This window comes from Humulus lupulus, chromosome X (assembly GCF_963169125.1).
Source record: "Humulus lupulus chromosome X, drHumLupu1.1, whole genome shotgun sequence".
NCBI lineage: Eukaryota > Viridiplantae > Streptophyta > Magnoliopsida > Rosales > Cannabaceae > Humulus > Humulus lupulus.
The window spans coordinates 257,730,450-257,874,628 of record NC_084802.1 but is presented as its reverse complement, the minus strand read 5'-3'; the positions used below and the strand labels follow the sequence as shown (position 1 = coordinate 257,874,628).

General features: G+C 41.1%; 1 protein-coding gene across 2 annotated transcripts; it reads right to left on the bottom strand.

The window, feature by feature from the left end:
* Nucleotides 1-63,744: 63,744 nt before the first annotated feature.
* Nucleotides 63,745-124,929, bottom strand: LOC133804695 (uncharacterized). 2 transcript variants are annotated; one of them, XM_062242838.1, is made up of 28 exons: nt 124,856-124,929; nt 124,552-124,776; nt 123,896-124,055; nt 123,146-123,238; nt 122,858-122,960; nt 122,524-122,686; nt 115,405-115,579; nt 114,704-114,832; nt 113,997-114,599; nt 113,289-113,894; nt 112,513-112,581; nt 112,277-112,390; nt 111,902-112,147; nt 111,640-111,687; nt 111,342-111,488; nt 95,201-95,365; nt 95,054-95,116; nt 70,510-70,620; nt 70,316-70,399; nt 70,171-70,218; nt 66,659-66,733; nt 65,789-65,884; nt 65,546-65,626; nt 65,380-65,451; nt 65,000-65,044; nt 64,786-64,869; nt 64,603-64,706; nt 63,745-64,320 (listed from the first exon to the last, which is right to left on the bottom strand). In XM_062242838.1, the coding sequence occupies exons 2-28, from the start codon at nt 124,752-124,754 to the stop codon at nt 64,206-64,208; spliced, it is 4,002 nt and encodes a 1,333-aa protein (XP_062098822.1). In that variant the 5' UTR covers nt 124,755-124,776; nt 124,856-124,929; the 3' UTR covers nt 63,745-64,205. The 2 variants fall into 2 exon arrangements, with proteins under 2 accessions (XP_062098822.1, XP_062098821.1); XM_062242837.1 differs by having other exon boundaries at nt 124,552-124,913.
* Between the last annotated feature and the right edge of the window lie 19,250 nt (nt 124,930-144,179).

Sequence of the window (144,179 nt, the reverse complement as noted above, 5' to 3'; positions counted from 1 at the left end):
TCGGACCTTTGTCCGAGGAGAGGGCCAAGGTGTGGTCGGACCTTGGTCCGAGGAGAAGCCCATGGTGTGGTCAGACTTTGGTCTGAGGAAAGCCTAAGGGTGTGGTCGGACTTTGGTCCGAGGAGAGCCCAAGAGTGTGGTCGGACCTTGGTCCGAGGGGCAGTCCAAGGAGTGTGGTCGGACTTTGGTCCAAGGAGCAGTCTAAGGGCGTGGTCGGACGCATGTCCGAGGAGAGACGAAGGATTTGTCCTTATGCATATGTCCAGTAAGTGCATGGTTGTCCAAGTAAAGAAATGGCATGCATATGTCCGACCAACACTTGTATGTATCCAACATGCATGTGTTCGACCAGAAGACGATATTCATCAACCAAATAGACCAGATTGTGTCAAATTCCCAGAGATAGTTTCAGCAAGACTCGGATTGGGCATACGCGGGAATCTCTCATTCTTTGCTCAAATTGAGGATTCTGTTGTGTTTTGAATATTTCTTGTAATTTAAATATAATACAAATAATAAACTATCCCGATCCTAGGGGGATATCAGTTTCTGATTCCAAGCCTATAAATAGAGGGTTGATGGGATCAGGAAAGGACTTTTGGCAATTTGAGTTTTTGGTCTGAGTTTTCTAGAGAGAGAAAGGGCGTTTTCTTGAGAGAGAACTCTTTTGTATTCTGAGAATTTACACTGAAGAAACTCAGTTGACACTGGTTCATCTGATCTTGAGTGTAGATAAAATAATCAAATCTCTAAGTGGATTAGGCTATTACCAACTGATTGGAGCTGAACCACTATAAAAATTGTGTGTGTTCTTTATTTTCTTTATTAAACTGTCTGTGTCATTTGAATTCACTTGAAGGTTTGTCGTTTTTGACGTTCTCACGTCGTTGGCTAAAAACGCAGTTGTTGACCAAGATTTTGGTAAACTGACATGGAGTCAGAATATGCTTGATGTGAATGAATGCGTTGAAAAGAATCGAATGACAAAAATAATAAGAACACGATAGTTTATAGTGGTTCATCCCCAGGATCTGGTAATAACCTACGTCCACTTAGATTGTTATTGATATGAGAATCAAAGGAGTGATCAAAGAACAAGGGTTCAATGAGTTTCACCAACCTCTGAAGAACAATACCCTATTTCAAATAGAATTACACTAGTCTTAAGTAATTCGAAAGCCAAAAGTCCCTTCCTTGAGCTATCTTTCTCTATTTATAGGCTCAAGGGGGATTACACAAGATTGTTACAGATATTCTCTCCTGAATAATCGGATACTCAGGAGATTGTGTGAGTTAAATTCGGGATTTACAAAGATCTTTATAGTAATATTACATTGCATGCGGAACCATCGACCAGACTGGTCGTAGGTGAGACTGGGCCGCCTCCTGCTTATAATGTACCTTCTGGTCGATACACTAGCAGAGTTCCTCCAGATGTCAGCCACGTGTCCAGGGATCACTCGCCACGTCATCAATGCCAATTTTTTGGATAACATTTGCCCCCCAAGTTTATTTATTATGAGCAATAAATAAACTTTTGAGCAAACAACTCTTCGGTAACCCCACCATACGTGTCAGAACCCTTCGTGTGTTCTTGGAAAAAGCAACCTACTCCTGTCTAATCATGACTATTCGGTTCCCCAGTAATAATTCGATGGCTATTCCGCTTCCCCATACTTTGAAAAAGGGAAACTGATGATTACACCTTTTTTATGCCACAGACAAACTTATATAACATCTCCAAACTTCCCTTTTTCTTTTTACGCACGCCATTGCCTTCTCAAGGAACCCTAAAAACCAGAGCTTCATCCCGAAGACCGTTCGTCTGCATCTTCAAGACTTAGCCCGAGAGTTCCTTGATTTCCGAAGACTCTTTACCAATCTCCACGACCATCTTTTTGGTAAGTTTGTGAATCCTTATGCTTCAAATTTTCATAATGCATGCTCCTGTATGTTGACTGTTTGAGTTCATCTGTTTCTGGTTTGAGATGCTTGTGAGTAGAATGTCTTGTGGCTAAAAAGAGTTACGAGTTAGTTTAATAGTTGGGATCATACTTTTAGGACGTAAGACCGAAGTAAAAATTCAATCTTTAGGCTAGTTGGAAAATAGGTTTTTCCCGCCCTAAGGGGAGTTGAAAAAGCTTTTTTGAAAAACTTTTTACTTTCACCCTTTGATCCGTTTCTCAAACTGTTCGTGTAGAAAGATTTAGCTTTTTGTTAGAATGTTGTTGTATAAAAGCTTGACTTTTATACTCGACCAGCACTATTCTAAAAAACTTTTAAAAATTCTCTATCCTCACCTCCCCATTCTTCTGTTTGCAGGCTTTGATGCCAGATTTGTGGGGAGGTGAACGGCCCATCGACGACGATCTTCTCGCCCAGCTGCTCGAAGGCGAAGAACAACCGGCCGACCAAATTCATGAGATTCCCTTTTCACGATCTTCCTCCAGACCTCATCCTTCTCCTCCTCAAATGGCTCGTTCCAAACCTTTAGGCAGGAAAAGACCTGAATCCGACAATAATCCAAACCCTCCTGCCCAGCCTGATTCACAGGCTGGGGTTCCTTCGACCAATGGCCGAAACAATCCTGCTCCTGACCCTAACATCCAAACTAGAGCCCGCCCTCACCATCAAAATTTTCCTGATGTCGAGTGGTATTTCTCCCCGACCAGCCTTGTAACTCCCAAGATGCTTGCTAAATATCTTAGGAAGTATCCTCTCACAGGGGTCACTCTCAAAATTCCTGCTGCAGACCAAAGGGCTAACCTCCCCGAGGGTGTATACAGTGCTTGGTCTCTGTACCACATAGAGGCGGGGGCTATGCTCCCGCTACATCCTTTTTATCAGGGGGTGGCTAATTATTTTGATGTCGCCCCCTTCCAGATTACTCCAAATGGATATAGAATGCTGGCCGCACTCTATATCCTGTACAAACTTAAAAAATGGCCAGAACCTACCCCCCATGAGATCAATTATCTTTTTGATCTCAAGTCCAACCCTCAACAGTATGGGACGGGCTTCTTCCATCTTTGTCACCAGGAGACAAACCGGACGTTCCTGAGAGCCACCACACACATATCCAACGTGGGGCAGTACAGCAAGGAGTACTTCCTTACTTCGGACATAACAAGCAACAACTTGGCCTTCGCTCGAGGAGGTAAGTGCTTCTTTTACTGGTCGGTATTTTTTATCAGCGAATTTCCCTTCATTTTCCTTAAAGTGCGTTTTGTCTTTCAGGCCCATGGTTACGTCCGACCCCAACACCAGACATGGTGTTGAGGTCCAATGCACTGGCCAGGATGACGGACACAGAAAAAAGTGTCAAGTCCCTGGTCACTGATGATAATCTGAGGCTAGTTGGCCTCCTGGCACCTCGCCATGAAACAAGAGGACCCGTGGTAGCCGATGCCATTGCTGAGGGGGTTCCCGAGCAGCAACCTCCTGCGTCTCCTCCACGAAGGAGGCTGACAGGGGTTACAATCAGGGAACCCACGGGCAATCCTTCTGCAGAAAGACCTTCTACTCCCCAAGGAAAGGGGAAACAAAAGGCCAAAGAGCCGATTGTGGACTTTGGGGAATCCTTCAATGAAAATGGTACAGTAATTTTGCTTTTAAATAGCTTGCCAATTCCTTGTCACTTGTTTGACGGGGAGGGCAACTTTACATATACTCCAAATCTAGGGCCAGACTTCTTCATGCCAGATAGTGAGTGTGTGACTAATAGAGTCAATAGTATAGCGACCAATAGTTGTAGCTCGGGTATTAACTTTGTGACCTTCTTTTCCGTTTGATAAAGAGTTTTCATCTGCCTTTATCTTTACCTTTTGCGTGTGTCTACTTGTATGCAGATATGGCCACTCCCAATGTCTTCGACCTATACCAGGCTGAGGAGGAAGAGGAAGTTCCTCAGCTCCGGCGAAAGTCATCAAGGAGACACAATGGCGAAACAAGCCAGGGATCCGCCAAAAAGAGTCGAACAGAAGATCCTTCTAAGGACATGCCAACTGGGCAAACTTCTGCTCATCCTTCGGCTCCTACTGAGAAAGAGACTCCTCCTGCTCCGATGAACCCTCCAGGTTTGCCCAGCAGGGAACAAAACAAGCGAGAAGAAACTCTTGGGACCAAACTCTCGAGCCGCGCCTTACGAGCAGCTAGAGACCGCCTTGCGCACATCGTGAAGAACGACCACGTCAAGGATGGAATGGTTGAGGCAGAGAGTATGGGGGTCGACCAAATTCTGAACAGGACCCTGAACGAAATAGCCAGCGTAAGTGTTTCTTATCTCTTTGGCCGTAGTCTTTTATTCTTTGCAACAGGTTCTAACTTTATCTTCTGTCCTCAGGCTTTGCTGTCTGCAAGTGCTGCTCGCCCCGCACCCAGGCCACCATCGAACAGGCTCGGGCAAAGGCTATCGAGAGGTACCAGGTGAAAGCGGCCGAGGAACTTTCGGCTGCAGAGGCCAGGCATGCAAAGGAGTTGGAGGCAATCGTTCAGCAGAGGGATGTCGCGGTGACAAAGCTATTGGAGGCTGAAACTTCGAAGGCAGCTATAAGGAAGCAGAGGGAGGAGTATCAAGAGTCCAGCCGAGTCCAATTTCGAGAATGCAAGAGACTGGGCGAGGAGCTCAAGTCTAAGAACGAGGTCATCGCCACCCTTGAGAGCCAAGTGGAGCAGCTGAAGCTTGACAACTCCAAGAATCTGGAAAGGTATAAGAACGCGACGCTTCGGTGTTTTTACAACTTCTGGAAAAACAATTAGGGCGCCAACTTCGGCTATCTTTCTGAAGATGTTAGGACTGCTGAGCTGGCTCGCTGCACTGCTCAACTGGCTGAAGAGGAGGCAAGAGCAAGGATCCCTGCTTCTCCAAGCATTGCTGGTGCAGAGGAAGAAGGAGTTGCCGAGGATGCTGCCAACCAGAACGCTGATAAAGACCCTCCTGCTCCTAATGCCTCTTGAGCTTTTATTATCAATTTTTCTTTCTTTTGATTACACGACCCACGGGTCGTGATGTAAAGACAATACCTTTTTCGAATTTGCTGCATGGGCAGCAAACTTTTCTTTTTATTTGAACAGTTACATCCAGGCAGTGATGCTTGCGGTGTAAAAGATTGCATCATGATGCTATAACATTTTCATTTATTATAACATTTGTCCGTAGGACCGAACTTAGCATAGTACTTTGGCTTTATTTAACAAAATATAAATTTTGAAAAATACTCTAAGTACCTTAGCATGCTTTCACTCATTTTGTTCATGTGTTTACATACCTCATGGTACGCTTTGCTATCGATGTGCCTTATATGCCCCCCAAGTGATCGAGGAGCTTTAGGTCCTTGGTCACTTGCCTTGACCATGACCTGTTCGAACATTTCTGCTCAGGTGAAAAAGTAATACTTGTAATACAGCAAAACAACACATGTAATGAACAAATACTTGTAAATATAAATTCACAAAGGTTGGCAAGAATGACTGGCTGTGTACTTGTAAAAAATTAAAATTTAATACAAGCCAGTTCTTTAAAAAGGATTGTTCACTGATAATACTTGCGCATGTGTTCTCCATTCCAATATCGTGGAACGAGATCTCCGTTTAAGCGTGCAAGTTTGTAGGTGCCCGGATGAAGGACTTCTTCAATCTGGTAAGGTCCTTCCCAATCAGGTCCGAGTACTCCAGCAGTGGGGTCGCGGGTATTTAAGAAAACTCGTCGTAGCACCAAGTCACCGTCGTTGAATTTTCTTTCTTTAACTTTGGAGTTAAAGTACCAGGCGACTTTTTGCTGGTACGCAGCAACTCGGAGCTGGGCCTTCTCCCGTATCTCGTCAATTGAGTCTAGGGACTCCATCATCAGTTGGTTGTTCTAGCCCTGGTCGTATGTTATACATCGATGTGAGGGGGGATCTAACTCGACAGGTAACATAGCCTCATATCCGTAAGCTAGGGAAAATGGGGTATGTCCTGTCGCTGTTCGGTGAGATGTTCTATATGACCAAAGGACTTCAGGCAGCTGCTCCGTCCATGCTCCTTTAGCATCTTCAAGCCTCTTCTTCAGGGTATCTTTAAGAGATTTATTCACGGCTTCGACCTGCCCGTTTGCGTGGGGACGCACAACTGAAGAAAAGCTTTTAATAATTCCATGCCTTTCGCATGACCTGGAGTTAGCTGCGGTGGTTTTCGCACTTAAGATTTGGAGACACTATCTGTATGGAGAGAGGTGCGAGATATACACTGATCACAAAAGTCTAAAGTATTTCTTTACCCAGAATGTAACGCCCTACTTCCTTAGAGCCGTTACTAAGTGAGTTTTTAAGACAAAACAGTGTGCAATGAACTCGCTAACCGAGGTTTTGAGACAAAAGTGTGACTAATTAAAATTTAAGGCTGTAATCTTAGAAAATGAGTCGTTTCATTTAAAACTGCTAGTGTTAAACATTTGGGATCCCAAAATAAGGTTTGAAAACTATTTACATCTTGAAATAAGTTTACAGTTGATAAATCACAAAATCATAGATTATTACAGCCATTTTCAAATAAACCCCCAACCAAAGCAGTCGGGCAGGCCAAACATGTACGCGTCGCTTCACGCTCTCCGTACTCATGGTTGGTTGACTCAGTCATTGCCCTACCTGCAACACGGAGCACCCGTGAGCCGAAGCCCAGCAAGAAAACTCATGCATAACATAACAGATGCAATTCATACAGCTTATCATAACAGATAATCCACATACAAACAAGTCAACCAATAGACTAAGCAAACACGGCCATGCCGCCCCCGAAGCCTTACCGAAGCCTGGGGTCTCGGTCCTCACCGCAAGGATCTCACACATATCCTCTGGGTCCCGGGCCCTGCCCTGACCATAAGCATCCCATGTGCTTAGTGTTACTTCCGGCTCTGCTGCCGTACCCGGCCTACGCCGCACTCGGCCCTTGCCGTTCATTTCATTATAATCATACATAGCATCAATCAAACAACATTCATACAATTATCAATACATGTAAGTCTACACCCTAACATGTAATGCAATATAGGGCCATGCCCGGCAATCATCTCATCATGCAATATGGGGCCGTGTCCCGCAATCACACTATGGGCCCACGCCCTATCCTACGGGTGTTATAGTTTTCTTACCTGTCGATTTGATAGCTTAGATCACCTGACTCCTTGAGCATGATCCCACTCGAGCCTTAGCGCACACCTAGGCACAAACATAGGTCAAAGTCAACACCGAACCCCAAGTCCGAATACCTAGGCTCGGGACCAATCCCGAGCCCCCGGGAAGTCCTAAATCCCCAAAACAAAGTGGCGGAATCGAGCCCCGAACCCTAGGTCAAAATCCCTCATAAAAACCCAAAAATTCACCTCTGTGAACAGTGCAGCGCTACAGCGCTCTAAAGAGGGCGCTGTAGCGCTACAAGCAGAACACTCCCCCCAGAACAGGGGCTAGCGCTACAGCGCCCACTGACTAGCGCTGTAGCGCTAGTTGCAGCCCAGCAGAACCAAAAATCGCATCTTGCGATTTTCTCCTCCCATTTCAACTCCAAACTTGTCCAAACCTTTTCCAAACCCAAAATCAAGCTTATACACACTCCACACTCATCCCAAGCATCCCAAGAACTCAAAACCCAATCACATTCAACCCAAATCTCAAAATCTAACATGATGAACTCAAAAACCAGAAATTCAATCAACAACAAAGTTAAAGGCTTAGAATTCTTACCATTGATGCAATTTCGACCTTGATTCAACCCTAGGCCTCCTTAGCTTGTTCATCCTCAAAGCTTGCCCAGAAATCCCCTAAAGTTTCCAACAACTCAGTTCAAAACACAGCTCAAACCAGCCAAAACCCTAAAACAGAAATCTCCAAGAACTTACCTCAAACTTCTGATGTGATCTTGCTAACCCCTAGCCAATCCTCAAGCCTAACCCAAGATCCTTGATGCTCAGCCTATCATTGCTCTCCACCAAGCTTTGCTCCAAGAAAAATGGAGGGAAAATGGTGCAAGAGTGCACAACCGAACCACCCCTCTGTTTTCCCTCTTCTTTTCCTTCTTTCTTTTTTTTTTTTTTTTTTCTTTCCTTCAGCATTCACACTCTCTAACAATCCCACTCACAATATAAAGCCTTAAAAATCTATCTTTAAAGGCCAAATGACCAAAATGCCCACCCTATTAAATTCTAAACCTTTAAGTCCATAAAGGGGCGTTTTAGTCATATTACCCAAATTCCCACTAATTCCTCAAGTGTCCCTAATATTTTCTCGTTGCTTCCCAACACCTGATAAACCATCAAATAAGTACTCCCCATCATCAAGGTACATCTCACTCTATCCTCTGAATTCCTGTTCATACCCCCAGGCTCGCCCCGAGCCGGGTATAAATTCCCGCTAAGACTTTCCGCTAGCCTGCTCACTGGGATCGCCTCGAGTCACAAATCACAGAAACATCCACATCACGGTGTGGTCTCAACAATCATCACATATCAATACAGTTATGCCTAACATGGCCAAAATTACAATTATGCCCTTCTAACACGATCCGGGCCTACATGCATACTAATATACATAGTCATGCATCTCAGATAAACAAATAGTCATATAACATGCTTTAAATCACAATCATGCATTTAATTTATAAATATCACACATAAATCCCGCCATGCCCTCCTGGCACGCTAATCAAGGCCCTTAAGCCTTAATAGCGAAATCGGGTCGTTACAACTATCCCCTCCTCATAAAAATTTCGTCCTCGAAATTTATCCAAACACATCAGTCAGTAAACCCGCAACTCTGACCATCATTCCCAAGGTCCACCGCCTTTACTTTACTTTTCAACTACACTCTTACAAGAGTAACAATCTTGCCCCACAAGATCTTGTCTAATAGCCATACTCTCGATAGCCTCTCGTTTACACCGCAACCCTGTTGAAGCCTCAAGGTCTGCCTTGATTACAATGACCAATTCATTGTCTTATTTCTGATTCCAGAGATACTCAAAATCATCACCTCTACTAGGTGGGATCAGCTTGTAGGCCCCGCTGGCCTAACCCTTAGTACAACTTCAAAACCTATGTTGAATTAAGAGTCAGAACTCTCCCTTCGTTCGCTGAACACCTTACAGATCCTCGTCTGTTATTACGCAGAGGCGCAACTCTTTCCTTCCGGAACTTTATTTCCTCATAACTTAGCAATTTACCAGCTCTTTATTCTTTCAAATAGGCAGACACTCCTGCCTTAAGAAGTTACAACGACTTCTTTGGCTTTCTCTCTAAACTAAAGCCAAACCGCAGTATTCACTATCCTTCACCTTTTACCAAGCCCTATTTCGCGTTACATTAGCAAGACACCAGTAACTGCCACCACGACTAACTTACCAGGGATTACACTTCCCTTAATACCTCAAGTATCTGCCTACTCAACGCTTAATTCTTTAAGATCTTTGATAAACTTTCAGACTGCCATTCCACTTGCAATCCACTGATAATTCCAGGTTCCCACCCTGTTCTTTTTGTTCTCAACCCCCATTCCAAAATTTACAATACTCTTGGGTCTCAATTCCGTATCATCGACGTTCTATCCTGAAACCAGTTCACTTGACCCAACAACGTTAACTCACACAACCGAGTTAAAACTTTCCATGTCCAAACGTCTTACTTAAGGTCTATTGTGGTCTATCCTCATGATGCACCACCACATCACCTAACCCTTCAGGGTCCAAAGGAAAACACTAGACTCTGTCACCCGCTCGACCCTCCCGGTACGACGTGCCCTAGGAGGTGGAATGATATCCATTCAGAATTCTCATTCGCAAACCAAATCTAATTGGATCCTTCATCCATTCCTGGTATCCTAACTTGTACCACCCTAGCAGGGTTCTTTCCTGTTTCCACCAAAGCCGACACTTCGGATTCCATAGCTCAGTGACACTCACCAGCTAATCATACATGCTAACGTTACGCCAATCTCAGTCGTTGCCTTGTATCCTCCATCACAATCTATGGCGTTGTTCCCTGACTGACACACGCCTCACAGCTAGGAGCTCCGCCTTCAATTATAACTCCCCTCGCTCAATCGAGGATTCAAACACTGATCATCTGTCCGTTACTTTTCACCACCTTTGTGTCTCAACGCTATCTTTCTTACTAATACCCAACACTCACGTACCTCATGCCCTGCACAACAGTCGACTTAACACTCCAAGGATATCAACCATGATCCATTCTTTCATCTCCCGCAAGGTTCGACCCATCCTCGCGCCAGATGCGCCTAGGCATGCACAATCCGTGACGTACTCCTACAAGCCCATGTCCTCATCATAGATCAAATCCTTTATGCCATCACTCTTACTTAACTATAGCACATATATATTCCAGCATCATCAGATATCAATCAATTCTTACCTTGTCTTCTGAATTTCTTTCTGATGTGACACCACTCATTCCGTCTAACCTCAAGTTTTACTGTTCCCCTCGTCTCTGATGTAGTTGTCCCCGGAGATGCTTGTGCAATAGATGACGCGCTTACCAGTCTTGTTATGCCTTCAACTATGCAGATATTCATCATTAGCTTCTTTGTGACTTCAGATCAAATCTTCTCATACCTGTCCTTTCTTCTTGTAGCTCCAATCTGAGTACTCTTGACTACACCCAAACTAACACTCCGTAGAACCTTACCTGAGACTCCGTCTTCTGGGTACTAACGTCTTCAGCGTAACGATCAGCTGGTCACCATTTCCGCCTGGGAGTAATCCACATGCACTACTCGTAAGCTTGAAGGGGACTTGCCCATACCGTTCACGCATTCTCCGCCTAAAGAACTTACTTGTGCTGCTGCAGCTTGAACTGTTCTAGAATCCTTGTCACCAACTCCTCACACCCCAACCGGCACAAACTAGACAATTCACGAAATGTCTTAATCCTTGGTTTCCAACCGGTAATAACCAGGTCGTAGATCAGTTCTTGGGGACATCGTCCCTTCTTGTATCCAATCTTGTACTTTTCGTCCTAACCCGACGATGCTAACAACCCCTGCAGTACAACACTCTGGCTTTTCCAGGGTCAAATTCCTTCGATTGTTTTAATAGACTTTCTGTCGGCCAATACCGTCTTTTACAACATCCCTTATACCAATCCTATCTGTAGTCTAACCTTGAAGTATTCCCTAAATCTTTCTTTGCATACTCACATAACTTTCCCACTGGTCAGCTCTGTCTCCTTTACGTACTCCAGATGAGATCCTCTACAATCCATCTGCCAGAGTCTCTATTTCCTTCTCAATAAGTATTACTGTCCTCGGCCTCTCAAATGGCACCTTTGAGTCGACCTCTCTATGTCCATCTCCCACTCGGGACATTCTCAACACCGAGTCCTTCCAGTTCGTTACGCAACCATAGCATAACCATTCAGTTAAATACTCATCCTCGAGGAGTCAGCCTCGAACCTTGAACATATCGATGCATTCCAGTTCTCTGTTCCCTCACCAGGGGAAATCCATACTCACATCTTGAGTTACTCTAAGTAGAAGTCATGCCCTCACCTGACCTCCTCTCAGGTGGTATCCTCTCCCTCATGTGCACGCCAAATAACCTCCTGATTCCTGTCGCCATCTCGATAACTACCTTTTCAATCAGGCTTCTTTCCAATCTCAAATTTAGGTGCCCAAGCACTGTCTGGGGTCCTTCTACCTCAAAAATCAAGAATCCGACCTCGTTGCGTCCTATCAACAAAAGTACCCTCTTATCAATCAGACTTTTCCCCTTTCTTGGCCAAACTAGAAGCCACAGAACTATCCGGGGTTCTATCAACTTGATTAACACAATTCTCTCTTTACTAACTCCATCAAAGGGAGCACTGCCCTTGCGGCTCTAGCACTCATGCTCTAATCACTAACCATCAGTTCCTCAAACAACATGGTCCTCTCCGCCATCCACATGCAGATGATAAACTCTTACCTCATAGCAGCCCCAACTACCTTAGACCATTCCAGATCTCAAATCCTTAAACGGGTCGCCATCAATTCCAGATACATCCATCAGTATAACTTCCTGAAATGAATTACCCGCTTCACCAAACCCATTGAATTACGCTGTTGTTACCCTAACAGTCCGAACCAAACTTATAAGTCCACCCGTCTCCACGGTTCAAATCATGTCTTATAATCCCTTCTAACAATCATCATCTAGGTTCTTTCCAACCCATTGAGCCGGTACCTCATCCCGAGTACCAATTCCAGGCATCTCTCTGCCTCAACATTTAACGCAGCCCTCTAATTGGGATCTCTCATCCTCTTAACCAAGGGTGGAATTAACTCTGCTCATCTATTGATAAATTCCTTGTCAACTCGAACTCTCCTCAACACCCGAGGATAACTCCCCCTTTAAGTCTTTCATAAAATACCCTTATCTGTCCATACCTCACAGTAAACCAACACTGGTAACCTTACTGTTAAAACCTCAAATCAGCTCTTTCCCCAGAGAAATCCGCTGTTCTTCTATCCCATCCCAACTAGCAAACTCCACAGCTTACTCACACGCTAGTGACCCCCTGCTGCTACTATCAGGGATAACTAGGGATCCCAACCCCAACTTATATCTAGAATCCCCTTTCAACACGATATCAGGTCCCCAAACCCTTCTAGGAACAAACAACACGAGTTCATCTGACAAAACTGACCAACTCTTGAACTCTAAGGTTCATACCCTGAACCAACCCACAACTAGATCCAAATATCCACAGGTATAATGCACACACAAGCATATACTAGGTCAAATCCACAATGTCATACATTTAGCTACCAGATTTAACATCACTAAGTATATCCAGGTCTTAACATGCCTCATACAAGCAAATAAAAGGATATAACATATGAATTTAATCGAGAAAATTAACCACATACACTCAATATGCGAACCATTAAGCTAATATTCATCCATATGCATAATAGTATTATTCAGCATGCATCAATCTCAACATGCAATAATCAAGGGCCTAGCCCAACCGTATCTCCTGCATATGCCAACTCATTACTCATGCTCCATATAAAATAATCAGGCAAACAGGGCATTCAAGCATATATTCAGACATGTCAATTAATCATACCAACCAACCCTGAGTCGAGCTTGTCACTGACAGCGAGCGTACATGTTCGGTCGATCTCCAGAACCAATAAACCTTGGCTCGCTCTGATACCAAGTTGTAACGCCCTACTTCCTTAGAGCCGTTACTAAGTGAGTTTTTAAGACAAAACAGTGTGCAATGAACTCGCTAACCGAGGTTTTGAGACAAAAGTGTGACTAATTAAAATTTAAGGCTGTAATCTTAGAAAATGAGTCATTTCATTTAAAACTACTAGTGTTAAACATTTGGGATCCCAAAATAAGGTTTGAAAACTATTTACATCTTGAAATAAGTTTACAGTTGATAAATCACAAAATCATAGATTATTACAGCCATTTTCAAATAAACCCCCAACCAAAGCAGTCGGGCAGGCCAAACATGTACGCGTCGCTTCACGCTCTCCGTACTCATGGTTGGTTGACTCAGTCATTGCCCTACCTGCAACACGGAGCACCCATGAGCCGAAGCCCAGCAAGAAAACTCATGCATAACATAACAGATGCAATTCATACAGCTTATCATAACAAATAATCCACATACAAACAAGTCAACCAATAGACTAAGCAAACACGGCCATGCCGCCCCCGAAGCCTTACCGAAGCCTGGGGTCTCGGTCCTCACCGCAAGGATCTCACACATATCCTCTGGGTCCCGGGCCCTGCCCTGACCATAAGCATCCCATGTGCTTAGTGTTACTTCCGGCTCCGCTGCCGTACCCGGCCTACGCCGCACTCGACCCTTGCCGTTCATTTCATTATAATCATACATAGCATAAATCAAACAACATTCATACAATTATCAATACATGTAAGTCTACACCCTAACATGTAATGCAATATAGGGCCATGCCCGGCAATCATCTCATCATGCAATATGGGGTCGTGTCCCGCAATCACACTATGGGCCCACGCCCTATCCTACGGGTGTTATAGTTTTCTTACCTGTCGATTTGATAGCTTAGATCACCTGACTCCTTGAGCATGATCCCACTCGAGCCTTAGCGCACACCTAGGCACAAACATAGGTCAAAGTCAACACCGAACCCCAAGTCCGAATACCTAGGCTCGGGACCAATCCCGAGCCCCCGGGAAGTCCTAAATCCCCAAAACAAAGTGGCGGAATCGAGCCCCGAACCCTAGGTCAAAATCCCTCATAAAAACCCAAAAATTCACCTCTGTGAACAGTGCAGCGCTACAGCGCTCTAAAGAGGGCGCTGTAGCGCTACAAGCAGAACACTCCCCCCAGAACAGGGGCTAGCGCTACAGCGCCCACTGACTAGCGCTGTAGCGCTAGTTGCAGCCCAGCAGAACCAAAAATCGCATCTTGCGATTTTCTCCTCCCATTTCAACTCCAAACTTGTCCAAACCTTTTCCAAACCCAAAATCAAGCTTATACACACTCCACACTCATCCCAAGCATCCCAAGAACTCAAAACCCAATCACATTCAACCCAAATCTCAAAATCTAACATGATGAACTCAAAAACCAGAAATTCAATCAACAACAAAGTTAAAGGCTTAGAATTCTTACCATTGATGCAATTTCGACCTTGATTCAACCCTAGGCCTCCTTAGCTTGTTCATCCTCAAAGCTTGCCCAGAAATCCCCTAAAGTTTCCAACAACTCAGTTCAAAACACAGCTCAAACCAGCCAAAACCCTAAAACAGAAATCTCCAAGAACTTACCTCAAACTTCTGATGTGATCTTGCTAACCCCTAGCCAATCCTCAAGCCTAACCCAAGATCCTTGATGCTCAGCCTATCATTGCTCTCCACCAAGCTTTGCTCCAAGAAAAATGGAGGGAAAATGGTGCAAGAGTGCACAACCGAACCACCCCTCTGTTTTCCCTCTTCTTTTCCTTCTTTCTTTTTTTTTTTTTTTTTTCTTTCCTTCAGCATTCACACTCTCTAACAATCCCACTCACAATATAAAGCCTTAAAAATCTATCTTTAAAGGCCAAATGACCAAAATGCCCACCCTATTAAATTCTAAACCTTTAAGTCCATAAAGGGGCGTTTTAGTCATATTACCCAAATTCCCACTAATTCCTCAAGTGTCCCTAATATTTTCTCGTTGCTTCCCAACACCTGATAAACCATCAAATAAGTACTCCCCATCATCAAGGTACATCTCACTCTATCCTCTGAATTCCTGTTCATACCCCCAGGCTCGCCCCGAGCCGGGTATAAATTCCCGCTAAGACTTTCCGCTAGCCTGCTCACTGGGATCGCCTCGAGTCACAAATCACAGAAACATCCACATCACGGTGTGGTCTCAACAATCATCACATATCAATACAGTTATGCCTAACATGGCCAAAATTACAATTATGCCCTTCTAACACGATCCGGGCCTACATGCATACTAATATACATAGTCATGCATCTCAGATAAACAAATAGTCATATAACATGCTTTAAATCACAATCATGCATTTAATTTATAAATATCACACATAAATCCCGCCATGCCCTCCTGGCACGCTAATCAAGGCCCTTAAGCCTTAATAGCGAAATCGGGTCGTTACACAGAAGGACTTGAATATGCGCCAGAGACGGTGGCTAGAGCTGGTAAAGGATTACGATTGTGATATCCTGTACCATCCTGGGAAGGCTAATGTAGTGGCTGATGCATTGAGCCGGAGGGGCCCAGGACAGTTGTATAGTTCGAGGCAAATATCTGACAGACTAGCAGGAGAGATGACCAGAGCAGGTATAGAGCTAGTGGTTGGCAGGTTAGCCAACATTACTCTTCAGTCGACGCTCCTCGAGAGGATTAAGGAAACACAGGGAAAGGACCCCCAGTTAGTTGAACGTAGAGAGAATGTCCTAACTGGAGCAGCTAAGGACTTCTCTATTTCTGAGATGGGTTTGTTGAAGTACAAAGGACGGATTTGCGTTCCGATTGATCCAGACATTCGGGGAGAGATTCTGGACGAGTCTCATACCACTCCCTAATCTTTACACCCAGGTTCTACGAAGATGTATCATGACCTGAAGGTTTTGTATTGGTGGTCAGGCATGAAGAGGGACGTGGTGGACTATGTAGCTAGATGCTTAACCTGTCAGCAGATTAAGGCGGAACATCAGAGGCCAACAGGATTATTACAGCCTCTAGGGATTCCCGAGTGGAAATGGGAAGATATTGCCATGGACTTTGTGGTAGGATTGCCAAAGACCGTGGGTCAGCATGACTCGGTGTGGGTGATTGTGGACAGGTATACAAAGTCCGCCCACTTCTTACCTGTGAAGATGACTTATACTGTGGATCAGTATGCAAAGCTTTATGTAAAGGAGATTGTTCGACTTCATGGGGCTCCGAGGTCGATAGTATCCGACAGAGACCCCACTTTCACTTCCAAGTTTTGGAAGAGCCTGCAGAAGGCTATGGGCACGCAGCTCTGGTTTAGTACCGCTTTTCATCCTCAGACGGATGGGCAGTCTGAGAGGACAATTCAGATACTAGAGGACATGTTACGAGCTTGTGTGTTGGATTTCGAGGGATCTTGGAGTATGTATCTCCCTCTGATTGAGTTCTCGTACAACAATAGTTATCAGGCGACTATCGGGGTGGCTCCGTATGAGATGATGTATGGAAGAAAGTGCAGATCGCCGATTCACTGGGTTGAGGCAGGTGAGAGAAGGTATTTAGGTCCTGAGATGGTTCAGAGGACCAATGAGGCACTTGAAAAGATTAAAGCTCGTATGCTCGCCTCCCAGAGTCGCCAGAAGAGTTATTCAGATCAGAAACGCAGGAGCGTGGAATTTCAGGTTGGTGATCATGTATTCCTCAGGGTTTCACCCCTGAGAGGAGTAAAACGATTTGGCGTTCGGGGCAAGCTGAGTCCCAGGTTTGTTGGTCCATTTGAGGTTCTGGAACGAGTTGGGGAGGTGGCTTACCGGTTAGCAATGCCTCCAGCTCTATCAGGGGTTCATAACGTGTTTCATGTATCCATGCTCCGGAAGTATGTTTCGGACACTACTCATGTGTTGAGCTATGAGAACTTGGAGTTGGATCGGGATTTATCGTACGAAGAAAAGCCTGTTCAGATACTTGATAGGAAGGACAAGGTCTTGAGGAGCAAGACCATCGCCTTGGTTAAGATATTGTGGAGGAATAGCAAGGTCGAAGAGGCGACATGGGAACTGGAATCGGATATGCGGGAGCAGTATCCCGAGTTGTTCAGGTAAATTTTGAGGACGAAATTTTCATGAGGAGGGGATAGTTGTAACGACCCCAAATTCGGTATTAAGGCTTAGGGCCTGGGATAGTGTGCCTGGAGGGCATAAAGGAATTTTGTGTGGGTCTTTAATGAGTTTTTTGCATGATCATGATTTAATGCACGTTATATGATTATGTGATTAATTGTGATGCATGACTACGTGAATTAGTATGCATGTAGACCTGATTGAGCATATTTGTAATTTGGCCATGTTGGGCATGACTATGTTGTTACCTGTGATCTATGACTCGAGACGATCTTAGAATGAGCGGGTTAGCGGAAAGTCAAAGCGGGAACCTGTGCCAGGCTTGGGTTAAGCCTGGGGAGTTTAATTGAGAATCTGGGATTATATTTGATGATTAATCCGGTATTGGGTAGCGAGCGGGAATTATTAGGAACACTTGAGGAATTAGTGGGAATTTGGGCAATATGACTAAAATGCCCCTTTATGGACATAAAGGTTTAGAATTAGTAAGGGAGGGCATTTTGGTCATTAGGCTTGTAAGAGATAAAATAAAGAAGGTCTTTATACTTAGTGGGTTTTGTAGAGAAAAGCATAGGCTGAAAGAAAGAAAGAAAGAAGAGAAAGGAAAAGAGCGGGAAAGTTGAAGGGTTTGGCTTTGAAGATTCGGTTTGTGGCTCCCCCAACCATTTCCCTTGATTTTTCTTGAGGTTAAGCTCAGTGGGAAGCTAGGGTTAGCTGAGCATCAAGGATCCTAAGCTAGGCTTGGGGATTGGCAAGGGATTAGCAAGATCAAATCAGAGATTTGAGGTAAGTTCTTGAGGTTTTCGGTTTTAGGGTTTTGCTGGTTTTGAGCTGTGTTTTTGAGCTAAATGGATGGGGTTTTTGGGGAAAACAGGTCAAGGTTGTGAAGGTGCAAGCCAAGGAGGTCTAGGGTTCAGTGCAAGGTCGAAATTCCACCCACGGTATGATTTCTAAGACCCTATCTGTAACGACCCAAATTCGCTATTAAGGCTTAAGGGCCTTGATTAGCGTGCCAGGAGGGCATGATGGGATTTATGTGTGATTTGATGAGTTAAATGCATGGTTATGATTTGAAGCATGTTATGTGACTATTTGTTTACCTAAGATGCATGGCTATGTATATTAGTATGCATGTAGGCCCGGATCGTGTTAGAAGGGCATAACTGTAATTTTGGCCTTGTTGGGCATAACTGCATTGTTGTGTGATAATTGTATTCCGTGATTTGTACCACGTGAGTGTGGTGTTATTGTTGTGATGCACGTGCCGAGACGGTCCTAGAGAGCAAATTAACTTATGAGTCACAACGAGTTTTTGTACCCGGCTCGGGAGGAGCCTAGGGGTACCTTGGGAATTTTATGTTTAAGTTGAGGTTTAGCGGGTATTGGTTATTGGTGATTGAGTAACCTGGGTAACCGTTAGTTACTGCTGAGAGTAACAAGTTTAGGTGAAAGAAATGGTAGAATTGCAATATAGGAGAAATGACTAGTGTGCCCTTGAGGTTTAGTTAGCAAAGGGTTTTGATGAAGGGGTAAAATGGTCATTTGGCAAGGGGTTTAGACAAATTTGAGCTGTGTTATAGGGGTACACGGTTTGGACTTGGCATATATGTTGGGTTTTGATAAAATTATAAAAGAAGAAAAGAAAAGCTAGAAGAAGAAGAAGAAGAAGAGGAGAAGGAGCTGAAATTTGGAGACTTGGAGATGGATCTAGGAAGAAAAGAATGAATTCTCCACTTGAGGTAAGAAGTTTTATGCAAATTTAGGGCTTGTTTCTGTTTTGATTTGAGAAATCTAAAGCTTGAGTTGAGTTTCTAGGTTTTGTATGAGTTGCTGAATTTAGGAATCTAAGGGGTGGATTTTGAGAGTGATTGTGTTCTTGAGCTGGGTTATGATGTTTATGGGATGATTGAATGGTCTACTTGGGGTTTTGATATGGTTTTGGGGCTTAGGTTTGAGTTTGGGATGATTTGGGATTGTTTTAGTTCGGGAAAAACGCAAGAGAAAACCCAGAAAATCTGGGTTCGCGTATGAGCGTCGCGGCCCTGTTCTTGGGCGCCGCGGCGCGAGGTTGCATCAGAAGGAGGTCAGGCTGCTGGGCGCCGCGGCCCTTGAGGGGAGTGCCAAGGCCCTAGGCCATTTTGGCAGGCAAAAATTCTGGTTTTTAGGGCTTTTTCCCGGGGACTCGGGGGATGGTTCCGATGTATTGTTTTAGGGATTTAGAGGTCCCGAGAGTGCGGGATTGGTCCCGGGAAGTGGTTTTGGGTTGGTTAGTATTAAAGAGTGTTTTGTGTGTGTTGTGACTAGGATTTCAGTGAGGCTCGTGCTAGAGGACCGTGCTTGTGGCCTTGGTGCATCGGAAAGCTCGGAATACAGGTAAGAAAACCGTAACACCCGAGAATAGGGCATGGCCCCACTGTGTGATTGCAGGGCATGGCCCCAGATTGTATTATGTGCATATGTTTAACCTTAAATGAATCATGATGTGTGTGAATGTTTATTCGAATGTACTATATGTGTGATTATAATGAAATGAACGGCAAGGGTCGAGTGCGGCGTAGGCCGGGTACGGCCGTGGGGCCGAAAGTAACACGCAGCACATGGGATGCTTATATTCAGGGTGGGACCCAAGGGATACATGAGTTATCCTCGCGGTGAGAACCGAAACCCCAGGCTTTGGTAAGGCCTCTGGGGCGGCATGGCCGTGCTTGTTTATTATGATGGTTTTCCTATTTATCAGTGAATTATGCCAGCTATATGAATTGCATATGTTATGTATTATTTGGGTTTTCTTGCTGGGCTTCGGCTCACGGGTGCTTCGTGTGGCAGGTAGAAGCAAGGACTGAGTCAACCAACCATGAGTACGGAGAGTGTGAAGCGACGCGTACATGTTTGGCCTGCCCGACTGCTTTGGTTGGGGGTTTATTCGAAAATGGTTGTAATAATCTATGATTTTATGATTTCCCAACTGTAACCTTATTTCAAGATGTAATTAGTTTTCAAACCTTATTTTGGGATCCCAAATGTTTAATAATAGAATTTTTAATGAAACGACGCATTTTTAAAGATTACAGCCTTAACTTTTAATTAGTCACACTTTTGTTTCAAAACCTCAGTTAGCGAGTTCATTGCACACTGTTTTGTCTTAAAAACTCACTTAGTAACGGCTCTAAGGAAGTAGGGCGTTACACTATCCTTGTTGTTTGAGTGATTTTTTTGGTATTTGGGTTCATTGGGTTAGATTTTGAATTGTGGGTTGCTTGAGCTTGGGATTGAGTTCATAGGGTGCTTGGGATGAGTGTGTGGTGTGTATGAATTTGTTTTTGGGCTTGAGAAAGAGTTGGGCAAGTTTGGGGTCGAAATGGGGGAAGAAAATCGCAAGATACGATTTTTGGTTTTGGTCTGCTGCAACTAGCGCTACAGCGCTAGGCAGGGGGCGCTGTAGCGCTAGCCCCTGTCTGGTGAGGGTGGTTCTGCTTGTAGCGCTACAGCGCCCTCTTTTGAGCGCTGTAGCGCTGCACTGTTCACAGAGGGGATTTTTGGGCTTTTGTGAAGGGATTTTGACCTAGGGTTTGGGGCTCGATTCCGCCACTTTGTTTTGGGGATCTAGGACTTCCCGGGGGCTCGGGATTAGTCCCGAGGCTAGGTTTGCGACTTGAGGTTGGTGATGACTTTGACTTGTGAATTTTGCTTAGGTAAGCGCTAGGGCTCGGGTAGGATCGTGCTCAAGGAGTCAGGTGATCAAGGCTACCGAATCTAAAGGTAAGAAAACCGTAACACTCGAGATTAGGGCATGGGCCCACTGTGTGATTGTAGGGCACGGCCCTAGCTTGTATTGTGTGCAAATGTGTAATCTTAGATAAACTATTGTATGTTTGAATGGTTATTTCATAATGTATGATATGTGTGATTGTAATTGAATGGACGGCAAGGCCGAGAGCGGCAAGGGCCGGGTACGGCAGTGGGGCCGGAAGCAACGCTCAGCACATGGGATGCTATAGCGAGGGTGGGACCCAAGGGATACATGAGTTATCCTACGGTAATGACCGAGACCCCAAGCTTTGGTAAGGCCTCTGGGGCGGCATGGTCGTGCTTGTTTAAATTGATGATTTTCCTATTTATCAGTGAATTATGCCAGTGATATTATTATTGCATATGTTATGTGTTATTTGGGTTTTCTTGCTGGGCTTCGGCTCACGGGTGCTCCGTGTGGCAGGTAAAAGCAAGGAGTCTGTCAACCGGCCATGAGTGTGGAGAGCGTGGGGGCGGCGCGTACATGTTTGGCCTGCCCGACTGCTTTGGTTGGGGGCATTTTTGTAAATGGCTGTATTAACCCATTCTTTTGAAAGATAACCTGGTGTAAATCTATTTTTGAGTTGTAAACATTTTGTAAACCTTATTTTGGGATCCCAGATGTTTTATACTTAACGCTTTTAATGAAGTTAATCATTTTAAAAGAGTACAGCCTTAAACTCTGGTTTTATCACACTTTTGGTTTTAGAAACCACTTTGAGTCAATTAAACGCACAATTTCTGTTTTAAACTCACTTAGTAACGGCTCTAAGGTAGTAGGGCGTTACACCATCGAATCCTTGTTCATAGTTGGCCAGAAGTAACCTTGCCTTAGAATCTTCTTCGCCAAACTCTGCCCCCCAGCCTGATCCCCGCAGAAGCCTTCATGCACCTCTTTCATGAGTTCCTTAGCTTTTTCTGGTGTAATGCATCTGAGTAGTGGCATTGAATATCCTCTTCGATACATAACACTATCGACCAGTATGTACCTAGCGGCTCGCCTTTGTAGAGTTCTGGCTTTGTTTCTATCTGCCGGTAGCACACCGTTCGTCAGATATTCCAAGTAAGGTGCCATCCATGTATCCTCCATTCAAATCTCCATATTGGTCTCCGCCGCTTGTATGCTTGGTTTACTCAGTCTTTCCACTGGCACAATGTTCAAAGTGTCAGCATCTTTTGCGCTCGCAAGTTTGGCTAAGGCGTCTACGTTTGAATTCTGATCCCGCGATATTTGCTGGAGGGTGTACTCTGTGAACTGGGCTAGCAGGTCCTTTGTTTTATTCAAGTAGGCCACCATTTTTAAGCCTCGCGCTTGATATTCTCCTAGAACCTGGTTCACGACCAGCTGTGAGTCACTGTAAATATCAAGCGCTTTTATGCTCATATCTTTGGCCATTCTCAATCCAGCGAGGAGCGCTTCGTATTCGGCTTCATTATTTGACGCGGTGAAGTCGAACCTGATGGCGCAGTGAAATCGATGCCCTTCAAGCGTTATCAATATCACTCTCGCTCCTGCGTGGGATTCGTTGGATGACCCATCCATGAATAACTTCCATGAAGGAGCTTTCTCTTGAGGCTCAGGCGCACTAGGCGATTCGCATTGCTCGTTGTCTGGAAGTTCTGTGAACTCTGCAATAAGATCAGCCAATACTTGTCCCTTTACTGCCGCTCGTGGTGAATAAGTTATATCGAACTGCCCTAGTTCGACTGCCCATTTTAATAATCGCCCAGCCGCCTCTGGTTTTTGGAGGACTTGCCGCAGGGGCTGGTCAGTAAAAACCGTGATAGGATGAGCTTGGAAGTAAGGGCGCAGCTTCCTAGAGGCCAGGATTAAGCAATATGCTAACCTCTCGATTGGTGGATATTTCAGTTCTGCTCCGATCATCCTTTTGCTTACATAGTAGACCGCTTTCTGTACGCCTTCTTCTTCTCGTACTAGCACCGCGCTCACAGCAACTTCTGTAATCGCCAGGTAAATAAACAAAGTTTCTCCTTCTATTGGCTTTGATAAGATGGGAGGTTGTGCCATATGAGCTTTCAAGGCCTGGAATGCTTGCTCGCAGTCTCCTGTCCATTCAAACTTCTTATTTCCCCTAAGTAGATTGAAAAAAGGGACGCACTTGTCTGTTGATTTCGAAATAAATCTACTTAGGGCTGCGATTCTCCCGGTTAAACTTTGTACATCCTTGATCCTTTCTGGCGACTTCATGTCGATCAGGGCTTTTATCTTGTCAAGGTTGGCCTCGATTCCCCTTGAATTTACAATGAACCCTAAGAATTTCCCCGATCCAACTTCGAAGGAACATTTGAGGGGATTTAACTTCATCTAGTATTTGTTCAAAACATCAAAGCACTCTTGTAAATCCTTTACATGTCCTTCTGCCTTTTTAGACTTTACCAGCATGTCGTCCACGTATACCTCCATGTTTACTCTGATCAGCTCTTTAAACATGTGGTTGACTAGCCGTTGGTAAGTCGCACCTGCATTTTTCAATCCAAAGGGCATTACTCTATAATAGTATAAGCCCGTATCGGTCCGAAAGTTGGTGTGATCCTCGTCGGGGGGATGCATGCTAATCTGGTTGTAGCCCGAATATGCATCCATGAACGAGAGGATCTCGTGCCCTGCAGTCGCATCGATCAGCTGGTCGATTCTTGAGAGTGGGAAGCAATCTTTCGGGCAGGCTTTATTGAGGTCTGTAAAATCCATGTAGGTTCGCCATTTGCCGTTAGGCTTGGGAACCAGCACCGGATTGGAGACCCACGGTGGATAAAATTCCACCCTGATGAACCCATTCTCCTTTAATCTTTCAACTTCTTCCTTTAAGGCTCTCGATCTATCCTTATCGAGCAGCCTTCTCTTTTGTTGTACGGGCGGAAAAGTCTTGTCTATATTCAGGACATGGCTGACAACTGCAGGGTCTATGTAACGACCCCAAATTCAGTAATAAGGCTTAAGGGCCTGGAGTAGTGTGCCTGGAGGGCATAATGGGATTCTGTGTGTGACTTTTATGAGTTTAATGCATGATTATGATTTAATGCACGTTATATGACTATTTGATTAATTGTGATGCATGACTATGTGAATTAGTATGCATGTAGACCTGATTGAGCATATTTGTAATTTGACCATGTTGGGCATGACTATGTTGATACCTGTGATCTATGACTCGAGACGATCCTAGAGTGAGCGGGTTAGCGGAAAAGTCAAAGCGAGAATCTATACCCGACTTGGGTTAAGCCTGGGGAGTTTTAATGAGAATTTGGGAATATATGGAGGTTAATCTTGATGATGAGGAATGTATATTTGATGATTAATCAGGTATTGGGTAGTGAGCGGGAATTATTAGGAACACTTGAGGAATTAGTGGGAATTTGGGAAATAGGACTAAAATGCTCCTTTATGGGCATAAAGGTTTAGAATTATTAAGGGAGGGCATTTTGGTCATTAGGCTTGTAAGAGATGAATTAAAGAAGGGCTTTATACTTAGTGGGTTTTGTAGAGATAAAGTTATAGGCTGAAAAGAAAGAAAGAAAGAAGGGAAAAAGAAAGAGAAAAGCTGAAGGGGTTTGTCCAAGATCGGTTTGTGGCTCTCCCAACCAAATTCCTTCATTTTTCTTGGTGTCAAGCTCAGTGGAGAGCTAGAGTAGGCTGAGCATCAAGGATCCTAAGCTAGGCTTGAGGATTTACAAGGGATTAGCAAGATCACATCAGAAATTGAGGTAAGTTCTTGGGGATTTTCTGTTCTAGGGCTTGTCTGGTTTGGATTGTGTTTTGAGCTAAATGGATGGGGTTTTTGGGGAAAACAGGTCAAGGTTGTGAAGGTGCAAGCCAAGGAGGTCTAGGGTTCGATTCAAGGTCAAAATTCCACCCACGGTATGATTTCTAAGACCCTATCCTTGTTGTTTGAGTGAATTTCTGGTTTTTGGGTTCATTGTGTTAGATTTTGAGTTTTGGGTTGCTTGAGCTTGGGATTGAGTTCATGGGATGCTTGGGATGAGTGTGTGGTGTGTATATGTGTGTTTTTGGGTTTGGAAAAGGTTTGGGCAAGTATGGAGTTGAGATGGTAGGAGAAAATCGCAAGAAGCGATTTTCGGGTAGTGCTGGTCTGCAACTAGCGCTACAGCGCTAGTCAGGGGGCGCTGTAGCGCTAGTCCCTGTTCTGATGGGGGTGGTTCTGCTTGTAGCGCTACAGCGCCCTCTTTTGTGCGCTGTAGCGCTGCACTGTTCACAGAGGGGATTTTTGGGCTTTTGTGAAGGGATTTTGACCTAGGGTTCGGGGCTCGATTCCGCCACTTTGTTTTGGGGATCTAGGACTTCCCGGGGGCTCGGGATTAGTCCCGAGGCTAGGTTTTGGACTTGAGGTTGGTGATGACTTTGACTTGTGGATTTTGCTTAGGTAAGCGCTAGGGCTCGGGTAGGATCGTGCTCAAGGAGTCGGGTGATCAAGGCTACCAAATCTAAAGGTAAGAAAACCGTAACACCCGAGAACAGGGCATGGGCCCACTGTGTGATTTCAGGGCACGGCCCTAGATTGTATTGTGTGCAAATGTGTAATCTTAGATGAACTATTGTATGTTTGAATGGTTATTTCTTAATGTATTATATGTGTTATTATAATGCAATGAACGGCAAGGCCGAGAGCGGCGAAGGCCGGGTACGGCAGTGGGGCCGGAAGTAACGCTCAGCACATGGGATGCTATAGCCAGGGTGGGACCCAAGGGATACATGAGTTATCCTACGGTGAGGACCGAGACCCCAAGCTTTGGTAAGGCCTCTGGGGCGGCATGGCCGTGCTTGTTTAATCTGATGGCTTTTCTATTTATCAGTGAACTATGCCAGCTATATTATTTGCATATGTTATGTACTATTTGGGTTTTCTTGCTGGGCTTCGGCTCACGGGTGCTCCGTGTGGCAGGTAAAAGCAAGGAATCAGTCAACCGGCCATGAGTATGGAGAGCGTGGGGGCGGCGCGTACATGTTCGGCCTGCCCGACTGCTTTGGTTGGGGGCATTTTGTAAATGGTTGTATTAATCCATTCTTTTGATAGTTAAGCTGGTGTAAATCTATTTTTGAGTTGTAAATATTTTGTAAACCTTATTTTGGGATCCCAGATGTTTGATACTTAACGTTTTCAATGAAACTAAACATTTTCAAAGAGTACAGCCTTAAATTCTGATTTATTCACACTTTTGGTTTTAGAAACCACTTAGAGTCAGTCAAAAGCACGATTTCTATTTTTAAACTCACTTAGTAACGGCTCTAAGGTAGTAGGGCGTTACAGTCTATCCCAGCCATGTCTTTGTGTGACCAGGTAAAAACCTCCTGGTTCTTCTGTAAAAAGTCCACCAGTGCGTGCTTCGTGGTGGGCTCTAGGTTTTTCCCGACCTTTACAACTCTGGTCGGGTCTTTTTTGTCGAGTTGGACCTCTTCCAGGTCCTCGACGGGTCCAACGTTTTCTTCAAAATCCCCAAAGCGAGGATCTAAGTCTCTATCCTCACTTTGGGCAACACCCTATTTGGTGACTTCATCACCAGATTGGGTATGTGTATTAACCGCCATCTGGAACCTATCTGAGGTAGTGCTCTTTGATGTTCCTTTTTTCGCCTTTATTACTGAGGCGTTATAGCACTCCCTGGCTTCCCTCTGGTTTCCCAACACACGTCCTACTCCTGCGTCCATTGGGAACTTCATGGCTAAGTGCCACATAGAGATGACGGCCCGTAGATCAACTAGTATAGGCCTTCCAATGACGGCATTGTACGCCGAAGGACAATCGACCACTATAAAAGTGGCGAGTAATGTTCTTGTAGCAGGCGCTGTACCTGTCGTCACTGGTAGTTTGATCAACCTGGCGGGGGCAAGTCCTTCTCCAGAGAAGCCATATATCGTTTGGTTGCAGGGCTCCAGGTCCTTAACGGACAACTTCATACGTTCCAGCAAAGACTTCTATAGGATATTCACCGAACTTCCCATATCGACTAGCACTCTCTTTACCATCATGTTAGCCATCTGGATATCCACGACCAGCGGATCGGTATGTGGGAATCGGACATGTTGGGCATCGTCATCAGAGAAGGTTATTTCACCCTCTTCTGATCGAGCCATTTTTGGCGCGCGGTCCTCCACAATCATCATCTCGATGTCCTGGTCGTGGCGCAGGGTCCGAGCATATCATTCCTTGGCCTTTCTGCTATTTCCCGCGAGGTACGGGCCTCCACAAATGGTCAATAATGTGCCAGTCACAGGGGCAGGCTGTAAGGGCGGCGAGCGTTGGTGCGTGGGTGCCTGCTCGTTGCTACCCGGAGCTTCTCGTTGGGAATTTCCCGAGGCCCATACATATCTTCTTAAGTGTCCTTGCCTAATAAGGAACTCGATTTCTTCCTTTAGCTGGTTGCATTCGTTGGTGTCATGTCCGTAGTCGTTATGGTAACGACATAACTTTGTAGTGTCTCTCTTCGAAATATCCTTTCGAATGGGGCCAGGATTTTTATAAGGCACACTAGAACTTGTGGCCTGATAAACCTCTCCCCGAGACTCAACGAGGGCAGTGTAGTTAGTGAACCGAGGTTCATAACGGTTACCCTTGGCTCGTTTATTGTTAGAGGTGGAAGGCTCATTGTGCGGCCGTTTTCCACCATTCTTGCCATTGCCGTTGCCGTTCCCGTTGCCCTTGCCATTACCATTAGGTTTGGACCCATTGGCGGCTTTGGCGGGCTCGGCTGCTTTCTTATCCTTGCCAGAAGGCTTTCCATCATCGGCAATGGCATCTTCGAGCTTGATGTAACGATCAGCCCGATCCAAGAATTCTTGGGTAGTTCTAACTCCTTCCTTTCGGAGGCTTTTCCAGAGGGGGGAGCGACGCCTAACTCCTGCGGTTATGGCCATCATTTTGCCTTCTTCCCCCACTGTTTTTGCTCTAGCTGCTGCTCGTAAAAAGCGCTGGATGTAGTCCTTCACTGATTCTCCATCCTACTGGCGAATTTCAACCAGCTGGTTTGCTTCGGTCGGATGCACACGACCTGCATAGAACTGTCCGTAAAACTCCCTTACGAACATTTCCCAGGAAACTATGCTTGCAGGTGGGAACTTAAAAAACCACTCATGCACGGCCTCAGAAAGTGTTGCAGGGAAGATCCTGCACCGAGCGTCTTCGGACACTTTCTGAATGTCCATTTGTATTTCAAACTTATTGACATGAGATACTGGGTCTACGTACCCGTAAAAGTTTGGAAGTGTAGGCATTTTGAATTTTCTTGGAGTTTTTGCATTAGCTATCCTCTGTACAAAAGGAGTGCCTTTCCTCCTATCGTGGTCGATATAAGATGTCCTTCCCCCGGCCAGCTGTTGCACTGCCTGGTTAAGGGCATCTATCTGGGCCTGTACATCGGCAGGAATCGCCGTGGCCTCTGTTGCTGGGGGGATGTTCTCGCCATGTCGCTCGCGACGATCGTTGAGTACGTCTCACAAATCCTCGTCTCTTCTCCGTTGCTCACTACCCCCGAGCCGGTTGAAGACATTATTTTGCCTGGGCTGCCCCCCAGCATCCCGTCTATTGGGTTGGTCATCTTGAGGTACCTGGCTCCCGCCTCTACCTCTTTCTTCATTCCTTCGGCCAGCGTTTCCCTTGCCTGAGTCGGCCTCATTATATCCATGGCCATCTCTGAACCTCGATTGGCTATTGTGGGACCGACTGTTCCCTCGATTTCCATCCTTGGCTGAAACGCCCCGAGCGTTAGAGGGTGGCCTACGCTGGTCGTTATGTCCCCAGGCATTATCATGCCGTGGGGGACCCTGGACCGCAGAGCCTAACTCTAAGTTCCTCCTGTTACCAGGAGGATACTAACCTCTGTTCGGTAGGTTTGGCTCATCGCCCCTATGGCGGCTAGGACTACGAGGCTGATGCTCGGCCCTATTCTGCCTCTGTTGCGGGGGATTGCCGCGACCAGCTTGGGATGGAGGTTGTGCCTCATGGTCCAGCGGGACATCTTCATGGGGCACCTGAGGCTGCTCGAGCCTTTGTGGACTCTAGGGCTGGATTGGTGGGCTATGATTAGGACCCCTTTGAGGTGGCCCATTTGTAGGTTGGTCAGGCTGCGAGACAGGTGGAGCCTGATTCCTAGCCAGTTGCAAGGATGCCTCGAGGGCTGCCATGGCTTCGCTCTGGCGGCGATCCATCTCCGCCTGCCTTTCGCTTAACGCCGCGCGCTGCCGTTCAATCTCCTGCTGCTGCCGTGCCATAACCTCGGCAGCTGTCTCTTGAATGGCTCTCAGATTAGCCAGCTCTTCTTGCAGCGCTCTCAGAGTACTTTTTAGCATCGCATCATCCATTTCTTCCTCCTCAAAATCTAAATGTGGCTCATCCTCAGCCACGCTTGCGGGAGGAGGAGGAGGTGGCGGGTTTGACGGTGCAGCGACGGCCACCTGTCCAATTTTCCTTGCAGTTTTCGCCATTGATTTTCTCAACAATGATAAATCAAGCTCTCAATGAAAGCACCAGAATGTTGACCCAGATTTTTGTCAACTGACACGGAGTCAGAATATGCTTGATGTGAATGAATGCGTTGAAAAGAATCGAATGACAAAAATAATAAGAACACGATATTTTATAGTGGTTCGGCCCTAGGATCTGTTAATGACCTACGTCCACTTAGATTGTTATTGATATCAGAATCAAAGGAGTGATCAAAGAACAAGGGTTCAATGAGTTTCACCAACCTCTGAAGAACAATACCCTATTTCAAATAGAATTACACTAGTCTTAAGTAATTCGAAAGCCAAAAGTCCCTTCCTTGAGCTATCTTTCTCTATTTATAGGCTCAAGGGGGATTACACAAGATTGTTACAGATATTATCTCCTGAATAATCGGATACTCAGGAGATTGTGTGAGTTAAATTCAGGATTTACAAAGATCTTTATAGTAATATTACATTGCATGCGGAACCATCGACCAACTGGTCGTAGGTGAGACTGGGCCGCCTCCTGCTTATAATGTACCTTCTGGTCGATACACTAGCAGAGTTCCTCCAGATGTCAGCCACGTGTCCAGGGATCACTCGCCACATCATCAATGCCAATTTTTTGGATAACAGCAGTCACCATTGATTATTACTTTGAATAGGGCTCGAGACCCTGAGAATGAATGTGATTGAGTTATGTTTAAGCTCGTTGATTAAGTATTTTATGATTGTTTGCATGGTCTGGATAAAGCTTGGCCCCGTTAATGTAACGCCCTACTTCCTTAGAGCCGTTACTAAGTGAGTTTTTAAGACAAAACAGTGTGCAAAGAACTCGCTAACCGAGGTTTTGAAACAAAAGTGTGACTAATTAAAAGTTAAGGCTGTAATCTTAGAAAAACGCGTTGTTTCAATAAAACTTCTAGTATTAAACATTTGGGATCCCAAAATAAGGTTTGAACACTATTTACTTCTTAAAATAAGTTTACAATTGATCAGTTATAAAATCATAGATTATTACAGCCATTTCCAAATAAACCCCCAACCAAAGCAGTCGGGTAGGCCAAACATGTACGCGTCGCATCACGCTCTCCGTACTCATGGTTGGTTGACTCAGACATTGCCCTTACCTGCAACACAGAGCACCCGTGAGCCGAAGCCCAGCAAGAAAACTCATGCAGAACATAACATATGCAATTTATACAGTTCATCATATCAGATAGTCCACAGATAAACAAGTCAACCATTAGACTAAGCAAAAACGGCCATGCCGCCCCAGAAGCCTTACTGAAGCCTGGGGTATCGGTTCACACCATTAGGATAACACATGTATCCACCGGGCCCTGCCCTGACTATAGCATCCCATGTGCTAAGTGTTACTTCCGACCCCGCTGCCACACCTGGCCTACGCCGCTCTCGGCCCTTGCCGTTCATTTTATTATAATCACACATATAGTATAACACAACAACATTCGAACGAATAATAATTCATTTAAGTCTGCATCCTAACATGTCATGCAATATAGGGCTATGCCCGGCAATCATCTCATCATGCAACATGCAATATAGGGCCGTGCCCCGCAATCACACTATGGGCCCATGCCCTATCCTACGGGTGTTATAGTTTTCTTACCTGCCCAATCAATAGCTTAGATCACCTGACTCCTTGAGCACGATCCCACTCGAGCCTTAGCGCACACCTAGGCACAAACATAGGTCAAAGTCAACACCGAACCCCAAGTCCGAATACCTAGCCTCGGGACCAATCCCGAGCCCCCGGGAAGTCCTAAATCCCCAAAACAAAGTGGCGGAATCAAGCCCCGAACCCTAGGTCAAAATCCCTCATCAAAACCCAAAAATTCACCTCTGTGAACAGTGCAGCGCTACAGCGCTCTAAAGAGGGCGCTGTAGCACTACAAGTAGAATGCGCCCCCCCCCCCCCCCCCCAGAACAGGGGCTAACGCTACAGCGCCCACTGACTAGCGCTGTAGCGCTAGTTGCAGCCCAGAAAACCCAAAATCGCATTTCTGCGATTTCTTTCAACCAATCTCAAACCAAACTTCCCCAAATCTTTACCAAACTCAAAAATCAAGCTTATGAACACTCTCCATTCATCCCAAGCATCCCAAATCCTCAAATCCCAAGAACATTTATCCCAAATCTCAAAATCTACCATGATCAACCCTAAACTCAAAAATTCAGTTAACAACAAAGTTAAAGGCTTAGAATTTTTACCATTGATGCAAATTTCGACCTTGATTCAACCCTAGGCCTCCTTAGCTTGTTCATCATCAAAGCTTGTCCAGAAATTCCCTAAAATTCCCATCAACTCAGCTCAAAACACAGCTCAAACCATCAAAACCCTAAAACAGAAATCTCCAAGAACTTACCTCAAAAGTTGATGTGTTCTTGCCAAATCTTCAAGTCTAACCCAAGATCCTTGATGCTCAGCCTACCATTGCTCTCCACTAAGCTTTGCTCCAAGAAAAATGGAGCGGAATGGTGCAAAAATGCACAAACCGACCCTTGTGAAAACCCCTCTGTTTTCCCTCTTTTCTTTCTTTCCTTTTTCTTTCTTTTCTTTCTCTCCACAGCAAACACTCTCTAAAAAAATCTCCCTAAGTGTAAAGCCTCATAAATAAATCTCTAAAAGCCAAATGACCAAAATGCCCTTCCTATTAATTCTAAATCCTTTTGTCCAAGTAGGGCCATTTTACCCAAGTCCCGCTAATCCTCAAGTGCCTCTAATATTTTCCCGTTGCTTTCCAACACCCGATAAACCACCAAATAAATATCCCCCATCATCAAAATAAATCTCAATCTATTCTCTGAATTCCTGCTTATACCCCCAGGCTCGCCCCGAGCCGGGTATAAATTCCCGTCATGAATTTTCGCTAGCCTGCTCACTAGGATCGCCTCGAGTCACAAATCACAGATACACCCACATACCACTGTGGTCTCAACAATCATCGCATATCAATACAATTATGCCCAACATGGCCAAAATTACAATTATTCCCTTCTAACACGATCCGGGCCTACATGCATACTAATATACATAGTCATGCATCTCAGATAAACAAATAGTCATACAACATGCTTTAAATCATAATCATGCATTTAACTCATCAAAGTCACACATAAATCCCATCATGCCCTCCTGTCACGCTTATCAAGGCCCTTAAGCCTTATTAGCTAAATTGGGTCGTTACACAGCGCTAGAAAGCTGACCTGTCACCACCAAGGGACTAGCCTCGGCCTCAGCCTCTGCCTGCGTCAAGGTGAACACTCGAGCTGGAGTCAAGCTATCCACCTTCCCTGCTTCATCCTTCTTTGTTGTTGGGCAGTCTTTCTTGAGGTGTCCCACCACCACGCACAGATTGCAGGCCTTTGCCCGACATTCGCCCGGATGGCGTCTTCTGCACCTTATGCACTCTAGATAACTTCTCCATGCCTCGCTGCCTCCCTGGCGGCCACCCTGAGCACCCCGACCCCTCCTATCAGGGCCAGCAGCAGTCGAAGTGTCAGGGGTCTTCCTCTTCAGATCACTGGGGCCTCCGCCCCTACTAGACCCTGAATGTGGAGGCAACGCCCTGTGGACCTCCCGTCCCGTAGCGTTCTTCCTCCATATCTTATTTTCTGCTTCCTCAGTGATAAGAGCCTTCTTAACAGTCTGGGCATAAGTCGTCCCCCAAGTACTATTGTAATTCTCACATCTCGGGCTATCATAACATTAAGCCCTCTAACAAATCTGTCATGTCTGGTTGCATCAGTAGGCACTAGGTCTGGTGCAAACTTTGTAAGTCTATCAAACTTCAGGGCGTACTCTGTAACTGTCATGTTGACCTGCACCAACCCCACAAACTCATTCACCTTCACTGCCCTGATAGCAAGATTATAGTACTTCTAGCTGAACAAGTCTTTGAACCCATCCGAACTCAGAGTAGAAACATCTCTGGTCTGTGATGCCACTTCCCACCAGATACGTGCATCCTCTCTAAGCATATAGGTGGCACAGGCCACCCTGTCATTACCTTCCACCCTCATAAAATCCAAGATAGAAGTTGTTGACGCAATTTTTCGCCAACAGGTAATTATACGAATAAGTAGGATGGATTAGTGCAAATTGGTAAACTGAAATATGAAAAGAATTGTAATTCAGACTTTGGGAAACTAATAGCAATGGAAAGATGGTCACTCCCTTTCTTTTTAGGTGGTTCGAAGGTTAAAATCCCTCTAGTCCACCAGTCGATAATATTGACATCTCTTGACTATTTTCTTACAAAGTGCTTCGTTACAAAAATATCCCAACCCATTGCACTACCCAGGGTCTTGGTATTTATAGGAAGATGATATCTGGGTAGGTATTGGGGTCATCTCGTGATCTCCTCATCCATCAAATCATTTATGTGACATTATTGATTAATCCCTAAACCTTGCAGTGAAGTGTGGTCTAATCAATAGGTAAGGAGGGATAATGGGCCGCATGGCCCAAATCAGGCGTGGGATGTCTGAACACGCACATTTATACTGCGTGTCTGAGAATTCAGGAATAGAATAGACATGTGACGTCTTGGATATGCACGTTTATATTGCGTGGTTGACTTTACAAGGATTCGGGGGTGTCAGGCCTCTGATGCACTACGAGCTTAATGTGGTGCTAGCTCGTAGTTCTCATCATGTCGACACAATGGCCCCAAGGAGTAGCTAAATGATTAACCAGCTCGGGCTGGTTAAATTAGGGGATGGTAGCAAACAGCTCCGGGTGGACGGTTGACACATGGCAGACTGAGTTAAGCCCTTTCTTAGCTCGCCAAAGTGCGCGGATATTTAGGGCGTACATTTGCCCCCCAAGCCCCTGCTCGTGACTTATGACGTTACCTTTAATCTTCACAGTGGGGGCTTTTAAACTTCCCTTTAGACTCTCCATGTCCTGCCCACTATATTGGTACCAGACACATGGAACGTCGTGGTTGGCGACTGTTCGAATTCCGAGAATTGCATTAAATGGCCTAGCCACCTTTCTGCTGTCGTTTCGCCTCCTGAGTTATGACCCTCGTATCTTGCACTAATTTGATTGGACGATCCTTGTTTCCTCATGCCTCTTACGTATATATAAGGAGGGCAATCTTCAGTACTAGTCACTCTTCGTTTGAAATTTTTTCCTCATTTTCTCTTTTTTAGCTTCAGAAGTTCTTCTTCTGGCCCTAATCCCAGAGATCCCCACGCTCTCGACATAAGAGTCTCTCAGAAGTCCAACTTTAAGGATTCAACAAGGACTCCTACCCTTACGTTTTCTGCAACTTTCATCCAGAAAAATACACTGTAAGTTTCCTGTCTGTTTGCATGTTTCGATTTCCCTATTTCTTTGATAGGCAAATTTGTGTTCTTAGCCATAAACACTAGGTTGTTTTTGGCTGGGCTTTTGGTGCGTAGGTTCTAATTCTAGGCATATTGATTACACTTAGAAACATGTCTAGGAATGTGATGTTCATAACTAGGGGATTTCTGGGCAATTTTCTAAGTTAATTTCTAGGTAAATTTTGAAATGCCTATTTGGAGTATGAAAGGTGAGAGGTTTTTAGGGTGCAAAACCGGGTAGCTTAGGGGTCACGCTTCCTAGGTGGTTTTGCCCTCAAAACTTCCCTTCAAAGGCAAGCAATAATCTGCCCTTCCTGACACAAAGATCCCTGGAGATCAGGGATCCGTTGGAAACATGGGCGCGTAACTAAGGCAACGCGTGGCTTCACACACCATGGGCTGAGATTACCTTAGCCCGTGTATGAAAACCATTTCTTCTCGTGCTGTTTTCCCTCTTATATTTTTAGGTCACCTATTTAAGCTTTTCCTCGTTCTTGTTCGTTAGGCGACCAGATGGGACCCAAAAAGAACGCGCCCAAGAAAAGCATGGATAGCTCGTCGTCCCAGCAGTCCCGCAAGGGGAAAGAGATTGAAGTGGAGTCTCCCATCCCCCAATTCGGTCCCACGGTGGAGGAGGAGGTCGAGGTGGGACCAGACGCTTTCTTCAAGGCAAAGAGGATAGTTTCGAAGATCATGACCCAGGGGAGGGTCAACAAGATTCTGTTGTCCCACAACATCGAAGTTGGGACAGGCGCTCTTATAGCCCATCCTGCCTTCGAGGGCGAGAGGAGTTGCGCGCCTCTTGATGAGGAGTTCACAGCCTGGAGTGACGAACACCTCAAGGCCAGGGCCTTCCTACCTCTGGACCAGTACTTCACGGATTTCCTGAACTACGTGAAGCTGGCCCCCTTCCAACTGCCCTCGAACTCCTACCGTCTGCTGGTGGGGCTGAGGCACCTCTTACTGAAGCAGGAGTGGGAGGTCCCTACTCCAGCGGATATCCTTTACTTCTTCTGCCTCAAAGCCTACCCGGATCAACGGGAACGAGGTGACGGGTTCTACTACTTGACCCATTTCCCAAACTCTCCCGCAGTAATCGAGCTTCCCAGCCACCCCAACGAATTCAAGGACCAGTTCTTTATGTCGACGGGGTTCCGTAACTGCGAGTACCACTACTTCAACCGTCCTCGTAAGCTTTTCATTCTCAGTTCGTGGTTAAAAACTTTTTTCTTTCCTTTTTCTTCTTGCGTGTATACTGACTGGAACAACATCGTGCAGCCATCTTTGCGAGGACGACCAAATCAGTGACCCTCGGGGGTCAATATGACACCTTGGCGGGGCTTCCGCTGAGTGATAAGGACTACCGCCAGCTCGTGACTGACAAGACAATGTTGTCATGTAAGCTGATTTCTGTAGGCCAGACTCTGGCCTTGAGGAGGACGCAGGCCAATCAACCAGCAGTCCGTGTGATGGAGACCATTCCTGAGGTCGAGGTCGTGGAAGATGAACCTGAGGTGCTCCTTGTGCGGAAGAGGAGAGCTCCAAAGGCTGCCCAGGATCCCGATTTGGACCAAGCACAATCAGGGGCAGTAGCCGACCCCTCCGGCCAAGGTAACCCCTTTCTCTTTCGGGACCTAGATAGGGCAGCTGTTGAGCTTAGGTTAGTTAGGTTTAACCCACACCAGCTCGTGCACCGCCACCGAAACGACCCAGATCTCAATGTAACCGTGCTCCAATTCGTAGACCAGTTAGTACTGCATAATGACGCGGACCGTCCTAGGGGTACCATCGTAGTAGACAATATGTTGTCTTTTAGGTCGGCCTTCTTTGAGGAGTACGGGACCAACCTTAGGTCGTGACCCTCCATCCTAGAGGGTATAGTTGCCCCTGGACTTAGGCAATACGTGGAGGAATCTAGCCCCGAGGTAGAGACTGAACCGGCACCTCCCACAATCCAAGAAGTGGTTATTTTAGATTCTCCTTCCCCTGTAGCAGCTCCGAGGCCAGAGGTCATGGAAGTAGACTCTTCCTCTAGCTCGGAGGGTAGGAAAAAAATTTCTTTATTGTGCTATTGTTAATAATTTTCTTTTGAAGAATGTGCATGTATCCCTAACGTGATTTTTTCATTCTTCTTTTCAGGCAAGGAGATGGCAAAGAGGGGAGGACCTGATATCCGCTCGATGTTCCCAAGAAGGAAGGCACTCGAGGGTCCCCTCGTCAAGAGGCTTCGGCCTTCCTCTAAAAAAACGCCGCCCCTGGCTGTAACCACCTCTCAATCCCCGGCCAAGGGGAAAAGTTTGGGCCCCGGAGCTGCGCCTGCTGCTAAAGCTACCACGACAATTCCTCGTCCTTCTCCCCCTCCTCCTCTTCCTACTTGAGAACCGGTAGCACCGGTTGGTCCCCAGGCTCCGATGGTGTCTGCTGCCACAGTTCGCATCCCCGTCAACTCTCAGGATCTAGAGCTGATTCCAGGCACTTTCTGGGGGACCGTCTATGAGACGGCGAACTACTCGGTGGAGCACTTCTATAAATCCAAGCCCACAGATCTGAGGGCAATCGAGGAGAGGATCCCTGAGAACGTGATGGAATCTTCTCTCAGGATGAACCTCACAGTACGTAAGGAAATCAAGGAGAGGAGCCCTAAGAACGTGATAGAATCTTCTCTCGGGATGAACCTCACAGTACGTACTTACAGCGAACACTTTTTACATCTTACTTTTCGAGAATGCGTCTAACTGTTCCTTTGTTTTTTTTTTTTTTGCAGGCGGACTTGGCTCTCCACCGCAGCATCTCTCAGGCCAGGTCTAGGAATGAGGAGATCAAGGCCGAGCTAACCATGGCCGAAGCTGCTCTCGCCGCATCGGAGCAGAACAAGCAGACTGCCAAGTCTGCCTTAGCAGCGGCCCAAGCAAGTGAGCGAGAGGTGAAGTCTGCCCTTACTACTACCCAAGCAGCCGAGCAGGAAGCGAAAGCTGCCCTCACCACAGCTCAGACAGGCAAGCAGGAGGCAAGAGCTACTTCGACAGCTCTCCAGGTCGAGCATGAGGGGGCCAAGGCAAAGTTGTTGGAAGTCGAGGCGGCTGTTCAGGAGGATAAGGAAGCGTCAGCATTCTCCATGGAGAGTATGCTGTACCACTATTGGGCCTTCAACCAGGACGGAAACTTCTCCTTCATGGCCCCCGATGCATGGGGACACTACCTGGAGAAGTTCAAGGCTCGGTTACAATCGGAGTTGCCAGCGGCGACTGAGACCGGGGAGACCTCTGCTGCTGGCGAGCAGGATGCTGAGGAGGTGACGTCCTCGGAGCGACCTGGGGGGCCTAGGATTTTTCTTTTTTGTTTTTATCTTCTGTAATTATTTATTATGAGGTTTTTCTCCTCGAGACAATTTTATGATTTTGGTTATTTCATCACTTATTTTTCTTTTTAATATGATGTTTGGTGAAAACTTAGTTCTTGTTAGTTTATCGACTTTTTCTTTGAAACTGCAAAGCACTGCTAGTCAATTTTAACCAACTTCTAAGCTTTAAGACCTGGTCGTACCTAGGACATTTAATTTAAAAACTTAGTTCGCGTTAATTTTTATTGATACCTCGTGCCTTTTAGAAAAAACACTGATTAATCAATTTAATTAACTTCTAAGTTTTAGGACCTGGTTGTATCCAGGATATTTAATATAAAAACTTAGTTTGCGTTAATTTTTATTGATACCTCGTGCCTTTTAGAAAAAACACCGATTAATAAATTTAATTAACTTCTAAGTTTTAGGACCTGGTTGTATCCAGGATATTTAATTTAAAAACTTAGTTCGCGTTAATTTTTATTGATACCTCGTGCCTTTTAGAAAAAACACCGATTAATCAATTTAATTAACTTCTAAGTTTTAGGACCTGGTTGTATCCATGATATTTAATTTAAAAACTTAGTTCGCGTTAATTTTTATTGATACCTCATGCCTTTTAGAAAAAACACTGATTAATCAATTTAATTAACTTCTAAGTTTTAGGACCTGGTTGTATCCAGGATATTTAATTTAAAAGCTTAGTTCGCGTTAATTTTTATTGATACCTCGTGCCTTTTAGAAAAAACAATGATTAATCAATTTAATTAACTTCTAAGTTTTAGGACCTGGTTGTATCCAGGATATATGCCCCCCAAGTAAGCAGAAGGTGGTCTTTCTTGGTTACTTTGAACACGCTCTTTTAAGCCTATACGCACATGGAAACATACGATACAAAAAATATACTCCTCATTTTTTAATAAAACAGGGTGGCTTTTATAATTAAGCCTTACAAAAGCACAACTATTGATAATATTTCTTTAGGTGCACAGCGTTCCATGTTATGGGATTGTTTCCCCATTAAGCCGAACGAGCTTAAAGGTTCCTTCCTTCACAACCTCTATTATTTGATAGGGTCCTTCCCAATTTGGTCCCAAAACTCCGTCCTTGGGATCCTTACCGGCTAAAAAGAGCCTTCGGAGCATCAGGTCGCCTACGTTAAAGACGCGTTTCTTGACCCTTGAGTTAAAATACCGAGTAATTTTTTGTTGATAATGCGCGAGCTGCAGCTGCGAATCTTCTTGTTTTTCGTCAATTAGGTCGAGGGATGCGCTGAGTAATTTATCGTTGTGGTTTTGGTCAAACGCCTGGACTCTATGCGAGGCTATTTTTGTTTCGATGGGAAGGACGGCCTCGCTTCCGAAAGTTAGGGAGAAAGGAGTGTGCCCTGTCGAAGTTCGGTGTGAGGTCCGGTATGCCCACAGCACCTGGGGGAGCTGTTCAGGTCAAACTCCCTTGGCTTCATCCAACCTCTTCTTAAGGCTCGCTTTTAGTGTCTTGTTCACAGCCTCAACCTGCCCATTAGCCTAGGGGTTGGCCATGGATGAAAAACTTTTAACTATGCTGTGCCTTTCCCAAAATCCGGTGAAGAGGTCGCTATCGAACTGGATTCCGTTATCTGAAACGATCTTCTTTGGCAGCCCGAATCGACAGACAATATTCTTAACCATAAATTCGAGGACCCTCTTTGATGTAATTGTCGCCAAGGGCTCCGCTTCTGCCCATTTCGTGAAGTAGTCAATAGCCACCACTGCATAGCGAACTCCTCCCTTTCCCATGGGCAGGGCACCAACTAAGTCAATTCCCCAGACCGCAAACGGCCACAGGGACGAGATCATCTTCAGCTCGACGGGCGGAGCTCGGGCGATCGTGGCAAACTGCTGGCACTTGTCGCACTTTTGGACGTAAGAAATTGAGTCTTTTGATAGAGTAGGCCAATAATATCCTTGCCTCAATATCTTCAAGGTTAGGTTTTGCCCCCCAGCGTGATCCCCACAAAATCCCTCATGCACCTCCTGGAAAATAATTTTGGCTTTGCCTGGCAGAACACACCGCAGAAGAGGTAAAGAAAGGCCACGCCGGTACAACGTCCCGTCTACCATTGTATACCTTGGAGCTTGGTAAAGTATCCTCCTCGCGTCGTTTCGCTCTTCAGGTAACTTTCCTGTGGTGAGGTACTCGACTATGGGAGTCATCCAGGTCGGCCTGGCGTCGATCATCTCGACCTCTCCCGCAGTTTCCTCTATGCTTGGCCTTTCCAAGAATTCCACCGGTACCAGGCCCAATGTTTCGGCCTCCCCGGAGGTGGTGAGCTTCGCTAAGGCGTCAACATTGGCGTTCTGCTCCCGAGGTATCTGTTCAACTAGGATGTACTCAAACGCGGACAGCTCCTTCTTTACCTTGGCCAGGTAGGCCGCCATCTTGGTTCCCCACGCTTGGTATTCTCCTGATACCTAGTTTACCACGAGCTGTGAATCGCTATAGCACTGGATTGAGCTGGCCTTCAGCTCTCGGGCCACCCTTAGCCCAGCCAATAAAGCTTCATACTCGGCCTCGTTGCTGGACGCTTTGAATCCAAACTGTAATGCGGAGTGGAAACGATGTCCCTCTGGGGATATCAAAATGACTCCAGCTCCGGAACCGTTCTCATTAGATGAACCGTCCACAAAGATTTTCCACAAGGCACGTACCGGTTCTTCCACTGGCTCCTCTTGGAATCCCGTGCACTCTGCCACAAAATCAGCCAGAGCTTGGCTTTTGATCGCAGTTCATGGCATGTATAGTATCTCGAATTGGCTGAGCTCAATAGCCCACTTCAAAAGACGTCCCGATGCCTCAGGTTTCTGCAAAACCTGCCTTAAAGGTTGAACGGTTATGACGTGGATTGAATGGGACTGGAAATACGGCTTGAGCTTTCTAGAGGTCGTGATAAGGCAGAACGCCATCTTTTCCATCATCGGATATCTAGATTCGGCTCCGAGGAGCCTCTTGCTAATGTAGTAGACCGACTTCTGAGATCGTTCTTCTTCACGAACTAGCATAGCACTGGCTGCATCTTCTATTACAGCTAGGTAAAGAAAAAGAGGCTCTCCTGTCGTTGGCTTAGATAACACGGGCGGCTTAGCTAAATGTGTTTTTAGGTCGAGGAAAGCACGCTCACACTCATCGGTCCACTCGAATTTTTTATTTCCCCGGAGCAGGTTATAGAATGGCAAACACTTGTCGGTTGATTTGGAAATGAACCGATTAAGGGCTGCCACCCTTCCCGTTAGACTTTGGACGTCTTTTCGCGACCGAGGTGATGGCATTTCGAGTAGCGACCTGATTTTATCGGGGTTCGCCTCATTCCTCTGGTGTTGACTATGAAACCCAGAAATTTTCCTGACGCAACCCTGAAGGTACACTTTTGGGGATTCAGCCTCATACCGTACTGTCTTAAAATCTTAAAACATTCCTTCAGATCAGGGACATGGTTATCGGCAGTTTTTGACTTGACCAACATGTCTTCAACATACACTTCCATGTTTTTCCCGATCTGATTAGCAAACATCCTGTTGACCAATCTCTGATATGTAGCTCCTGCATTCTTCAGCCCGAAGGGCATCACCTTGTAACAATAAACGCTAGTTGGAGTCATGAAGCTAGTGTGTTCCTGGTCCATAGGATTCATGGCAATCTGATTATAGCCCGAGTATGCATCCACAAAGGACATGAGCTCATGCCCTGCAGTGGCATCCACCAATTGGTCAATTCTCGACAAGGGGAAGCAATCTTTGGGGCAGGCTTTATTCAGATCAAAAAAGTCGATACAGGTCCGCCACTTCCCGTTGGGCTTCGGGACCAAAACAGGATTGGCGACCCAGATCGAATATTTTTCCTCGCAAATAAAGCCGAACCTTAAGTGTAACGACCCAAATTCGCTAATAAGGCTTAACGGCCTTGATTAGTGTGCCGAGAGGGCATAAATGGGATTATAGTGAATATTATTGACTTAAATGTGTGAATATGTGATTAATGATGATTATATGATAGTTAATGATATTATGTGATAATATGAAATATTTATGTGATATATGTGAGGACCACATTATTATGTGGGTAGGTTTGCAGAGCACGACTCAAGGCGTTCCTAGGGTCAGATAGCGAGGAAAGTCACAACGGGACTTAAAATATGACTTTGGACAAGTCAGGGGTACTTTAGGTATCGGGTAGCGATTTAGACTATTGGGTCATGAAAATAAATATCTAGAGATGTATTTGAGGTTAGGATGTCTAGGTGGGAATATTGGGGGATTTTACCGTTTTGGCCTCGGGGACAGTTCCGGCACCCCGAGCCTTGGGATTAACTTAATGAGTAAGACAAAATTTATGAAACCCGTAGAAGGAAACTAAACCGACCTTATTTTTCCCTCAGCTATTCATTCAACTCTCTCTCTCTCTCACAAGGAAAATAAAGGAAAGAAAACTAGAGAAAATCACATAAGCAAATCAGGGAAAAGGGGAAAATGCTGGGAATTGAGTGGGAATTTATGTGGCTTAGCTCAAGACTTACTCAGGGGAAACAAATCAAAGGTAAGGTAAGAATTAAACCCTATGTTTTCTAAAGTTTTACCTTGAGTTTTCAGCTGGGTATTGAGGTGCTTGTACCATTAATGTTTAGGGTGGAATTTGAGCTGGGAAGCTTTGGGAACTAGTTGGGTTTTGAATAGAGAAAGGATCCAACTGAAAAGGTAAGCTTTAATTCATGAATTAGAGGTTTGAATTTGAGTTCTTGACTGGTTAGTTTTGGGTGTTTAAGTTCTTGGGTTTCAGAGATTAAAAAGAGAATTTTAGTGTGTGTTTGGCTGGATTTTCTGTTGAATTGTGTGGCTTAAGTTGGTTTGTAAGCTTTGGTGATGTTGGGTGTTGAAGTAGGGAGCTTAATGGTGGTTTTGGCTAAGGTTTTGAGCTTTGAAATGGTGCGTTTTCTGGGCACGAAGGGAAGGGTCGCGGCTCTGTTCTAGAGCACTGCGGCCCTAGGATGAAAGGAGGCCAAGGAGGCTCGGCCATGGGTGGGCGCCACGGCGCCCAAAGCAAGGGCCGCGGCGCGTGTCTTTGTTCAGGTTGGCCTTGGTTCTGTTTTCAGGTTGTGCACATGAACTTTTGAGGATTTTAGGCATGGGAATGTGGTCTAGTTTGCTTGGGATTGGTTTCACCACCGTGCTTGGTGGAATTCGGATCCCCAGGAGTTAGTTTTGTAACTGGAATCCTATATTTGAATATTAATGGAACCCTATACTTTGGTTGTGACTAGGTGCATACTAATACAAGTTAGGATACAAGGATTGGATGAAGGATCCAATTAGATTTGGTTTATGAATGAGAATTCTTAATGGATATCATTCCACCTCCTAGGGTACGTCGTACCGGGAGGGTGGAGCGGGTGACAGAATCTAGTGTTTTCCTTTGGACCCTGAGGGGTTAGGTGATGTGGTGGTGTATCGTGGGAATAGACCACAATAGACCTTAAGTAGGGTATCCAGACATGAAAAGTTTTAACTCAGTTGATCGAGTTAATGTAGTTTGGTCAAGTGAACTGGTTTCAGGGTAGAACGTCGATGATATTTAATTGAGACCCTATAGTATTTTAAATTTTGGAATGGATCTAGAGAACGAAAAGAACAGAGTGGGAATCTGGAATTATCAGTTGATTGCAAGTGAAATAGCAGTCTGAAAGCTTATCAGATATCTTAAAGAATTAAGCGCTGAGTATGCGAATACTTGAGATATTAAGGGAAGTGTAATCCCTGATAAGTTAGTCGTGGTGGCAAATGCTGGCGTCTTGTTAATGTAACATGACATAGGACATGGTAAGAGGTGAAGGATAGTGAATACTACGGTTTGGCATTAGTTCAGAGAGAAAGCCAAAGAGGTCGCTGAAATTCTTAAGGCAGGAGTGTCTGCCTATCTAGGAGAATAAAGAAACTCGTAAATTGTTAAATTTTTGGAGAAAATAAAGCTTCGGGATGAAAGAGTTGTATCTCTCTACGTAATAACAGACGAGGATTTGTATGGTATTCAGGGAAAGAAGGGAGAGTTCTGACTCTTGATTCAATATAGATTCTGAAGTTGTACCAAGGGTTAGGCCAGCGGGGCCTACAAGTTGATCCCACCTGGTAGGGGTGATGGCTTATGAATATCTCTGGAATTGGGAATAAGACAGCGAGGTAATCATTGTAACCTAAGCAGACTCTGAAGTTTCAGCAGGGTTGCGGTGTAAACGAGGGGCTAATAAAAGAATGGCTATTAGACAAGATATTGTGGAGCAAGATTGATACTCTTGTAAGAGTGTTGTTGAGAAGTAAAGTAAAGGCGGTGGACCTTGGAAATCATGGTCAGAGTTGCGGGTTTACTGACTGATGTGTTTGGGTAAATTTCGAGGACGAAATTTTTATGGGGAGGGGATAGTTGTAACGACCCAAAATCGCTAATAAGGCTTAAGGGCCTTGATTAGTGTGCCTGGAGGGCATAATGGACTTTATGTTTGATTTTAATGAGTAAAATGCATGATTATGATTTAAAGCATGTTATATGACTATTTGACTATTTGAGATGCATGACTATGTGTATTAGTATGCATGTAGGCCTTGATTGTGTTAGAACGGCATAATTGTAATTTTGGCCATTCTGGGCATAACTATATTGATATGAGATGATTGTTGAGACCACATTGGTATGTGGATGTATCTGTGGCTTGTGACTCGAGACAATCCCAGAGAGCAGATTAGCGGAAAGTCAAGGAGGAAATTTATACCCGGCTTGGGTTAAGCCTGGGGGTATAAGCAGAAAATTTAGAGAATATATTGAGGTTAATTTTGATAATGAGGAATACATATTTGGTGATTTATCAGGTATTGGGAAGCAAGCGGGAAAATATTAGAGACACTTGAGGGTTAGCGGGAATTGGGTAAAATGACTAAAATGGCCCTACGTGGACAAAAAGGTTTAGAGTTAATAAGGAGGGCATTTTGGTCAATTGGATTTTTAGAGATAGATTAATTGAGGCTTTATATACTTAGTGGGATTGATAGAGAGAGTTATATGGCTATGGAAAAGAAAGAAAAAGGAAGGAAAAAGAAAAGAGAGAAAACAGAGGGGTTTTTTTCCAAAAGGGGCGGTTTGTGCATTCTTACACCATTTATCTTCATTTTTCTTGGAGCAAAGCTCAGTGGAGAGCTAGGATAGGCTGAGCATCAAGGATCTTAAAGTTGGACTTGAAGATTTGGCAAGGATTAGCAAGAACACATCAACTTTTGAGGTAAGTTTTTAGAAATTTCAGTTTTAAGGGTTTGGCTGGTTTGAGCTGTGTTTTGAGCTGAGTTGATGGGAACTTTAGGGAATTTCTGGGCAAGCTTTGAGGAAGAGCAAGCTAAGGAGGTCTAGGAAATGAATCAAAGTCGGAATTGCATAAACGGTATGAATTCTAAGCCTTTAACTTGATGTTTGACTGAATTTCTGGGTTTAGGGTTCATCTATGGTAAATTTTGAGATTTGGGATGAATGTGCTTGGGTTTTGAAGATTTGGGATGCTTGGGATGAGTGGAGAGTGTTTATAAGCTTGATTTTGAGTTTGGTAAAGATTTGGGGAAGTTTGGGTTGAGAATGGCTCAAAGAAATCGCAGAAAAAGAAAACTGGTGTTGCCTGCCTGCAACTAGCGCTACAGCGCTAGTCTTTGGGCGCTGTAGCGCTAGGCCCTGTTTCTGGGGATGCTGATTCTGCTTGTAGCGCTATAGCGCCCTCTTTTGAGCGCTGTAGCGCTACCCTGTTCCCAGAAAGGGGTTTTTGGGTTATTTTTTAGGGATTTTGACCTAGGGTTCGGGGTTCGATTCCACCATCTTGTTTTGTGGATCTAGGACTTCCCGGGGGGGCTCGGGATTGGTCCCGAGGCTAGGTTTTCGGACTTGAGGTTCGGTGATGACTTTGACCTATGGTTGTGCTTAGGTGTGCGCAAGGGCTCGTGTGGGATCGTGCTCAAGGAGTCAAGTGATGAAAGCTATCAAATTGACAGGTAAGAAAACTATAGCACCCATTGGACAGGGCATGGGCCCATAGTGTGATTGCAGGGCACGGCCCTATATTGCATTACATGTTAGGGTGCAGACTTGATTGAATTGTTATATGTTCAAATGTTATTTGAGTTAGACTATCTGTGATTATAGTTGAATGAAACGGCGAGGAGCTGAGAACAGCAATGGAGCCGAGAACGGCGAAAGGCCGAGAACGGCAGTGGGGCCGGAAGTACCACTTAGCACGTGAAGTGCTTGTAGTTAGGGTGGGACCCCATGGATACATGTGATATCCTTACGGTGAGGACCGAGACCCCAGGCTTTGGTAAGGTTTCTGGGGCGGCATGGCCGGGTCGCTTAAGTCTATTGGTTGACCCGTTTATCTGTGGGCTATCTGATATGATTAACTGTATAATTTGCATATGTTATGAACTGCATGAGTTTTCTTGCTGGGCTTCGGCTCACGGGTGCTCTGTGTTGCAGGTAAGGGCAAAGATTGAGTCAACCAGCCATGAGTACGGAGAGCATGAAGTGACGCGTACATGTTTGGCCTGCCCGACTGCTTTGGTTGGAGGTATTTTCGAAAAATGGCTGTAATAACCTGTGATTTTAATAACGGACCAACTGTAATCTTATTTTAAGTTGTAAATAGTTTTCAAACCTTATTTTAGGATCCCAAATGTTAAATACTAGAAGTTTTCAATGAAACAACGCATTTTTAAAGATTACAGCCTTAACTTTTGCTTAGTCACACTTTTGTTTTAAAAACCTCGGTTAGCGAGTTCATTGCACATTGTTTTGTCTTAAAACTCACTTGGTAACGGCTCTAAGGAAGTAGGGCGTTACATTCTAGGCAAAAGACCTTGCTGCCCTGCAAGATTTACTAATCTTCCAAGGGTACTTAAAGGGTAATATAGTCATTTTGCTCCCAAATCCTGCTAATTCCTCGAATGTTCCTACCATCAACCAATTAATCCCGTCATTCCAATAATTACCAATTATTTACTCAATATCTAATAATTCCCAAATTATTCTCTAAATTCCCATAAATACTCCCAGGCTTACCCCGAGCCAGGTATTAATCCTCCTTGTGACTACTTCGCCAATCCGCTCACTAGGACCGTCTCGAGTCATATGCTACAAATATATCCACATAATAATGTGGTCTCAACAATTTATCACATATATTCACATTTATGCCCACAACGGGCCAAAATTACAAATATGCCCTTATAAACTATAAAGGGCTCACATGCATATCTAATACTCACAAACATGCATGTCACATAGTCATATAATCATATTAATCATGCATGCCACATAATCATGCCTTAAACCATTAAATCACACATATACCAATTATGCCCTTCCGACACGCCTTATTAGTGATTTTGGGTCGTTACACCATGCCATCCAACTCATGCTTGGTTGGTCTTTCCCTTGCCCTTACCTACACCATAGAGCACTCGTGAGCCAAGACCCAACAATAAAACTTCACACACATAGCATATAACAATTCATTCCAGTAAATGCATAACTTTAAACAGATACCACAGACTATTCACATAGCGGCCTATGCAAACCAAGGTGCTTTATCAGGCACCAGGTTCATGGTCTTCACCGAACGGGTGAGTACAACACCCTAGATGTCCATGTCATGGCGGCCTACATTCAGCATGCTTGTTGTCGTTCGCCCTACATTCAACATGCTTGTTGTCGTTCCCGGCCTTTGCCGATCTCGGCCTTCACCGATCAGTCATAAACACACAAACATGGCATAACAATTATAAACATTCATGCATAACACTAAACATAGATAATCGGGCCATGCTCTACTCTACGGGCACAAAAAGTGTTCTTTTCTGAGTCCCGAGCTGACAATACCAGGTGATCCCGAGCACAATCCCTAATCCTGATCTTAGCAGTAAATCCTAGTCACAGCGTAATAATAAATAACCATCACAATCTAAATTGATTAAAAACCTTCGGAATAATATTCTAGCCTCCGAGACCTCGAATTCTACTAAACTTGGTAGTAGGATTCTTCCTGAGCCTCTAAGTTTGAGTTCCCAAGCTTAAAACCCCTGTTTTGGCCATTTCCCCTAATTTGAGTTGCGACCCAGCCCCTAGGGCCGCAGCGTGCTACAAGTCAGAGAGCCCAAGGCACTCTCCTGGGGGACACTGGTCGCAGCGCACCCTAACCTGCGCCGCGACGCCTGGACAGTTTCAGAGACCCTTAAGACCTTTTGGGTTCATGTGGGTTATGGCTCAAGCTCCAGAACCCATAATTTCCCTGCGTTTTCTCGAGCCAAATCCATTGAAATCCACCCTAAACAATACCCAAACCCATAATTGTGTCTAGAATCCATATTAATGCAACATAATCAGCAAAACTACCCCAAAAACTACTCCATAGCCTTACCAAAATCCAAAACCAGCCTAAGGTTTAACCTCTAGAAATCCCTGTAAATTATAGCAGAAAACTCAATAAAATCAGCATAAAACCCTTACCTCCGCTAAGAATCCGACCCCTGAGCTAAACCCCAAACACTTCAAGCTTCAAGTTCCTTAATTCCTCAACCAATTACCTCCAAGCACACCAAGGGAGAGAGAGTGAGCCGAGTAGAGAGAGAGGGAGTGAGAGTGTTCTGCTTCTTTCCTAAGTATTATGATGAGATTAAGTCCAACCAAGTCTATCCTTAGCCTCAAAATGACCAAAACGCCCCTTAGATCAATACTAACCCTTTAATACCACCAAGGGAAAATCCGTCATTTTCCACATTCCCGCTAATTCCTCGAGTATTCTTATAAATCCCTAATTAATCTCGGCATACCCAAATAACCGCTAAATAGCTACCCATTACCCGGTAAATTTCGAACACACACTAAGTTCCCAAAATACTCTTAGGCTCACCCGGAGCCGGGTATTTGACCCCGTTGTGACTATTCTGCTAATTCGCTCCCTAAGACCGCCTTGGACCACACATCTCAAATATATATCCACAATACTGTGGTCTCAACCATAACACACACATAAACATATATATATATACCATCAACAAGTCAAAATTTACAAATATGCCCTCATTAACAAGAACGATCCCACATGCATATTTAATTCACCTAAACATGCATGTATATTCACATTATATTATAACTCAAGTAATTAAGTAATGATGCACATATATCGCAATTAATCACGTAATAATACAGTTAAATCAATTATTGCCATCTTGGCACGCTAATCAAGGCATTAAGCCTTATTAGCAAATTTGGGGCGTTACACATGAACAATAAGACTAGTGCAATATACTACTTTGTAGAAGAAATACAATAAGATCCAACAATAATATTTGATATCTAGTGTAAATTTTAAGTCTTGTAGTTTAAATTTTAGAGGGATTTAGTTTAATTAGTTTAAATTTTAATTCTTGTGGTTTGAATTGTAAGGAGTCGTTGTTTAAATTTTAAGCCTTGTGGTTTAAATTTTAAGTCTTGTGGTTTAAATTTTAAGCATTGCGGTTTAAATTTTAAAGAGTCGTGGTTTAAATTTTAAGTTTTGTAGTTTAAATTGTAAAGAGTCGTGGTTTAAAATTTAAATACTAGTTATTAAATTTAAAGAGTCGTGGTTTCGATTTTAAAGGATAATGGTTTATATTTTATATAGTCGTGATTTAGATTTTAAGCCTAGTGGTTTAACTTTTAAGCCTTGTGGTTTAAATTTTAAAAAGTCGTGGTTTAAATTTTAAGCCTTGTGGTTTGAATTTTAAAGAGTCAGAGTTTAAATTTTAAGCACTATGGTTTAAATTTTAAAGAGACGTAGTTTAAATTTTAAGCCTTGTGGTTAAAATTTAAAGAGTCGTGGTTTAAATTTTAAGCCTTGTAGTTTAAATTTTAAAGACTTGTGGTTTAAATCTTAAAGAGTCTTCATTTAGATTTTAAAGGATCATGGATTATATTTTATATGGTCGTAGTTTAGATTTTAAGCCTAGCAGTTTAACTTTTAAGCCTTGTGGTTTAAATTTTAAGCCCTATGGTTTAAATTTTAAACATTGTGATTTAAGTTATAAAGAATCGTGGTTTAAATTTTAAGGCTTGTGGTTTATATTTTAAAGAAACGTAATTTAAATTTTAAGTCTTGTAGTTTAAAGTTTAAAGAGACGTTTAAATTTTAAAAAGTCGTGGTTTAAATGTAACGTCCTACTACCTTAGAGTCGTTACCAAGTGAGTTTAAAACAGAGATTGTGCATTTAATTGACTTTAAGTGGTTTCTAAAACCAAAAGTGTGAAATAACCAGAGTTTAAGGCTGTACTCTTTGAAAATGTCTAGTTTTATTGAAAACGTTAAGTATTAAACACCTGGGATCCCAAAAAATAATGTTTACAAAATATTTACAACTCAAAATAGATTTACATCAGGTTGACTACCAAAAGAATGATTTAATACAGCCATATACAAAATGCCCCCAACCAAAGCAGTCGGGCAGGCCGAACATGTACGCGCCGCCCCCACGCTCTCCATACTCATGGCCGGTTGACTGACTCCTTGCTTTTACCTGTCACATGGAGCACCCGTGAGCCAAAGCCCAGCAAGAAAACCCAAATAGTACATAACATATGCAAATAATACAGCTGGCATAATTCACTGATAAATAGGAAAACCATCATATTAAACAAGCACGGCCATGCCGCCCCAGAGGCCTTACAAAGCCTGGGGTTTCGGTTCTCACCGCGAGGATAACTCATGTATCCCTTGGGTCCCACCCTGACTATAAGCATCCCATGTGCTTGAGTGTTACTTCCGGCCCCACGGCCGTACCCGGCCTACGCCGCTCTCGGCCCTTGCCATTCATTTCATTATAATCACACATATAGTACATTCAAAATAATCATTCACACACATCATGATTCATTTAAGGTTAAACATTTGCACATAATACAATCTCGGGCCGTGCCCTGCAATCATACAGTGGGGCCATGTCCTGTTCTCGGGTGTTACGGTTTTCTTACCTTTAGCTTTCAAATGAGTTAGTTACGGGCGATACACCTTGAGCGCGATCCGATCCTCGAGCCCTAGCTTAACACCTAGTCACAACCATGAAGAAAGACACCATTAACAACCTTAAATGAGCTTCCAGGCCAAGTTCTAGTACTCGGAACGTTGAACTTCACCAAACATGGTAAAAGACTCAACCCCGAGCACCCTAGGTTAAATTCCCAAGCCTAAAATCTCAAAATCCCAAAATCCCTTAAGCGCCGCGGCATAGGCCACCCATGCCGCGGCATGGCCCCCAAACAGAACCCCCAAAGGCTCAAAAACAGGTAAGGGCCGCGGCATTGCTTGGGCCATGCCGCGGCCCGCCCTTCTCCTTCAGCATGCAACTTCTTCGAAGGGCCGCGGCTCACCAAGAACCATGCCGCGGCCCGACCCTTCGAACCCAGAAAAAAAAACCACCATTTTACTCTCTAAACCTCACCTTAAACCATCCCAAACACATATCTCAACCCCAAAACTCAATTCCAAACTTCATATGAACAATCTAACAACCTATAGACACTAGAATCAAGATCAAAACATCAACACACCCAAGATCCACACCTTTGATCTTAAATTTCAGCAACCCAAACCAAAACCTTGAAAAGCTTAACTCAAGCATTAAATTCCTCAAATCAACACAGAAACCAAACTTAAGTGTGTATAAAATCCATACCTTAAGTGAAGAATCCACCCAACAAGCTTCCTTGAACTCCTCCTAAGCTCCCACTTTAGCCCTTCTACCCTTCTTCTTCTTTTCTTTTTGCTTGCCCTATCTCTTCTTTCTCCTTCTCTTTCTTCTCTTCAATTTCTATCAAAGCCTCAAGTGACCCCAAATGCCCAAACCGTACCCCCTAAATCCCAGCTGAAAGTTTCATAATTCCCTTGCCAAAAGACCAATTTACCCCTTCCTAATAATCCTTCCTAACTAAACCTTCAAGGGCACTTAATTCTTTACACTTCTATTTCAATTCTATCACTTTCTATCTTAAAACTTGTTACCCTCAGCAGTTACAAACGGTTACCCAGGTTACTCAATTACCAATAACTAACCACTCATTTTCAACTCAACTTATAAGATTCCCGAAGTACCCCTCCCCTAGGCTCCTCCCGAGCCGGGTACAACTTCCCGTTGTGACTTTTAGACTAAATGGCTCACTAGGACCGTCTCGATGCGTGCATCCTGATAATAACATCACACACACATGGCACAACTCACATAGTACAGTTATCACAGTTATGCCCTAACATGGCCAGATTACAATCATGCTCATTCTAAGACAATCAGGTCTACATGCATACTAATTCACATAGTCATGCATCTCAAATAATCAAATAGTCATATAACGTGCAATAAATCGTAATCATGCATTAAACTCAATAAAGACACATACCAAATCCCATCATGCCCTCTAGGCACACTACTCCAGGCCCTTAAGCCTACTAGTGAAATTGGGGTTGTTACAACTATCCCCTCCTCATGAGAATTTCGTCCTCGAAATTTACCTGAACAACTCGGGATACCTCTCCCGCATGTCCGATTCCAGTTCCCATGTCGCCTCTTCGACCTTGCTATTCCTCCACAATACTTTAACCAAGGTGATGGTCTTGCTCCTCATGACCTTGTCCTTCCTATCAAGGATCTGAACAAGCTTTTCTTCGTATGATAAGTCCCGATCCAACTCCAAGTTCTCATAGCTCAACACATGAGTAGTGTCCGATACATACTTCCGGAGCATGGATACATGAAACACGTCATGAACCCCTGATAGAGCTGGAGGCATTACTAACCTGTAAGCCACCTCCCCAACTCCTTCCAGAACCTCAAATGGACCAACAAACCTGGGACTCAGCTTGCCCCGAATGCCAAATCGTTTTACTCCTCTCAGGGGTGAAACCCTGAGGAATACATGATCGCCAACCTGAAATTCCATGCTCCTGCGTTTCTGATCTGAATAACTCTTCTGGCGACTCTGGGAGGCGAGCATACGAGCTCTAATCTTTTCAAGTGCCTCATTGGTCCTCTGAACCATCTCAGGACCTAAATACCTTCTCTCACCGGCCTCATCCCAATGAATCGGTGATCTACACTTTCTTCCATACAGCATCTCATACGGAGCCACTCCGATCGTCGCCTGATAACTATTATTGTACGAGAACTCAATCAGAGGGAGATACCTACTCCAAGATCCCTCGAAATCCAACACACAAGCTCGTAACATGTCCTCCAGTATCTGAATTGTCCTCTCAGACTGTCCATCCGTCTGAGGATGATAAGCGGTACTAAACCGAAGCTGTGTGCCCATTGCCTCCTGTAGGTTCTTCCAAAACTTGGAAGTGAAAGTGGGGTCTCTGTCGGATACTATCGACCTCGGAGCCCCATGATGTCGAACAATCTCCTTTACATAAAGCTCTGCATACTGCTCCACAGTATAAGTCGTCTTCACAGGTAAGAAGTGGGCGGACTTCGTATACCTGTCCACAATCACCCACACCGAGTCATGCTGACCCACGGTCTTTGGCAATCCAACCACAAAGTCCATGGAAATATCTTCCCATTTCCACTCGGGAATCCCTAGAGGCTGTAACAATCCTGCTGGCCTCTGATGTTCTGCCTTAATCTGCTGACAGGTTAAGCATCTAGCCACATAGTCCACCACGTCCCTCTTCATGCCTGACCACCAATACAAAACCTTCAGGTCATGGTACATCTTCGTAGAACCTGGGTGCAAAGAGTAGGGAGTGGTATGAGACTCGTCCAGAATCTCTCGCCGAATATCTGGATCAATCGGAACACAAATCTGTCCTTTGTACTTCAATAGGCCTATCTCAGAGATAGAGAAGTCCTTGACTGCTCCAGTTAGGACATTCTCTCTACGTTCAACTAACTGGGGATCCATTCCCTGTGCTTCCTTAATCCTCTCAAGGAGCGTTGACTGAAGAGTAATGTTGGCTAACCTACCAACCACTAACTCTATACCTGCTCTGGTCATCTCTCCAGCTAATCTGTCAGATATCTGCCTCGAACTATACAGCTGTCCTGGGCCCCTCCGGCTCAATGCGTCAGCTACTACATTAGCCTTCCCAGGATGGTATAGGATATCACAATCGTAATCCTTTACCAGCTCTAGCCACCGTCTCTGGCGCATGTTCAAGTCCTTCTGGGTAAAGAAATACTTTAGACTTTTGTGATCAGTGTATATCTCGCACCTCTCTCCATACAGATAGTGTCTCCAAACCTTAAGTGCGAATACCACCGCAGCTAACTCCAGGTCATGCGTGGGATATCTCTGCTCGTACTCCTTTAATTGCCTTGATGCATACGCTATCACTTTCCCAGCCTGCATCAACACGCATCCCAGACCCTGTCTGGAAGCGTCACAGTAGACCACAAACTTCTCATTATCTGTTGGCAGGCTCAGCACTGGTGCAGTAATCAATCGTCGTTTCAGCTCTTTAAAGCTATTCTCACATCGATCTGTCCACACATACTTGGTCTTCTTCCTTGTCAGTTCTGTCAACGGAGTAGCAATTCTGGAGAACCCCTCTACAAATCGCCGGTAGTAACCTGCTAGTCCAAGGAAACTTCTAACTTCAGGAACACTGCTGGGTCTAGGCCAATCTCTCACTGCTTCCGTCTTGCTTGGGTCGACCAGTAACCCATCCTTACTAATAATATGGCCTAGAAATGAAACCTGCGATAACCAGAACTCGCACTTGCTAAACTTAGTGTAACGACCCAATTTCGCTAATAAGGCTTAAGGGCCTTGATTAGTGTGCCAGGAGGGCAGGTTGGGATTTATGTGTGATTTTATGAGTTAAATGCATGGTTATGATTTAAAGCATGTTATTTGGCTATTTGTTTATCTGAGATGCATGACTACGTATATTAGTATGCATGTAGGCCCGGATCGTGTTAGAAGGGCGTAATTGTAATTTTGGCCATGTTGGGCATAACTGTACTGATATGTGATAATTGTATTCTGTGAATTGTACCACGTGGGTGTGGTTGTATTATTGTGATGCACATGCCGAGACGGTCCTAGAGAGCTAGTTAACTTAAGAGTCACAACGGGATTTCTATACCCGGCTCGGGAGGAGCCTAGGGGTATCTCGGGAATTTTATGGCTAAGTTGAGATTTAGCGGGTAATGGTTATTGGAGATTTAGTAACCTGGGTAACCATTAGTTACTGCTGTGGGTAACAAGTTTTAAGGTAACAAGTGGTAGAAATGAAAAGACTTAAGTGCCCTTGAGGTTTAGTTGGGAAAGGATAGGCAAGGAGGGGTAAAATGGTCATTTGGCTGGGAAATTGATTTATGGCAGCTGGGTTATAGGGGGTACACGGTTTGGGGCTTGGCATTGATTGGTTTTGATAAAAACCAAAGAGAAGAAAAACCAAAGAGAAGAAAAGTTAGGGCAATGAGAAGAAGAAGAAGAAGAAGAGAAGTGAAGGAGCTGAAATTTGGAGACTTAGGAGATGAATCAAGGGAGCTTGGGAAGGGATTCTCTACTTGAGGTAAGGATTTTATACACATTTAAGACTTGATTATGTTATGGGTTAAGAGATTTGAGCATGGTTTAAGTTTGAACTTTGAGTTTTTAATTTTCTGAAATTTAAATCAAGGATGTGGATTTTGGGGATTTGATTGTGTGTTTGATTGCTTTGATGATGTTTATGGGTTGTTAGATGGGTCATATGAAGTTTGGATTTGATTTTGGGGTTTGGGTATTGGTTTGGTATGAATTGGGAAGGTTTTAGCTCGGAGAAACGCAGGAGAAAACCCAGAATTCTGGGTCTGCGAAGGCGTGCCGCGACACAGCTTTTTCGTGCCGCGGCGAGGAGCCCCTGTCTGATGGGTGCCGCGGCACAACTTTCTTGTGCCGCGGCACAAGGCCATTTTCAGGGCACCAAAAGTTGCATTTTTGAGCTTTTGCTCCGGGGGTTCGGGGGATGTTTCCGGTGAATTGTTTTAGGGATTTGGGAGTCCCGAGAGTGCGGGATTGGTCCCGGGAAGTGGTTTTGGGTTGATTAGTATTGAGGGATGTTTCTTGTGTGTTGTGACTAGGTTGTTGGTGAGGCTCGTGCTTGAGGACCGTGCTCGCGGCTTTAGTGCATCAGGAGGCTCGGAATTCAGGTAAGAAAACTATAACACCCGTAGGATAGGGCGTGGGCCCATAGTATGATTGCGGGGCGCGGCCCTATATTGCATCACATGTTAGGGTGCAGACTTAAATGAATTAATATTTGATTGCATGTTGTTGTGTTATATTATATGTGTGATTATGATGAAATGAACGGGAAGGGCCGAGTACGGCGTAGGCCGGGGCGGCCGTGGGCCGAGTACGGCGTAGGCCGGGGCGGCCGTGGGCCGAAAGTAACACCTAGCACATGGGATGCTATATTCAGGGTGGGACCCAAGGGATACATGAGTTATCCTCGCGGTGAGAACTGATACCCCAGGGCTTTGGTAAGGTCTCTGGGGCGGCATGGCCGTGTTTGTTTAGTCTAATGGTTGACTTGTTTGTTTGAGGATTATCTGTTATGATAAACTGTATACATTGCATATGTTATGTTCTGCATGAGTTTTCTTGCTGGGCTTCGGCTCACGGGTGCTCTGTGTTGCAGGTAGGGCAATGACTGAGTCAACCAACCATGAGTACGGAGAGCGTGAAGCGACGCGTACATGTTTGGCCTGCCCGACTGCTTTGGTTGGGGGTTTATTTGAAAATGGCTGTAATAATCTATGATTTTTATGATTTATCAACTGTGAACTCATTTTTTAGATGTAAATAGTTTTCAAACCTTATTTTGGGATCCCAATGTTTAATATTAGGAGTTTTATTGAAACAACGTATTTTTCTAATATTACAGCCTTAACTTTTAATTAGTCACACTTTCGTTTCAAAACCTCGGTTAGCGAGACCTTTGCACACTGATTTGTCTTAAAACTCACTTAGTAACGGCTCTAAGGAAGTAGGGCGTTACACTTAGCATATAGCTTATGCTCTCTTAACCGCTGCAACACTAGGCGCAGATGATGCTCATGCTCTGTCTCTGACTTGGAGTATACTAGGATATCATCAATAAACACAATCACGAACTTATCCAGGTAATCCTTGAAAATTCTGTTCATCAAATCCATAAATGCCGCCGGGGCATTGGTTAACCCAAAGGACATAACCAGAAATTCATAATGCCCATACCGCGTCCGAAAAGCAGTCTTTGGTACGTCCTCCTCTTTGATCCTCAACTGATAGTAGCCTGATCGGAGATCAATCTTCGAAAACACTGTACTCCCTTGAAGCTGATCAAATAAATCGTCGATCCTAGGCAATGGATACTTGTTCTTGATGGTCAACTTATTCAACTCCCTGTAGTCTATGCACATCCGGAGCGATCCATCCTTTTTCTTAACAAATAAAACTGGAGCACCCCAAGGCGAAAAACTTGGTCTGACAAACCCCAAATCAAGTAGTTCCTGCAACTGAATCTTCAATTCCTTTAATTCTGCCGGAGCCATTCTGTAAGGTGCCTTGGATACTGGCTCTGCTCCCGGAGCCAACTCTATGCCGAACTCAATCTCCCGCTGTGGCGGCAATCCCGGCAGATCTGATGGAAACAAGTCTGGAAACTCACAGACCACTCTAGTTTCATTCGGTCCCACTGTCGCCACCTTGGAGGAATCTACTATACTCGCTAGGAATCCTATGCAACCCTCCTGCATCAGGTCTCTAGCCTTTAGTGCTGAGATCAGAGGCACCCGCGGCCCATACACCGTTCCCACAAACACAAAGGGCGCCTCGCCTTCCGGTTCAAAGGTCACCATTCGTCGCCTACAATCAATTGTTGCTCCATACCGCGTCAACCAATCCATTCCTAGTATTATATCAAAATCGTCCATATCTAGCTCAATCAGGTCAACAAACAATTCTCTACCGTCTACTACTACTGGTAATGCTCTAACCCACCTCCTAGAGACTACCAGTTCTCCTGTAGGCAATATAGTCTGAAAACCCCTAGCATACAAAGTACTAGGTCTACAAAGCTGATCAATCACCCTAGCAGAAACAAATGAGTGCGTAGCACCAGAATCAATCAATGCAGTAAACAAGGATCCAGCGCTAAAAATATGACCTGTGACCACTGATGGACTGGCCTCTGCCTCAGTCTGAGTCAAGGTGAAAACCCTAGCAGGAGCGAGGCTGTCACCCTGCCTTGGCTCCTCTTTCTTAGCCTGCGGGCAATCTTTCTTCAAGTGACTGGTGCTCCCACAAACAAAGCATGCCCTGGACTGGCACTCACCCTGATGTCGTCGCCTGCATCGAGGACACAATGGAGAGCCCCTCCAGTTGTCATTTCCGCCCTGGTGGCCACCCACAGAACCGCGAACCCTCCTGTTAGAACCATAGGGAGTAAATGAGTCTGGTACTCTCCTCTTCTACTCACTGGGGCCGCTGCCCCGACTAGGCCCAGAAGAAGAAGGCACTACCCTCCTGGTATCGCGCCTAGCAGCGCTATCCTTCCAGATCTGATCCTCAGCCCTCTCCGCAGTGAGGGCCTTGTCTACCACTTGCGCATAGGTAGTCTCTGGAGCCATTGTAATACTCACGTCACGGACGATCATTACATTTAATCCCCGTATAAACCTGTCCCTTCTGGCCGCATCAGTCGGCACTAGCTCTGGCGCAAACTTCGCCAATCTGTCAAATACCAGGGCGTACTCAGTGACAGATAACCTGCCCTGAGTCAGGTTGTTGAACTCATCCGCCTTCGCAGCTCGAACGGCTACGCTGTAGTATTTTTCGTTAAAAATGCCCTTGAATTCTTCCCAAGTCATAGTTGCAGTATCCCTTCGCTGCCCTACTACCTCCCACCATATTCGTGCATCATTTTTAAGCATATAATTGGCACAATCAACCCTATCCCTTCCTTCAACCCTCATGAAGTCCAGGATCACAAACATCGTACTCATCCACTGCTCAGCCAGCAGTGGGTCTGCTCTTCCCTTCAAAGGTATGGGGTTGCTGTTTTCTGAATCTTTCATATAGAGGTTCCAACCTGTTCTCAGTCACAGGTTGAACCGGAGCCGGTGCTACACTCGGCTGTGGTGGTATCACAGTGGCTGGTGGAGGAGCTGGTTGCCTCAACTGACTAAGCTCTTCCTCTGTTTTCTTCAACCTAGCCTCCATCTCGGCTAAAATCTGCTGCCAGTTATGAGGAGCAGGTGGAGGGTCCTACCCCTGGTTATCATCCTCGGCCTGAATGCCGCGGAGTCTCGACGATTGGCGAGGCATTGCAACTAAATGCCTGCAATCAGTGACACCGCTCATTAGGCATGATAACAAGGTCCAATTTCCACCTCTCAATCTCAACAACAACCAAGATCAATCGACCAAAATGTCATGCAAATATCATACAGCATACAACGGGCCTTGCCCTAGCATCATGCATATGTTATTTCAATCATCATGCTCATAACAATCTAGGCAGGCACACAAAGCATTAAACACATATTCAAGAATATATCAATCGACCATACCAATCAACCCTGAGTCGAGCTTTTCAATGGCAGCGTGCGTACATGTTCGGTCAATCTCCAGAACCAATAAACCTTGGCTCGCTCTGATACCAAGTTGTAACGCCCTACTACCTTAGAGCCGTTACCAAGTGAGTTTAAAACAGAGATTGTGCATTTAATTGACTTTAAGTGGTTTCTAAAACCAAAAGTGTGAAATAACCAGAGTTTAAGGCTGTACTCTTTGAAAATGTCTAGTTTTATTGAAAACGTTAAGTATTAAACACCTGGGATCCCAAAAAATAATGTTTACAAAATATTTACAACTCAAAATAGATTTACATCAGGTTGACTACCAAAAGAATGATTTAATACAGCCATATACAAAATGCCCCCAACCAAAGCAGTCGGGCAGGCCGAACATGTACGCGCCGCCCCCACGCTCTCCATACTCATGGCCGGTTGACTGACTCCTTGCTTTTACCTGTCACATGGAGCACCCGTGAGCCAAAGCCCAGCAAGAAAACCCAAATAGTACATAACATATGCAAATAATACAGCTGGCATAATTCACTGATAAATAGGAAAACCATCATATTAAACAAGCACGGCCATGCCGCCCCAGAGGCCTTACAAAGCCTGGGGTTTCGGTTCTCACCGCGAGGATAACTCATGTATCCCTTGGGTCCCACCCTGACTATGAGCATCCCATGTGCTTGAGTGTTACTTCCGGCCCCACGGCCGTACCCGGCCTACGCCGCTCTCGGCCCTTGCCATTCATTTCATTATAATCACACATATAGTACATTCAAAATAATCATTCACACACATTATGATTCATTTAAGGTTAAACATTTGCACATAATACAATCTCGGGCCGTGCCCTGCAATCATACAGTGGGGCCATGTCCTGTTCTCGGGTGTTACGGTTTTCTTACCTTTAGCTTTCAAATGAGTTAGTTACGGGCGATACACCTTGAGCGCGATCCGATCCTCGAGCCCTAGCTTAACACCTAGTCACAACCATGAAGAAAGACACCATTAACAACCTTAAATGAGCTTCCAGGCCAAGTTCTAGTACTCGGAACGTTGAACTTCACCAAACATGGTAAAAGACTCAACCCCGAGCACCCTAGGTTAAATTCCCAAGCCTAAAATCTCAAAATCCCAAAATCCCTTAAGCGCCGCGGCATAGGCCACCCATGCCGCGGCATGGCCCCCAAACAGAACCCCCAAAGGCTCAAAAACAGGTAAGGGCCGCGGCATTGCTTGGGCCATGCCGCGGCCCGCCCTTCTCCTTCAGCATGCAACTTCTTCGAAGGGCCGCGGCTCACCAAGAACCATGCCGCGGCCCGACCCTTCGAACCCAGAAAAAAAAACCACCATTTTACTCTCTAAACCTCACCTTAAACCATCCCAAACACATATCTCAACCCCAAAACTCAATTCCAAACTTCATATGAACAATCTAACAACCTATAGACACTAGAATCAAGATCAAAACATCAACACACCCAAGATCCACACCTTTGATCTTAAATTTCAGCAACCCAAACCAAAACCTTGAAAAGCTTAACTCAAGCATTAAATTCCTCAAATCAACACAGAAACCAAACTTAAGTGTGTATAAAATCCATACCTTAAGTGAAGAATCCACCCAACAAGCTTCCTTGAACTCCTCCTAAGCTCCCACTTTAGCCCTTCTACCCTTCTTCTTCTTTTCTTTTTGCTTGCCCTATCTCTTCTTTCTCCTTCTCTTTCTTCTCTTCAATTTCTATCAAAGCCTCAAGTGACCCCAAATGCCCAAACCGTACCCCCTAAATCCCAGCTGAAAGTTTCATAATTCCCTTGCCAAAAGACCAATTTACCCCTTCCTAATAATCCTTCCTAACTAAACCTTCAAGGGCACTTAATTCTTTACACTTCTATTTCAATTCTATCACTTTCTATCTTAAAACTTGTTACCCTCAGCAGTTACAAACGGTTACCCAGGTTACTCAATTACCAATAACTAACCACTCATTTTCAACTCAACTTATAAGATTCCCGAAGTACCCCTCCCCTAGGCTCCTCCCGAGCCGGGTACAACTTCCCGTTGTGACTTTTAGACTAAATGGCTCACTAGGACCGTCTCGATGCGTGCATCCTGATAATAACATCACACACACATGGCACAACTCACATAGTACAGTTATCACAGTTATGCCCTAACATGGCCAGATTACAATCATGCTCATTCTAAGACAATCAGGTCTACATGCATACTAATTCACATAGTCATGCATCTCAAATAATCAAATAGTCATATAACGTGCAATAAATCGTAATCATGCATTAAACTCAATAAAGACACATACCAAATCCCATCATGCCCTCTAGGCACACTACTCCAGGCCCTTAAGGCTACTAGTGAAATTGAGGTCGTTACATTAAATTTTAAAGAAACATAATTTAAATTTTAAGCCTTGTATAAATTTTAAAGAGACGTAGTTTAAATTTTAAAGAGACATAATTTACTTTTTAAGTTTTATGGTTCAAATTTTAAAGAGTCAGATTAAATTTTGTGATTTAAATTTTAAAAAGCCGTGATTTAGATTTTAAACTTTATGCTTTATAGTTTAAAGGACCGTGTTTTGGATTTTTAGCTTGGTGATTTACATTTTATTCTTTGTAGTTTACATTTTGAAAAATTATAGTTTAAATTTTAAGTCTTGAGGTTAGACTTTAAAAAGTCATGGTTTAGATTTTATATCTTAAAATCTATATTTTAAAGGATTGTAGTTTACCTTTTAAGTTTTATGGTTTAAAGTTTAAAAAGTAATAATTTAGATTTTAAGCCTTGATGTTTACATTTTAAAGAATAATTTTTTTTTAGTTAAATACAATCTTATAAATATAGTTATTACACGTATATATATATGACATCATAAAAGTTTCAATTTTGCAATAATAACTTTAGTTTCTACGAGTTATTTTAATAAACACTTGTAAAGCATTTCAAAATTAATATTATTTGAGCCTAGTATGAGTTGTTATGAATCTAGAATTCTTCTTAGGACACTTCAACCAAAAATTAGAATGCATTTCCAATTTAACTATGACACATAATACACACTACACCAACACTTAGAATCATGTACTCAAATAAAAGTAATTTGAGAAATCTCATAATAAGAATACATAAAATTTAACTAAATATATTTAATATCTAATTTTAATTAACTACTCTTAAATAGTAGTTCTCAACTTTTCCCAATAAAATTTTATTCTACTTCAATCTTATTTTTTCTTGTAATTCCCACTCTTTTTTTTATTATTACTTCTAGTTTTGGAAAAGATCCAGGCAAAAGGCGGATTATTAACGACAGTGAATCAACTTAATCCATTTATATTTAGGGTAACCCTGTATTTTTACAAAATATCATTTTGGTACCCTTTATTTTCAATAATGCTCATATGGTGCCTTATATTTTAAAATCATACATATTTGATACTCTAAACTCAAATTTAATTAATAAAATTTTACCAATTTAATCAAACTGCTGTCAATTATGCAAATTTTAAATTTAAATTTAATTACTTAATTACATATAACTGATAACAGTTTGATCATATTGACAAAATTTTATCTATCAAATCTGAATCTAGGATATCAAATGTGTATAATTTTAAAATACAGAGTACCATATGAGCATTATTGAAAACAGAAGGTACCAAAATGATACTTTACAAAAACATAAGATACCAAATGAGTAAGTTCCCTTATATTTATCTAAATTTGTGTGTCCACTCACTTGCATTGGATACCTTTTAAGAAAACTCTGTTTTGGCAAGGCCAGGTTTAGATGCCAATAAAGAGACCAAAGGCATCAACAGAAAGATAGTACAGAAGAACGTGGAGAAATTATTACAATAATACTGAATGTAATCGAGGCTTCAACAGCTTAGCTCCAAGTGGCTAGGCTAACCAACCAAAATGAAACTAGTAAATCGAACCCAACCCGCATTAAACAGGATAAAAATAAACCAAAATTTGAGAGATTAGATACAAATACAAAGACAAATACACTATGATACATTCCGAAGCAGCTGCTGCTGGTCAGAAGTATATGAAAGTGAAACTGATCTTTCTAGGACGGAAGTTGATTCATTGAAAGGCCTCCTTATGTACTAGAGGCTTGAAGGAATCATTCATTCGTTTTTAACCAGTCAGACACCCATCCAACCAATCAATCACACCTTCCTTTCTCCAAACTTTTAAGTATTCTATCACATGGCAGGGTCTTCATATGAACTATATACAATCAAGATCAAATTCCAGAATTGCAAAGGTTCTTAGCTGTCATGATGGTGTTGCTCCGCGAACTGATGAACTTGCATCTGAAGAGTTAAAGGATGATGAACGGTGAGATTGTTGCAGCCTTTCATTTGCAAGACCCAGAATTGCAAGTGTTGATCTGCCAAAAAAAAATGCAAAAACTTAACAGACACGTGGAAGAGCTACAAAAAACAAATCTCATCATTAACTAATTAAATTGTGTGTTAACAAGTCTGTTGAAAGATGGATCAAGCTCGCACCAATATGCCGTGAATAAAAGGTGCAGTGTATCTTTGTATGAATTATTGAATTAATTACCAGGAAATCCAAATAAGTGCAAATTTCACCAAATAAATAATTAACTGCACATGTCCTCTAGCTAAGAGCCTTAAGAAGATTAATTAAGTACATAAAAGTGTACCTAGGCAGTGAACTTGTTAAGCTCGGCTGACTAGCAAAAGCAGCAAGGGGACTTCTGAGGTTTGCATGCTTGTTTAAAGCACTTTCAAGTTGTGGTGGTGGTAACTGAAAGCATAGTAAAACAAATGATTAGACTGATACACCAAAGCAATGCAGGGATCACCGTATAAATAACAATTCATACCTGCAATAAGACATGAAAAGAATGTGGTTGCGTCTGAGATACACATTTCAAGAAGCCAACCCAAAGTTTTGGCAACTTCCAGACCTGAAGACAGAAGATGGACCAAGATAAGTTTGTAGACAATGATGATTATTCACATAACTGCCTTGAAATCATATGATTAAAACCAGTAAGGCACTAGAAGAAGCTGTAAATTTAACTTAAGAATGTGTACCTGTTTGCTCACAAGTTTGGAAAGTATCTCCATAACGAAATCAACCTGGATAAATCACAAATGCTATTATTATATAGACTATTTAGTCATATATACCATTTCATTCTACAACTAGCTTATTTTTTTTGCAAATCTCATACCCTAACATACATATCGAATGAAAAAATTTTAATCATTTGCTATGGAGAAAGATAAAAGGGAAGAAAACGCATCCGACTCCTTAAGAAGTAACTTTATTCACTAAACTTTGTTACGACACCATAAGGCGGAAGACATCAAAAAAACAATTCAGGATTCCAGTAACATATATCAACTCTCAAAATTACAATGGGAGATGAGATTAAATTTAGCATCAATAAAACACAAGGGAAAGAAGAGACCAGTGAAGGAAAAGCATCAATTGACTGAATTACTGTTCTCATGAAGAGAAGAGGTAGTGGAGTCTGGTCAACCTGAAAATAAAATAATTACTAAAGCACTTAGCAGCTGAAACATATTATATCAGGGCACTTGTATATGAACATATTAGAAACCATATGCACATACCATCTGGCTCAAGGCCCTTGCCAAGACTTGCTGTGTAAATACTGTTCGCTGCTCAAAACAAGCTGAGCAAGCATCTGTTATCTGAAAATAGGAAGAAAAAATAATTATTAAAGCATAGAAATGAGAATAACAAAGGAAAAGAGAAAGGTAGAAGAATAAAGTTTTCAACAAGAGGACATAGGAGAGAGAGAGATGCAGTTTGATCATTTTACAACATTGTTCAGTATGACAGAAAACTTTTACCTTTTTAAGAGCAAGACTATCTTTTTCAGGAGCAATGTTGTGAATGGCAACTAAAACCTCAGCAGGTGTTAAAGCTGGACCAGTATGAGCTGAACCCTGCAATAAAATTGAAATTCAGGGTTTTGTGGGGCGGCGGTGGTTGAGTGGGGAAATTTTTCTCTCCACGTTAGGCAATAAGTTTGTAATGCACACTATAAAAGCACAAAATAATTTATTTTCCCCAATAGATGCAAGCTCTCAACGAGAAGGTGAAAGAGTTAAGGAAAAGAAGCACAGTTCCAAAAGTACAATTATTTGTTGATACTTTTCCTCTCAATGATTGCTACAATCCCTGAGATGCACGAAACTGTGGAAAGTCTATATTTACAGCTGTAACCGTTACTTTATTTTCTCAAATAAAAGGATTGGGTAAATACCCAAATCTAATTTATGTTGAAAAAGAGAAAAAATACTCTCTCTCTCTCTCTATCTCTCTCTCTCTCTCTGTATCTACAGAAACTCTACCATATTTATCATGAGGAATCGCATCCACACCCATGGCAGCAAAACATGAATCTGATCACTCGACTTAACCTGGTATCTCAAATAATGAGCACTCAATTCTGTATTTGCATATATATTCAAAAGTTTTTATTTAAAATCATTGTATGATGGCTACCAGATTAAATTGTCTGAACAATCGAGTGCCAATATGAAATAGGTCCCAATTTCAACTATGATAATATAAATGCAATCTGACTGAGTAATACAAACATGTGTAAGGCCTGATTCTGTTAAGGTATTCAAATATTATATTGAACAACGTGACATTATTATTTTACCAGAATACATGCATTGTGTTCAATCAGATAACAAGTAATAAATAAATACCTGTAGTATATGAGCAAGGGCCTTTTGGAATTTTTCTAAAGGAAGAGCAACAAGCCGGGGAAATATAGGCAAAACCTGTTATTTCAAAGTAATTAGAGCCACAGTTGGGGAAAATGAAATGAAATAAAACTGCAGTCAATCTTTACAACTGAAAAGTACAAACAAATCTCAAGTATTGTTTCTCGGAGCTCATCCAAAGAAACCGCTAAAAAACAACACCATGGAATCTTCTGAACATATTTCGTGTTTTTTTTCTCTGTAAATTGGAATTAGTGACAATTCAGTCAACTTGTTAATCATGCTAGGCAGCACGTAGTTGGTAATGTTCCATATTGAAATTTGCTTTACTATTTTAGATAAAACACAAGTGCTTGAAATGTTATCTGATACACCCTAGTGAAATTGATGGGCCTCAAATTCGCCTAACATATTCTAGGAGGAAGAAAGTTGCAGCAGAAGCGTAGCTGTGATTTTTAATCAAGTCTTATTCAGTTTAGTTTCTGCTATTATATATATATATATATATTGAAAAAGAGACAAAGGTCACATGTTCACGAGTGACCTCCTCCCAAGTTTATTGAGAGTCCCCTCACTTGTGGCGGAGGAAAACCGTGGTTACAAGTATCAGCATAAAATAGGGCAAAATAATAGTACAAAACCCAAAACACTTGCACAAAATACAACAGCAATCACACAGCAGGGAAATACATCAAAACAGACCCAGAAGCAAAACATAGGTGATGAACCAAAGTAAGGAAATCTTATTGCAAAAAACCTCCCCAATCTCTGCTAAGATCTTGGAAAGTTATGCATTGAAAACATGGTTTTTAGGCCAATAAAATGCCTAGCAATGTGTAACGGTGCTGATGCGATGTTGGTGCAATGCTGCATTGAAAACATGGCTTTTAGCAAAAAAAAAAAAAAACGATGTCTAACGATGCATCTGCAATGCTCTGCGCTAAAATTTGATGAAAACTTTGGCGTTGCAGAACTTTTCACTCATGTCAGTTTCATCATCTTTTATTTTATTCTAGTATTTTTTCAAGATCTACAAGTTTAGAGTATAAAACCATAAATTTTGAATGTAGAAAACAGAATTTTGATGAGTTCTTCAATGGGTCTTCAATATTTCTAATGGTTGTGGGTAGAGATCAGATTGAGAAAGGAGAGATGATTTGTGAGAGAGAAAAAAAGAGCTTCAATGGTGGTGGTACCATCATAGTAGGGAGAAACAGTGTGAGAGATCGATTGAGAGAGAGAGGAGTTGTTAATGAGAGGGGCATTATGGTCAAAATTTTAAAAAATGCCTATTTTTGTGATGCTTAATAATTTTGCCATATTTTATAAATATGGTATATTATCATGCATAAAGAATGAAATTTCCTGTTGCAAATGTCTTCACCAAATGGTTAGGCAGAATTTTGAGTTCTTCGTAAGCAAGTTGTACATGATCAAATATCTATGCACCAACTTAAGGAGTGTCGGAATAATTAAGATCAATTACGAATCAATTAATTGTAATTTTAATTTAATTACTCAAGATTTCAGTTTGACTAAAGGGGTAAGTGAAATCAATTAAAGAAAGTAAGTTTGGGAGACACCAAAAGGTCTTGAAGAGTATGAAAATCATTGTAACCAGATCTTTAGGATAACAAAATTCTAATTACTAACCCAATAGGGTAGTAAGAATATAACACCTCAGCAACTAACAAATAAAAGACTATTTCTGCTGTCTTTTATCCCTAGAATAAGTAAGCCTAACATTACCCGAGGTCCAAACATTCACCTTGTCCTCGAGGTGAAATGAATGAGACTGCGGTAGGATTAATTGGTAGTTCTCTCATGTAGCTTCCAATTCTGGTACATTCAAAGATCGTTCAAGTTGAGTCAACTTCTGAAATGTCATTGTTGTGCCAGCCTTTGTCAAAGAATCAATCAAGCAATGTTAAACTTGTTCGATCTCCTAATGCATCTCTTCTCAAACCTTGTAGCTTTCTGTCCATTTAGCTCCACCTTGCATGTACACACCCATAAAAATAGGAAAGGGTCATAGAGTTGCCTTTTCCATCCTTCTCATGAAAAATTAAAACCTTAGGTCTAATTAATGTATGGCGCAATGACTAGAATGGAAACAATGATTTCCAACCCGCCCCCAATGTCACTTCATTCGGGAACTTCCTTGCAGTAATTCCAAATATGATGAATATTGAAGCTCCATTCACATATTAAAACTGTTTACAAGCATGATGCTATCTTCTAGGTTGTCAATCTGTAAACAGAGTCCAAATTTATTTCCTTTCCAGCTCTTCCTGTGGACTGCGAAACTTGGCCTAATAAAATTTGCATCTCTTTTCTACAACTGTCTCATAATCGGCATAGAGAAAATCAAGCAACCTTGTTGTGGCGAAAGTTCAATAAATTTATGATGATAATCCTTAACATATCCATCCTGTCGTAGAGCAAGAAATTGCTCATGTAGTAACCCTTCATAAGTGCACCTGAACTACCGTAGGACCAGTAGCTTCATCTCTCCCCAAAGCAAAATGGGTCTTAGTTTGTGCTCCATTTGGTACCACAGTAAGGCGTGGCCTTCAAACCCAATCACCGCAGCCTCAAGCTTTTCTTCATTCGAATTTTTTGGAGAGAAGTATCTCTCAACCTTAAGAATCCATCCATCTCAGCGTGACCCATTAAAATTTTGGCATCTCCAATCTTCATAAACGAAATTCTTGTCTGGGATCGCAAGGACCAGTTTTCCTAGCCCATTGCTCCATTCATCGTCATTGATGAAGAAAACATGTGCCAACGTCGTACTAGAAGTTGCTTGTCCGTGGCCTTTTTTCAAAGCGGGTGTCAAAGAAGTTGCTTCTCCATGGTTCTTGAGTAAGAGCTCAAACCTCCTTCCCATGCCTCCTGCTAATTCTTTCTTCATCGCTTCCATTTCTTTGCTGACTGTTGAAGCATTCTTGACTTCTTCTCTAACCGTTTCCATTTCTTCTTCCACCGTTTCCAGCCTTGTGATCACATTCTTGTAGCCAGCAGTCATCCAAGGGCAGGTGCTCTAATACCAATTGATAACATCCTAGTGAAATGTAGGTATACAGTGATCTTTATTGATACCAAGAACAAATATGGGGTTCCAAGTTTTCGAGTCACGTGGATATCTCCACAAATAGCTAAACTCTTTACAAACAAAACAAACCTAACATCCCCCTTAGACCCACTTGGTTTCTATTTATAACCTTCTAACTAGGACCAACTAAAATTATTACATAACCAATAGAACAAAAGCTAACTGGGAAAATGAGCTAATTACACAAGCCAAGTCATCAAAAAGTCCTAGGGGTTGGTTAAGTTGTTGTCCCTCTAGCCTTTTTGCTTCTAGAGTATATCAAGCGAATTGGAAGCCTAGCATTATCACCAGGACTATTTACTTTAAACAAGTGAAACACACATTCATTGCTTAAAGAGTAAATAGAGATTCTCATGAAAGAGAGAAGAATAACCCAAACCTCATTTTTGGAAAGTGAAGATAACATTGGGATAAGAATTGATACATCCTGCAGCAAGAACACTAATCCAATTTGAGATGCAAGAAAGAGACCAAAACTTTCAGATTACCATTAAGGAAGAAAAAAGCATCAGATTTAGAAAAACCTTCAATTTAGTTTCATATAAATGTTTGACGGTGGCTATCAGATCAGGAGCAGGCGTCGTCTCCTGGGTCAAAATTTGCAGTACCTTAACAGATGAAAAGAAACCATAAGAAAGTAGAAAATTTTCAAGCTTAAAGCAAAAATGCATTGCAAAAACAATATCAACTACAACACCAAACTACAAAGAGAACTTACTAGCATCAAAAGATTCTCACTCTCTTGTGGTGGATCAGATATTATGGAGAGCAAATCAGGATTAGATGAACCTAGTGCCCTTGTGAGAATTGGGATATGGCGGTGAAAGGCCTGAATTGCAAAGGTTAGAACCGAAAGTAACACAAAATCTTAAAGATATGAGAGCAATATCATTCAGACATCTTTGTCTTTGTATTAGCTGTTAGTACCAAATAAATAAATCAAAATTATATAATGACTTGAAATCGCACAAAAATGTAATTGTACATATATCTGGGTTATAGTGGGTGATGAAATCCATTTCCACAAACACCAATTAGCTCTAGTGAAAAGACATACTCAATTCAGAATAATTGTCTAATTATTACTATTTACTGATCGCTAATCTATTGTTGCAACATTACAGTTTCTTCTCTTTCTTTTTTTTTTTTTTTTTGGTTTCTAAACAAAATCTCAACTTCTATTAATAATATAAAATAAGTACAAGCAATCATTCCTAATGAGAAAAAAGAAAATCAAAACAAACAAAACATTAGAAAAATTATTTCCAATCTTCACATAAATTGGAGAAAAGCACATCCTTAAAGTCCATTGCATTAAAAAGCCAAATAGCTGCCAACCCGGTTCTCCCCAACATCTTTTGTTTTATTTCCAGAAACAGAGTGCATAAATAGCTGAGTACCAGATTTCACCATTCACCACTGAAAACCAAACTCATAGAAATTTGTACCATACTTTCATTGTGAAAGGACAGTATATGAAAAGATGACCAAACATCTTCCTCATTCTTCTTGCAGATCACGCATCAGCCTGGGGAGAGTGAAAAATAAGGTTTCTGTAGAAATATCATTGTAAATACCTAGAGTATATTGTACAGCTAAATTTAGGTTGTAATTGATAGCTAAGTTTAGGTTATATTTTTCCTTACTTTTAGTTGTCTAGCTCTTTGTATTCAACCTATATATTTAAGTCATACTATTCACCAATTGAATTAGATTAGAAGTATTATTCACAAAAACTACGTGGTATCATAGCTTTAGTAGTAAAATAAAAAAAAATTGGAAAATCTTTCCAATATTTTTTTCTGCCCCTTCTCAAAACAAAAAAAAAAATTAGGGTTTTGCAATCTTGAGCTCAACCTTAGAATACCATTTTAGGGTGATTTTCTACTCTCACCTCCTACACAGGAAGCTTGCTCCACCTCCTGCCGACAAAACCCCAAAGTCTGACGCCCAACAAATTCGCACATGAGCCCCACACGCCACCTCCATCTCCGGCCACTCTCCCACACGCCCAGCGTGTGTAGGCGCGTCCAACACCCCGACGACTAGCTTTTTCTGGCGACGTCTTCATTGGCAATCCCTACTGCTTCTTCCACGATTTCATCAAAAAAAAAAACAAATCCTCATAAGTTTATTCCTGATCAACCCTCTTCCATCTTCAATCTCACTCTAAAATTCTTAGCAATGGTTGTTCCAGCCAACTCTTCTTCCTCAAAGAGTCTATCTCAAAAAAATCACCTTCTCAAATCAATGGCTGCTCCACAACTTCTCCAATCCGCCAAGCCCACTTCTCAATCAACTGCTCATGTCACCAATTCTTTTCACAAAGTCAGCCATTTATCAAAGCCAAACCCACCTTCAACCGAGGCAAATGTCAATATAGTGTGTCGTCAAGGTTTTACATCTCACACATTTACTGCAACCTCCAACAAAGGTACTTGGATAGTTGATTCAGGGGCTTCCGACCACATGACGAGTGATTTACAAGTCTTCACCACCTTCAAACCATGTGCTAATTCCCACACAGTCAGAATTGTCGATGGATCTCTCTCCAAAGTAATAGGGACTGGCTCTATAACATTATTAGATGACATTCTCCTTTCATCTATTCTATTTGTCTCTAAACTAAATTGTAATCTCCTTTCAATAAGCAAACTTACTCAAAATCTGAATTGTGTAACTAAATTCTATCCAAATTTTTGTGAATTTCAGGTCGAGAGTTCGGAGAAGGTGATTGGCAGTGCTGAAATGCATGATGGGCTCTATATTCTCAAGAATTCTCCTAAAAGTAAACAAGTTCACAAATCAAGTTGTGGTAACCTTTCCAATTTAGATTCTATTTTCAAATCTGTATCTATTTCGAATGAAAATCTCATCATGTTGTGGCATTTTCGACTTGGACATCCAAATTTTGGTTATCTTGAAAAACTATTTCCTCAGTTATTTGTCCACAAAAGACCAAATTTCTTTCATTGTGAAGTCTGTCAACTTGCTAAGTATACCCATAACTTTTATCCCAGTCTTCCTTACAAACCTTCACATTATACAGTGATATTTGGGGACCCCCGCGAGTAACAAATATTAATGGATCTTAGATAGTTTGTATCTTTTCTTGATGATCATACTAGGACAACATGGACATTTCTTATGAAAGATAAATCTGAAATTGCTTCCATTTTTAAAATTTTCCATTCCTTGATTCAAAATCAATTTAACCGAAAGATCCAAATCCTAAAAACTGATAATGGAAAGGAATATTTTGACTCCATTCTTGGTCCATACTTGTTAGATCAAGGAATTGTTCACATTAGTTCATATGTTGATACTCCGCAACAAAATGGAGTGGCTAAGAGGAAAAACAGACATCTTGAAGTTTTGGGAGGAAGCCTTACTCACAGCCACCTATCTCATCAATCGTATGCCTAGTCGTGTACTACAATTCAAAGCCCCAAGAAACCTGTTACTTGCGACATTCCCTCATATATCAGCCTTCTCCTCAGTACAACTTTTGTCCATGTTTATGATCACAAAAGAGCAAAACTTGATCCAAAGTTATCCCCACTTACAAAAAGGGTCTAACACTATGGATGTCACATTTTTTTAACATCAAACTTTCTTTCCCAAGTCTGGTATTCAGGGGGAGCATTCACAAGAATATCAACTTTGGGAAACTCTTAAGAATCATCAAGCTCCATTTCCTCGACCTAATGTTGAGGCACACGAACATCAAAGTACTCAGTCATTTCCTCAACCCAATGTTGTGGCACATGAACATCAAAGCGTTCAATCATTGCCTTCTTTGTCTATCTAACCAGATTAATCAACTAGTCCTTCCTTGCCTTTTTTTCCTATCCAACCAGATGTCAGTCCAGAAAACACATCCAACCCGTCTTTCTCTATAGTCAATCCGACCTCACCTCCTCCTCAGAAAATCCAAACACTCTTTCAAACTTACCACCACCTCAAACTCAAGCACAATTTGATATGGGTAACAAAGAATTTCGTGTTTATAGCAGGAGAAAAGTTGGGAATATAGAGGTCAACATGCAAGACAAGAACTATTCAAACACTCGTCAAAGCCCTCTCAACCTTGAAAATCACGAAGGTAAGGATTCTGTGACTTATGAGTTAGCTTCTCCTACTATTGATGATCTCGACCTACCTATTGCTCATCGAAAGGGTGTTAGAACTTATACCAATCACCCCATTGAAAAGTATGTTGCTTATGGGAAACTAACACCTATGTACCGAGCTTTTGTCTCTTCTCTTGATCTTATTCAGATTCCCACAGACATTTATGAGGCCTTGAAAGATCCTAAATGGAAGATTGCAGTCGATGAAGAAATGAATGCTCGAGAAAAATGATACTTGGGTTCTCACTGAGTTACCTCAAGGTAAGCGAACAGTTGGTTGTAAGTGGATTTTCACCGTCAAGTATAATTCAAATGAGAGTATCAACAGATTCAATGCTCAATTGGTTGCCAAGGGATTCATTCAATCATATGGTGTTGACTATCAGGAGACCTTTGCTCCGGTCGCCGAGCTTAATACTGCAAGAGTTTTATTATCACTTGTTATAAACTGTGATTGGCCTTTATATCAGTTGGATGTAAAAAAAAATGTTTTTTTGAATGGGGATCTCAAAGAAGAAGTCTATATGAAAATTCCACCAAGGATGGAGAAACACTCCAGTGGTCGAGTAGTGTGCAAACTTCTCAAATCTCTTTATGACTTGAAACAGTCACCTCAGGCATGGTTTGACAAATTTGCAAAGTTAGTTGTCAAACATGCATATACTCAAAGCCAGGCTGATCATACTCTATTTTTCAAGTTCTCTTCAACAGGGAAGCAAGCAATTCTCATTGTCTATGTGGATGACAAAATCTTAATTGGAGATGACTTAGGAGAAATTTCAGATCTCAAAATACTTCTTGCCTCAGAATTTGAAATCAAAGATCTAGGAACCCTCAAATACTATCTTGGTATGGAAGTAGGTTGTTTAAAAGACAGAATTGTTATATCTCAGCGAAAGTATATCCTAGATCTTCTAAAGAAAACTGGAATGATTGAGAGCAAGTCAGTTGACACTCCCATGGATCCAAACTTGTAAGTTAATCGAAGAGATGATTCAACTCCAGTAGAGAGGGGGAGCTATCAAAGATTAGTAGGAAATCTAATCAATCTCTCATACAAGACCTAATATCGCCTTCCCAATCAGCGTTGTAACATATGCACAGTCCTTGTGAAGAGCACTTGGAAGCAATGTATCGTATTCTAAGGTATCTGAAAATGATACCAGGTCTTGGTTTGCACTTCAGAAAACACAACAACCGAGACTTGGAAGTTAACATAGACTCTAGTTGAGCTGGAGAGCTGACCTACAGACGATCAATCAGTGGTTATTGCACCTATGTATGAGGTATTTTAGTTACTTGGTGTAGCAAAAAAAAAGTCTGTGGTCTCAAGGAGTAGTGCAGAGTCACAATAACATGCTTTGGCCTTGGGTATTTGTGAAGGGATGTGGATCAAAAGGCTTATGAATAAATTGAGGTTTGACTCTCCCGAGTCCTTTAAAATGCACAGTGATAGTCAAGCTACAATTAGCATTGCTAAAAATACGGTTCACCACGACAGAACTAAACATTTTGAAATAGACACACTTCATTTCTGAGAAGGTGAACTCAAAGATCATTGAGCTCAACTACATTCCTACAAAGAAACAGATTGTCAACATCCTAACAAAGGCCCTACCAAGAACAAGTTTTGAAGAATTCAATTCCAAGCTGGGTTTGTATAACATATACAACTCAACTTGAGGGAAGTGTAGAAATATCATTGTAAATACCTAGAGTATATTGTACAGCTAACTTTAGGTTGCAATTGACAGGTAACTTTAGGTTATATTTTTTCTTATTCTTAGTTGTCTAGCTCTTTGTATTCAGCCTATACATAGGTCATACTATTCATCAATAAAATTAGATTAGAAATATTATTCACAAAAACTACCAAGTCCTTTGCAGAACCTCATGAACACGTAGACGCTCTAAGACAACAGCCACACAAAGAAACAAACCTTAGAAGGTGTAGGGCTTTTCCAAACCTTGTCCATCCATGTGAACAAGTTGTTAGAAACATTACCTACCAACATATTGAATGTTGATTACCAAGAGAACACTTCAGAAGAATCTCCCAACCAAATCTTTCTATCCCCCAACACTGGGTAAATAATTTGATTTTGCAGCCAATGAATAAACTCAATATCATTTAAATTTTTTATTAAATGAAGATTCCAATCACTCTCCCCTCCACTGTAACACAAAAATCTCTCTGAAAGCCTACCAAATTGGGAAATGCTTCTCTTAATGCTACTTCTACGCACCAAGCACCTTCCCAAAAATGAATTTGTTTACAATTGGCCACTTTGAACTTCACCATTGCCAAAACTCTTCATATAATGCAACAATTCCTTTCCAAGGACATCTAGCTGACATCCTAACTCCGAGCCTTGTATCCCACCCATTATTATGAATTCAATACTTACTCTTTATAACATTGTGCCAAAGAGAATTCTTTACCTTTGGAAAACGCCATAGCCATTTCATAAGAAAACCTTTATTTCTCTCCCTAAGCGTACCAATCCCTAGACCTCCTTTCAACTTACAGACAGTTTTCCAGTTCCCCGCCTCATAAATCTCCCCCTCTAATAAAAAAATCCTCATCGACTTTTCTATTATCTCTACAAATAGAAATTGGTGCCCTAAAAATTGACAAATAATTTACAGGAAGTGATGACACACCATATGAGTGAGTCATCCCATTGATATATATATATTTGGACACTTTCGACACAACTGACTTCCAAAAAATCAATTTATTTGGAGAATTCCCTAAAGGCATTTCCAAATAGGCCATGACCCAACTTCACACCCTGCTAAATCAGCTTTTCCAACCAGCCAACCTTCCTCAACATTAGGCCCCAAAATTGACTTTTATTCCAATTAATTCTTAGACCTGATATAACACAAAACGACTTCAAAATCCCTAGCAAATGGGAAATATTCTGATTATTAGCGTTGTAGAAAAATCTTTTCTATTTTGGGAATTATTTTGTATAGCTGTATGTTAGCTATTGTGTTTATTATTCAGTATTTTTAGTAGTTAAGAGGTTCTATTCTCTGCCTTTACTGTATTATTTATTTACCTTTATAGGGAACCTTGTACACAATATATACACAGTTAGTGTGTAAGAAATATAATAACATAAATTACCCATTCCTGTCGACTTGGTATCAAAGCAGCCGCACCCTTCAAATCCTAAATCCTAGTTTTTCGTTCTTCCATTCTTTCACCATGTCAGACAGCTCCAATGAATCTACCAACACCCAAGCCAATCCCAATAATTCCACCATTATTCCAGCCAAATCCACTATTGCCGATTCCCACTTACCACGATTCGCTTGAATGGAGACAACGCTCTGAGATGGTCTCAATCGGTTCAGATGTATTTGAGAGGCCGAGGAAAAATGGGGTATTGGACTGATGAAAAGAAGGCCCCAACAGAGACAAATCCAACCTACGACAACTGGGATGCTGAAAATTCTATGGTAATGGCGTGGCTTGTTAACTCCATAGAGGAAGAAATCAGCTACAGTTATATGTGCTATCCTACAGCAAAGGAACTCTGGGGACAATGTAATTCAGATAAACTTTGAATTGGAAAACTAATCTCAGATATTTGAGTTGAATCTCAAACTTGGAGAAATAAACCAAGGAGAGGACAGCATTACGAAATACTTTAATTCATTGAAGCGAATATGGCAAGACTTGGATCTCTTCAATACCTACGAAAGGAAATCTGCAGAAGATGGATAACACCACAAGAGAACAATTGAGAAAACCCAGATTTACAAGTTCTTTGATAGGACTCAATGTTAAGTTTGATGAGGTGAGGGGGAGAACAATTAGAAGACCGCCCGTGCCTCCAATTGGTGAAGTATTCTCGGAGGTCAGAAGAGAGGAGAGTTGGAGGAGTGTTATGCTGGGAAAGAAAGTCCTTGGAACTGCTATTGAAGGCTCGACACTGGTTGTTGGAGGAGCTACAGCAGAAATACCTCGTATTCGCCTAAATCTGATGAGAAACCACAAGTTTGGTGCGATCTCTGTAATAAACCTCACCATACTCGCGAAACCTGTTGGAGGATTCATGAAAAACCTGCGAACTGGAAGAGCAAAGCTAAAAGATCAGGCTGCACCCCTACTGCAAATGAAGTCAAGACTAATCCATTCACTAAGGAGCAAATGACACATCTTCATGCACTACTGAAATCCAACTCGGCCTCATCTAGTATTCCTTCTGCTTCTCTTCCACAATCAAGTAATAAAATAAATGCCCTAGACTGTTTTTTTTCCATCTTGTGCTCTGTGGGTAATTGACTCCAAGCTTCTGACCATATGACCAATTCTTCTACATTGTTTGAATCCTATATACCTTGCTCATGGGATAAAAAAGTTAGGATAGATCTTAAATCTGTCCTCACCTATTACAGGAAAAGGTTAGTAAAACTATCGGAGGAGATAGATCTTAAATTTGTCATCCTTGTTCCTGATCTTACCTGCAATCTTTTATCTATGAGTAAATTATCAAGGGATTCTAACTGTTGTGTGATTTTCTATGACTCTTATTGTCTTTTTTAGGACCGGAATTCGGGGAAGACGATTGGTAGTGCTAGAATGATTAATGGTCTCTATTATTTTGAAGATAATATTTCTAAAACTAAAATTGCTCAAGGGTTTAGTAGCATTAGTTCTCTTTCTGTTCATGATCAAATAATGGTTCGGCGTTATAGATTGGGGTCATCCTAGTTTCTCTTATTTAAAACATTTGTTTCCAACTCTGTTTAAAAGGTTGAATCCTTTATCTTTAAAGTGTTAAAGTTGCGTATTGGCCAACTCTGTTTAAAAGGTTGAATCCTTTATCTTTAAAGTGTTAAAGTTGCGTATTGGCCAAGAGCCAACGTAAGTTTTACATTGATTCTTCAAACTTTTTTATCCTTTTTATAGTGATGTTTGGGGACCTTCTAAGGTTACCACTATTTCTGGAATAAAATGGTTTGTCACTTTTATAGACGACCATACTCGCATTTGTTGGGTATATTTAATGAGAGAAAAATATGAAGTAAAGCAGATTTTTACAAAATGATTGAAGCTTGATTTCAAACAAAAATCAGTATTTTGAGAACTAATAATGAGACAGAGTATTTTAATATAATTCTTGGAAAATTTTTAAAAGAAAATGGTATTTTACATCAATCTACTTGTCCAGATACATCTGAACAAAATGGTGCAGCTGAACAAAAATAGACATTTATTAGAAACAGCTCGTGTTGTGCTCTTACTGCATCTTATTTAATAAATAGGATGCCCACCAATATTTTAAATTACATTACTCTATTAGAAAGTTCAACAAAAATTCCATATTCTAGAATTAATTCTGATTTACATTTAAAAAAATTTGATTGTACCGCCTATGTCTACATTCCCATTAAGGTCTAGATCTAAGATCCTAGAGCTGAAAAATGTGTTTTATTGGGATATCCTCCTAATAAAAAATGATATGAATGTTTTAATCCTGTTACTAAACGTATTTACACGATTATAGATGTTTCTTTTTTGGAAAATATTCCTTATTTCTCCAAAAATTTAATTCAAGGGGAGAATTTAAGGGAACCAAATTTTTGGGAAACTGTTGAACCTTTACCAAAGACTATTCTTGGTATTTCTATTAAGGAAACTAATCCCCCAAATACGAATCTAAAATTGGTTTGTCATATAAGGAAATGCTACGATTAATTAAAAATCATAACAACCTTGAGCATGTGGTGTATTCAAGGAAGAATGTCGTCGCAAGAAGTAGGGACCCTTTAATCATCTCTGCGCATGATCAATTGCAAGCCCTGGACAATGGTTCTTCAAATATTCCAGATAATTCTTCTTTCATTCCTACTTCTAATTCATCTCAACATATTATTCAGCCATCAAAACATAATTTAAGTTCTAATTCTGCTCCTAAACCTACCCCAGAATTAGCCCCAGGAAATCTTGAATTAGACAACCTTCCCATTGCTCTTAGGAAAGGAGCCTGTGCCTGTACCAAACACCCTATTGCCAAATATATATCCTACAATCACCTATCTGAATCCTTTAAAGCATTTACCATTAAAATTTCAGAACTAGTTGTGCCTAGAAATGATCAGAAAGCACTAGATAAACCGAGTTTGAAGTTAGCAATGTTTGAGGAAATGAATGCTCTAAAAAAGAATGGTACTTGGGAAATTGTAGTTGCCGAGGGAGAAAAAAATTGTATAATGTAAATGGGTATTCACAATAAAAAGCAAAACTAATGGAAGTGTTGAGAGGTACAAAGCTAGGCTTGTGGCTAAGGGATTTACCCAAACCTATGGAATAAATTACCAAGAAACATTTGCTCCAATTGCTAAAATTAATTCTATACATGTGTTGTTGTCTCTAGTAGTGAATTCTAATTGGCTTTTATACCAATTAGATGTAAAAAAATAATTTTCTCAATGGAGATCTAGAAGAAGAAGTGTTTATGAGTCTTCCACCAGGCTTCAAATACCACTTTGGAGCAAGAAAAGTTTGTAAATTGAGAAAGTCCTTATACAAACTCAAGTAGTCCCCTCGAGCCTTGTTTGAACGCTTTGGTAAGGTGTTAAAGCATTATTTTTTTTTTCGAAAAAGAGAGGGGTCTTTCTCTTAGACTAACCTCATCTCAAATATATTGAGAGCCCTCACTTATGGCGGATGAAAACCGTGGTAACATCACACAAAAAAAAAAAAACAAGGCCAAACAAAAAGCACTAAAAACACCCCACACTAGCCACAAACTACCCCACTCCCTACATAGATCCAAAAAAGAAACCCCCTCAAAACCTCTTGATTTATACACCCAAGTAGCAACCCGAAAATTGATCTTATCCTAAATAATCTCCACTGAACAATAAACGTCTTCAAAAATCCTACTATTTCTTTCAATCCAAATTGGCCAAAAGGTCGCCAACAGAATACTCTACCACAAACAAGCCACCCTCTTACCTCCCACTAAACGGCACAGGAACAATTGAGAACAAGAGGGGGGCATACACCTAATGACCATAAACTCGGCAAGCACTTTAAACCACATCTCCCTAGCAAAACTACACGCCAGGAATAAATGCCAAGCTGACTTCCCTTCATTCTTACAGCATACACCAATATGGCGATAAAGAGTGCAAGAGTCTTCTCCTCTACAAGTTAACATGGACAACCAGTCAAACACTTAAACTTTGGAAGGAGACACACTTCCACAATTTTTTAGCCCAAATCTCCTCCGAACCCAAATGAGCATAGCTCAATCTTTGAAAGCCTGACTTACAAGAGAACAGTCCACTAGTGTCTAGAATCCAGAGCCTCCCATCCTCCAATATCGACGGCAGAGCAACATGCTGAAGCAATTGTAACAGCTGAGCCAAGCTAGAAACCTCCCTATCAAACAAATTCTTACGAAAACGCAGGTCCCACCCTAGACCACCCAAACTCCCTGCACCTCCTGAGACAACTAAATCTTTAATCAAGCAGTTGCCAGCCATGGACAACAAAATTAAATCAAAGAATTGAGACTTTAATACGTTTTTCACAACAATCAAATTTTTGTCAAGACATAATCATAGGCTCAATGCACGCCCAAAGGAATAAAACACTTATTTGGAAATCCTTTCAAGCGAATAGCCATTCCCCACTTTTTTTGGACAGAATAGACAGATTTTTTTTCTTTTTCCTTGCCGGTGAAAAAAAAATGAATTTGTTATGAAAAAACACAAAATTTCAAATTTCCGATTATAGATAGAAAGGGAAAATGAAAGGATTAAAAAAAACGAAGAGAAACAAAAAAGAAGAATGTATAGAAAGCATCACATATCCAAACATCCTCCCAAAAGCGAATCCTATCCCCCCTCCCCACCTTGAACCTGACCAACCAGCCAAAATCATCATACAAAGCCGAGATATCTCTCCAAGGACCTCGAACAGACAACCTCACTCATCTACCAGTATCCCAATGACCACCATCCACCCCATACCTACTCTTCACCACCCTATGCCACAGAGCCTTGCTCTCTAAAGGGAACCGCCATAACCATTTCACAAGAAATGTCTTGTTCCTCATCTCCAAATTTTTGATACCAAGACTACCATCACTGCGAGATTTACAAACTTCTTGTCGAGAGACAATGCGATCGGCCCAGGACTGATCCGCTCCTTCCCACAGAAAGTCTCACATCAACTTCTCAAGAATCCCCACCACACTTAGGAATACGAAAGAGCGACAGGTAATACACCAGAGTAGAAGACAATTAACTGAATAAGAGTCAACCTGCCACCCCGTGACAGAAAATTACTCTTCCACCCAACCAACCGTTTAGCACACTTCAAAACAACAGGCTCCCTTTAGAGAGGGGATGCCCCCAAAGGTAAGCCCAAATACTTCATAGGCCACTGACCCACTACACAGCCAATCTCTCTGGCTCGATGGTCCACTATCTCCTCAGCCACGTTAATTCCCAACAACTGACATTTCTACAGATTAACAGATAACCCAGACAACACTAAAGACCTCCAGGATATCAAGAAGCACTAGTAAGGACTCCTCATCGTTAACAAAGAAGATCGTATCGTCAACGAATTGAAGATGACTGCCTCAACTTTATCATTGCCCACTGTAAAACCTCTAAAGGCCAAAATGCTTTTAGCCTTGTTAACCATTCTGCCCAAGACATCCACCACCAATGTGAACATGGAGGAATCCCCTTGACAAAGGCCCCTCGAACCCTTAAATTTTCCCCTAGGTCGCCCATTTAAGAACACAGAGAAGGACGTAGAAGACAGGCAGTCATACATCCACCTCCTCCACACTTCTCCAAACCCTTCCTTATCGAGAACAAAGTTCAAAAATTCGGAATCCACACAATCGTAAGCTTTCTCAAAATCAATGTTGAACACCCACCCCTTCCTACCCTTACTCCTATATTCCTTCACCGCCTCACTTGCAACCAATACTGTGTCCAAAATCTACCTACCCTCAACAAAATCTGAGTTTCCTCTATCTTGTCCGAAAGAACTCGAAGTCTAAAAGCCAACACTTTTGAAATAATTTTATACAAACTAGTGACCAAGCTGATAGACCTGTAATCCCTCACACGACAACTATCAATCTTCTTAGGGATAAGGCAAATATAGGTCTCATTGGCTCTCCCATGAATTACTCAATCTTTGAAGAAACCATCAAAGACTGCCAAAAGATCACTTTGCACACTGTCCCAATTGTCTTCATAAACTGCCATAGAAAACCCATCAGGCCCCGGGGCTTTAGACCCATCACAGTCAAACATCGGACGTTTGATCTCCTCCTCGGAGAAGGCTGCCCAATAAGAGAAGCCAAGAAGGACGAAATAGGGTCCCAAGAAAGACCCTCCACACCAATCCAATCTCTATGGACCGACGAGTACAAAGAAAAATAAAATCCCACAATAGCCTTTTCAATATCAACATCTTTACCAAGAATAGTGTCGTCCTCTTGCTCAATCCTAGAGATAAAGTTCTTAGCTTTTCGAGCACTAAGAATACTATGAAAAAGCTTGGAATTAACATCCCCTCTTTGGCCCATTGACATTTCAAGGTTGTTGCTCACGGCATATGAGAAATTATATGGATAAAAAGATTGCTTGAAGAGTTGTAGTCATCACAGTCCTCCTATGAAGTTGTACTGTGAGAACAAGGCAGCGATTGCTATTGCTCATAATCCATGCTTCATAATTGCAAAAAGCACGTTGAAGTAGACAAGCACTTTATTAAGAAAAAAATTGAGAATGGTCTAGTGTGCATGTCCTATGTCCCTACTGAATAACAAGTGGCAGAAATCTTTACAAAAGGATTATGTAAAAAACAATTTGACAATCTGAATAGCAAGCTGGCTATGGAGAATATTTTTAAACCATCATGAGAGGAGTGTAGGAAAATCTTTTTTATTTTGGGAATTATTTTGTATAGTTGTATGTTAGCTATTTTGTTTATAATTCAGTATTTTTAGGGGAGTAATTAAGAGGTTTTATTATATGCCTTTACTTTATTATTTATTTCCCTTTATAGGGAACCTTGTACACAATATATACACAGTGTATAAGAAATATAATAACAGAAATTACCCATTCCTGTCGACTAGCGTCAAGAAAAAATTAAGTGTACTTCGTAAATTGTAAATGAGTGATTTCAAGATTCTCCCTCCCAACCTAAAGCCTTGAACAACACTCAACTTCTTGGCCCTATCCACCATCCTCCAAAGTGCATCCACTAAAGTGAAAAGAAAAGGTGATAGAGAATCCCCTTGTCTAATCCCTCTAGTGCCTCTAAACTTCCTTCTAGGCCTACTAATAAGAAAAGTAGAATAAGATGTTGTATTGACACAACCTCTAATCCACTTTCTCCATCTTTCCCCAAAACCCTTCTCTCTAGAACAAAATCTAAGAAATTCTATTACACAAGATTGTAAGCTTTATCAAAGCTCCTATAAATTCTAAAATTGTTGCATCCAATACCTCTTTCAACCTCAAAGATAACACTTTGGAGATGAATTTGAATAGACTAGTAATCAAACTTATAGGTCTTTAGTCTTTGACTCTACTTGAGTTGCATTTCTTTGGAATTAAGCAAATATATCTCATTAATCAGACCATGAATAATCTCATCTTTGCTAAATTTATTGAGAACCCTAATCAAATCATCTTTTACCACTTCCAAATTTTCTTGATACACCACCAATGTGAAATCATCTGGGTTAGGTGATTATTGCCATCATTGGCAAATATTGCTCTTCTAATCTCCTGTTTATCAAATGGTCTTTTGGGGTATACACTTCCACTCCAATCCCTCCATACTAGAAAACAAAATCTCCATCGATTGATATAATTTCTTGTAAAAGAAACAATCTTGGATTCAATATCTTCCTCTTTATCGAGACCAAACCCAACCTCCCTCTCAATTTTATCAATAAAGTTCTTGGATCTTCTTGCATTCATTAAACTATGGAACAATCTAGTATTTGCATCCCAGATGAGCTTAGATTTTAATCTAAGTGCATGTTCTTCAAGCAACATACACTGCCAATCAAGTTTAAGCTGTGCTCTCTCCTCCTTGAGTTGTTGATTCCATCTCCCTCTAGCTTCCTCGGCATCTAAAATCTTATTCTTTCAATTTGCAACTACTTAATTTTTTTGGCCCCCAAACTCTCCAAACTCCATTGTTTTATCACTTTCAAAACTTTTTAACTTGTTAATAAATTTGAGACCTTCCCATCCAAACACAATAGCCTCCTTCCACCATTTTGCAAATTTATCATCAAAACCTTCTGGCTTTAAGATGATATTACCATCTGAATATTCTCCTTCCACGCAAGCTGCCTCCACATTTGTTTCTTCCTGATTTTCTCATTGTTATTCTGGTAAATTCTCTTCATCTTCAACTCTCAACTTTCCTTCCAACAATTTCTAACAACCTTCTAGTATATCTTCTATTTCAACCTCCTTATGTATCGAGATATAAAATTTTGCAGATTCTAAATCACTATTGTCTGAGAGATACTCCACCATATTCTTTTTTTTTTGAAAAAAATGAGAAAGAGGTCGAAGAAATCTCCTCTCAATAACCATAAAAACCCTCACTTATGGCGGAGGAAAACCTTGGTAACAAGGGAAAAATGTAAACAAAGATTACATCCATAAATACACCCATTCCCTACGAAGGTCCAAAAAGAAAACATCCTCAAAATCTTTCGTTCTATACACCCACGTGGCTACCCAGAATCTAATCTTATCCCAAAGAGTATCCACTGAAGAGGAGGACTCGTCAAAGATCCTACTATTCCTCTCCAACCAGATAGCCCAAAATGTAGCTAGAACGGTACACTGCCACAAGCGCAACAACCTCTTACCGCCCTCCATATGAGATAGGAATAAGTGGGCGCAAGAGGAGGGCATACACCAAGAGACTCCGAACTCATGTAGAACTTTACTCCAAAGAGCACTGGCAAACGAACATCGAAGAAACAAATGACCCACTGACTTGCTATTCTTTTTACAGTTAACACACCAATTAGGCGATAAGTAATGGAAGGGTCTTCTCCTCTGCAAATTAGCATGGACACTTAACTTGTCCAAGAATAATAACCATCCAAACACTTTAACTTTGGGAGGAACACCACTTTTCCATAACCTCTTTGCCCACGGCCACTCTGGTCCTAACTGATCGTAAGCCAAACTATGAAAAGCCGACTGGCAGCTAAAAACCTCGCTGCTGTCTGGTTTCCAGATCCTTTTATCTTCCAAAATATCCGGTAAATGCATATCTTTAATCAAATCTAACATTTCAATCAAGTTAGGGACCTCCCTCTCGAATAAGTTTCTTCTAAATTTGAAGTCCCAACCTCCTCCTCCTAAACTACTACCATCTTCTACCACTCTCATGTCTCTGATCGAAGCATTCAATGCCTCGAACACTCTGAATAAATCAGTGAAGCGTGACCTCAAGGAACAGTCACCAATCCACGTATCCTCCCAGAATCGAAGCCTATCACCCCTCCCCACTTTGAAGAAAACCCAACGCCTGTACTCCTCATACAACGAAGATATGTCTTTCCACGGACCACAAACTGAAAATCTACCCCCACTATTTGTATCCCAGAAGCCTCCATCTTCACCATACCTACTTTTGACCACCCTATGCCATAAAGACAATTTTTCCAAGGGGAATCGCCACAACCACTTCATGAGGAAAGCCTTATTTCTCAAAACCAAATTTCCAATCCCCAAGCCCCCGTGATTACGAGACTTACAAACCTCATTCCAAGAGACCAAATGATCGGCACCAGACTTGTCCGCACCTTCCCATAAAAAATCTCGCATCATCTTCTCCAATACCAAAGCCACATTCTTAGGAATACAAAAAAGCGACAAGTAGTAAACGGGAAGGGAAGACAAAACAGATTGAATCAGAGTCAACCTCCCACCTCTAGACAGAAAGGAGCTCTTCCAGGAGTCCAACTGGCTAGCACATTTAGAAATAACCGGATCCCAAAACCCTTTGGATCGAGGAGAAGCCCCCAAAGGAAGGCCCAAGTACTGAACTGGCCACTGACCCACTTCACACCCAATCTCACTAGCTTTCTGATCAACCAACTCTTTCTGCAAATTGATCCCCAGAAGCTGACATTTTTGCAAGTTGATAGATAACCCAGAAACTACACCGAAAACCTTGAGAATGTCCAAGAGGATAACCAAGGACTCCTCATCATTTACAAAGAAAATCGTATCATCTGCAAACTGTAGGTGGCTCACGTCGATTTTATCCTTGCCCACTGAAAAACCTCTCAATGCCGAAACGCTTTTTGCCTTATCTACCATTCTGCCCAACACATCCGCTATCAAAGTGAACAAGAAGGGAGACAAAGTATCCCCTGACAAAGACCCCTATAACCTTTAAACTTTTCCCTGGGACGCCCATTTACAAAGACAGAATAAGAAATGGAGGATAAGCACCCACGCATCCACCTCCTCCAAACCTCACCAAATCCCTTCTTTTCCAAAACTAAATCCAAGAAACCCCAATCCACACAATCATAAGCTTTAGTGAAGTCTATTTTAAACACCCAACATTTTCTTCCTTTGCTTCTGTATTCCTCCACTGCCTCGTTTGCAATCAAAACTGTGTCCAGAATCTGTCTGCCTTCGACAAAAGCACCCTGAGTTTCTGCAATTGTGTCTGAAAGAACTCCTTGAAGTCTAAAAGCCAACACCTTTGAGATGACTTTGTACAAACTAGTGACTAGACTAATCGGTCTGTAGTCCCTAACTCGGCAACTGTTCAGTTTCTTCGGACTAAGGCAGATGAAAGTTTCATTGGTCCTTTCGTGAATGACACCATCCTTGAAAAAATCCTTGAAGACGTCCATCAAATCCGTTTTCAAAACCTCCCCGTTCCTCTGATAAACTGCAATGGAAAACCCATCTGGCCCTGGGGCCTTAAAGCCCTCACACGCAAAAACCGCTTGTCTAATCTCGTCTTCTGTAAATGGACGCTCTAGGAAAGAAGCCATAACAGGCGGAATTGGAGACCAGAAAATTCCATCCACCCCAGCCCAATCTTTCTCCACCGCCGAATACAAAGACGAATAAAAGCCCACAATAACCCTTTCAATGTCAGGGTCTTTATCCCAAATGGTGCCATCCTCTTCCTCTATCCTAGAGATGAAATTCCTCGCTTTTCGAGCACTAAGAATGCTATGGAAAAGTTTGGAGTTAGCATCCCCTTCCTTAGCCCATCGGCATTTGACCTTAAACCAAACACTTCTTTCTTCCTCAAAAACTATTTGTTGCCAATCCTCCTTCACCTTCGAGCGTTCCAAAAGAAGACTCTCATTCCACGAGCCCCCTTCCTCCAATCTATCCAACTCAAACAGTCTCCTTTCCAAGAAAAGTTTTCGCAGTTTCCTCTCCCCAAAGACCTGACAACTCCACTTCTTAATAAAATCGCGAGTATGAGCAAGCTTGGACATAAAAATCATGCCCAGCTAACCTTGCACCTTGGTTGAAGCCCACCACTCCTGGAAGTTACGAGAGAAATCCTTATGCTCCAACCAAGAATTATCAAATCTGAATGGAGAAGGACCCCAAGAAGGAGGGCTAGAATCCAACACTACCGGACTATGATCAGAAACTACTCAAACCCAGACTTCCCGACGAATGAAGGGATAAATTTCTGACCACGATGGAGAATGAAAAAACCTGTCCAATCTACAGCAGATAGGCTTATGTCTAAAGTTTGACCAAGTATAGCGACCATTCTGAAGCTTTGGATCAACCAATCTTAATTCTCTAATCAATGCGTCGAACAACTTCATGCTCCTAGTATTAGTAGTTCTATTCAATTTCTCCTTAACTCTTCTAACCACATTGAAATCTCCCCCAACACACCATTTATCCCCACAAATAATACTCAACCCAGCCAATTCATCCCAAAAACTGTCTCTCTTACCATAGGCTACAGGACCGTAAACACCTGAGAACCACCAGGGCTCCTTCCCCTTGGCCTTCACGCAAATTGAAATTGAAAAATCCACGACTAAAGAATCAATTACAGAAACACTCCTCGTATCCCAAACCACCAAGGTGCCTCCTGAACGACCAATCGGATGCTGATAAATCCACGCCTTAAACCTCGATCTCCAAATACTTCCTATGAAACTCCGGTCAACCGAGGCCCGTTTACCTCTTGAAGAACAACGATGTCTGGATTAACTTTACAGATCAATTCCTTAATCGCCTTTCGCTTGCCCTTATTGCCACAACCCCTCACGTTCCAAGTAAGCATCCTCATAACTTATAACAGTGTCCCAAACCCTTCTTCCTTTTTTCATAGTCAACATTAAAACTCAACTTGCGTAATTCCCGGTAGCTTCTCTGAGAAAGACCGACAATGTCTCCTGAATTTTCCTTTCCCAAAACTGAATGAATCACCGAAATACCCAAAGAATCCATGGACTTAAGAATTCTAGCTGTCTCGCTGAGCTTCTCCTCTTCCTTGCTTCTAAAAGTGTCGTGAGGCACTGGCTCTTCCTGCGGGGTACCTTCCTCTGACCACCCTTCTACACCCGCAACCCCATAAACTATCTCAACCTGACTACTTTCTTCAACTCTTCCTCCCTCCCACAAGTTCCTCACCTGCTCAACACAATCATCTTCGTCCACCTTTTCACCGTCACCAACCTCATCCACAAATTCATCTTCCGAACTGCCTGAGTCAAGCTCTTCATCTATTGGAAAAACTAAATCCTCCTCCTCCCCTACAGAGTCAAAAGAAGGCTCACCCCCACCTTGCTCTTCTATAAACTGCTTGCTTTCTACGCCACTGTTATGTTGCCTGCGAGAATACACTTTCCATCCAGCCACCTTAACTTTAACCTCCGAGTCATTCTCCTCCAAATTCTCCAGCAGAACACTTTGCTTTGAAGGGACCTCCTTCCGCTCCGACCCATCCCAAAAGACGATAATCCCCTGAGAAAAGCTATGACACTGCTTAGGAGAAATTTCTTTCAAATTTTTCAGCTTAGGAATTGAATCTGTCAAGCCCAATCCGTGGCCCAAATAATTTAAAACACTAATTGGATTGAAGAGAGCCCTTGGTTGACATTCAAATTAAAAAGACAAGGCCCATTTGCCAAATAAACTTGGATCCGGCCCAAATACTCTGCTGAAATAAACCAGCTTTTTTCCTTAATTTGCCACGTGATAGTGGGACCTTGAAATTCCTTGTTTAAAAAAGAGCATGTGCTGGCCAGTCCACTGACTTTAGTAGATAAGTCTGACTTTATTCTATTAAAGATTATCTTTAATGGGTAGCAACAGTTACGGGACAAAGACTTATCCTCATTAAAGACGTTCTTGATTGGCGTCGTAACTCTCCCTGCTGTCTGCAACTTCCGGCCGTGCTGGACCACCATGTCACCGCCCCCAATTTCCTTGTCTTCCCCATACCTCTCCTTCTTCTCCCCGTTGAGTCCCGATTTCTCCTCCATACCTGCTCCAGCAACGGGACCCGAACCAGTCAAAGGCTCCCTGGTTGATTTCCTCACCCACACTTTCCTGATCGGATGAAGTTTCTTCCCTCGGAGCTTAAACAGGCGCAGGGACAGCAGGTTGCCATCATACGGGAGGGATATCAAGTTTGGAACAAAACCCGTGGCATCCCCAACCACTTTAATACAGGCACAGAATAATTCCCTCCTTTCCAAAGTGTTCTTGTCAATGGCTAATAGCCCTCCACAGAGTGAACCAATCACCTTGAAAACATGGTGGTTCCAAATATTCAACGGAAGTCCTTCGATACCAATCCAATCTTGTTTACAAGTTATTTTCCTATCCACCAGTTGATTTTTCAAACTCCATTTAGCAAAGGAGACTGTTGACAAACCGGGAATGGAAATCGAGCCCGTAGAGATTAACCTCTCCTACTCCCTCTCGTTTGCACACCATATTAAAGCCCTATTGTTTGAAAAACTCGAAACACATAATTGTTTCCCCCACCATCTTTGAACTCCCTCGTGAATAGCCGACCAAGGTGATCGGCTGTCCCTTCTAATCATGAACACAGCCAACCGCCAATCAAAATGAGATTCATCCCCTGTTACCAAAGATTAGCATGCCTCTAAAACCTTCTCCGGTGTGACTGCCCCTTCCTTCTCATCCATGATCACCTCCTTTGAATTTCCTTTAACAATAGACGCCCAGGAGACTTTTTTATCCACCCTTCTTTCGGTTTCTCCTTGTGAGTAACAGCCTTTCTTCCTAACCAGGTGATTCAAACAATCCGCTAACCCTTTCCACCCCTGAGCAAAATTCTCCTCCGGAATAATAATAGAATTGAAAGCACTGTTATTGAGGACGGAAATCTTCAAAAAGACTCCTCTAACGTTTTGAACGCAATCCAGAAACACCCTCATGGAATTATCCCTAAAAGATCTCCTCTGATGAACCCTAAGGTTAGCTTCAGCATCGATCAGCCACTCCACTTCTTCTAATAGCCACCGAGATGCGTGTAAAGAGAGAGAAATCTCGTAACCGGAAAGCCTTGTTCTCTCGCAAATCCTTACTGAACCACCATCCCTAGAAAAGGTCAACATAAACACCTTGAAGGCAGTACGAAAGCTCCAATACCTCTGACCAGAGGACAAGAATAAATCCCCCGAACCAGAATTTTTTACATATCCAGTGGGGATATGGGCATATTTCTTCCCATAACCAGTAGGGTTATGGTGCGCTCTAGATCTGGACATGCTCTCTCTCTCTCTCTCACTACCGAATTAAGGCTATAATGTACTACAACCCTCCCCATATTCACCTCCACCACTTCCAGATCATAAGTAGTATCTCCATTAACATTCTTCCCGAACTTCTTTCTATTTTTATCCCTGAAATAAGCTTTAGAAAAAACTCTGTTGAGTTTGTCTCTATAGTTTCCTCCTCTTCCATATTAAAGTTCATCTAGCAATTCCCTTCTTCCCTTGATCTCATCCTTTCCTTGGTATTTAGAGCTGAAACTGAATTTCACAGCCTGTCACCTTGGGATACCTATTTGGAGCAACACCCTAGACTATAATTATAATGGGCTGAGTTGTAACATGTCAGAACTAAACCTTTTTCTTCCATCTGAGGACCATCTAAATCCTTAATTAGGCCCAAATTAATTACTTTTTGACCCGAGCCATCTAATTCTTTTATTGGACTATTTATCAACTCACGAACTACCTCCTTCACTGGGCCTATAATTCCAAAAAAATGATCTTTCTTTCAACTCCCTTAGGCCTGCCACTGAATTACCTGTTATTGGGCCTAGAGATGGCAATTTTATCGGAAAACCTGGGTACCCATAGGTACCTACCTTGATGGGTAGGATATTACCCAATAAATTAAGGTTTAGGGTAGGGTGAGAGTACAAAAACATGTACCCGATGCGAGTATAGGGTAGGGTACTTACTGGTATAAGTGTACCCTACCCGTCCTACCCAATTATATATGTATATTTTATTTATACATTGCATGTATATATAAAAAATTAGAGAGATGATATGAGCACCTAAAATATGCACCTAAACGTTATATACAGTGCCATGACAAATTTTTCAGTCAATCACATATATCTAAACTGTGACCCACTATTTTAAAAGACAGTCAATGTGTGTAATATTTAGGTGCATATTTTGGGTGCAGATATAATTACTCATAAATTTATATGAATATATTTGAAATTTAAATATATTTTTTTAAGATATAAAAAATAAAATTTTATAAGATAAATTTAAAGATATATACAAATATTAGTATATCTTATAATAAATATAAATACAATGCATATAAAATATATTATAAATAATTAATATATATTTTAAATTAATATTATAATATATACAATGTACATATTCTAAATGTAAATATCATGTATTCTATTATATTTAAGATTTTTAACATGCTTGTCATTATGCAGCCACAGTGCCAATTGACTGGCAATTCTTTGTCCTTTCAAGCAGTACTTTTAAATAATATTTGTTGTTTCAAAAAGCTAGGTTCTCTCCGACTTATTTCCCGTGTTTCAATTTTGAAAGGAGCTTGAAAATAACCTTTTGGCTGCCAATACATCTTTCTTGACAGCCAGCCGTAAAAGTACCACTACATGAAGATACCCGTAATCTTCTCCTCAAGAGCTATGTAGGAAAAGATCTTCATGTTATCTAGTTTTTCAAATTCCTTTCTTCCACGTGTGACTTTCTCGACCTCCCCAAGGCAAAAGCCAAGGCTTTATCTTCCTCACCCTTCACCACTTCTAGTTCTGTAACTCTCTCATGCCCTATCATCTTTTCCTTCATCACTCTCTACCAACTCTTTGCCACCTGAACAAACCTCTTCCCCGTCAACTTCATCTTCCTTCTCCAATGTCCGTCCTTACTTCCCACTGTTTATGTTTTTGAACCAGTATCACATACACCATGAAATCTACACCTTCTATCATTGAGTTTAAAGAACTTCAACTCTATGGTGGAATCGTTACACCGCAGCACAATCCTTTCTAGTATAAATCCTTCTTTGACACAACATAGCTACAATCTTGCATGGTTGAGGAATTTTAACTTTGTTGTCTCTCTATCCACATCTCTTAGTCCTCCACAAAGGGAACCTATTACTTTAGATACATGGATCTCTATCCACATCTCTTAGTCCTCCACAAGGGGAATCTATTACTTTAGATACATGGATATTCCACATATTCAAGGGTATTCCCTCCACTCCTATCCATCCAAAACTGCACTAATCTTAACTTTTTGAAATTGGATGGTTCTGTAAACTCCATGGGATAATTTTACAGTAGATGTATTTGTCCCAACTTTTCCACTCCTCATTGGAACAACACCAAAGTATAGTTCTATTATCAAACAGAGGCTCATCTCAAATTTCTTTTTTTTTTTTTTAAAAAAAAAAAAGCCTCCCAGAGGGTAGTTCCATCTATCCAAAACAATAATACTACTTTACTTCAGTTTCTCCGAGTTTTTCCAGCCTTATTAAAGACTTCAAAACTCCTTCCCTTCTTTCTGCTATCATGAAACTTATCCTTCACCTGTGTAACTCCACTATTTTCTTGTAGCAAAAAAGACTTGAGTTGCATCCTTCCCCCTTCGCTCACCACCCTTGCCCAGGATCTCATCAGGACACTCGCATGTGCATTAGTATACCTTGAGCCATGTTGACTTACACGCTGGTTTTTTGCTCCTGCAACAATGTGTAAACATCCTCCAAGCTCCTTCCACCCTGATAGCTCCTTTTCTGCTCGGATAATAAAATTTCTCAAAACACTATTGCTCAGTTTAGAGATTTTCAAAAACACGCCTCCTGTTTTGAAGACTTCTAGCATCAGACTCATTACTCTATTTCTAAAATGCCTTATGAAATTCATAACCTGCACGACTTTATGCAAAGAATCTAAGGACTCGAAATGCCTTTTGAAATTCATAACATGCACGACTTTATGCAAAGAATCTAAGGACTCGAGGAGCCAAAAAGCAGCATCCATCGTGATTGAAATCTCATGACCAGACAACCTGATTCTCTCAAAAATTATGACTGAACCTCCATCTTTGGAAAAAGTTATCATGAACACCTTATGTTGAGTTTGAACGCTCAAATACCGTTTGCTAAAAATATGACCAGAACAGTTATGATAAAAAAAATTGTCACCCATAACCAGTGGGGTCATAGCCCCTACTCAGCCCAGGTTCATGGCGTGGCCATGCAAAACTCACAAAACACTCAAAAAGCAGCAGAGAGAACAAAGTAAATTACATTGTTCAAAAAAGTTGAATTGCAAAGTCCCCATCCATGAAACTTGCAACATTACAGTTTCTTGGATAAAGTATGTTTTTCAGACAAAGCAGAAAGGTTATATGCAAAATCAGGGAAATAGTATGATAATATCATTTTTTTATATAAAAAAAAATAAGGGGAAGTAGTATGATAATGTCAATTTTTTGTATGAGTGGTTCTAAATTGTCCAATGTCATGCATGCCAAAGTGAACATACTTTTATTAGGGGGAAAAAACTTATCATGAGAGAGAGACCTGCTTTACAGTTTTTGGCGCTCGCCCATAAATGTTAAAAACAAGTTGAAGAAGATTTGGTTTCTGCATGTAAAGAGAAACTCTGTGACTGTTGTGCAAAACAGAAAGATGCAGTTGCAGATGCCCAAAAAGAAAATATAATCAAACCTTAGAACATAAAGCAAAAAACAGAGAAATGAGTCGCTGAGCATCCAGAAGAGACATTGTTGTTGTGCCATGTGCTACAGGCTGACCCTTCCTTGTGGAATCAATTTCAGAATTTCCAGAATCTGTAATTTGAGAATCACTAACTGATGTTTCCTGGCTTCCAACCTAAAACCCCAAAAAAAGATTAAGAAACAAATAAAATATTAAATACAGAGCAGTTTATTACCAACTAGAAGTTTGACTAGTGTAAAATATGGGGAACTAAAATATGGTGCTCGAATTTCCAGAAAGTGACTCAATGGTATTGTGCCTTCAATGCAACGGATGTGTAGAATTCATAGCAATAAAAGAAAATAATATAAAACAGCATGATGCAATACAATCCCAATGGCCCTGATTGCATATGCAACAACCACAATTTTTTTTCTTGGTGAAACACACTAGACTTAACAACCATTCACCTATTACCCCATGACCTATTTTTTTTTTTTTTTTTTGAAAAAGAGCCTTTGTCTTAGACTAACTTCCTCTCAAATAAATTGAGAGCCCTCACGAAAACCGTGGTAACAACACACAATAAAACAAAACAAGGCCAAACAAAAAGCACAAAAAGTACCCCATCCTCCCCAATAGTCATTAAAGCCACAAACTACCCTACTCCCTACAGAGATCCAAAAGAGAAACACCCTCAAACCTCTTGATCTATACACCCAAGTAGCAACCCAAAACTTGATCTTATCCCAGATAATCTCCACTAAACAATAACCGTCTTCAAAAATCCTACTATTCCTTTCAAGCCAAATTGCCCAAAAGGACGCCAACAAAGTACTCTGCCACAAACGAGCCACCCTCTTACCTCCCTTTAAATGGCACAAGAACAATTGAGAACAAGAGGGCATACATCAAGAGACCCCAAACTCGGCAAGCACTTTAAACCACACCTCCCTAGCAAATCTACACTCCAGGAATAAATGCCGAGTTGACTCCCCATCATTCTTACGCACACACCAATTTGGCTCCTCTGCAAGTTATCATGGACATTTAACTTATTAATGAAGACCAACCAACCAAACACTTTAACTTTTGAAGGAGAAACACTCTTCCACAATTTCTTAGCCCAGATCTCCTCCAGACTCAAATGAGCGTAACTCAATCTTTGAAAGGCCGACTTACAAGAGAGCATTCCACTAGTGTTTGGAATCCAAATCCTCCTATCCTCCAAAATCAACGGTCGAGCAACATGCGAAAGCAATTGTAACAGCTGAGCAGGTCTAGAAACCTCTCTATCAAAGAAATTCCTCCGGAAGCGCAGATCCCACTCTAGGCCACCCAAACTCCCTTCACCTCCCGAGACAACTAAATCCTTAATAGAATAGCCAACTAAATCAGGGAATTGAAACTTTAAAGAAACAGAAACAATTCAAACATCCTCCCAAAAACGAATACTATCCCCCCTCCCCACCTTGAATCTGACCAACCGGCTAAATCATCATACAAAGCCGAGATATCTCTCAAAGGACCTCGAACAGACAACCTCACCCGTCTACCAATATCCCAATGACCACCATCCGCCCCACACCTACTCTTCACCACCCTATGCCACAATGCCTTGCTCTCTAAAAGAAACTGCCATAACTATTTCATAAGAAAAGCCTTATTCCTCATTTCCAAATTTTTGATACCACGACCACCCTGGCTGCGAGATTTACAAACTTCTTGCCAAGAGACTAGGTGATTGGCTCCGGATTGATCCGCTCTCTCCCAAAGAAAATCTCACATCAACTTCTCCATAATCCCTACCACACTCTTAGGAATACAAAATAGTGACAGGTAACACACTGGAAAAGAAGACAAAGTTGACTGAATAAGAGTCAACCTGCCACCCCATGACAGAAAAGCACTCTTCCACCCATCCAACCGTTTAGCACATCTCGAAACAACAGGCTCCCAAAAAGCTTTGTATCGAGAGGACGCCCCCAAAGGTAAGCCCAAATACTTCATAGGCCATTGACCCACTTCATAGCCGATCTCTCTGGCTCGATGGTCCACAATCTCCTCAGCCGGGTTAATTCCCAACAACTGACATTTCTGCAGATTAATAGATAGCCTGGACACAACACTAAAAACCTTCAGGATATCAAGGAGCACTAACAAAGACTCCTCACCGTTAACAAAGAACATATCATCAGCGAACTGAAGATGATTGACCTCAACTTTATCCTTGCCTAGAGTAAAACCTCTAAAAGCCACAACATTTTTAGCCTTATCCACCATTCTGCCGAAGACATCCACCACCAATGTGAACAAGGAGACAAGGAATCCCCTTGATGAAGGCCCCTAAATCCCTTAAATCTTCGCCTAATCTCCCATTTAAGAACACGGAGAAGGACGTAGAAGACAGGCAGCCATTCATCCAACTCCTCCACACTTCTCCAAACCCTTTCTTAATGAGAACAAAGTCCAAAAAAACCCAAATCCACACAATCGTAAGCTTTCGCAAAATCAATTTTGAACACCCACCCCTTCCTTTCCTTACTACGATACTCCTCCACCACCTTAATTGCAACCAAAACCGTGTCCAAAATCTGTCTACCCTCCACAAAAGCTCCCTTGAATTTCCGCTATTGTCTCCGAAAGAACTCCTCGAAGTCTAAAGACAAACACCTTTGAAATAATTTTGTACAGACTAGTGACCAAGTTGATAGGCCTATAATCCCACACAGGACAACTATCGATCTTCTTAGGGATAAGGCAAAAATAGGTCTCATTGTCTTTCCCGTGAATAACTCCATCTGTGAAGAAACAATCAAAGACTGCCATAAGATCACTTTTCACACTGTCCCAATTGTCTTGATAAACTGCCATAGAAAACACATCAGGCCCCAGGGCTTTAGACCCATCACAGTCAAACACCGAACGTCTGATCTCCTCGGAGAAAGGTCGCTCAATAAGAGAAGCCAAGAAGGATGGAATGGGGTCCCAAGAGAGATCCTCCACACCTATCCAAACCCTATCGACTAACGAGTACAAAGAAGAATATAATTCCACAACAGCCTTTTCAATATCAGCATCTTTATCAAGAATAGTTACGTCCTCTTGCTCAATCTGGGAGATAAAATTTCTAGCTTTTCGAGCACTAAGAATACTATGAAAAAGCATGGAATTAGCATCCTCTTCATTGGGCCATTGGCATTTCACCTTAAGCCAAACACCTCATTCTTCTTCAAAGACAATATGTTGCCATTCTTTCTTAACCTTGCAACGTTCTATATGAAACTGCTCGTTCCACAGTCCCCCCTCTATTCTATCCAAAACGAACAGTCATCTTTCCAATGATTGTTTAAGCACTCTCCTCGACCCAAAGATTTCCCAACTCCACCCCATGATTTTATCTCTTGCCAAGGATAATTTGCTCATAAAACAATAACCCGGCCACCCGGCCACCTTAGCATTTTTCCACAAACTCTGAAAAAGACTAGAAAAGTCCTTATGCTCAAGCCAAGAGTTGTCAAACCTGAACGGACTTGGCCCCCACGAGGGAGGATTTTAATCTAACACAACCAAATTATGATCCGACACAACACGAACCATTACCCCTCCTGACGAACAAAGGAATAAATATTTGTCCATGAAGAAGTGAACAAAAATCTATCTAGTCTACAATAAATAGGCCTCTGTCTGAAATTCAACCACGTGAAACATCCATTTTGGAATTTGAGATCAATCAATTTTAGCTCTCTAATCAGTGCATCAAACAACTTCATGCTCCTTGTGTTAGACACACTATTCAATTTCTCATCAACTCTCCTAACCACATTAAAATCACCCCCCACACACCACTTATCACCGCAAATAGCACCCAACCCTGCTATTTCATCCTAAAAACTATCGCTTTTTCCATACTCCACAGAGCCATAAACACTCGAAAACCACTAGGGATCCTTCCCTTCGGCCTCAATACGAACAAAAACTGAAAAGTCACCCACCAAAGAATCAATAACAGTGACACTCCGAGTATCCCAAGCCACTAAATTACCTCCCAATCTTCCTAATGTCTACTGATAAATCCAGGCTCTAAATCTGGATCGCCAAATGCTTCCCACAAACCTCCTATCTATTGTTTCCTTTTTCACCTCTTGAAGAACAATTACATCTGGATTAATTTTACAAATGGATGCTTTAATCGCCTTCCATTTTTCTTTGTTGCCACACTCCCTTACATTCCATGAAAGAATCTTCACAAAACACTTTGGCATCCCTCATCTTTCTTCTTCCCCTTATCATAATTAACATTAAAACTCAATTTCCGAAGTCCACGATAACTCTTTTGAGACAGAGTTAAAGATCTTCCTATCTCCTCCCCCTTATCATTTGATACCAGCGAAATACCCAAAGAATCCATAACATTGTATAATCTGGAAGTCTCATCTACTGTCTTCTTTCACCTCCTCAACAGAGCGAGTATCCCCTGTCCTTTCTTGTTTAGAAATTCCCCTCCCTGACTATCATAGACTTGACATGGTCCGTAATGTGATTCTCGAAGAGCCCCAAATTAACATCACAAACCTCTAACCCTTCTTCCTTGTCTCCCTCATCCCACAAATTTCTAGCATGTACCACAATATCCTCCACTTCATCTCTTTCACCTTCGAAATCATTGTCCCAATCTTCATCTTCAGAACTGCACGACTCAGAGAGACCTTCGACCAATGGATAGGAAAAAACTTCCTCATCCAATACTTAGTCAATAAGATTCAAGCCCTCTCCCTGTTCTTCTATAAGGAATGTACTTTCTACATAACTTTGTGTAGGCTTTCTAGTATACACTTTCAAGCCAGAAGACACAACTTCTATATCCAACCCTTCATCTTCCATATGCTGAACTAAAACCCTACATTTACTGGATGATGAGTGACTGAATCATCCCAAAAGCTAATATTCCCTTGGAGAAAGATTGGGATCCTTAAGTCCAATAGCCCGTAGGATGCTCAAAAAAGGGCCTTCAACTACCATGCCTATTCCTTTCTCACGAAGGCCCAAACCCTTTTCTACCAACCTTGGATTGAAGACAGCCCTAAAATAACTTAAGTCCACTCTCAAAGAACAAGCTGGCCCATTCTCCAAAATCAAGGCCCAGCCCAAACTACATGAAATAGAAATCTAAAGATTCTGACTAGGGCACATGTAGTTCTTTAAATTCTTTAAATCTTTAGAATCGACCCACATGTTGGATACTCCTCTTTTTTAAACTGATAAGTCTGCCAGCAAGCTGTTATAAATGTTCTTTAAGGAGAAACAGAAATTACGAGGGTGAATCCCTTCAGAACCATGATGTGATCCCTGAAAATCAAGACAACAAATTTGCCCAGATTCCGTCTCCAATCTTCCACCGCTTTCACCCTGTCGCATCCCATCATCTCGACCTCGACCGTATGATCCCTTTTTCTTACCTCACTAGTCGTCTCCCTCAGTTCTAATTGGACCCCTGTCGACCCCTATACCACCTCGGTCTCACCCTCAACTTCTTTCCTCATCCAAAAACTTCCTCAGCGATTCAACACCTTTCCATCCCCCACCTGACATCTAAACAAACCGCAACATTAAAGCACCACCATCATACGGTAAGGATATGCAATTGGGAATGAAACCATTATCATTCCCAATAATTTTAATTCTAGGGCTCATGGCTTTTGATGTATTGATAGAGTTAGTAAATTAGGGGTGTGAGCTAATAGAAGGGGTGTAAAGAGTTTAGTAGCTGTAACCAACTTTGGGAGGGATTCCTGGCTCTGAAATCCAGGGTTGCAATATTACAGAGATTTTTCATTATTTTGTTCTATTATTTCTGCTCTAATCCAATTTTGCAGGAGAATTCCTATCAAATTGGTATCAGAGACCTTTCCATGGAACCAAAGAAGGATATGCCATTGGAGGCTATCAATGAAAGGTTGGAGAATTTGCAACTGGGATTCCAATTGAAACTTATGGGGGTCCGATCTGATTTCCAACATCTGCCCCAAGAAATGGACACGTTGAAATCAAAGTATGCTTCAATGCAGAAGATGGATTTTCTCATGGGCCACATGACCCAACTGCACCAGAGTTCAGAGCAACTGAGAACGGACACCACCGCAACAAGTAACGACAGGTAGCGCAAGGCCGTAGACGCCAAGATCTCGTCAACTTCAGGGCCACCTACAGCCGAGCAATGCCCTTCTCCTCGACCGCAATCACAGTCGACCGACACATAGCCAAATTCCGACCACCACTACGGTCGAGACTACGGACCACCGCTTATGGAGCTTCCATTATTTTCGGGAGACAATCCCAACGGTTGGAATTTCAGGGTGGAACATTACTTTTTGCTGAATCGCTTGTCCGAGGCACATATGTTAGAGGCGGCTATAATTGGCTTAGAGGAAGTTGCACTATCGTGGTTTCAATGGGAGAATCCGAGGAGGCCTATTAACTCTTGGATGGCCTTGAAGACATTGTTGTTGCTAAGGTTTCGCACAGTTCCCGTGGGGTCGACGGTGGAGGAGTGGCTGTCAGTAGTCAAGGATATCATGGTGAAGGAGTATCGTGTGAAATGGGAAGCATTAGCATCTCGGGTCACAGAGGTACCCGAACTTATCTTAGAAGAAAGCTTTGTGAAGGGGTTGAAAGAGGAGATCAAAGGGCCTCTCCACATCTTGCAACCAGTGGGCTTGGCCCAAATCATGGAAACAATTTAAAGGATAGAAGAGGGCAATCAATTTCTAGCTACGAGCCCTAATTTGAAGCCCACTCCTAGCCCAATCTCAATACCATGATTCTCTCAGAATTCGTTCTCTTCCAAAGGCTCGACCACCACTCTATTCTCAGCTCCATCAACGGCGACACCACCATCCTCGGTGACAGCCAAAGCTCTAGTAGTGACCAAACAGCCTCCCATGCGACGTCTCGCAGAAGCGGAGTATCAAGATAAACGAGCTGGGGGAGTTTGCTTTAAGTGTGACAAGAAGTTCCACAAAGGCCACAAGTGTGAACAAAAATTCTTACAAGTAATGCTGATAAAGGATGATGAAGAGGCAGTCCTTGGATTGGAGTCCCCACCCCCGACTCCAGATTCATCTTCGGAGGAAGGACATGAGGAAACCGTGGCGACACTCTCACTGAACTCATTAGTGGGAATCTCTTCAGCCCACACAATGAAGTTAGCTAGGAAAATTGGTCAGCAACAAGTGACGGTACTTATAGATAGCAAAGCTACACATAATTTCATATCTACAGAGGTGGTTAAAGCAGCTCATTTGCCACTTTCAGAGACTACTTGTTATGGCGTCTTGCTGGGTACAGAGAGCAAGGTTAGGACCGAAGGAATTTGCTCTCAAGTGAAGTTGGATTTGGGAACACTACAAGTTGTCACAGATTTTTTGCAACTAGATTTAGGAGGCGCGGATGTGATTCTTGACATTAAGTGGTTGGAGACCTTAGGGAATATGCAAGTGAATTGGCGAACTATGGTAATGAGGTTTGAGATAGCTGGTGTGTGGGTAAGTCTACAGGGTGATCCCAATAACACTCCGAGAAGGGGCTGGTCCGATTTCAACGTGGCCGTATCGTTATGCTCAAGTGCAAAAGGATGAAATTGAGCGTTCGATGGCAGAAATGTCACAATTCGGCATTGTACAGCCAAGTACGAGCCCATTCTCAAGTCCCGTGCTCTTGGTCAAAAAAAAGATGGAAGTAGGAGATTTTGCATGGATTATCGGGCTCTAAATCGCAAAATGGTAGCTGATAAATTTCTAATTCTAGTAATCAATGAACTATTGGATGAGTTACACGGGGCTGCTGTATTTTCGAAATTGGATCTCAAATCAGGACACCATCGGATTAGAGTATCACCAAAAGATGTAGTAAAGACAGCCTTTCAGACTCACGACGGGCACTACGAGTTTCTTGTAATGCCATTTGGTCTTACAAATGCTCCCGCTACATTTCAAGCCCTCATGAACTAGTTGTTCTGTGACTTTTTGAGGAAGTTCTTCCTAATTTCTTCAATGACATACTAGTGTACAGCCCCACTATGGAAGAACATATTGATCATTTGAAGTTGGTTCTCAGTCGACTTCAACAACATGAGTTGTACGCGAATAGGAAGAAGTGCCTTTTAGCTTAGCCAAAGGTTAAATACCTTAGTCACATCATCTCGGCAGAAGGGGTTTCAGCCGACCCTAGCAAGATTAGAGCCATGAAGGAGTGGCCGATTCCTAGGTCCCCAAGGGAGCTAAGAGGATTTTTGGGCTCACAGGATACTATCGAAAGTTTGTAATAGGGTACGACACCATTGCAAGATCGTTGACAAATCAACTCCGCAAGGATGCATGTGGTTGGAACTTGGAGGCATAGGAAGCCTTTGAGCATCTTAAGGATGCTATGTGCTCAGTCCTTTTTGGCATTACCAGACTTTTTAGCTACTTTTGTATTGGAGGTGAATGCATCGGGGTCGGGATGAGGAGTTGTCCTAATGCAACAGCAACGTCCTATAGCCTGTTACAGCCAGGTGTTGTCATTGCGAGCCCGAACCAAATCAGCTTATGAGAGAGAGTTGATGGTCATTGTATTGGCAATACAAAAATGGTGACCATACTTGCTAGGACGAAAATTTTTGGTGCGAACAAATCTAAGGAGCTTGAAATACTTATTGGAGCAACGGCTAGACGCTTCAGAACATCAAAAGTGGCTTACCAAGCTTCTAGGCTATGACTTCGACATCCAATACAAATCGGGCTTAGAAAACAAGGCAGCAAATGCTTTGTCACGGATGTCTCCAAAATGTGAGTTGGCTGCTATATCAGCTCCTACAGTGATTTCGATGCCAGATCTACAAGCTCATGTATTGGCCGACCACATTTATCAAAGTTATCAAGGAACGGCAACTTGGACAAGCTTGTGAAGGGTATACATACACGCAAGGCTGTTTGAAATTTCATGGCAGGTTAGTGTTGCCAACATCTTCACCATTTATCCCTATGATTTTGCAAGAGTATCACAATAGCAATATTGGGGTCACTCCGAGGTCTTTGAAACATTCCAAAAGTTGGTTGGCGACCTATATTGGCAGGGAATGAGAAGAGATGTGCAGAAGGTTGTCACTAAATGTGCGATTTGTCAGCAAAACAAATATCTAGCACAGTCATCGGCGGGGTTACTGCAGCCTCTTCCGATTCCAAATCAAGTTTGGGATGATATTTCTATGGACTTCATAGAGGGTCTTCTACAATCTAATGGTTTTGACTCAATTTTAGTGGTGTTCGATCGTCTCACTAAGTATGACACTTTGTTGCACTCTGTCATTCGTTTTCAGCAGCCACAGTAGCGGCAATATTCGTTAGAGACGTGGTGAGACTTCATGGGATTCTTCAATCTATCGTCTCGGATCGTGATAAAGTCTTTCTTATCTAAGTTTGTTTTGGAACTCTTTCGTTTACAAGGGACAAGCCTGAAGCATAGCACATCTAACCATCCACAATCTGACGGTCAGAATGAGATTGTTAAACGCTATCTTGAGACTTATTTGCGTTGTTTTGTGAGCTCCAAACCAGGGCAGTGGGCGAAGTGGTTGTCGTGGGCTAAGTATTGGTACAATACATCTTACCATTCTTCGGCAAGAATGACCCCTTTCAAGGCCTTGTATCACCAGGACCCACCCCCATTGATTCGCTTTGCGCAAACTGGTACCAAAGTGAACAAACACTTCAGTCAAGGGATGAAGTGCTTGACCTCCTTAAGTTGAATCTCCAACAAGCTCAGCAAAAGATGAAAGTGCAAGTTGATCGCAAGAGGAGGGATTTACAATTTGCAGTGAGCGAATTGGAGTACGTGAAACTGCGACCCTATAGACATAAGTCACTGGCAAAAGGGAAGAATGAAAAGCTAACTCCGAAGTTTTTTGGCCCATTCAAGGTACTGGCACACATTGGAACTGCAGCATACAAGTTGCACTTGCCACCAAACTCAAAAATGCATCCTGTATTTCACGTATCAATGCTTAGGGCAGCTCTCAAACCTTAGAAGGTGGCTATTGACCTTCCAAAGGACCTGACAGCAGAGCTGGAGTGGGTATTGGAACCAGAACAAGTCTTCAATGTGCGCCCAGGTACTCACAAACAGCAACCACAAGCCTTAATTATATGGGTAAACTAAACCAGCATTCGAGGCCACTTGGGAAAACTTTGATGTCATTCAGCACCAAAATCCGGACTTTCACCTTAAGGACAAGGTGAGGCTTTGGGCAAGGGGTATTGATAGACCTCCTATCACCTATGTGTACACAAGGAGAGGTAAAGGTGAGAGAGGGACACATGGCTAAGAGCTAGTTACAAGGGAAGGGTTTGTATGGGAGTAGGGTGCATGGCTTATGATGTACTGAGAGAGTTAGTAAATAAGGAGTGTGAGTTAATAGAAGGGGTGTGGAGAGTTTAGTAGTTGTAACCAGCTTTGGGAGGGATTCCTGGCTCTCGAAATCCAAGGTAGCAATATTACAGAGATTTTTCTTTATTTTGTTCTATTATTTCTGCTCTAATCCAATTTTGATGGAGAAATTCCTATCACCATCCCAAGAGATAACAACAAAATCTTCTTTCCTATTTTGGATTGTAATGGCTACATAAAAGGTAGACTCTTATAATAGAATAACTGAGAACCTGATAAGCCTCCAATCCAAGCCGTCTACACAAGGAGGCCCCGAAATAATTAGGTTTTTATGGTGTTAATTGTACCCCGTTTTATTTAGTTTTATTCTGTTTTATTAGTTAATCTAATTGGCTGTTTTAGGGCTGAGTTGTAATTGTTGTATTTGGTCTCTCTTTTTCCTAGCTGGCATTAGATTGTTATATTGTAAAAGGACCAAAGCCTATAAATAAGGCAGGGGTCTCATTTAGAAGGCAGCTGGTGATAGAGAGATCTAGACTTTGGAGAGAGCAGCCCTCTCAAAAGGTTGTAATTGGAGATACTAGCATCTCGAAAGCTAGACTGTATTTCTTTTCTCACCATTAATAAAGAGGTTTTCTGTGAGGGATTTCATTCTTGGTGTTACTGTGTTGATAGAAAAATTCTATTCTCTAAAATTGTTCTATCAAATTGGTGCGGTGAGCGTGGACATGGGACCTAAGAAGGCCATGGAGAAGAGTGACTCTACTGCTGTGTTCGAAGAAGAATTGGAGACTTTGAAGACTGAGTTCTCTGCATTCAAGAATTCAATGGAGGAGATGGCCACTAAGCTTCAACAATCTCAGCATGAGTTCCAATTCAAAGTTCTTTTCGACATCCAAGAAAGATCAAGAACTCATCAAGAACCAAGGGAGGGGAGCAATGATGCTACTGGCAGCCAGGAATAAGGGAAGACCAAGGAGTCGGCAGTACCAATTGAACCACGGCAGAGTGGATTGCAACCAGGTTGCAGGAGTAGGTCTACAGCCACATCTCCCACGGCAGGATTCAGAGGCACTCGGCATTCAGAAGGGGGGTCCTTAGACCGAGGACAGCAAGAGACTCGACTCCACCATGAAAATTGACTCAGAAAGTTGAAGATGCCAACCTTTGATGGAGACAATCCAGACGGCTGGATAATGCAGGCAGAAAGGTTCTTCATTTGCCATGGTTACGAAGAAGAGGAGAAGATAGAGGCAGCTTTCATCTCATTCTCTGGTGACGCACTACTGTGGTACCAATACGAGAGCAACAAACGTGACATACACAGCTGGGAAGAATTGAAAAGGATGCTACTTCGGCATTTCAGAGATACCCAGGAAGGATCCCTATACGATCAGTTTCTGACAGTCAAACAAGAGGGTTCTGTTTTGGAGTACAAAAAGAAATTTATCAGGTTGCTGGCACCATTAAAGAGTGTTGACCCAGCCGTGCAACTGAGCACTTTCATGAATGGGTTACTCCCTTCTTTACGGGCAGAATTGCGTATCATGAGACCAAGGAATGTAGATGAAGCCATGGAGGTAGTTCAGGATATAGAGGACAAGAATAAGGTTCAAAGGCAGCGATATTCCGTGACAAATAGGGCATCAACTTCGGAAGCATACCCAAAGGCAGAAAAACCAGCAGCTCGTCCTCATTTAGCGAATTCCACCACTGAAGTTAGGCGACTTACTGAATCTGAAATTCAGTACAAACGTCAAAAAAAATTGTGTTTTCGCTGCGATGAAAAATGGTCACCAGGCCATCGCTGCAAAAGGAGGGAATTGCAAGTTGTAATGGTGCCCGAGGTGATCGACAACACCATTTCAGACCCAGAATCTGATGACAACAGCGAGAGCAAGGCAGAAATGGACTCTACCGATGTCCACGACAATGTGGAAGTGTCCTTCCAATCCGTGGCTGGATTGACTACTAATTCGACTATGAAACTCAAGGGGGAACTCAGCTCAACCCCTGTGGCAATCCTCATTGACTCGGGGGCTACTCACAACTTTATTTCCAAAGCCTTGGTCGCCAAAATGAACCTGCCCGTCACCAAGACAAAGGAGTACGGGGTCACAATGGGAAATGGAGACTCAATGAAATGCGGCGGGGTTTGCAAAAATCTGAATATACATTTCCAAGGAGTGGACATTTGGGATGATTTCTTACCCTTACAACTGGGAAGTGCAGATATTATACTCGGATTACAGTGGCTAGCCACTCTTGGGCTGACTAAAACAAATTGGAAACTACAGACTATGGAGTTTCAGCTGGGCAAACGGACTGTCACAATCCACGGAGACCCGTCCTTGGACCGCTCAATGGTGTCCCTAAAGAATATGGTGAAGACTCTACAAGTCGAGAAGCAAGGGGTTTTACTGGAGTTGAATTTTGTTGGCAAGGATGAGGGCCTTTCAGCCATAGAGGTACCTGGAATTTTTGCATCTATTATTGATAAATATGCAGCTACTTTTAATATGCCTGCAGGACTGCCCCCGCAAAGGACACACGAGCATGCCATCAACCTCCAGACGGGTTCTGCCCCCATTAGTGTTCGTCCCTACAGATACGCACACGTACAAAAAGCTGAAATAGAGAAATTAATCTCTGAAATGTTGGCAGCCGGAATAATACAGCCGAGTATTAGCCCCTTCTCAAGTCCAGTCCTCTTGGTCAAAAAGAAAGATGGTTCGTGGAGATTTTGCGTGGACTACCGCGCATTAAATAGAGCCACCATACCAAATAAGTATCCAATACCTGTGATTGATGAATTACTAGATGAACTTAATGGTGCTGTAATATTTTCGAAATTGGATTTAAAATCAGGTTACCATCAAATCCGAGTGAGGCAGGAAGATGTGCACAAAACAGCATTCCGAACACATGACGGCCACTACGAATTTCTAGTCATGCCATTCGGGTTAACCAACGCTCCAACCACTTTCCAATCTCTAATGAATGACGTATTCCGACCCTATTTGCGCCAATTCGTGCTGGTATTCTTTGATGATATTCTAGTGTATAGCAAGACGTTAGAACTCCATCAGCAACACTTATCTCAGGTTTTTGACCTCCTACAAAACCACCAGCTCTAAGCCAACAGAAAAAAATGCTCTTTCGGACAACCACAAGTGGAATATCTCGGTCATATCATTTCTCAACAAGGAGTAGCAGCTGACCCAGAGAAAATTCAAGCCATGACCGAATGGCCACTGCCCAAGACAATCAAGGCTCTCCGAGGCTTCTTAGGCCTTACCGGATACTACCAAAAATTTGTAGCCAACTATGCTCGCATAGCACAACCACTAACAGACCAACTGAAGAAGGATCAATTTTCTTGGGGGACAGCCGCTGATTACGCTTTTCAGCAACTCAAGGAGGCGATGACTAAAGTTCCAGTTCTAGCTCTACCGGATTTTTCCCAACCATTTGTCATTGAAACGGATGCCTCAGGACACGGTTTGGGGGCTGTTTTGCTACAAAATCATAAACCAATTGCTTATTACAGCCAGGTTTCAGGGGTACAAGGTCGAAGAAAATCCATTCACGAAAAGGAATTAATGGCCATCGTATATGCTGTAACTAAGTGGAGACCCTACTTACTAGGAAGAAGGTTTATAGTAAGAACTGACCAACAAAGCCTCCGGTTCTTACTAGAACAGCAAGTAATTGGTTCGGAGTACCAAAAGTGGGTGTCAAAGCTCATGGGAATGGACTTTCAGATTGAGTATAAACCAGGAGCTCACAACAAAGTGGTCGATGCCTTGTCAAGACAAGTAGATGTGGCCTCCATTGACACAATGGTCACCACGGAATGGGAATTATGGCCAGAACTAGCAACAAAAATAGAAAAAGATTCAGTACTTAAACAGTTATGGGAAGACCTCAAAACGGGCAGCAAGACCCACCATGGTTTTCACATTCACCATGGCTTACTTCACTACAAAACTCGCTTAGTTATTCCAAAGAAGTCCACTCTTATACCTAAGATACTAGCTGAGTTCCACAATACCCCTTTTAGTGGACATTCAGGGGAACTCAAGACTTACAAAAGAGTGGCTGCCGAACTCTTTTGGGAAGGACTTCGTGACGATGTACACAAGTTTGTCCAAGGCTGTACCACATGTCAACAAAACAACTTACTCACCACATCTCCAGCCGGCCTATTACAGTCCTTAGCACTTCCAGCTCAAGTTTGGGATGAGGTCACCATGGATTTTATTGAAGGACTTCCCAAATCTGAAGGGTGGGATACTATCCTAGTTGTGGTGGATAGGTTGTCCAAATATGCACATTTTATAAGACTCAAACATCCATTTTCAGCCCCTACAGTAGCTGATTCTTTCATGAAGGAAATAGTGTGGTTACATGGCATTCCTCAATCAATAGGATCTTCCTAAGCTTATTTTGGAGTCACCTATTCAAGCTACAAGGCACTACATTGAAGAAGAGCACTGCCTACCATCCACAAACTGACGGTCAATCCGAAGTGCTCAATCGATGTCTAGAAACATACCTACGTTGCTTCTCGTTTCAGCAACCAAAACAGTGGTCAAAGTGGTTGGCGTGGGCTGAATATTGCTACAATACTTCCTATCACTCTGCACTCAAAAGCACCCCCTTCAAGGCTCTATATGGGAGGGACCCTCCTATCCTATTACCCTACAAAAAAGGGACTGCATTGGTATCCTCAGTGGACGAATTGTTGGAATCTCGGGATGTCATCCTAGATGATCTCCGAATGCATCTCCTTCGTGCTCAACACCGCATGAAAATCCAAGCAGATACCAAACGAAAGCCGCTGGAATTTTCAGTTGGGGACATGGTCTATCTCAAAATCAGACCATATCGCCAACGTTCTCTTGCCAAACGCTCCAACGAGAAGCTATCAGCTCGCTATTATGGGCCTTTTCCTATTGTCCAGCGCATCGGCACAGTAGCTTACAAGCTTCAGCTCCCAGATCATGCCCGGATCCACCCCGTTTTCCACGTGTCCCAACTCCGTCGAGCCATTGGTGACGAACCAGCCATTCCCACCATTCCACCACAACTCACAGCTGACCTCGAGCTTCAAACAGAGCCTGAAGCAGTCCTTAATACCCGTTTCACTGCTGCCAACGCCATCCAACCCTCTGAAGTACTCATCAAATGGAAGACTCTACCTGATTATGAAGCAACTTGGGAGCCATACCACACCATTCTCGAGCAATTTCCTTCTTTTCACCTTGAGGACAAGGTGAAGGATTTTGGGGGGTATTGATAAGCCTCCAATCCAGGCCGTCTACACTAGGAGGCCCCGAAATAATTAGGTTTTTATGGTGCTAATTGTACCCCGTTTTATTTAGTTTTATTCTGTTTTATTAGTTAATCTAATTGGCTGTTTTAGGGCTGAGTTGTATTTGGTCTCTCTTTTTCCTAGCTGGCATTAGATTGTTATATTGTAAAAGGACCAAAGCCTATAAATAAGGCAGGGGTCTCATTTAGAAGGCAGCTGGTGATAGAGAGATCTAGACTTAGGAGAGAGCAGCCCTCTCAAAAGGTTGTAATTCTAGCATCTCGAAAGCTAGACTGTATTTCTTTTCTCACCATTAATAAAGAGGTTTTCTGTGAGGGATTTCATTCTTGGTGTTACTGTGTTGATAGAAAAATTCTATTCTCTAAAATTGTTCTATCAGAACCATACCATCCATGTAGCTCTTTGTTCAGTGGACCCAGATTGCAGATGCTCTAAATCTGAAGATTGGTTATCCACAGCTGATTGCAACATACTAGTTGCAAACTGCTCAATATTTTCCACTACATAACTCAACTGATACAGTTTGTTAGCCACCTGTCAAACCACAAAAACAATTAAATAATATGAGTTAAGATTCTTAAGAGTGAAAACAAGATTGAAATAAACTTTTATTTAAAGAAGAAAAATCCAGCCAACTGTTTGAAAGCAACCACAGTTAGCAAGATGTCATAGTTAAATTTTGTACCAGGCGAATAGCTTTTGCACGAATTTCATCTTGTAGATGAACAGCACACTACAGAAAGAAAACATTAGTTAATGAATAAAATAATACAAAATTGAGAATAAACAAACACTAATGTGAACTCAAAACATGCATATGGAAACAAGAATAGCAAATTCACAAAGTCACAAGAATACATATCAGATAAACATCAAGAAGAGATAAAAGAAGCCTGTAGGCAATAACGCTCTTCACAACAGCTGATAAAATGCCCAGTCCGTAGTACCTTTAAAGCTATATCTAAGCAGGCTTGCCTATACAAGGGACGTCCCAAAATCAAACTCCAGACGGCACCAAGGCCCTGCGTAACACGTTCCACATCACGGATATCTTTTCCATGTTGGTCAGTTATATCAGCATAGCAGAGATCACCTAGTAGTTTCAAAGCAGAATTAGGCAAAACTGGAACTTCACCGAGTAGTTTGCTAAAAGATTTGTCTGAAGCTGGAAAGGAATCGAGCAAAGATGTCGCCTACATCAATAGAAAGAACAGAGAGATAACTCTCCTACATGAATTTGTAAATGTGCATATTTTCATAAATATATGGCAAATCCGAGATACATAAGCTGTTATAAAGTAAAAGGAGATAAAAGTGCCCACCACTGCCAAAAGAAATTTTTCATACACAGCAGCAGGATAAGAAATGTTTCCAACTGAATCAAGGGCTGTGAGTGAATAGAGATGATACAAGATGTGTAATACAAGCTCATGCCCCTGAAACCAATTCTCAAGCATTAAAATATAAAATAACAAATACAGAATGAGGTATAGAACAAACTGATAAAACATGAACAATATAGTAAGATACAACTTCTGATTTTTCAAGAAACAAATACCTTCTGCTCTTGATAGTCCACCACAATATGTTTTTGCACCATCACAACAACTTCATCATCTGCATCCATCTGTGAGAAGCAGAAACGTCACAAGTGCACTTTCCAAAAAAATCATATAGAGAGATAGAGAATGCAAGGCATTAGAAATCAAAATACTGGATAAATATCATCAAGATAAATAGATAGTAGTTGTTATAAAAAGGGAAGACAACCAGAGAAACTTTACGCAAGAATAGAGGTCATTACATATATTTTCTATACCCCTCATGGTGCAAAGGAAAAACATAGGGTGGTGCCATAACTGGAAATTGGAGCACAGAACAGTGACTACTTAGCAACTGATAAGCTAGATTCTTTTGACCTAACCCATGAATGACTCACTAGCACCCTGGACCTGACACTCTATTTGAATCACAATTTTGCAAAAGGATCAGTGCAGCAGTTATTGCTTTGACATATATGCATGGCAATGCATTTGGAATAGAAACTTAATTTCTCTAGCGGACAATGTACCTTTAACAACTTATTCTGGAAGTGTGCCATATTTGCAAAACATACATTGCATTATGTCCCATTAAATGAAGATAATTTTGTATGCAGATACGAAACCAGATGTTTTATTATTATCACTTAGCTACTCATAATCTCACATTGAGACACAAATTGAGCAATAATTTAGAGCTGTTAATTTTGTGTTCAAACATTAACTTGCTTAGCAACCTAAAGATATGTTAATTAAAAACTTGTATGAAACTGAAAAATTACATAATAATCACCTGTGCAACCAACCTAGCAAGTAATGCCAGGCGCATCTGACTACAATCTGTCACACATAAATGCTTGTAAGAGTGAATAATCCGTTTAACGGCAAATTTTCTAGCACTTTGTTGCTGTTCTTCGGTTAGCTCCACATATAGTGGAAGTTGAGGTAGATCATGACAGGTATCTTCAGATGCAGATTCATTTGAAAGGCCTGGAGAATGCTGATCAAATTCTGGAAAATATGACATATCAACTTCATCTTTCACTGCAACATCTGGAAACTCTACTGCAACAAAGTCATCACTAGTGTGAACAGCAGAATCTGTGGGATCTGAAGTCTTGACCTGTTTTGCAGGGGCAATTTCCTCTGGTTCAAGAACCTCCTCCTTGTGAACTGATTGACCCATCCCAGAAATCATTGGACCTTCTATTTCCTCCTCCTTGGAGATAACAGGCTCTGAAGAATTTTCAAATCTTGTCCCAAAAGAAAGTGAATTAGGCTTACTCAAAGGAATAAAACCATCAGATTCAGATTGCAAGGAAGTAGCATCCTCTACAATAGGATTCAATGCAAGTCCAGTAGAAACAGCTATACGCCGTGGATCTAGCCGACGAGGATCCTGAAAAAGATATTAGGGAGTTATTTTAAAATAACTAAAAAATCAAAATGTATTAAAGGAAAAAGTAAATCAGCTGATAACAAAAAAAGGGGTGAAGTCTACCCTCCGTGGATCTCGTTTTGAATCAGTAGGAAAATTATTTGCAGTAGACAAGTCAGAAACCAAAGAACTAGTTATAGTAGCAGAAGAAAAAGGCATCTGCAAAGGGAGAGTTGGGGATTGCACAGAATTTGCTCGAGGAGACCCAGAATTAACTTGTCCTGCATTATTTAAAGAGCTTATCTGGCGAGGTACTGAGAAATTCCCAACCCCTGTTAAGGGAGGGGGAGTCATAGGCAAGTGCCGCATGTTAGTTATAACAATATCAGCCAACAAATCAGGATGAATTTTTGAGATAAGGATTTCAAGTGATTCGGCGCCTCTTTCTCCTTCAGCAAGCAAAGCACCAATCATTGCAATCATCTTTTCTACAGGAGTTAATTCACCATCCAACAAGGGAATATCATGGGAGAGACCATTAACAGAACTGCTATCCCGCAAAAAATCATTACTTTGAACAGGGACACCCAAATAGGTCTCTGGACCATGACGCATTTTCTTAGAAGGTATCTCATGGTTATTAGCTGAGTCTTCATTGTCCAAAGGCACAGATCTCTTTTTTAACAGATCCCCTGTAACAGGTAGCTGGCTTGACAGTTGATCATCCTGAGAAAGGAAGATAGAGAAACAAAAACCATTTGACTAGACTATACTAAAAGGAGAAAGAGAAGAACAACTTCTAAGCTAAGGATGCTGCTACCAACAATTACCTTCCCCAACCGAGCCTCACGTAAAGCACGTTCAGCATTTTTGATCATTTTGTCAACTTGCCGGATAGCTTGATCTGCTGCATCTCCAGCATTCATAGTTCGTAGAGCCCGAACCAACCTATCTCTTGACTGATACAAAAGACAGACAAATAGAAAAAAGAATTAATAATAAAAAGAAAAAGAGTCACAACTTATATACTTAATTTCATTTTACTAGTTTGAGCCTGTTTTTGTTGCCTGTTCAAAGGAATATCCTTATCATTTGTGCAAAATGGAAACAATTATGCACTCACTAAAGGTAATGGGAAGTATAAATGCAAGAATTTTCAAATATTTTCAAAGAACATACAACTGTTGTGTATATGTAACATGCCAGTGTCAACAGATAATCTAGGACTTTCAGGTTTATTGGAGATCAATTAGGGAAGCTATTAGTGTTACTGCTAGTAACCTAACCTTTTATGTTACCTTACTGTATCAAAAAGCACAAAAAATCCAATCAGGACGTTCACAACAGTTCAGCAACCCAAAATCAAAATATCCATATTGAATAGAGATGACAAATTCAAAAAATAAAAAGTGTACCCATGCTACAACTATAATAATAAAGGACGGCAGCAACAGTGACAGGTCTCGTATCATCAACTATAATATTCATAACACTAAAATTAATAATGATTGTAAATGAAAAACATCTTTACCTCCATTATAGCCGGGTTAGTAGACCTAAGAAATCCCAACAGCGCAGTTCTTATGGAATACAGGATACTGGAAGTATGACAACCTTTCAGCAGCTCAAAGTTCGGATTAAAATCAAGCAGCGCAGTGAGAACTGTACCGTAGTGAAGAGGTCTCTTTCTTGCTATAGCTGCAAGACTATCAAAAAATAAATGCAGTATGAGATGAGTGGTTAATAGTTAAAACAGCAGGATTAGGAGTACAAAATAAAATGAAATCAATGTTTTAAGCAGAACACAAATATGATGCAAGAATCCAAAGATAAGAAGGGCAGAAACCAATAACTAAATTTTCATTTTGGAAAGATGAAAATCAACTTAGAAGCACATCTTCCTATGGATAAAGAAATGACTCTGAACTTAGGGCAAACATTCAACATCATACACACAAATTAATACAATTCACAAAACAGCCAAAGGTTGAAACTTCATATGCAAAGCAACACCTTGATTGTTACCACAACTATTATCTACAGGAACTTAAACATGTCAGTGAATTTTAGCTCCCAACAGAATAAGAAAGTGATAAAATACAATAAAAATAAAATATATGATTTAAAAAATATCAGAAACTCTTGTATGGCTCTACAACAGTGTTTCATCAAACACAATAATAGTAAAATAATATATTAAATACATAATACATGATACCCAGGACTCTACGAACAACAACCACATTTTAGACACTACATTTTCTTCAAAAGAGGATATTACATATTTTTAATAAAACTGAACAAAGGAGAAAAACTAGATCTTCAAAAAGAGCCCTAACTGAAGTCTAATTGCTGATTTTCAATAGATCTTATCCTACCTGTTTTACAAAACTTAAAAGTAATAAAAGCTAGCCTACATTGACAATTTTTGCTCAAGTATGTCAGCAGTGCTATTTTAAAAAATAAATAATAAAGTAGCAAGGTTTTGTCTATTTGCTTCTCTTCCTTTATTATCTAATTATTCCTTCTCTGAGGTTAGCAACTCCCATATAATACAAAGACCAAATAAACATCTTGGAAAATGAAGGCCGAATGAGTAAAACGTCCCACCCCACATGCTTGCTCCAAAAAGATGGAACTATACCAGCTCCCAAGAATGAGATTGAGAGCATAGGAGAAGGTAATGGAAGTTATTGCTCCCAATAATGAGTGGCAATTTCAAAGTTATTTTAGCATGTTTACAGACTTTTATATATAACCCTATTATGCATCCCCAAAACAATTTAACTTTGTCGACCTACATAATTAAGTTAGATTGCTAACTTGCCCAATGAGCATCCCCAAAACAATTTAACTTTGTCGACCTACATAATCAAGTTAGATTGCTAACTTTCCCAATGAGCATCCCTAACTGTTCTTCAACCATACTAATGATGACACCCAAGAGAAATAGCTCAAATGGCCAGGCATATGGTTTGCTCCAACAAAGTCTGAGGTTTGAGTTTCTTGATCCTCAAATATTGTAGGGTTAGGCAGTGAGCCTAGTTTCCAAAAATAAAAATACCATACTAATGATGAACTAGGTGAAACTAAACCTACCACCACAGGGCTTTGTTCTTTTTGAGCTTATGGTCATAATAAGAGATCATTTGTTATTTGATTTATTACTTAGAACTCCCTCAGTATCATCTAAAGAGTTCTAGTTTATATCTTTTAATAAACAAACAAGATGATGAGTTCAACACTCAATGTAAACAAAACACATTCACTGGGGCAACATAGTGTGCATGCACAACAAAATTTACATCCTTTGTCAACATGGTTAAGGCCACTAATAGACATCTGTAATTTATGCTCAGTATAAAATACACAAAACCTTGACTGAGTAAAAGTATCAATCAAATTAAAGCTAAAATGCAACATCGACTTTCATATACATAACAAGAGCAATATTACAAGGGTAGTAAACACATACAAGGTAGCATGATTTGGAAAAGAGCACTCCAGATGTCAAAGAAATAATAAATCAAATTGACTAAACCTTCAGGAGCACAATCAGCAGGAATCTGGCAAAAATATATGAAACATAATTGTGGCTGAAAGGTACAATCAGCAGGAATCTTAAGACTGTCAAAACCATTGAGGAACATGACTAAAGTCGCACACACAATTCAGCAATGTAATATATGAAACATTGACAGATCTATATCGCAAACGTTCATGAGTGACTAAACAAATTTAGGGGCAACTTAACACTTTCCTTGTGACTCTCTAAGAGTAGGTTAATTAAATAAATGGACATGACAGAACTAATGAATATTCCATAAATTGATAAAGCATAAAATTCAATGAAATAAGAATAAAGAATAAACTCAGCTCGCAACTACTTCCAGTTCCTTGCATTACGTAACACCAGTAAACTTACAAAGCCTTAAACTTACAAAGCCTTAAGCCTAAACATAGTTTAACAGTAATTCCATTCCAATTCCACACCTTTAATCAATGCAGACCAATATACTCCTCTCAAGCCTTGAAACTAGAACAGACTTCACTACCAAATTATCACTCTATTTACTAAAATGATAAACTGATCTCCAAGAATTACCTGCTGCTACATGCACAAATATTTTATGCATGCCTAGGTTATGAAAAGCAATTTTTTTCCTCCAGAAAAATTAGTAAATGTTGAACAAGAATTGCTCCTCTAAACTCCAAAACATGCTATTAGAATAAGCCCCGCATACATCATCTCAGTCAACATCTTGAAGTTGCCCAAAACAACATTATAAAGAAATGCTTTGTAAATACACAAATGGTTTGCCAAAAAAAAAATAATGATTCGATCGTCATGACAAGAAAACCACAAACTTGTGTAATTGGTAAACCTATTCCTAAGCCTCTCTTAGGGAGGCATACTTCACATCAAGATTAATTCAAGCACTTGGTCTCACTACCAGCAAGTTGTTAGCACAGGCACCCTCACAGCAAAACTTGCTCAAATTCGCATTTAACTAGCAAGTTCCACGAGAATGCCAGCAGTACTGAAGTTTCCCAACCCCAATCCTGTACACAAGCAGTTTTCATTTCAGTCTAAATGATATACCACCTTCGAGAAAATCTAATGAATTTTAATTCTTTAAGGAAATAAACTTCCAAGCAAGGACCACAGATTTTACTCTGCTGTGTTTTAGGAAAGCTCCCTGCACATTACCTGTAGATTTACAATCCTATGGTAAGAACGAATTTTACAGCTTCGCCATTCTCTCAATTAATCCATGTTCACATAATTGAGATCTAGCTAAAAGGATCATCAATAGATTTGACTTGTAAATGACTTGAAGCTAAAAATGCTACCAACAGATATTCCGTGATAGATCTATTAGTTTTAGCTCATCTAGCATTAAAAAATCATGGGTCAATATATTCCACAATCAAATACCAATTCAAAAGCCTACCATACATGACATATTTGACTAGAAGATAGTGAGAACCAAACAGTAATAACAATTTAACCATATTTGAACAAAAGCAACAAAATATATATGCTGCTTATAGTAATTTAAAATTGAATGTTTGTCGCTAGGGTGGTGCCTTCATGTAGATGCACCCCACTAGTAAACACTTGACAATTGACATGCTTACATCCTTTACAGGTGCATTTCTCTTTAAAACAGTACATCCCCAAGAAAAAGTGAACATTAATATGAATCACAGATTCTAAACTTTCAATAGCTTCGTACTAAGGAAAATTGACTACGTATCTTCTCATAGTCCTCCATCAGATATTAGATTTCATTCTCATATCCCAATATATAGCTATTAAAAGCTTTCAAATCCCTGCAAATGCCAGCAGACCTAACAGTCCACAATTTTGCCACAAAACTACGCATGATGAGTTGGTAAGTGATCACCTTCCCTAGAATACTATTGAGACAAACTAAAGCAATAAACAGAAGGCATGCTCATAATTACAACAGAAGAAGCATTCAGCCTAGCAGCAGAGGATCACCAAATATATTAATAACACTCTGAAGCATCAAATAAAATTGTTGACACAGTGCTTCATCAGAATGACCTTTGATGTTCCAATACAGGACACACTTTCTAAGACAGGTACTACAGTATCTCTGCTCTTGACTCTTAACCACTTTTTTAATGATTATATATATAAACATATACCAGCCTTTAAACTTATACTTAACTTCTTCAGAAATTTTGACTCTAGAAAAACAGATAGCAAATTCTATCTATAATGAATAGCTAAGGGAAACTAATAATTAAATGTGGAGTGAACACCATACAAAATTTAGTAAATTATTCAATCTTTGAAGTTATCAATTTGATCATAGATAACACCATACTGAGAAATGGCAATGACCATTACCATTACCATGATCCTAAATTGTATCTGAAAATAGAATCAAGGTTTATAAAATAACTTCAACAAAGTTTTTTCCAATGTAACAGAAAACTCATATAAAGTACCAACAGTCATGCCACCAATGAATGCTGCAGGAATTAGTAGAGATTGTAAGGGCTGATAAGCACTGATACAACACAAGTCAACCACCCAATTACTCTGGCAGGCTATTTATCAAAGTTGCTTGAATGCATATCCTAAAGAAAATGAATTTGCAGATTAGCATTTATAAGATTTTCAAAGATGATGTTACTCGACCATATTTTACTCTGCAGATATCAGATCATAGATATGGCTAACAAATTATAAGGTGGATTTGATGATAGATTTATAATCTAATTTGAAAAAGAGGTATATACCATATTACCATCATCAAAAACAGAGATCGATTTTCAAAGCCAACAACGGCAATTATTCACAAAGATGCATAATATTGATCACACAACCAGATAATTAAAGGATAATAAAGAAATGAGAAAAAAGTTAAAAACAGATTGAATTCAATATAATGCAGCAAAGAGTCACAAATAAAACAAAATGAGAGCAGTGAAGTAAAATGTTACTCAGAATATCTAGCTAAAGAAAATTTTTAATTATTAAGTGTGTCAAATGTATGTCAACTGTTATAATAATCAATACATTTTCGAATAACTTGGACATTATTAGCTGTATGCACATACAGAACAGAACTTAGACAATGGTAAAGTAAATGGTCTCTCTAACAGTTTACAAGCATAAACTGCATGGCTTGATATCATATTTTCCTCAGCACACAAGACCACCATTTTATCCATCACTTATGCAACGTTGTCATCAGCAAGGGGCTCCAAAGTACCCAAACAACGTGCAGCTTACATAGTATATCCCTGTATCTCATTATCTGAATCACCAATGCAGCAGTATCCATTAACTCCGCATAAGAGAGCTCATCAGCATGCTGCAATAATATCACAACAAGCAGTTGAACTTGTTCTACAACCTGTTCCCACGCTTCTGTGATCCCCTCATAAATTTCAAGATGGTTAAAAACAGATGAAAAAATCCAGTTTACTGTTTGTACCTTTAAAGTTTTAATGCCTTCTTTATTCTGAAGATATATAAGTAACAGTAATGAGACATACTACCATCACATTTAAATTGGGGGGAATACATAAACTCGTAATAGATTTCAGGAATACAAGTTTGACGTCACATTCCTATGGAGGATTATAAAGGTAACCAGAACAAATTTCACACGACATAATGTACATTCTGAAATAAGTTTAGCTGTGTTACAACTAAGAAATGCAAATATGACAAGTCACCTTCATGTATGGTATGGAGGACTAGAATAAAGAATAACTTAACTGGAACAAATTTCAACTCCAATAGACAATGTACAATCTGGGTGCAATTTTAGTTGTGTCAACAAACATAATACCATATTTTAATTTTAAACGAGTAGAAAAGAAAAAAAAAAGCCAAATACCAAAGTTAATGGAAGAGGTGAACAAAATATATGAAAGGACAAGCTGTCCCTACAGATAATGGATGCTAGAGCCATCATATTATACATGAACATTAAGCCTATGTTTGGAAGAGAGGAAAGAAAATAAGAGAGATGGAAAATATAGAAGGGATAGAAAAGATAAAGGAAAGAAAAAAATATATGTTCTCTCCTACTTGTTTGGTAAAAGGAGAGGAAAGAAAATTATTTTATTTCTATTGATTGGTATGTAAGATAAAATTGACATTTTTTACCATTATATTAATATTTATATATTTAGCTTTATGCATTATTCATAATTTAAATATTATATTTTTCTCTTATAACTTTATCATAATTAGCATGAAAATAATTTTTTTATCATGCATACTAATCTTTTTTTCCATTTATTTTATATTCTAAAAAAATGCATATAAATAATTTATAATTTAAATTTTTAAACTAAAAAATATATAATATTTTTTCAAGATATACAAAAATGTGAAGATAAAAATAATAAATAATGTGAAAGTCAATGTCATTTTAGTCATTAAACTTCAAAAAATAAAGTCAAACGTTTTCTATTTGGTTTTCTCTCCAAAATGGAGAGAAAATATTTCAGCTGGGTACCACCACATTTTTCTATCCAATTTTCTTTTCCCCTCTCTCTTCCCTCCAACCAAACTACTCACCTTTCTAGTTCTCTCCAGTTTTCTCTTCTTTCCTCCCAGTTTTCATCCTTACCAAACATAGGGTAAAACTTAAAAATCCAAACAATTGCATTAAAATAAGCTAAATAATATAGGTAAATTGTCAAAAACCTCTAAAATCTTCGAAAAATAAAAAGTATGAAGTAAAAATTGAGATAATATCCAACCTAAATGTAAAAATCTATTGTCACACTTCTATAAGCATGTTTGGAGATTAAGGTATATTTTACAGATGGGAATGCTAGCTCGCTTACATGATAAAGTACTAAAGTAATGCAGAGAACATGAATAGACAAATGCCTTTTGTTTCCTCAACAATGACAATAAAATATGCATACTAAAAGATGGTTCAACATGAAAATATACATGTAGCTTCTCTCAACCTTGCTTAATAATACCCACATGCCAAATATTTACTTAAATTATTGCCCATGTCACCACCTTCACCAATTTCACATCATTACAGAACTCAGATATGGACGACACATTGTCAGAAAGTGAGTTGTTAAGATAAAAACAAGTAAAACCCTTAATACCAGCTAGTACAATACTCACCAATTCACAACGGTGATTGTCAAAGGACCAGGTAAACTGCTAGCTGACTGCAACAAATTCAATAGAATGTCAAGAGTCCTATTTGCCTCTGACATGAGCATGTATGGGTCAAGAACTGGGTGACCACCAACCAGCAGCGGAATATTGAAAAGCCGCCGGCTTCCTGTTACAACTAGCTTAAAATTAATATCCAAATGATCACATTCTGAGAACATGAAAACTCATATTTGGCAAAAGGTTAGCATAGAAATTAGACAAAAAGATAAGATAATTGTCTAAAACCTATTCCCATCTTCTCAGTAAAACCACAGGACCTTCAAGTAGGTCTGAATACCTTCTGCAACAGGAGCTTCAGTTTCACTAGAGTCGGATGAAAATAGCAAAACATATGATTCCAAAAATTTCAGTGCAAGCAACTTTGTCGCAACACAGCCAGGCTACAAAATCACATTAAAGAAAAACTTCAGCTGTTGAAAGTTTACGAACTATTCTTAAAGTGACTATAAAGAATGAAAGAAATTGCAATGACAAAGTCATGTTTGTTCCTCACAATACAAATAATAAAAAAATAGAAGTACAAACAACTTTGCAGAATTTACCGGCACCTATAATGCCTACCTACCTCCAATGCTATAGCAAATACTGCATCTTTGAACTTAGCCATCCACGACCAAAGTTCTTCAAGCCATCTCTCCACTTTACCACATCTTTGAAACTATTATTAATCGTACAAGTATTCAAGCCAAGTACATAATAAATTTCGGAAAAGAGGAACGTATCGAGAGAGAATTGGATTTGGGCACAAATTCATTAAAATAAGAATATGAAATACACAAAAATTCCACAAAAAGCATGAATGAAAATGAGTAAGTGAATTATGTTCTGATCAGTTATGGACTAATGAGCCATCCTATTTTTCAAAAGATGGAAAACTCCAGCAATATTAAAAACAAGTTATAGAAAACAGAAAAACAGTAAAAATTTCATTATTGCACATTCATTTGCAAACACTTAATTCACTTGAAAATAGAGAAGAAAAAATTACATATCTTGTAGAAACTTACTATTTATTAAGAATTTGGAGCTATTTTTCTCCAAGTAATTTAATTAGATTTACCGCTACATCACTAGATGCTATGAAAACAAAGTGACACGCTAATATCATTTAGTTTAATAAGGGTGAACAAAAATTTCCTTAAGCTTCTTTTGTATTAAGTTTCATATCATGTAGATTGGCGATGAATTACAAAACCATTAACTCGGCAACTAAATAAATTGGGCAGAAAAACGATCTCTTTCAAACGTATCCACAATTTATGCATAAAATTAAGGAGAAAAAATGTTTGTAAGACAACGAGAGAGAGAGAAAGACCTGCAATGACATCTCTTGTAAAACACTAGAAAAGAAATTCGAGGCGCTAACAATAGATTGTTTCGCAACGATATAGTGGTCATCTCTTAAAAGTGTCAAGAAGACGGGCATTAGTACAGAGCAATGCTCCATCGCCTTCAACCCAATTTCTTCCACTAACCTGCCAGCCATCAAAAAGCAATGAGACTCGTTAAATTTAACTATTGCATTTCTTTCCCTGGTAGCTGGTCACACGTATAGGGCCAACTGGGACATTGTTCCTGGCATAAAAAAGACACTTTCGAGGCTTGTCAAGGTCCATTTACCGGCCAGGACCATGGAAGCCTATCTCAAAATCCTAACAACGTCACAGCACGCTCAATTATTTAGTTATGTTGGAAAAAGGGGATACGCGTGAAAACAATACTCTTACTATGCAGTTAACAGATAACTTTAAACTATTAAACCCTCCCCCAATTCCAAACTAAACGCACAGTACAGCCTCCATTGGAAACCAACATTAACAAAAATAAAAAAAAACATAAACAACAAACCCCCCCCCCCCCCCCCCCCCCACCCCCTTCTTCTCTTTAAAAAAAAAAAAAAAAAAGATAAACAGGAAGGGAGAGAGAGAGAGAGCGAGAGAGAGCTTATGTGTTTAGGGTTTAGGAACTCACTCGAGGAGCGATTTTCGGACAAGGAGCTCGGGGGAGGACTGGAGCTCAACAAAATAGGGCAAAAGCTCGGTCGCAGAAGAAGGATCGAGGGACAAAAGAATATCCTTGGCCTGTCTGAGAGAAGAGAGCTTGACTGCCAAATCACCATGGTTGTTGGCGGCAGCGAGGAGAGAGAGAACTTGGTCTCTTGGAGCTCCGGCCATGAGGTCCGAGTCCGACGCCTACCTACGAATGAGAATTCCGTTTGTCAAATTAGGGTTTAGGTAGGTAAGGGAGGGCATAGAATGGAATTCAAGGTTCAAACCGCGCAATCCTGGGCTGGGTTTCCTTCACTTTCTATTTTGAACACAAACCCAACCACAAAAAACTGCTCTAGAGAATTTATAATAATATCTTATCTTTATATATTATAAATGATATTTTAATTTTATATATTATAAATGTGATTTTAATTGAAATTGTATAGTTAGTTTTAATATTTTTTTTATTAATTTCTAATACATTAGTTTTAAAGTGATCTACATAAAGTAAATAAATAACAATTGTTGACCCTCAAATTAATCAACGATACAGAGTCAGATAAATGATATAAAATGAGATGAAAACAAGAAGAAATTTAAATGGAAAAGTAAACGACACAAACGATTTATAGTGATTCGGCACTAATTGGATGGTAATGATTTACGTCTACTTAGTGTTCTTATTGATGTTTGTACGCCCTGGTTTTCCCGCGGGCTATTAGCAAGCTAAGATACGGCCTAATCATGTCTACCACGTGGACATCGCCAAGACTGGAGCTGCCATCGAATGATCCTACCTCCTTAGCTCGAGGTAACCTAAGGGTTCGCCAAGATTAGACTGAGTCTGGACTCTGAAGGCCACGGGTCGAGGGAGGCATCCAGCTCATGGTACGAGCTAGAGTTGGAAGCTGTGACATTTTATAAAGTCAACCACGCAAGGTAAACGTGCATATATCAGACATCACGTGTCTAATATATCCCTGACTTCTCGGACACGCAGCATGAACGTGCGTATTCAGACACCCACGACTGGGTTGGGCCGTGCGGCCCATTATCCCCTTACCTATTGATTAGACCACACTTCATGTGTCAGGTTTTAGGAATTAATCATGAATGTCACAGAGTTGACATGATAGGTAAGAAGGTCACGGAATGACCTTCTTACCAACTCCCAGGTGCCCTCTCCTATAAATATGGAGACCCTGGGAGTTGCAAAGGGTTGGATTCTATTGTGTAAGAAATACCATGTAAAAGAATATAAAGCATATAGCAATAATATTGACTGGTGGAGTAGAATGATTTTAACATTTGAACCACCTATAAACGTAATTGTGTCACCAGCCCATTTCCAAAAGATCATTCATCTATTTCGGTTCAACATAAGCACTAATCCCTTCCTCTTATTTTCTTAATTTCCTGTTGGCGAAGAACCGCGTCAACCAAGGGCGGACTTAGAATATATTTTTACTAGGGTAAAAAAAAAATTCAAAAAAAAAAAAACATCCATTAACAAAAATACATATGAATAATATTCTCATGAATTAAAAACAAAGTACTTGTGCTAAAGTTTGAAATAAACAAACAAAACTATAAAATCTTAAAAAAAGAAAAAAGAAAATGTAAATATTTTAGTGGGGTCAATACATCTAATTATTAAAATACTTAAAATATTACAAAAATATTAACATATGTACATGTAATTTATAAAAGTTCACTGGGGTCAGTTGACCCCACTCGTTCCACGTTACGTCCGCCACTGGCGTCAACAATGTTGAATCTCAATACTGTGATCAATGAACAGGGTTCACGAGTTTCACAAGCCCTGGGAAGCTTACAACCTCGGTGAATAAACACACTGTATTTTTCTCTCAGAGTACAAAGATCAAAAGTTCAAAAGTCCATTCCTTGAGCCCTTTTATTCTTATTTGTAGGCTCAAGAATAGTACATGGGTCAATGGGCCTTAATTATCTTTAAGATTCACGTATCTAGGTAATAAAAGAAATTACAAATTAATGCAAATATTACAAGATTGCACATCCAAAATGAAGTAAATGAAAGTATGCGATCAGACTGGTCGCACATAAGCGTGATGCTTGATAAATCAATGACTTTCTGGTCGATGGTCGAACAGAATTCATTCACTTAAAGTCGTCACGTGCCCGTCATGTGTAGGTCAATTCTGTCACGTCATCAGGACCTATTTTTGGGTAAACAATAATAAAATTATATAAATAAAAATAATAAATGAGAAATAATAATTTCTCATTATATATTTTAAAATTTTATATTAAAATATTTAAATTAATCTATCAATTATGTTTTTTAAATTATAATTGAAAAATATTTATATATTTAAATTTATTATTTTCTTTTTTTATTAATTATTTATTTTGTTATTTAATGTATTTTATTTATTTAAACATATATGTAATAGTGACATAAGACATAAATATACATATTTATTATTTTGTCATTTAATTTTTTTAATGAAAAATTATTTATTTTAATTTTTTTAGCCATTAATTAAATAATATATATTTATATATAATTTTTTGTTGGCTTTAAATTTTTTTAAATTAAATAATTAAAATTTGATCAAATAATATTTTTAAATTTATAGTTTTAATTTTTTATATATTATATACGTGAGTTTACGGAAATTGTTAGTTCCTGTTAGATTTAATTTTTTTTTTATTGTTTTCTAATACCGTTAGTTTTAAAGCCATCTAAATAAGGTAAATAAATAAATAATAATAAAATCATATAAATAAATTAAAAATAATAAATAATAAATGAGACATAACAATTTCTCATTTCATATTTTAAAATTTCATATTAAAGTATTTAAATTACTCTATCAATTCTGTTTTTTTCAACTATAACTGAAAAATCTTTATGTGTTTAAATTTATTCTGTTCCTTTTTTATTAATTCTTTATTTTGTCATTTAATATATGTTGTTTATATAAACATATATGTAGTAGTGTATAAGACATAAATATACATATTTATTATTTTGTCATTTAATTTATTTAATGAGAAATTACTTATTTTAATTGTTCTAGTCATTAATTAAATAATATATATTTAAATATAATTTTTTTTTGGCTTTAAAATTTTTAAATTAAATAATTAAAATTTGATCAAATAAAATTTTTAAATTCATAGTTTTAATTTAAAATTTTTGAATATTTTTTCTAAAAGAAAATTAGAAAAAAAATATTAAATTTTAAAATTAGAATCACCATATATAATATATAAAACAAAACATAAAAAAAAAATACTAAATTTTAAATTATTATGAAGACTAAATTTCAAACTAATAAACAACATCAAATAATTTATTTTAAAACTAGAATTCACCATATTTTTTTTATGTAAAAAGTGTGTTTCTAACGGAATCTTAATTCAACCATTTTTTTAAATTAAAAAATAAAAATTATCATATTTTTTTAAAATTATAGACAATGTTTTGGCTTAATTTTTTATAATATGTTTATGTCATTTTTTTAAGTAATATTGTTTATTAATTAAAAATTTATATGATAACAATAACAAATTAATACATTTTTTAAATAAAACTAAATAAATGTGCATGCTTTTACCTAGTAGTATAATATATATATATATATAAATATATATACGTGCATAATCCACTCACGCGACGTGCTTCATGTTTGTGATATGGCCATATTTTCGTAGGGATGTTCAAAAAATTTCGCAAAACTGATTAACCTACCCAAACCAAACTGAATAAACCAGTAAAAATACGCAACCCAGATAACCTAACGAAAATTCAAACCACATAATCAAAATGTTGTCCGTATTTTCACCCAAGGACACTTGATTCGTCTGAGTAGGACATGTGGCAGGACGTGTACTTCTTTCGATGAGGCCACGCCCCGAGGATCAGTCCTTGGGAGGTTGGTCCTACAGTCGAAGATTACTCCCCTCAGTAGAGGAAGGACACAGACATCTCCCTAGGCCATGTCCCGAGAGCTAAGAATGTCTTTCCAAGGCTATGTCTCGAGAGCTGCTTGGCAGTCCACGGGTTTCTTACCATCAGTTATATTCCAGGCCAAGGACCTTGCCCTCGGGATCTATAAGATAAGTCAGGTGTCAGCCAATGCGGGTTAACAACATCAAAGGAGTACTTGACAACCTTTTTGGGCGATTCGCCTACAGTGTTGTCGATTGTACGACTCGATAATTTGTACTCCACTACGCCGTCTGACACAGAAATACATACAACATGCCATGACAGTACCAGGGGCATGTTCCCCATAAAGTAGGTACATTTCTGCAGTGGGCCCCGCAAATCTCGCTTGGGTCGTGGTCTCTATTCAATGCAGCACAATACATTGAATTGGTATTAATCCCCCAATAACGGAAACAATGTATATTAATTACAAATTATTAGTATTAATGACTCTGGCCTCTGTAAATAGAGTTGGGGGTCTCATTGTAAAGGGTTCGATTTTTTAGAGAGAAAACACCTTGTACACAGAGCAATCTAAAGGTTGCCTGAGAATACACCATTGGAACTTGCCATCACAAGCTTTCAATCCTCTTAATACTAGAGACTCGTGGACTAGGGTTATTTTATAACCTGAATCACATAAAAATCATTGTGTTCGTATTGCTTGTTTCTTTAATCTCTAGTTTTAAGGTTGATAGCGAAAAAGACAGTCAACACTAATAATTAAGCAAGTTAGAAAATATTTCAACCCACTCAAATAACACAAATAAACCAAATAAGAGTTTATATATATTATATAATATTACATAAATTATCTTTTTTAAAAATAAAAAGAATGAAACCCTATATTTTTAACAATGAAATTATAATATAATATTTTAGTTTATTGAATTTGATTATTTGAAAACTAAAAAAAAAATATTGAAGATCGGTTTAATCCAACCAAACCGCCAAAATTATCAGGCGGGTTAAATTTTTTTTCTTATTTGGGCGAGTTACAGTTGGATGTTTGCAACCCAATATTTGCATTGGGTTACTTAAAATATGCTATAACTCAACCAAACTAATCAATATACAACCCTAATATCATGTATGAGCTTAATAGGTCCTCCATTTTCAGATTGACCCTATAATACAGAAAAGAGTTCAGCGTAAATTCCACTTTCAACCCTTTGTTTTAGAAAATTATATATATATAAAAAAAAGTATCTTTAATTATTAAAATGATCTTCTTGACACAATTTTAATCAAAACAATTTTAAATAAGACCAAAATAACTAAAATCGTGTCTACGCGACTATTTTTGACCATTTTAATTATCATAGGGATATTTTTATTATTTCCCAATACAAAGGGTCTAAAGTAGAATTTACACTTAATAGAGGGGTTTTTTTTTAAATATTCCTTCCAATAAAAACACCATAATTACATTTTAGGAAAATTTTGCAGCATAAATATCTATGTTGTTCGAATTGTTACACTTAAATCATAAGTAAAAAAATTTGCAACAAAAATACCTACTATTATGAATTTGGTACAGTCATAGGTCCTTGGTCCTTAAGTCTGACCATGGACTTACATGGCAGTCATGTGGTTAAACCTGATTAACTCAATTATTTTTTAATTTTTTAAATACTTTTAAAATTTTATATAATAAAAAATTAATTAAGAAACTAAAAAAATCTTTAAAAAAAGAAGCATAAAATATATTAACACAATATATTTACTTTTTTGATAAAAAAAACAAATTATTAGACAATTAATTCATTTATAAAACTTAAATTAAAAACATTAAACTAATTGAAACTCTATTCTTTGGCATCTTATTCGTATCTTCCATCTTCTTTTTCATTTTGTGGCAAATCTAGGTAATGACAGGACGACACATCTGAGATGGGATGGTGGGGTTTTCTGGGTTTGAGGGCGACGGAATGGGGTTTTTTGGGTTTGGGGTCCAACGAGATGGGGTTTTCTGAGCCAAGGGGTCCGACGGGGTGGTGGGCTTCGTTGATGGAATGGAGTTTTTCTAGTTTTGGTTCAAGTTTTGTTCGTGTTCTTGCTTAGAGCTTCATCAGTTTTTTTTTCTTGGATGTTTCAGTCTGTAGGTTCTTCTGGTTCGTTTGGAAATGTGAGACCAAATCTTGAAGACTCTTTCTTCTTTTTTTTTTCTTTTTTTCGAGAAATTTTGGAAAGTGTAAAGGGGTGGAAATGTGAGATTTGGGATTATTACTTTTGCAATTTTTAGATTTGATTGTGGCTCAATGTGTTTTGAGTTCTAGTTTTGATATATGAACTAAGGTTTATGTAACGTCCTAAATTTCTAATAAGGCTTAGTGCCTCGATAGTGTGTCGGGAGGGCATAATTGGATATACATGTGTGAAATTAAATGATTAAATGTGTGACTATGTGGCATTCATGATTTATATGGTAATATGAATATAGGTGCATGTCTATGTGAATTAAATATGCATATGGTAATTTTTGACCCATTGATGATATAAATGTGATTATATGCATTAAATGATTGAGACCATATTATTATGTGGATATATTTGCAGTATTCGACTCGAGGCGATCCTAGGGAGTGAATTAGCAGAATAGTCACAACATGGTCAAATGTCTAGCTCGGGGTGAGCCTAGGGGTATTTTGGGAACTTATCGTATATTTGGGATTTACCGGGTAACAGGTAATTATTTGATGATTAATTGGGCACGTCGGGATTAATTGAGAATTTATAGGACCACTTGAGGAATAGTGGGAAATGTGGTAAATGACGGGTTTGCCCTTAAAGGCAATAAGAGGCTAAGGATAAGTTAGGGGCATTTTGGTCTTTTGTGTTAAGAGATAGGCTAGGGAAAGACTTCAGGAAGTGACCAGAACCACTAGAAACCACTAAGAGTTCTCTCTCTCTCTCTCACGTTACCATCTCTATCACTCTCATTGGGGAACTTTGGAAAGCTAAAGAAGAACAACAATTCTCTGAACTTTGGGGCATGAATTTGTTGAAGAATTGAAGCTGGATTATTTGAGGATCAGTTCAGGGTCGAAATCGTTATCAAGGTAAGGTTTAAAACCAGTTTATTAGGTTAATTTCTATGTTCAAGTTAAGCTTTCCTTAAGTTTTTATCCTAAGTATGAATCTTGAGATTTAAGGTAGTTTTGAGCTAGTTTATAGGTCATAATTGTTGTATATGCTGCACTGAACTTGTTGGGGGTTTGATTTTGGAAAAAATGAGGTTTTTGGTAGGGAAATTATGAAGATTTTTGGATTGAAAACGTTGAGGATTTATGGGTTTTGGGCTCGAGCTGCGGCCCTGTTCTTCAGGCGCCACGACCCGTGTGCGTGAGAAGGCCTTGGGGGTCCCTAAAGTTGCACAAGCGTCGCGGCGCAGGTTAAGGCGCGCCACAGCCCGTGTCTTCCAAGAGAGAGCCCCCTTGCTCTTTGACTTGTAGCGCGCTGCGGCCCTTAAGGCCTGGGCTGCAACTCTAATTGAGAGAAATAGCCCAACCAGGCTTTTAGGCTCGAGAACTCAAACCTAAGTGCTCGGGAAGGATTCTACTACGATTTAGTAGAATTCGAGGTCCAGAAGGCTAGTATGTTATTCTGAAGTTTTTTAATTGGTTTAGGTTTTAATGGTTATCCATTATTTCTTTGTGACTAGGGTTACCATTAAGGCTTGGGATTGAGGATCATGCTCGGGACTGCTCTACACCTTCAGCTCGGGACTCGAGGTAAGAAAACTGCACCCGGGCTGTGATTGGGGCTTGGACCCCTATTAACGAATATTCTTATGATTTTGAATATATCTATATTTGAGAATATCTAGTAAGGCATACATGTTTGTGTTGCGATCGATTGCGTGTTCCGCAATCTATTCATTTATTATATATGATCTGAAAGTTCGGCCTAAGGGAGCTGGGGCTAATGTTAAGCGTGCGGAACGCAACCTGGCCTAAGGATGTTGGGGTCAGCTAAATGACTAGAGGGCTCGATGTAACGCCCCACTACCTTAGAGCCATTACTAAGTGGGTTTAAAGTGTGCATTTAACTTGCTAATCAAGAATTTAGGCCAAAAGTGTAACTAAACTGTATTAAAATCACATAATTTGAAAGTATAGCCATTCATTGAAAATTATAAAGCGTTTAACATTCGGGATCCCCAAAATACTATTTATAAATATTTACAACTCAAAAATATGATTAAAGTCGACTAAACGACAAAATATAATTTAGTACAATACATCTCCCAAAAATACCCCTGGCCGTGGCAGCCAGGCAAGCCAAACATGTGCGCGTCACTTCACACTCTCTGTACTCATGGTTGGTCGACTTTCCCCTAGCCCTTACCTACACCATAGAGCATCCATGAGCCGAAGCCCAGCAAGAAAACTCACACAAACATATAACATATGCATATCTTTCACTTATCACATAATCAAACCGCTAACAAGCTAAACACATACGGCCATGCCGTCCCAGACGCTTTACTAGGCCCTGGGTTCGTGGTCTATACCGTGAGGATATCCCAGGTGTGACAGTCAGTATCCCGTGATCCGTAAGGGGAAAGACCGGGTAAAGCTGTGCAATCCCACACCGCTTAGGGAAGGTCAAGTGTGATGATTCTTAGACTGTGTAGGTATGAGACTACACAATTGAAGATGGCTTAAATGGATTGATGAGTACTACCTATATCAACAAGATGCATCTTCTTTTCGGTGGCCCATCACTTGAGAACTCCAAAGTTAAGCGTGCTTGACCTGGAGTAATCTCAAGATGGGTGACCTCTTGGGAAGTTTTCCCAGGAAGCGTGCGAGTGAGGACAAAGCACGCTGGAAAGACTCATGTTGGTTTGTAGGGCCAGTTGTCATTCCAAGAAGCACCCATAGTGACGTGGGGCGTCACAAAATGGTATCAGAGCCTTGACCCAGCCGGAAGTGTGGCCGACGGGGACATCGGGCCCGTAAGGGGGGTGATTGTGACAGTCAGTATCCCGTGATCCGTAAGGGGAAAGATCAAGTAAAGCTGTGCAATCCCACATCGCCTGGGGAAGGTCAAGTGTGATGATTCTTAGACTGTGTAGGTATGAGACTACACAATTGAAGAGAGCTTAAATGGATTGATGGGTACTACATATAGCAACAAGATGCATCTTCTTTTTGGTGGCCCATCACTTGAGAACTCCAAAGTTAAGCGTGCTTGACCTGGAGTAATCTCAAGATGGGTGACCTCCTGGGAAGTTTTCCCAGGAAGCGTGCGAGTGAGGACAAAGCACGCTGGAAAGACTCATGTTGGTTTGTAGGGCCAGTCGTCATTCCAAGAAGCACCCATAGTGACGTGGGGCGTCACACCAGGTATCCTTTAGGGTCTCACCCTGGCAACTCGCACTCCGTGTGCTAAACGCTGCTCCCGACGCTTTGCTGTTCTCGGCCTTCGCTGTTCTCGACCTTCGTCGTTCCCGGCTCTTGTCGTTCATTCACATATATGCACACATAGCATAATTAAACAAATACTTAAATGCGTATAAACATACTCTGTAACGACCCAAAATCGCTAATAAGGCTTAAGGGCCTTGATTAGTGTGCCTGGAGGGCATAATGGGATTTTGTGTGTGACTTTAATGAGTTAAATGCATGATTATGATTTAATGCATGTTATATGACTATTTGATTATTTTAGATGCATGACTATGTGAATTAGTATGCATGTAGACCTGATTATCTTAGAAAGAGCATAATTGTAATTTGGCCATTTTGGGCATGACTGTGTTGATATCTGTGATCTGTGACTCGAGACGATCCTAGAATGAGGGGGTTAGCGGAAAAGTCAAAGTGGGAATTTATACCCAGCTTGGGGTTAAGCCTGGGGAGTTTAAATGGGAATTTGGAAATATATTGAGGTTAATCTTGATGATGTGGGATATATTTGGAGATTAATTAGGTGTTGGGTAGCAAGCGGGAAATTATTAGAGACACTCGAGGAATTAGTGGGAAATGGGTAAAATGACTAAAATGGCCCTACATGGACAAAAAGGGTTAGATTTAATAGGGAGGGCATTTTGGTCTTTAGGCTTTTTAGAGATAAGTTAAAGGGAGCTTTATACTTAGTGGAATTGGTAGAAAAAGAGTGATAGGGCTGAAAAAGAAAGAAAGAAGGAAGAAAAAAGGAAAAGAGAGAAAAAATTGAGGGGTTTGGTTTCAAAGGAACGGTTTGTGGCTCTCCCACCATTTCCCTTCATTTTTCTTGGAGCTAAGCTTAGTGGTGAGCTAGGGTAAGCTGAGCATCAAGGATCCTAAGCTAGACTTGAAGATTGGCAAGGGATTAGCAAGAACACATCAAGCATTGAGGTAAGTTTTAGAAATTTCAGTTTTAGGGTTTGACTGGTTTGAGCTGTGTATTTAAGCTAATTAGATGGGGATTTTTGGGGAAATCAGGCCAAGGTTGTGAAGGAGCAAACTAAGGAGGTTTAGGATTCAACTCAAGGTCGAATTTCCATCCACGGTATGATTTCTAAGTCCTTAACTTTGATGTTTGACTGAATTTCTGGGTTTAGGGTTCATTGTGGTAGATCTTGAGTTTTGGGTTGCTTGAGCTTGGGTTATGAGTTCTTGGGATGAGTGTGAGGTGTTGATAAGTTTGTTTTTGGGTTTGGGAAAGATTTGGACAAGTTTGGGGTTGAAATGGTTGAAAGAAATCGCAGAAAACGATTTTTGGGGTTGCCAGTCTGCAACTAGCGCTAGTCTTTGGGCGCTGTAGCGCTAGGCCCTGTTTCTGGGGATGTGTTGTTCTGCTTGTAGCGCTACAACGCCCTCTTAAGAGCGCTGTAGCGCTGCACTGTTCACAGAAAGGGGTTTTTGGGCTTTTGTTGAGGGATTTTGACCTAGGGTTCGGGGCTCGATTCCACCACCTTGTTTTGTGGATCTAGGACTTCCCGGGGGCTCGGGATTGGTCCCGAGGCTAGGTTTTGGACTTGAGGTTTGTTAATGACTTTGACTTATGGATTTTGTTTAGGTGAGCACTATGGCTCGAGTAGGATCGTGCCCAAGGAGTCAGGTGATCAAAGCTATCGAATTGAAAGGTAAGAAAATCTTAACACCCGAGAACAAGGCATGGGCCCACAGTGTTATTGCAGGGCATCGCCCTAGATTGTATTATGTGCGAATGTATAACCTTAAATGAATTATTATATGTTTGAATGATTATTTCGAAATGTACTATATGTGTAACGCCCTACTTCCTTAGAGCCGTTACTAAGTGAGTTTTTAAGACAAAACAGTGTGCAATGAACTCGCTAACCGAGGTTTTGAAACAAAAGTGTGACTAATTAAAAGTTAAGGCTGTAATCTTTGAAAATGCGTCGTTTCATTAAAACTTCTATTATTAAACATTTGGGATCCCAAAATGAGGTTTGAAAACTAATTACATCTTGAAATAAGGTTACAGTTGAGAAATCATAAAATCATGGATTATTACAGCCATTTTCGAATAAACCCCCAACCAAAGCAGTCGGGCAGGCCAAACATGTACGCGTCGCTTCACGCTCTCCGTACTCATGGTTGGTTGACTCAGTCCTTGCTTCTACCTGCCACACGGAGCACCCGTGAGCCGAAGCCCAGCAAGAAAACCCAAATAATACATAACATATGCAATTCATATAGCTGGCATAATTCACTGATAAATAGGAAAACCATCATAATAAACAAGCACGGCCATGCCGCCCCAGAGGCCTTACCAAAGCCTGGGGTTTCGGTTCTCACCGCGAGGATAACTCATGTATCCCTTGGGTCCCACCCTGAATATAAGCATCCCAAGTGCTGTGTGTTACTTTCGGCCCCACGGCCGTACCCGGCCTACGCCGCACTCGGCCCTTGCCGTTCATTTCATTATAATCACACATATAGTACATTCGAATAATCATTCACACACATCATGATTCATTTAAGGTTAAACATATGCACATAATACAATCTGGGGCCATGCCCTGCAATCACACAGTGGGGCCATGCCCTATTCTCGGGTGTTACGGTTTTCTTACCTGTGTCCCGAGCTTCCTGATGCACTCACGCCGCGAGCACGGTCCTCAAGCACGAGCCTCTCCAATAACCTAGTCACAACACACAAGAAACATCCCTCAACACTAATCAAATCAAGGATCGCTTCCCGGGACCAATCCCGCACTCCCGGGACCTCTAAAACCTTAAAACAACACCCCGGAGACATCCCCCGAACTCCCGGAGCAAAGGCCTAAAATTGCCTAAAAATGCCATCCTGAAATTAGCCTTGTGCCGCGGCACCCAGATAACAGAGGCTCCCCGCCGCGGCATGCAAAACCCGTGCCGCGGCACGCCCTCGCAGACCCAGAATTCTGGGTTTTTCCTTCGCGTTTTCCCGAGCTTCAACTTCCCCAAATCACCCTAAACCAATACCTAAACCCCAAAATCAATTTCAAACATCAAATGAACCATCCAACAACTCATAAACTCTAGATTCAAGCTCAAAACACAAACATACCCAACAATCCACCCTTAGATTGCAAAAATCAGCAACTTCAAACTCAAACATTAAAACTTAACTCAAGCTATAGATTTCACAATTCAAAACATAAATCAAACTTAATTGCTCATAAAATCCATACCTCAAGTGGAGAATCCACCCTACAAGCTCCCTTGATTCACCTCCTAAGCTCCCACTTCAGCCCATTTTCCTCTTCTTCTTCTTCTTCTCATTGCCCTAATTCTCCTTCTCTTTATTTTAGCAAAGCCATCATATAACCCAAATGCCCAAACCGTGACCCACTAAAACCCAGCTGAGAATTGCCTATTACCCTTGCCAAATGACCATTTTACCCTTTCCTACTAATCCTCCTTAGCTAAACCTCAAAGGGCACTTAAGTCTTTACACTTCATTTCAATTCTATCACTTTTTACCTTAAAACTTGTTACCCACAGCAGTAACTAATGGTTACCCAGGTTACTAAATCTCCAATAACCATTACCCGCTAAATCTCAACTTAACCATAAAATTCCCGAGGTACACCTAGGCTCCTCCCGAGCCGGGTACAACATCCCGTTGTGACTTTTAGACTAATTGGCTCACTAGGACCGTCTCGATGCGTGCATCCTGATAATAACACCACACTCACATGGCACCATTCACATAGTACAATTATCACAGATATGCCCTAACATGGCCAGATTACAATCATGCTCATTATAAGACAATCAGGTCTACATGCATACTAATTCACATAGTCATGCATCTCAATTAATCAAATAGTCATACAACGTGCAATCAATCATAATCATGCATTAAACTTATTAAAGTCACACATAAATCCCATCATGCCCTCCAGGCATACTGCTCCAGGCCCTTAGCCTTAACACTGAATTTGGGTCGTTACAATATGCGTGATTATAATGAAATGAACGGCTAAGGCCGAGAGCGGCGAAGGCCGAGAACGGCCTTGGGGCCGGAAGTAACACTTAGCACATGGAGTGCTTATAGCCAGGGTGGGACCCAATGGATACGTGAGCTATCCTTACGGTAAGTACCGATACCCCAGGCTTTGGTAAGGCCTCTGGGGCGGCATGGCCGTGCTTGTTCAGTCTAATGGTTTTCCTATTTATCAGTGGATTGTATGTCAGCTATATTCTATGCATATGTTATATACTGTATGAGTTTTCTTGCTGGGCTTTGGCTCACGGGTGCTCTGTGTGGCAGGTAAAAGCAAGGAGTCAGTCAAGCGGCCATGAGTATGGAGAGCGTGGGGGCGGAGCGTACATGTTCGGCCTGCCCGACTGCTTTGGTTGGGGGCATTTTGTATATGGCTGTATTAACTCATTCTTTTGATAGTTAACCAGGTGTAAATCCATTTTTGAGTTGTAAATATTTTGTAAACCTTATTTTGGGATCCCAGATGTTTGACACTTAATGTTTTCAATGAAACTAAGCATTTTCAAAGACTACAGCCTTAATTTCTAATCAAGTCACACTTTTGGTTTTAGAAACCTCGTAGAGTCAGTTAATTGCACAATTTTCGTCTTAAACTCACTTAGTAACGGCTCTAAGGTAGTAGGGCGTTACATACTCAATGGGTTTACACCCTACAATACAATCATATAGGGTCGGGCCCTGCAACACAAACTATAGGGCCTCGCCCTACTCTATGGGTACAACAGGTTTCTTACCTATGTCCCGAGCTTCTTGAGCACCAAAAGCCCGAGCACAGTCCTCTCACTCGGGCCTCACTGAAAACCTAGTCACAACACATACATAGCACTCTCATTACTAATCAATTCATAATCATCCCCCGGAACCAATCCTGTAACGACCCAAAATCACTAATAAGGCTTAAGGGCCTTGATTAGTATGCCGGGAGGGCATATTTGGTTTATATGTGAATTTATTAGTTTAGTGCATGATTCTGTGATAAGCATGCTTGTATGGTTATATGAATGTAAATGTGATTATATGCTATAATTGTGAGGACCACATTATTATGTGGATAAATCTGCAGCATGCGACTTGAGGCGATCCTAGGGAGCTAGTTAGCGGGAAGTCACAACGGGACCTAATACTTGACTTGGGGCAAGTCAAGGGGTATTTCGGGTATTAGATGGGTATTTGAGTTATGGAAATAAATAATCAGAGATATATTTGGGGTTAGGAAGCTTAGGTGGGAATACTGGGGAATTTTACCATTTTGCCATCGGGGACGTTTCCGGTACCCCGAGCCTCGGGATTGACTTAATTGCCTAAGAATAGACTAAGTAAAACACAGAATTCGGTGGAACATTAGGAACTGACCTTCCCTCCTCTTCTCTTTCTCTCTCAAAGGAAACCACTAGAACCTAAGGAAAATTCAGCTGGAAACTTTGTGATTTGAGCTGAAGTTTTGAGGGATTAGCTCAGTTTTAGCTAAGGGATTCAACCAGGACTGAGGTAAGGATTGAATCACACTTTTTATTGTTTAAATTATGTGGTTTTGATTGATTTCTAAGAGGTTTTTGGGTTTTGAAATTGAAGACTGAATTGAAGTTAGGAACTTGGGAGTTAGTTCAAAAATTGCTTAGAGAATTGATTCTGCAGTGAAGGTAAGCTCGAATTTATGATTTAATATTTGAATTATGATGTTTTCTTGGCTAGTTTTAGTGTTCTTGAGCTTTTGGGTTTCAGAGATTGAAGTGGGATTTTGATGAGTTTCTAGGCTAGGTTTTCGCTGGATTATGTTGCTGGAATCATGTTAGAAGTTTTGTGATAATTGAGTTATGGAATTAGGATGGTTTTGGATGGTTTTGAGTGAGGTTTGAGAGTTAAAAATGAAGGTTTTACTGGGTTTGAAGCTGATAAGTGCTGGAGAAAGAGGGCGGGCCGCGGCATGGGCTATGTAGGGCCGTGGCCCGTGTCTGGTTTTGGGCGTGGATGAGCCTCTGGTTGGGGCCATGCCGTGGCATGGGGGGGCTTGAGCCGCGACCCTTAAGGAAATTTGGGTTTTTGGGATTTTAAGCATGGGAATTTAACCTAGGGTGCTCAGGATCGAATCTACTACTGTGCTTGGTGGAATTCGTTGTTCCAGAGATTAGAACCTTATCTAGAAGCCTTTTTACAATTATTAATGGTACCCCTTATCTTGGTTGTGACTAGGTACTAAGCTAGGGCTCAGGAAACAGATCGTGCTCAAGAGGCATCGCTCGTAATCAGTAAACTTGGAAATTAAAGGTAAGAAAACTGCACCCGGTTGTGAATTGATAATGGGATTAAGGGCTCCCTATCTTGTATGCTTATTGAAGGATGGTATTATGCCATGTGAATAATAAACAAACGGCCTAAGAGTGCCAGAGTTTACATTAGCGCACAAGGGGCGGCTCAGCCACTGGTAGCTGAGGACAGCTTATTATGCACTGAGCTCGGTTTAAGCGGACTAGAGTTAGTGGGGTAAACAGAGGGTGCGACCTAAGGGTGTCGACCCTGATTATCATGTGATTTGATTGTTATTATTGATTTGTGGAATTGTTATGCTAATTGGATAAGTGTTGGTTTGTTAACTCCTTGCTTATGTCTATGGATATGTAACTAGTGTCATATGCTAAATGTATGACTTTACTTTAAAGATTATTCTGTTGATATCATGCTTTGTACTGTAACGTTATGTTTTCTTGCTGGGCCTTGGCTCACGGGTGCTACGTGGTGCAGGTAAAGGCAAGGGCAAGCTTGATCAGCCCTGAATTGGAGGGCTCTGAAGGCGGAATGTGCATGATCAGCTGCTCGACCGCCACGATTGAGTAGGAGACAGGAACAGGAGGACCATAAATGCCTATTTTTCCCTTAGAGTGGCTAATGGTTGTTTGTACACTGGAAATTTTGTAAAAAGACTTTTAAATGTTGTTTCTTTTGGGATCCCATGTGTAAAATGTTTAATTATATGAAATGTATCTTTTGAGACCAAACCCTAAAAACACAAATTTCCATCTCCTGAAATTGGCCTAGCGCCGCGGCACAACCCTATAGGGGCTGCGACGCCTAGCAAGCTTCCCTTGTCCTGATTCAACCTAGCGCCGCAGCACGGAAGAACAAGGTCGCGACGCTCATACGCGGGCCCAGAAAACTGAGTTTTTCCCAACATTTTTCCTGAGCCAAAACTCTTCCAAATCAATACCACGGTACACCCAAGTCCCAATTCGACCTAAAACCCTAGATAAACAGTATGGCAACTCAGAAACAACAACAACATGCCCAAACACAACAATCAAACCCAAGAATCACCTAGTGGTTTAAAACTCCACAAACTTAAACCACACTTTACAAAATTTAAACCACTTTTCAGAAATCTTAAACCACACCAGCAAATAAGCTTCAGAGATACATGAAATTCTTACCTCAAGCAGAATCTCGACCTTGAGCTACCTCCAAGTCCAACTCCAAGCTTAAATCCCTTGATTCCCAAGCTGAACCTCACAATCACTAAGCCACAAACCCAATTTTCAGTACTCAACCCAAACTCTCAAAACATGCAAGGAGACTCAAAACCAGAGATGAAGCCTTACCTCTGAATTAATCTTGGCCTATGCTTGACTCTAGTTGCCCCAACTTCAGCCCTGAATTCCTTCCTTGATCTCAAAGAAAACTAGCTCTTCTTCTCCTTCCTTCCAGCTTTTAGTTCTCTCTAGACTTCCAGCAGAAAACTCTTGAATAAGCCTAAGTGTAAAATAACATGAATGACTTCTCCTCAGCCAAGGTTATCTTCTCCTAAGGCCAAATTACCATTTTGCCCTTTCCCTTAATAAAATTCTTATACTAACCTCAGGGGCAATTTCGTCATTTTACCCAAATTCGGCTAAGTCCTCAAGTATTCCTATAAATCCACATTTAATCCCGACATACCAAATTATTGATAAGCTACTAACTATTACTCAATAATTCCCGAACACAAGTTATATACCCAAAATACCCCTAGGCTCCTCCTGAGCCGGATATTTGACCCCGTTGTGACTTTCTAGCTAAACCGCTCTCTAGAACTGTCTCAGATCGTGCATCACAATTACATCACCACTCACACATGGTATCAATCGCAATATATACAAATATTACATTTATGCCCTCAACGGGCTAAAATTACAAATACGCCCCTACAACCAAATGGGGCCCACATGCACATTTAATTCACCAAACACATGCATTTCTAATCACATACTTATCAAATTCACATATTAACAAAATAAATCAATTATTGCCCTCCAGGCACACTAATCAAGACCTTAAGCCTTATTAGCAAATTTTGGACATTACACTCGACCTAAGGGTGCCAGGCCTGAACGTCTATGAATAAATAGAAGTGCATTTTTGCACTTAACTAACTGTATTGAATGTTGAGATTGAATTACATGTTGGAATAAACTGTTTATCATTGCCTAGCTTATTGCTTATGTTCTGTTGTCATTGAATTGATCGATCTAAGTTTACTGTTTATATATTGTTGTTTATTTGTGATTATGAATTAAGTTTTCTTGTTGAGCCTTGGCTCACGGGTGCTATGTGGTGCAGGTATGGGAAAGGGAAAGCTGGATCAGCCATGAGTTGGAGAGCTTTACGGGCGGTGTGTACATCAGCAGCTGCTCGATCGCCACGATCGAGGGAATGACAGGGACTAGAGTATATTTTATTTTGCCTCTTAGGCTGGCTTTAGTTGTAATTATTTTTAGGGTTGTAATTTCCTTGTAAACACCTTTTTGAGATCCCATGTACAAACTGTTACTTTTTAATGAAAAACAAATATTTTATGATCAAAATCTTTTAACCCTAATCTGTTAATTGACCTTAGTAACATGTTTATGTCCAAACGACTTGATTAGCAAGTCCAACATTATTTAAAATACACAGTGAAATCGTCTTGGCTATCCAGGGCATTGCAATTTCAGTCTTTCATGAGGTGGAAGGATTCACAAGATTTAGGGAAGGGATTGTTTATTTTAAATCGTCGATTGTTGGAGATATGTGGGTATACAGGATTAGGGGAAGAAGAAGATGAATGGGAGGAAGGAAGAAGATGAGAAAAAAATTAAAAATTATTTTGTTTATCATTATTATTTTTTATTTTTTAATGATTTTTTATATATATTTAAAAAATTAAACATGATTGGGCCAATTAGATGCCGCCACGTGGCTACCACATAAGTCCCTAGTTAGACTTAATGACCAAGATCCTACAGCTACACCAAATAGATAATGGTAGGTATTTTTGTCACCAAAAATTTACTTCAACATTTGGGTGTAACAAATCAAACTACATAGATATTTATGCTGCCAAGTTTTCTTATATTTTATATGCTAGGTTAGTACATGTTTGCTTAATTTATATTTTATTAAATTAATTTTATTGATATGGATGGAATTTTTTAATTAATTAAATAATAATATATCGTTCATGTAATTTATAAAATAATTAAATATTGTGATATACAAATAATTTCTGAAACATTTTTATCATCTAAAACCATAGGTTGGTGGACTACCCCTCTCTTTTTTATGAGTATTTCTCCTCTTGTTTTTGTGCTTTATTTGAAAATTTCATTAACCAAATAATTATTAGTCCCAATTTTGGTTAAAGACCCAGTTCAAAGTCTCACACCTGCTCGATTCTTAGCCAAAGCATGTTTGCTTCTAAGATAGATTATTTAATTTTCTTAATGTTGGGGATTATTTCCCCATATGAAAGAGTATGGCCTTGAGGGTGGCAGGATGGCTTGGTATGAACTGCCTTGGGTTCTATGGCTTGTCATGCATGTTTGAGTGAGCATCCCAAGTTTGGTATACCTCACCATGGTGCTTGGACTCACAGACTATTGTGTAGGGTTCCACTTACACTATAGGAAAACGTTGCATTCGTCCCTCCTCATCTCGAGTCATTCTCCCTCTCAACTTGGGTGTCATGTTGCCAACCAACTAACCCTAGTGTAATGATAAGTAAATTGATTTTTAAGGGTTCGTGAGGGGATGTTGCATGCATGTAGGTTTTGGAACAATGTCACACACTGTCCTAGCTTAATCTTTCCACCAAAGGAATTCGCCACCTATGTTGTCACATTGGTAAAGGGCTAATCTTCTATTTCGGACTTCCTAGGAAAAGCCTCGTT

Bases quoted from the DNA above. Each gene is read 5' to 3' on its own strand.
- LOC133804695 (XM_062242838.1), bottom strand. From the start codon at position 124,754: ATGGCCGGAGCTCCAAGAGACCAAGTTCTCTCTCTCCTCGCTGCCGCC. The intron at 70,621-95,053 runs GTCTCTCTCTCA...TTTGCAATTCAG, and splicing joins CGCCAAAAACTGTAAAGCAG to GCCTTTCACCGCCATATCCC. The intron at 65,885-66,658 runs GTATTTATTTAT...ATTTTATTGCAG, and splicing joins CCCTTGCTCATATACTACAG to GGTTCAGCTCATACTGGTCC.